This window comes from Chenopodium quinoa, unplaced genomic scaffold (genome assembly GCF_001683475.1).
Source record: "Chenopodium quinoa cultivar QQ74 unplaced genomic scaffold, ASM168347v1, whole genome shotgun sequence".
NCBI lineage: Eukaryota > Viridiplantae > Streptophyta > Magnoliopsida > Caryophyllales > Amaranthaceae > Chenopodium > Chenopodium quinoa.
The window spans coordinates 14,820,015-14,964,193 of NW_018742204.1; the positions used below are offsets into that span (position 1 = coordinate 14,820,015).

At 36.0% G+C, this 144,179-nt stretch overlaps 10 protein-coding genes across 12 annotated transcripts; 5 read left to right on the plus strand and 5 right to left on the minus strand.

Moving 5' to 3' along the window:
* The first annotated feature begins 3,901 nt into the window (after window positions 1–3,901).
* On the plus strand, window positions 3,902–6,509 carry LOC110732655 (two-component response regulator ORR25-like). The gene is made up of 6 exons (XM_021912657.1): window positions 3,902–4,019; window positions 4,126–4,569; window positions 4,669–4,724; window positions 5,131–5,653; window positions 5,746–6,308; window positions 6,447–6,509. The coding sequence occupies exons 1-6, from the start codon at window positions 3,902–3,904 to the stop codon at window positions 6,507–6,509; spliced, it is 1,767 nt and encodes a 588-aa protein (XP_021768349.1).
* Window positions 6,510–6,783: 274 nt separating this feature from the next.
* Window positions 6,784–13,488, minus strand: LOC110719355 (amino-acid permease BAT1-like). Its single transcript, XM_021898270.1, has 8 exons — window positions 13,057–13,488; window positions 12,696–12,956; window positions 11,383–11,401; window positions 11,040–11,259; window positions 10,748–10,929; window positions 10,098–10,387; window positions 9,877–10,006; window positions 6,784–7,389 (listed from the first exon to the last, which is right to left on the minus strand). Exons 1-8 carry the CDS (start codon window positions 13,155–13,157, stop codon window positions 7,042–7,044), a joined length of 1,551 nt encoding a protein of 516 aa, XP_021753962.1. The 5' UTR covers window positions 13,158–13,488; the 3' UTR covers window positions 6,784–7,041.
* Window positions 13,489–22,799: 9,311 nt separating this feature from the next.
* Window positions 22,800–26,018, plus strand: LOC110719363 (tetraketide alpha-pyrone reductase 2-like). 2 transcript variants are annotated; one of them, XM_021898289.1, is made up of 6 exons: window positions 22,800–22,984; window positions 23,149–23,324; window positions 23,860–24,048; window positions 24,100–24,298; window positions 25,418–25,607; window positions 25,697–26,018. In XM_021898289.1, the coding sequence occupies exons 1-6, from the start codon at window positions 22,879–22,881 to the stop codon at window positions 25,836–25,838; spliced, it is 1,002 nt and encodes a 333-aa protein (XP_021753981.1). In that variant the 5' UTR covers window positions 22,800–22,878; the 3' UTR covers window positions 25,839–26,018. The 2 variants fall into 2 exon arrangements, with proteins under 2 accessions (XP_021753981.1, XP_021753974.1); XM_021898282.1 differs by having other exon boundaries at window positions 22,801–22,984; window positions 24,157–24,298.
* A 3,912-nt stretch (window positions 26,019–29,930) lies between these two features.
* Window positions 29,931–32,618, plus strand: LOC110719377 (uncharacterized mitochondrial protein AtMg00820-like). The gene is made up of 3 exons (XM_021898301.1): window positions 29,931–30,076; window positions 31,040–31,478; window positions 31,560–32,618. The coding sequence occupies exons 2-3, from the start codon at window positions 31,367–31,369 to the stop codon at window positions 31,844–31,846; spliced, it is 399 nt and encodes a 132-aa protein (XP_021753993.1). The 5' UTR covers window positions 29,931–30,076; window positions 31,040–31,366; the 3' UTR covers window positions 31,847–32,618.
* A 2,434-nt stretch (window positions 32,619–35,052) lies between these two features.
* Window positions 35,053–38,740, plus strand: LOC110719393 (tetraketide alpha-pyrone reductase 2-like). 2 transcript variants are annotated; one of them, XM_021898333.1, is made up of 4 exons: window positions 35,053–36,180; window positions 37,666–37,828; window positions 37,918–38,107; window positions 38,219–38,740. In XM_021898333.1, exons 2-4 carry the CDS (start codon window positions 37,666–37,668, stop codon window positions 38,370–38,372), a joined length of 507 nt encoding a protein of 168 aa, XP_021754025.1. In that variant the 5' UTR covers window positions 35,053–36,180; the 3' UTR covers window positions 38,373–38,740. The 2 variants fall into 2 exon arrangements, with proteins under 2 accessions (XP_021754025.1, XP_021754018.1); XM_021898326.1 differs by having other exon boundaries at window positions 35,053–37,828.
* A 972-nt stretch (window positions 38,741–39,712) lies between these two features.
* Window positions 39,713–42,593, plus strand: LOC110719383 (probable glutathione peroxidase 4). Its single transcript, XM_021898314.1, has 6 exons — window positions 39,713–39,914; window positions 40,041–40,117; window positions 40,616–40,677; window positions 40,915–41,033; window positions 41,880–42,056; window positions 42,342–42,593. The coding sequence occupies exons 1-6, from the start codon at window positions 39,861–39,863 to the stop codon at window positions 42,396–42,398; spliced, it is 546 nt and encodes a 181-aa protein (XP_021754006.1). The 5' UTR covers window positions 39,713–39,860; the 3' UTR covers window positions 42,399–42,593.
* A 438-nt stretch (window positions 42,594–43,031) lies between these two features.
* On the minus strand, window positions 43,032–45,375 carry LOC110719407. Its single transcript, XM_021898344.1, has one exon. It carries the CDS (start codon window positions 45,101–45,103, stop codon window positions 43,418–43,420), a length of 1,686 nt encoding a protein of 561 aa, XP_021754036.1. The 5' UTR covers window positions 45,104–45,375; the 3' UTR covers window positions 43,032–43,417.
* A 14,569-nt stretch (window positions 45,376–59,944) lies between these two features.
* On the minus strand, window positions 59,945–62,369 carry LOC110719415 (ethylene-responsive transcription factor ERF118-like). The gene is made up of 3 exons (XM_021898355.1): window positions 62,293–62,369; window positions 61,696–61,931; window positions 59,945–61,545 (listed from the first exon to the last, which is right to left on the minus strand). Exon 3 carries the CDS (start codon window positions 61,344–61,346, stop codon window positions 60,351–60,353), a length of 996 nt encoding a protein of 331 aa, XP_021754047.1. The 5' UTR covers window positions 61,347–61,545; window positions 61,696–61,931; window positions 62,293–62,369; the 3' UTR covers window positions 59,945–60,350.
* A 52,275-nt stretch (window positions 62,370–114,644) lies between these two features.
* LOC110732825 lies at window positions 114,645–115,721 on the minus strand. The gene is made up of 2 exons (XM_021912855.1): window positions 115,143–115,721; window positions 114,645–114,812 (listed from the first exon to the last, which is right to left on the minus strand). Exons 1-2 carry the CDS (start codon window positions 115,719–115,721, stop codon window positions 114,645–114,647), a joined length of 747 nt encoding a protein of 248 aa, XP_021768547.1.
* A 126-nt stretch (window positions 115,722–115,847) lies between these two features.
* LOC110732911 (zinc finger MYM-type protein 1-like) lies at window positions 115,848–117,470 on the minus strand. The gene has a single exon (XM_021912923.1). The coding sequence runs from the start codon at window positions 117,468–117,470 to the stop codon at window positions 115,848–115,850; it is 1,623 nt and encodes a 540-aa protein (XP_021768615.1).
* Window positions 117,471–144,179: the final 26,709 nt, after the last annotated feature.

The following is a 144,179-nucleotide window of genomic DNA, read 5'->3' on the forward strand; positions in this document are numbered from 1 at the left end:
AAATCATTTCTAGAGATGAAAATAAAGTGTATCCTATTTGATATTGGAATGCTTATTACAAAATAAATAAGGTGATAAATAATAAAGTAAGAGAAGAAATTACTACTTTTGTTCATCTCCAATTTGAAACCTGAATTTATTCCTTCATTATACTAAATTTTTAATAATTAATAACAATATAACCCTCTAGTCAAATTAATGTTTATTTTTTCCATGCTTTGGAAAAGAAAAGGCAAGACTATTTTTTTCTGAAAATTAGTTTTAGTATTTATAGTTTTATGGTTTATATACTTTATTTGCTAAATTGATAACTTTTTCAAATTGATAAGTGAAAGATTATGATGGACATTTTTGTTCTTTTGATTTGGTATGCTTTCTTTGTGATACTTTTGTTTTGAAATAAATTGTGTGTAGTGATGAATTTGAAAATTAATTACATTTACAATAAATATTTATAATTTTTTTGTGGGTCTAAACATCAAGTCATATAAATTTGGCTTGATTATACATTTTTTTTAATCCTTATTTTTAATTTTAATATTTAGGGAAACTCCCCTTCTTTCTTTTTTCTTGAAACAAATTTTTATTATTATTATTATTATTATTATTATTATTGGGTAATGCTTGATACATCAAACTTGAAAAATACTAGAGGGAAATTAAACGAAGATGGTTCACATAAGATCTTAATTTTTCTATGGTTTGATACTTTTGTGGAGGAGTTGGTCATATTGAATTGAAAATATCAATGAATTTATAAATTAACCCTCCTTCCCCCCTCTTAAATTATATATATATATATATATATATATATATATATATATATATATATATATATATATATATATATATATATATATATTATTAATGAAAATGATTATACTCCATAACATATGTATGTAGTTTAGTAGGCAAAGTCTTGGGACAATTTTATTATTTTCAATTTATCACTATATGATAATGGAACTAATTAGTTGATGATATAGTTTTTGTCCTAATTATTTAGGGCATAGTTCTGTTTTTTTTATCCTAATTTGTCTTAATTGAAATTGTTTTTTTCTCAATTGAAATAATTTATTATTATTATTATTATTATTATTATTATTATTATTATTATTATTATTATTATTATTATTATTACATCTCAAAAACAGAGAAAGTCATACAATCTATAAAAAGTTAGTGGGTAGCCGAGATACAATTTGTGCCCCCACTCCTCTAACTTTAGCAAATCCAATCCTAGTAAATATATGAGCAGCACCATGTGCCCTAATGTCTTGCGTCGTCGAGAATTTTTAAACCCGCTTCAGCAATGCAACAACCTCTTTCTCTAATTCCCCAATTGAAGAAAAGGAGAAGGGAATGAAATCGTATTCAATTTCATGACATCGAGCTTCATACTTAACCCGCTTCCGATGTGCCACATCAGCCATAACTCGACCAGGAATGAAGTCAGATAGCCAGAAGACCCTGTCAAATCAACACAAACATCGCGACCACAATCCTAAGAATAAAGTAACACATCCGTAGGTCTGAGGGCCTCGTCGTTCCCTCCAGACAACCCAATGTCAACCTCTTTTCTCGCTGAAATCCCATAACGATAGCAAACATCAACAAGGGTATCCCAAACAACATTATGCCGATTTTAATACCCACTATACCAGCACACGACACCCCGTGATCATCGAAAATATCTCCAACAAATACCCTCGAACAAGCAGAGCACGACGTCGAGACAGAGAATAATGGAACACCCAACCGATAGGACAACACACATTGATAAGTCTTTGCGTTCATCATCTGACCCAAACCCGAAATAGGGACGGCCCGAAGCCAAGCAGACGTGTGATCTCCCTATTGAGATTTCCACAATGCTGATAGTCGAGGAGATAATGAAAAGGAGGGTTCTGTAGAAGCGGTAACCTTCGTGAATATATCTGCCAATATCTTCAGGAGTTTTGGGGCAGCGACCTTACTAGGATTACTAAAAAAATCAGACTCCACCGTGCCATTAAACAGACCCAATGCATCTTCAAATGCTTGTCCAAGACCAACAATATCAGCATGCCATAGAAGCTTCGTCTGCAAACCAGCAAATTGTAACCGAGAAGCAAGAAAAGCATAATGTCGAACATCACCTGCGAAATAAACACCAATCCCTCCAAACGCAAATGGTAAGGTGGCAAGCCGCCACTACCAATCGCCAAATCTAGGCCCTGAAGCAGTAACAATACGCTCCAAGGAAGAACGAAGAGCCTCGTGAAATGTGCGCTGAGCCGCCTCAAAAGTACTTTGGGGACAAGTACACAATGCAAAGTAGAGTTTAGAAACTCCGGTACATGCCCTAAGTAACAACAGCTCACACTATGTATCATCCAGCATAGCAACCTTATCCATAAGCGCAATGGTCTTTTTCACCCTATGCATCACAAGCTCACTACTAAAACTGGAATCAGATTTAGCGGGACCACCAAGCAACTTAACACCACGCAAAAGTCAAACAATGTTAGGTGGAAAGACACCCACAAGCCTGCTTCGAGGGTCTTCTGTAGGCCAGAAGACTTCAGTTTTTTCCACGTTAAGATGTAACCCAAACCGAGGCCCTTCCTCCATAATTAACTGTAGAACCTTCCCCACCACCAACGTGTCACCAATAATAGTGTCGTCATTCAAATACCAAGCCTGAAGACATACATCAAAAGTGTCTCTGATTTTACACACTAAGGGTTGTAAAACCAAAGCAAAAAGCAGAGGACCAAGGGGATCACCCTGTTGCACCCCCTGAGACGACCATAAGGTATGGTCCCCATAATACAATCTGGCTGGATTAAAATAGCAGAATTCAACCCACCGCGAAATACCTGGACAACGACGACGGACTTCACGTAACATGACCTCACGATCAACTAGATTGAAGGCATTATTATTATTATTATTATTATTATTATTATTATTATTATTATTATTATTATTATTATTAGTATTATTATTATTATTATTATTATTATTATTATTATTATTATTATTATTATTATTTTGAAATTGTGATATATTATTGAGAATTAGAGCTACACACTAAATCTAGAAAAAAAAATTGTTTTAAGCTTTTACTTTAATTATTTATATATGAAAGCTATCTTTATCCAAAAGAATCTAAATCACATAAGATTTACCCATTCATTTTTACTGTAATAATATACGAGTACCTCCACTACTATGTATTTTTAAGTGTTACGCTTTGACTCTTTTCTTTATTAACGGTTTGACTTGATCATTTTATACTACTATATAATAAATAAATTTTATTATTTAATACTCCGTATATTGTTGGATTTGTCATAATGTATACCTTTATATTTATCAATTTTCTTATAATTTTACTAACATATATGATTAAATAAATTTATAATCAAAGTCATGTCTCAGTTTGTATATTAAATAAATTAATTTTACTAACATATATGATTTTATTAACATTTAAAAAAACACGTATATTTTTGTTTCAAATTTCCAATAATTTGCTTTTGTCGATTTGTAAGTCATAATTGAATGTATATATTTTTCAATAATTGTGCAAGGAAAGTGTTTATTGTCGATTTTTATATAAGACCTGATTTTCTGTCTATTTCTAAGTAAGAAATATAATTGTGCTTTGTCGATTCTTGTTTAATTTATAAATGCAATATTTTGATGATTTTATGTAAGAAATGCAATTGCTTTGCCGGTTTGTGAGTGTTCAATATCAACTATTTTATAATGCAATATATGCATTCACAAACATGCAATTACAAAATAGTTGATTTGCTATGGACACACAGTTACTTGTTCATTTTTTTTTTTTTTTTTTTTTTTTTTTTTTTTTGTAGTTACAAGTGCTGAATCCCCAAGTGTAGCACTCAAAATGATGCAAGAACGAGCAAATGACTTCGACCTAGTCATTGCTGCAATGGACATGCTAGAAATGGACGGCTTTACATTCCTTAAAATTGCGAAAATGGTTTCAGACCACCCTGTTGTCTGTGAGTTTCAATAGACTTTCTACTTATGTTTTAGTTCAATCAATTGATTACTTAATTAGAAATGTGTAATGCAATGAACTTCGTTTTAATATTTCATTGTTTGTAGTGACCACCTATAAGAAGCTTGATCCATTGGCTTTTGAAGCTATTGAACGAGGAGCTTGCGAGCTTTGCACTAAACCTATAAAGCGGGAGGATGCTGAATATTTCTGGCAATATGTGTTCAGAAAAGATAGAAATAAGACTCAAACTGATATCAGGAAAACAGGAAAAGAGTTACCTCAGAATGAGCAACTAACAGGCATCTCTGCAGGAAAAGGCAAAGAGATCGCGACTGAGTCTCCTTCGAGTAATTTAGCAGTTGCAGTTGGAGCTAGCAGGCATACAGAGAACAACCAGAAGAGAAAAAGGGTGCAGTATGGTAATGAGAAAACATTGAACAAGGATACAGAAACCTCGACAGGTAGAATACAGTACAAGAAAATCATCAGGTGGAATACTGGGATTAATACTAGGTTTATGGAAGCACTTATGAAGGGAAATGAAGAAGGTAACACACCTAAATACGTGTTATCTATTAAAGTTTCCTCATATAGCCTTACATTCACATAATACAGACAATATCCTAACTCTTAATTTTTTTTAAAAGCGATTGTTCCAGCACAACCAGGGCCAGGAATTGCATATTTAGCTGCTTTAGCTCAGGTAACAAGCCATCTTCTTTTGTTTTATTTTTCACTCATTAATTCTATCTACGTTTTTTCTTTATAACTGAGTTCTGCAGTTGAGCTTCTGCAAGTAATTCATGAACTCAAATCTTGTAAGGAAAAACGACGTATTAGTCTTTGAATTTGGATACTGTTGTATCTGCAATCAATCATATATGCTCCTTAATTATAGGCAACTGAAATAATGTTTCACATACTAAAATTTCCAGTAGCCATTCCCTTGAATCGGCCAATATTCTAACACATGTTGAAGTTCAAACTGCATTCTCCTCCCCCCCCCCCCCCCCCTCCATTTTTTTTTACATGTAATCATCAATGCTCTATGTTTCTCTTGTTTTTAAGCACTTGTATAGTAATAAAGCTTTTGTTATTACCTCCCTCAGAAAAACAAAGAGCGTGGTGATCATCCTACCAATGTAGCAACTCCAACAAGTGCTTCTGATACAATACAAGTTCAGGGTCTTTCGAATTCTACCAATATAGCAACTCCAACAAGTGCTACTGATACAATACAAGCACTCCCAGATGCAAGTTATGCTATAACCAATGCTCAAAGATCAGGAAATACTCCAAGGCAACAACCACAAAATGTAATCAGCAATGCCACTGCTATAAGACAGGGCTATCGCTTTCTTCAAAATCATGGTTTAAGTCTACCAAGTCCTAGAGTTTTAAGTGGCTCTGGAATTGGACAACAACTCTATGGCGCCGCTAGACTTAACCTTGGGAATACGAATAATGTCAGCCAGTTTGGAATGCTAAATAGAACAAGCTCTATGAACAAAACTTCACATTTATTCAACACCAGTAATCAATTGGCAGTTAATGAGACCACTGGCAATCAATCGCTTCTTAGAGGAAGGATTGATCAAATTCGACATGCATACTTGAATAATCCTGGCACTGGTATGTTAACATATTTAAGCATAATATACGTGGTTTAAAACTATTTTAAATTGTAAGAGTACATAATTGGTAAAAGTTTGAATCTGAAACAGAGAATGCAAGTTCCATACCAAACTTACAGACTGAAACAGCTGTGTTTTCACCATCAAGCTGCAACAGAACTGGCTCTCAGTCTGAAAACATTAGCAATGGAGAGGTCAGATGTACAGGCGAGTTGGTGAGCAGACAGACTAATGTTCAGGGGAATAATTCTTTTCCGAATTATGGATATAATGGATCAAGCATCATTAATCCAGGGTCTTCTCCTTTACTAAGTTCATGCGCACCATACCTTAATCAGTTTTCAAATGCATCATCAGAGAATTATGTTGAATCTTTTATGCAGAATCCTAGCAACTTACACAGCTTACAGGTCGAAACAACAGGATTACTTCAGACTCCAGATGTTCCCAATTTTAACAGTAATAACAACAGCCTTTTGCCTTCTTATGGTTTAGATAATCAGGCTATACAACCTACAAATGATTTAGTTGGGAATATCCTTCAAGATGCTGGAGCTACAGGTTCTACTGAAGAGATCCCGAATACTGCAGACCCAAGCCGCACTTATCAGCTTACTGATGAAGACGATATCTTTGAAGCATTTTTAGCCGAGGTTAAACATACATCTTATCAGAACTTCTCATTGCTTATATAAGAAAAAATCTACAAAAGCTGTAAGCCTGTAACATATTATTTTGGGTGGTTTATTCGTTTGTATAACTTACCAGTTGCTATTGTTGGGTGTTTACAGATAAACAATGATCCAGGCAGTGATTTTTCGAGCTTGGGCTTCAACACTGGCAATGATGCATGAAGGGGAAGATACTTCATCAGGATGGAACTGATATGAACCTTGATGATACATGCTTACAAAAATAGTTGGCCTTTTTCTTGATTTGTTTTGGCTGTCAAACTTTAGTTTGCGCATTCAGACATGTGCGCCACAATATTGACTTGTTATTGAGACAATTAGACTAGTTTATTTGCTGAATTTGGTGCTTATGAATCCTGTGCTTGTTCTCAAGCTCAACGATGCATATACTTCATTATATTGTGCTGCAAATTGTTCTACAAAATAATCATCTGTCTTCAGACCAATCCAATAAAAACTAGTCACCTAAAAATAAATTTACAGTATATCTTACAAAGTTATCTTCTGCTTTCACATATAAGATGTTGAACAGTATTTATAACCAATCTTATGGCCTATCAATGAAGACGATGGGAAAAGAAATAAGAGAAAATGTAAATGAGGCAAAATCAAACTATCATAGGAAGACATAAACCTGCTAGTAATTGAGACTGTGTTGTCATTCATATTACAAAGAGAGAACACAATTCATGAATCAATTAAGTATATTTGTAATAGGACCTGTAAACCAATGCCTTGCTCGTAAAATCCATGAAGAAACTGTGAGGATCAACAAACCACCAACAGCCACAGGTGTATAATTAAGGTTCTCTGTGTCAATGGGATAGGCAACAGGCAAGGAGAACAAAACAGAAATGGTGATTACCCAGAGTACAGCAATCCATCCAACAAGTATACCATATCGTCCTAGATTGAAAGGTCCAGGGATGAAAGAATTGCGAGCCAAGGTGACTCTGAAGAAGATAGGCAAGGCATAAGCTATATACAGCCCAATAGTTGCTATTGATACCATCGCTTCAAATGCCACCAGGCTTCCAAGAGACTGCCAGAGGAGAAGACAAAACGAAAAGAAAAAGAACAAACAATTAATAGATTAATGAATGGTGGTTGTACTGCAATAGTTGAAAGTCAAATGGTTTTTTTTGGCTATTAATGTTATAGTCTAATGCCAGAAGCTGATAAACAACAATGAGCATGCTATAGAGAGAGTTGAATCCTTAACATAAACACAATATACTTATCAACTTTACATTAATGTAAAAACCAGTAATCCTACAACTGATAAATTTGGAAAAGGACTAGGATGCAGCATGAGCACTTTATAAATCATCCAACTAGTTATCATGTTTATACTCCTGTGAAAGCATATTTAATTACAAGTTTTAGAACTTAAATTGTAGCTAAAAAAATGGAAAATTCAACTGAATCTCCTATGATGGTGTCAGATCAGAACTTTAAAACTTAAAGGGAAGAGATCTATAATGATGCAATACTGCAAAAGGTGTAAGTGCTGACATGGATAATTTCACTGTGGATATGAACAGAAAATTGAAAGCAGTGGCTTCAATAGGTTGAAGTGCAATAGGAATCTTAGAGGCAATGTGCAAAAATAGATTGAAATGAGGAAGAGGAGAGCTGTGCCAGGTTGCTTTATTTGAAGACGAAGACTTGAATGAGGCGGAATAGGGTTCATATAATTGGTGATGGATCTAGGTAAGCCCTAGTAAAGCCATTTATCAACATGCTTTTGTGGCATCACATTTTCTAGGAATGATTATCTAATAGCTCATAGATACATCAGTACAGTGATCGGATGGAGCAGGGTAGAAAGAGAGGGGGGGGGGGTTGCACTTAAAATCACTTTAAGGCATATAACAGAATCAGTTGAAAATTCATGGAGACCGAACTATTTTCTTTTGGAATCCATTTAATTGTGGCTATTGAGTTTCCCTTTCGAGTTTCGACAAAAATGTGGGTTGCAACAGGGTCCCCAGATTCTCCTCTCTCTGTATCCCAGGTAAAAGTGAAGGTGTAGGAATTTTGTTTTTTGCTATGTATATTTGAACTTGCCTGTTTGGTTAACGTGGTTTTGTTCAACCATTCCACTTTATGTAACTCTTCACCACCCCAGCCCTTCACTACGTTGGGTATTACCCTTACCCTCTCATCATAAAGCTGTAATCAAACTCTGAATACGATTGAAGAATATTGAGTGGCAGTAAAAAACATTGATATAACATGTGAGCCATCGCAAACACGACAACATTAGCCTAAATTATTCTTCCTGACAGTAATAAATTTATAAGATTCCAATCACCAGACCACCAGTTATATCAAACTCTGAATCTGTTTGAAGAATTTTGAGAGGCAGTAAAAAAGCATTGATATAACATGTGATTCATCGCAACCAAGACAGCATTAACCTAAATTATTCTTCCTGCCGGTAATAAATATGTATTATTCCAATTACTAGTCTGTCAGTCTGTTTAGTTTCATCTTCTACTTGAAACTAATATGATTTTTACTTGTTTCTTAACAATCACACAGGCAGTTTCACAAGACTTTATTGCTGATTTGTCCAAAGTAATGATTTTAAATGGAAGGAGATTATGATAAGCAAGTGAAACATGGTTGCATAGGGCCAAGTCCAACAGTACCATAGAGATAATGGCTGCAGGTTACATATGTGCTGAAACCAGACAATGAAAAGTTGAAGTGGTAACAATAACTTAAGTTTACTACTGCAAATGCTATAATGGCATACCTAAGAGATAGGATATATAGGTGCTTATTCTGTAATGGGAGATGCTTTTTTCGATGTCAGAATTATCTTGATAAAAACTAATCTTAGGATGAGGCTATCAGATTACGAAAAAATTCAAGATGGATGCTGTTTGTTTGGAAAGTTGTTTATAAAGGGATTCCTACTTTTGAAGATTTGAAAGGCTGAAATTCTGTCCTTATAGGTTCAGATGCAATCATCAATTTTGATACTGTCCATTAGCAAGTGTGCAGAGTGACATGCCTAGCAAGCTCTTGGCTGAGGAATGAGTGACTGGCTTATTTATTTCCAGAAGGGAAGGATAGAGCAAGGAAGTTCATCAATATCCTTTAGAGTGTATGAATTCATTGAGATCATGTTCTTACTAAAGGAAAAAACCTTCTGGTGAATCTTTTAGACTTTTAAAATAAGCTTTTAAAATATGCACTGAATTATTTGTTAATTTCATTTATCACAGCCTCTTTTTGGACTAAAGTGATATTGCAAGTGTACGATCATTGTACCATTCAAGACACTTCCTCCCTTAATGCATAGTACACAAACAAAGTAACATTATTATTGTTAAGATATTGTCACAATTCACAAACTAATTTTATATTATTAAGATATTATTGCGAGTCCATAACATGTCAATGCATAAGTAGGAGCATGTAATACGCATATTTTCTAGTCAGAGAAATTATTTCAGCTTGATATTATTAATGTGCACTCTAACTAAAAGATTCGTGGACATTTTTCAGTGCATACCGTCAATGCCATGCAGAAGGAGATGAAAGTAGACATCCACACCGCATTAATAGGAACTTCTTGTCGGTTCACTTTATGCCATACTGATGAAAAAGGCATGGCACCATCCCTTGAGAATGCATAAGCCATTCTGGGTAGAAATATTAGATTTTTTGAGATTTCGTCTCTCCAGGTTAATAAAAATAGAAGAAAGAATTTTCTTGATCAAGAAAAGTGTATACCTAGAATTGCTGGTAACTGAACTCATGCCACAGAAAAATATGGCCACAGCAACTATGCACAGGCAAATTATTCCTCCAATTCCAGTTCCATATCTGCTCTTGAATGCTTGGTAGAATACTTGAGCTATGGCATAACCACCAGCATCATTTTCGCTACTTAAAAGGTAAGGAATATCAGTGACTGCAAAGGTGATCCCGATGATGTAAGCCCAACCAAAGATTATTGATATACCAATGGCACTAATAATTCCTTTAGGTCCATTTGTATCTGCATCCTTAGTTTCCTCTGTCTGCCATTCAAGTTGAATTAAGTTAATGTATGCAGAGATGGTGTCTATTTTCCATTTGCCATAAGGAGAAAAATGTTGAAAAGACAATATGTATAATACATGTTTATGCAATTAGTGTCCATATTGGCTTTCGTATAAAGTTGAAAGAAAGGCTATAGCGCAAATTGTTTTGTAACTCAAAGTACTGTCATATATACTGTAAGAATTCAAAGTTATTGTACTTTCTTCTTGTTGAAACAAGCAAAACAAATAGAATTATCTTATTTTGGATCATTAAACGGCAGTGAATGTGGTAATTGGAACAAAAGATAAAACCAGGTTATATGCTCATAAGATTATGATGCTTGACATACTCCTTACCATATGTGCAGATGCATCATAACCTGTCAGCGTATATTGACTCATCAGGAGTCCAATAAGGAAGATATAAGGCCTACTGCTGATACCATTTCCATTATCAGTGTTGAAATGCGTAAAAACAAACTCAGCACTGGCTTTTTCCTTGGCAGCCAGGGGAATGGCAATCATAAGGACAACAACACCTAGAAGAACAACAATATTGATCATGTAGAAATTTGATGCTCCAATATAGGGGTTTCTACATTCTAAAACATTTCATAATAATCATTGACAATAGAGGAGATTATTATACCTCCAACATTCCAGGCTGCTGCAATCTGCCCCAAGAATGATAACAATGAAATAGGAAGGCTGTTCAAGATAGCGTGCAAAAGTAAAATTCCGCCATGGAAACCAATTACAACATATTTCGATGCCTCATAACCACCGCCATTTTTCCCACCAGTGCTAAGTAGAATAATAACTTGAATCAGCTGTGCCAGAGAGAAATCCACACTAGCTGTGACAGCCCACTGCCAATGAAAGATGATATAACCAAAGGTAAAGCCTTACTGCATGAAACGTTGAATATCTAATAGCAAATGGAGTGTTCTAGCTTAGCCATCTGAGATTCAGAGCATCATTCTTAGAATTACCTGACCAACAATGTTGAACCTGCAAGATATAAAGGTGACATTCATTCTTTATCTTGGAGTAATGAATATGAAATATACTCATGGAGTAATAAATTTGAAAATATAATACATTCAATTTAAACATTGACAAAAAAAAAACAAAAGCCCTAATGATTTAACTACTACTTTAAAGGGTAACATATCCGAGTAATGAAACAGAAAGTTTAAGATATGATCATGATGAACTTTATAGAGTTAGGATACACATACAGCATTGATCATACTATACTATACTAAACTATGATTTCATTGCCCTGTAAAACTGCTTATCTAAGGTGAGTATGACATTAGTCATGAACATCATAAAACAGCTAATTCCTCTGAAACCATTGATTAGAAGTGATAACCAGGACAGTACAAGTATATTGTCCTTTATAATCAATGCATCCATTATTAAGATTAGAAGTGTAAATGTGGCGATTTTGTTTAACCGTTCTTAGCCGGTCTTCCCTACAGACTACTACACAAGGGAATTAAAATAAGTCTTATGTACTCCGTAGTCCGTAGTACACTGCACATTAGAGTGATGTACATTGCCATTGAGAGTTACTGCACGTCTGCACTTATAATGTCCAGATAAAGATTATGCTTAAGCTTTCTCTTTCGTAACCATGCAAGTGACAGAGACAAAGACTTACACCAAAAATAGCTATTTGTAGAAAGTTGCTCAAGTTCCTCTATCATTCCCTATTTGAACATTGACCAAAAATAGCTTTGCCAACTCTTAGGCATATATAAACATAAAGTAAACAAATATTCCTCATTGAAGAAACATGTTCTCTTATTGGTACTCCGTCTTATCTAAGACAAAGCCATTGCTATTAATTGATAAACTTTTGGACAGAAAAAAGCACCACAAAATCACATATAGGCCTCACATAGCCAAAAAAGGCAATATCTAAATGCAATCTCCAGTTTCATCCCCTAAAACTTAACCAATTAAGCTAGTTAATATTCACGAGAACATACGAGCTTTTATGACAACAAAAATGCATAGGATGGACCATGATACATTAAATTCCAATGATTTTCATCAATCAATACATAATTTGCCAAAATAAAATAACAATAATAAATACCAATACATGAATTTCTTTCAAAAGTTACTTTTGATTAGATTTACTCCCCCACCCACCCCACCCACGTACACACCCACCAACCATCCTTAAAAAAAATACAATTATAACCGTTATGAACTCGACAACCCTACAAAAACTAGAAAACTAAAAGTACAACACTTTAATAGTTTTTTTAATACAAGTGTAAAGAATTACCAGCCGGTGAGCCAAGAAGCAAAGGGAGCCCAAGAAGGACCAGCAAGCTTAGCACTCCAATAATACAGCCCCCCAGAAGTAGGATAAGACGAACAAATCTCTGCCATCGATAAACCCACAAACATGGTAAACAACCCCGCGATAAACCATCCATACACCATCACCGCCGGTCCTCCGAACTGCAACCCATTATTATACAACGTCGTAACTCCGGTTAATATCGATATTATTGAGAACGAGATTGCAAAATTCGACACCACCCTGCAAACATATTTTTATATCACATTAAATAATTAATTTGAACCCACCAAATAAAATGCAATAAAGTTTCATAGAAAAGTGCAATAGTAATTGAAATTACGAGAGATCACGCTTGAGTTCTTGTTTGTAACCAAGTTGATTGAGTCGAGCATGGCCTGAATCTACTGGAACGACGTCGTTTGTTGTTCCTGCTACTACCATGATTATTGCTCTGTAATTTTCTTTTATTTATTTTTTCCAAGATCTTGGGAAAAAGATAGCTAATGAGTGGAGAAGTGGGCGTTGACTAAAATGAAATGGGTAATTTTTTAATTCTTTTTTTGTCACTCTAATCTTGCTACTTTGCAAGATGCAAGAATCTGTGCAACAGAAAGAAGAGAAGAGGAGAGAGAAAAAAAGGGAAGAAATGAGTAGAGAATTAGAGATGGAAAATGGTGGAGTAGACAACGCAACTGAAATGACAATGTGTTGGCTGATTTCGTATTTTCTTGACAAATTTGCCAACCTTCTTTGTTGACGAATTTTGCCGGTCAGAGAAAAAATAAATTAAAAAAGTATTTATACAATTGAAATTTTGAAAATGATTGGATATTATCTTTCCTTTTCATTTAATGTGCCCAATTTCCTTTTTTTTGTCCTAAATTATTCACCGGGTTTTGGTTGCCCCTAGTCACATGGTGCAACAAAATGTCACATCATTAACCCCTATGTTAACATCAATTAAGTAATCTCTCAAATAACCTCTTAAAAAGAGTTTGTTCATATTTACTGAGTTGAGCTGAACTGAATTGATTGGAGCTGAACTGAATAGAGATGAAATGAATATTTTTTTAGAGAGGGGAATTAGGAGCTAAATTGATTAGAGCTAAATTAGACTGAACTGAACTGAAATTAAATTGAAGTGAAATGAAGAGGCCCTAAGCCCTCTATTATTAACCCCAATTAAGTAATTCCTCAAGTAACCCCCTAACAATCCCTTTAGTAACCCCACTTAAATAACCCCTCTATTAACCCTTTTAATAATCCCCTACGGCCTCTAGTAACCCCTAACCAAGTAAGTAACCCCTAGCAACCCCTTATTATTCCCTAATCAAGTAAGTAACCCTTAATCCTACACCACCTCAAAGTCTTAAACTCCACGCCACCACCACAATTCACCAAAACCATAACACAACCCAGATCCAACCAAATCCATAACCAAACCGTAAAAAAATAAAATAAAATAAAAAAAAAAAAAAAAAAAAAAAAAAATACCTTAAAAATTAAAAATGACTTCGAATTTTAGTTCAAATATGACTAAAATAAAAGAGGCTAAATTCGACCATGAAAACTCTAAATCTAGCTAGAATTTACATAGTCGAATTTGCCTTAAAAACACCACCCATGAAACCACCAAAAAACATCACCACCGACGAATGAACCACCGATAAACAAATTACGCTAGAGAAAGGAAGTTTGAAAGAGAAAATGAAAGGAGAGATGGGAAGAGAGGGCAGATCTTAGAAGAGAAGAAGAAAAGAGGAGAGAGAGAAAAAAAAATTAAAAAAAAAATATTGCGACGTTGCAGCTAGCCGTATATAAAAGTTTGCGTAAATTATTCCTTCCTTTTGACATTAGTTGCAATATTTTGAATGACACATGTACCAAACTAACATTGATATGATCTTAATTTCATTTCAGTTTAGTTCAGCTCCAATCAGTTCAATTCAGTTCAACTCCTAATTTTCCTCTCTCATAAAATATTCTTTCAGCTCAGTTCAATTCAATTCAATTCAGTTCAGCTCCAATTAGTTTAGTTCAATTCAGCTCCAATCAATTCAACTCGGTTCAATAAATGTGAACGGGCCCTTATAATAAAAGGTATAAAAAGTTGATATAGTGATTAACATGTATTCTTATGTGTGGTTGTGTGTGACCATTATAGGGGTTACTTCGTCAGTGTTATAAGGGTTAATTGACCGATGTTATTTCGTTAGTGTTAATGGGATTATTTAGTCAATATGACAAAGATAACTCGATCAGTGTTGTGTAGAAATTACTCTATTCTTTTACAAGCAGTCTTAGGGTGTAATCAAACACATATAAAACGCGTTAAATGATAAAGAAATAGATAGTCTTTTAAAATATATGTATCACATCATCACATTTCATATTTGGTTTTTATATAATGATAAAATATATAGTCAAAGTAATTAGCTTATAATGATGCAAATATGCAAATGCGGAGTATCACATGATAACATTATTTTCTCTGTGTATAGTTGTATTTTTGAAACTTATCAAAGGCGTGGACTCAACCTAGCTAATAATAATTGAGGTATAAATTCGTTCAACGTACTAGACTAAATCGAACGAATGAACCTTCCTAAGCTCAATCACGACTCGACTCATCAAACACCCGTAGTTAGAAGCAAGATTCAAAATCCCGTCTCTATTACAATTCTAATATCAATCAAGCACCAATTTAATTTTGCCATAAAATATATTTTTAAGAAGTTCATAATATAATACTTCCTCCGTTCTTTTATTATTGCACTACTTGGTTTTTTAGGAAGTTTCACAAATATTGCACTAAAAAATTATTTGGGTTCACACTATAAATACCCAACATACCCTTGCTTTTTCACACTTACTTTTTAATTTATCAATATGTCACATGGACAATTTTGTATTTTTACCTTTCTCTCTCTTACTTTTATCCACTACCAAAATATTTGTACTCAATCCCTATGGTGCAATAATAAAAAAAAAAAAAAAAAAAAAAAAAAAACGTATTCTTTCTTCTCTTTTTGTAATTAATATCAGGTTTTCTTTTTATAGATGAGTTATGTTGATGTCGCGACTTTCATTGATAAGATAAACCTACACTCTACCACATTGATGATTGAATGAGACTTTCTCTAATCTATGACTTCTTTGAATGTGAATTGTTGTGCATGGGTGCCATACTAATTAAACAATCAATATCTTTATATATTCTATGTATTAATTGTATTGTGCTCATACTATTATAAGTCATTAACTAGAGAAAATCTTCTTTAATATTCTATGGTACGGTGTAGAGCTGTTAATTTGAGAAAACGGATTGAGTTTGAGTCGGATTAATATGAGTCGGGTCATCTCGATCGGGTCGGGCCAATACGGGTTAATGTCATAACATATGCGAGTCGGATTCAGTTTGGGTCATGCTTGAGTTGGGTTACGTCGGGTCATACATCTTATCGGGTTTAGGTCGGGTTAGCAAAAGTTCGGGCTACATTCGGGTCGGGTGAAAAATAGGTCGGGTTAAATTCGGGTCTTTACGCGTTTAAACGAGTTAGGGTAGTTCTTGGGTTCGGTTCAAGTTAATTATTTACGAGTTATAATCAGGTCGGGTCATTCTCGGGTTCAAGTCAGGTTCGGTTCAAGTCAATAATTTGCGGGTTATAATCAAGTCGGGTCATTTTCAAATCGGGTCATTCTCGGTTTCGAGTCGAGTTCGGTTCAAGTCAATAATTTGCAAAAAAACATGTTTCGTCCCTGAAATTTGTCCCTAAAAACATATTGTGAAACTAACCTCTTAAATTCAAAGTGAAATATTGAAGGAATAGAGTTAGATTCAATTTCTGTTCCAATACCAACATGAGATAACGACCTATACATATTGATTCAATAACAAATTGGGTTGAATTTGGGTCAGGTCAATAACAAGTCGAGTTGATTCGGGTCGGGTTGAAATTCGAGTCGAGTTTGTAACAGGTCGGGTTAAATTCGAGTCGGGTTAGGAACAGGTCGGGTTGAATTCGGGTCGGGTTAGGAATAGATCGGGTTGAATTCGGGTTTTGACGGGTTAAAACGGGTTTGAGTCAATTTTGGTTCAGGTCGGGTTCGGTTCAGGTCAATAATTTATGGGTTCGTTACATTCGGGTCGGGTCGTCTCTAGGTCGGTTAATGTTCAGGTTTGGGTCTCAAATACTCGGGTCAACTCGGTTCTAGGATTGGTTTCAGGTCAGGTTCGGGTCACCATTTTTACGGGTTCAGACGGGTCGATTAATAGGTCGAGTTAGGGTCAGTATTTCGGGTCGGGTTAGCTTTTGACAGCTCTAATACGGTGCATCATATTGTGCATTTTTTTATTGTTTAGAGAGCCACAAGACTGGGGATGAGAATCGATTCCAAAGTCTCTTGAAATCAGGAGAGAAGCTCTAATCCCTTGAGGTTCACCGACAACGTGTTGGCTATGTCCACATGCAAGCAAGAGTAATTATTTTATTGATCTTGGAAAACAATTACAAATCTATCTATCTATATATTATACTAAAAGACAAGCGCCTCAATGTGAGGATGACAAATGTCACTCTCTCATTGGCTTATCTTATGTATAAAATATATCTATATAATTACTGTTTACATATTTAAGCAGAGTTATTTTTGTTAAACTTCAAACAATAAAAGCAAGTTTCTATACATGCATAAGATTTTCATGATTTCCTAACATAAATATTGATTTAATTTTTTATAATAAATATATACTTTCCAATACTACAAATAATCCATAAAATCTTTCCAATCTTTATTTATAGTTAAGTTAAAGAATAATAACTAATTTGAAACAATATGATTAAAGTGGCATAATTAAGGAAACAAATATTTCGTATTTTAAAATGCTAATATTGTTTTTTTTTTTTTTATGAAAATTAAATAAAATCGATAATATTTAGTTTGACGTCAATTATGAAATCAATACAAACATTTTAAAAAAATCAAATGTACAATAAAATATTGTGCACCTATTATAAAAGATACCCTGTAATGAATGAAAGTTATTTATGCTTTATTGATAAAAGTTACCCAAAATAGTTTACAAGTTATCCTAAATTCAATTCAAGTAACCGGATGAATACAAAAGTTTTTTATAAAGAAACAAAATAGTGTAAAAATTACTTTTATTGTTTGTTGTACTCCTTGAATGCTGAGCCGAAATATTGTCTTGGAAAAAAATACATAATCTTGAACATAAATTTAATTTTAATCGGCTTTTTCATTTTCTATACAATGTCTTTTACAATGACCTTTTGTTTTTATTGCATTAAAAAAATGAACCAATAACCAATCTAAGCAAGATGAATAAAAGTTAAATTGAATTAGACATTTGACGGAAAAGGGATAGATATAAAATGTATTATAACTATTACTCATGTTTTAAATTGTAATATTCGTATTAACAATGCTATTACTTATGAATTTTTTTTAGAAAAACTAACATTTTGATTTAAAAATCGTGCATTGCTCGTGTACTATACTAGATATACAACAATCATGTGCAATAATTTATGTTGTTTTATACATAATAATACTTTTAACTATAATAGTATGTGTATAGAATATAATATTTTTTATAATATAAAAAAGTATACGTAGATTATATAATATTTTATAACACGTGTCATCCATACCAAGTGTAGTCTCAATCACCACTACACCAATTGGTTGTTGGTGTAGTGGTGATTGAGACTACACTTGGTAGGGAGGACCTGTGTGCTCCCCTACAACAACAATCGGAAGGGGAGTGGAACCTAATAACCTAGAACTGATCCTCAAATCTTGATTAGCCCAAAGGGTGAACCGGATTGAACACCCAAAACTCAATGCATATATGACGGGAATTAACTTATCCTTTATCTATTTTATACAAAACTCCAAAGTCTATTTTTTTTTTCAAAATATGATAATAACATTTGTAAATTTTTGTTAATATGAAAGATATAAACCTATCAAAATGTATATATAGTTAAATTGTTTAATAACTTATATCGAATGCATAGTTTTATTAATATAGATTTGCATGTAATCATTAAATGTGTTGGATGTTGTGTAGCTATGCAATGTCCAAAACTTTAGTTGAGCGATTTTGATTTAGTGATTGTACGATAAAAAGATATTGACTTCGATCTTGAAACCTAATAGTCTAATAAATTCTAAATAGAAAAATTAAAACAAAAGGAAATGAAAATAGTAAATGGCTTTAAATATTGAAATAAACATAACCTTTTAAATCAATTTAGCGAATTCAAGAGACAGTTTTAAGGCATTTAAAATTAAATGGGGGAAAATATATGTAAAAAGAAAATTTTTAAATATATAAATGTCCATGCACTATTATAAGAGTTTTGTTAACCTTTTTATAATTAAGGTAGGGATAAATCTTAGTAATATATACTCCGTATATTTTATTTATATAAATTTATCAGTATCCATACCTATATACGAAGTATTTGTGTCGTATACTATATTTAATCAGCTGTTGGTTATATATATGACTATTATATAATATATAGTTTTTGACACAATGTTTAACTTAGGAAAATATATGTTCTGGTAGGTCAAATATAAGGTTATTATTGTGTCTATAGATTTAATGAGTGTGACGGGTAAATGAAACATGTATATATTAGATTGATTGTAGCTACTGATGCGGATGGTATGATAAGAAAATTTTAGTTTTTTCTCAACGGGAGATATAAATAAATTAGTCCACTTCTTATATAGCTATGTGCAGTATTATTCAATTATTTTTCAATTAATAAAATAACATTATAAAAAATTAAAAGAAATTCAAATAACATAAAATACTATTCAAATAACGCTCCTTTAATTTATTTATTTTTATTGACCATTAGACCATTAGTATAAGTCCTTTAATAGTAAATGAATTACCTTTTTTTTTTAATTTTTCCTACGGGTTTAAAATTTTGATTTATAATCTGTGCATCGCACGGGCACTATGCTAGTTCAAGTAATAGTTTTATTGATCTTGGAAAACAATTACAAATTCAGAATAAATTTGAGACCAATCACAGAAAATAGATTTATTGTCTCTCGAATGTCTAATATTACCCAGCTCTCTCACATGTCACATATGAGACACATAAGACTCTTAGATTTCTAAAATAACACCCAATAATGATGACCCTTGTGGCTAGGAAATAACCTAGAGGTATTTTATAATAACCCCTTGACTAGGAAAGAATCAAAGGAATTCCTTAAATAAGGATATAAGTCCCCACACGCAAAATCGAAATAATTCGGCCCAAAAACCCTCATGCACGAATGTGCCTGCTACTGGCATAGATGTGCATCTCCAGGTACCTTTGAAGTCCGTTAAGGCACAGTCGTGCCTTATCGATCTTGGACTCTTCTCAAGTCGTTGAGAAGGCATGGACGTATCTTGCTCCACTTCTTTTTGAGTTCCCAACTCCTAGCTCTAGAGCTCCCGACTCATTGCTCTAGAGCTCCCGACTCAAGCTTGGCTATAATTCAAGGCACATTTCTTAAACTACCTCCGTTAATTATTATGTGCAACAAAGAAATACTTTAAGTCTCACAAATAATACCCCTTTATTGCACATAATAATTAACGGAGGTAATAAAAAGAATTGATAGATAATTACCAAACAAAAATGTGTTCAATATATGAACAAACAAGTATACACTTGTTGTAAATCCAAAAACAAGATTTAACTTTTTGTCAATTTAGAAATAACTTTCTTATTGTTGTCCAAGTTAAGATAAAAAAAAAATCATCACAAACTTTAAATAAGACGATTGTAAATTATATGTAAAACTATTCAAAAATCTCTACCTTTTAAAGTATGAAAAAACACTTATTATAAATAGTGTAAGGACAATTATTATACATCGAATTATTTTAGGGTAATTTTTAGTCAATTATATTGAGGTAACTTTAAATAAATCTAATATGATTTTAATGTACATAGACAATGGAATAAGTTTTATAGGGTAATATAGTTAAAAAAAAACTTTTATATACAACCTACAATAATAATGACTAGTGCGTGGCCTGAGAGTTGCACCGGGTTGCTACTTAAAAACATAATGTTAATAAAAAAAAAAGGGGGATCTAAAGAGAATATTTCTCCATTATCTTAGAATTGTTAAGGTTATTTGGCTCTTCATTTTTTTCAACCTACATAATTATTTTTAATCATTTTTGTGCTTATTTAAATATATGTGTGTGTGTGTAGAGAGCATAAATCACATAAATAAATATCGGCTAAGATTAGGGATGTACACCTGTCCAAAACCGGACCGAACTTGAATGGACCGGGACCTGAATCATTAATTTTTAATAGCCGGATAATCAACAGGTCCGGTTCTGGTCCAGACCTGAAAAATCAAGTCCCGGTCCGAATTTGGACCTTAATAGACCTGATTATTGATTTTTTTCATTTTTTTTTAAATAATATAAAATTGTTGGAACTTTTTATAGTCATGTTGTTTAGACCTGTTCAGACTTATTTAATAAAAAAAAAGTAGTTTCACCAGTTTCAGGTTCAGACCTGAAAATTCCGGGTTTTACCCGGACCAGACCTGAATCCCAGAATCATGGATTTTTAAAGACCGGGATCGGACCTGAATCCACCGATTCGGTCCAAACAGGTTCGGTTTAGGTCGATTTTCAAGACCAGGCCAGTTTTTGTACACCCCTAGCTAAGATGGTACAATTGTGATTATATCCATGAGGTTTAGTGTACAATGCTAATGTAGATTTGATAATGCAGATCTATTTACTCCCTCCACCTACGATTATTTGCAACATTTACCATAAATGGGTGCTTTCTATATAGTATCTGCAACAAAAAAATTTCTTTCCACTTAGTAAATTTTAAATAGTAAAATGACCACCTTACCCTTACTTTATTTTTTAACTTTGTTTAACATCTTATAATTACACAACTGACCAACTAATTACCATCGTACCCTAGCCACTTCGCCTCCACTACCACCAGCCCAGAGCATCAGCCCCACCGACTAGCCATTCTCCGACCAGACCCCGGATCGCCCAGACGAGCCCAGAGCACCAGCCATTCTTCGACGTGGGTTTGAGTTCAGTGGGTTTCGTGGTGGCCATCGAGGATTTCGGTGGTTTGAGTTCGGTGGGTTTCGTGGTGGCCATCGTGGATTTCGGTTTTGAGTTCGTGGGTTTCATGGTGGCCATTGTAGTGGGTTTCGATTCCAGATCTAGGGCGGTAGGTTTCTTGGTGGGTTTCTGTGGTCTGGGTTTCGTGGTGGGTTGCGTGGGGGGTTTCAACGGTCTGGGTTTTGGTGGGTTGCGTGGGGGTTTTTGATGGTCTAGGTTTCATGGTGGGTTTCGGTGGGTTGCGTAGGGGGTTTCGGTGGTCTGGGTTTCATGGTGGGTTTGGGTGGGATGGTGTGGGTGTTGGTGGTTCGTGGGATGGCGTGGGTTTTGGTGCTTCGTGGGGTTGCGTGGGTGCTGGTGCTTAGTGGGGTGGCAAGGTGGTTCAGCGCTGTCGTGAGTGGTGGTGGTTCTCCTCTACTTAATTGTGTTGTTTTAAAATTTGGATTAATTAACCCTTATCTCTCCTCTTAATTTTCAATAATGTTGTTTAAGAAGTTTTGCCCATTAGTCTGCAAAAAGAACGTTTGGTGCAGATAATCGTGGACGGAGGGAATATTATAAATAACTATTAAGATGATAAAAAATTTTGTGATATTATCCATGAGGTTCAGTATACAATGCTAACACATATCTACCTGGCATATAAACCTTATACGAGTAGTAATTTTATTTAATGGTATGACATCTACTAGCCAAAATTCGAGATGCTAGATTGCTAGGTACACCCAAGGTATAATTCAACAGTTTGTCTTGTGTATGGCTGGCCATACCGTGTAACTGGCCACACCGTGTGACCTCTTTTAAAATAACAAAATAACCTTTATAATTTTGACAAGTAATTCCTGTAGTAATAATTGGGTAACTCTTATAACAGTGAAAAAGGCTAAGCGGCCCGTAAAATAAGACTTCTCGTACTTTTCTTGTCAAAAACATCCAAACAGATTAGACAAGTACACAAACTCACAAAGTCATAAGTAGGACAACTGAGATTGAAGAGTAACAATGCCATCATACTGTGTGACGGGGGCTACCGGCTTCATCGCCTCTTATTTGGTTAAATCTCTCCTCCTTCAAGGCAACACTGTTCGTGCCACTGTCCGAGATCCTGGTATTACTCTCTCTTTTCTCGCTCGAAAATAGACCCTGATCAAACCTCAACTCTCACAATTTTTATAGTCCACGTCTTTCAAATTTTTCATTTAACTTTACTCTTTTAATTTTTAACTTGTTAAAATCTAGCTATGTTAATAATTAATCTTGTTGATTACCCAGATAATGTTGAAAAGGTGGGATTTTTGTGGGAATTACAAGGAGCCAAAGAAAGGCTAACACTTTATAAAGCTGATTTATTGATTGATGGTAGCTTTGATGATGCTATTAATGGTGTTTTAGGCGTTTTCCACACTGCTTGCCCTGTCTTTCTGCCTAGTCAAACCGATGATGTTCAAGTAAGACTTTAAGTTTTTTTTATTAAATTAATTAACCTGGATTAGTTTTTTTTTTTTTTTGCCTAATTTAATATTATTTTATCCATTTAAATTGGTTTTTGGTCTGATGTTTTATGTATTAGGATATGTAATCTATATATTTCTAGTTGGAACGTGTCTTGAATCAGTTAGCCCCCTTTAATTGAATCACGTAACATATGTATTCTTGTTTGTGTTATTTCGTTAATCTTTGTCGCATCTGTTATAACATTCCTAGCATTATATTCCATAAGGAACTAGCAGCAGGCTATAGAAAATACATTTGTTATAATACATAACTTTTTGATTAGATATTACTAAACATATTTGAAGTGTTACGATTATATTGAAACATTTTAATTAAGGAAGTACAATTGTATAATATATTAATATTTATTATCGTAGTTGTTAATTATACCATTGCAAAGTCTTGATTTATTTTGCATGTAAATCTTGGAGATCAATTGGACCTAGCTCAAAAGAACTAAGCTCATAAAATAACTAACAAAAAATGTAGACTTTGTTGATCGATCCAGGTATTAAAGGGACTTTGAATGTGCTTAGTTCATGCAAGAAGGCAAATTCTGTAAAGAGGGTTGTGCTAACATCATCCTGCTCTGCTATACGATACCGAGATGATGCATCTCTAGTGTCTCCCCTGAATGAGTCACATTGGAGTGATCCTGAGTACTGCAAGCGATACAATGTATGGTAACTCGTTCTTTAAGTACTGAATTGTGTAATTACACTCAGCTAGCTTATCAGTGATCTAGTTAAAGTATACTGTTTCCGCTATTGGTATGCATATGCAAAGACATTAGGAGAAATGGCGGCATGGGAAGTAGCTAAAGAGAGTGGTCTTGATCTAGTGGCGGTGAATCCATCATTTGTGGTCGGTCCATTGCTAACTTCACAGCCCACAAGCACACTGGAACTCATACTGTCACTTACTAAAGGTGAAATTTCTCTCTTCACTCGAACATATTATGAATCCAAAAGTCCATAACAAAAATATACTGATGCATTTGTACTTTTCAGACAGCCTAGACTATTATCTCCCATGAAAATTCATTAGATTGAAGTAATTTGCCAAAAAAAAAAAGAAGGAATCATCAAAATAGACTCAGATTCTCATGAAAGATCATAAAAGGTTTCATCTATTGCATTCTGCAAGAAAGTAACCTTCCTGTTGTTCAGTATCTAGGTTCAATTCATAGTATCAGGCTATCAGCTGTGTCATGACTGTTAGCTAATCATAAGCGAAACGCATCATTATGAGCCACAATGAAGCACGGAAACTCTTAATTTTAGCCACGTATCGTTTCCGAAACCTCTTACGTTTCGAAACCCATTTCGAAACGGCTCATGGAGTTTCCTTGTTTTGTGAAGCGTCTCGCATAATTTAACAGTTCGAAAACCTGTGGGAAACTTAATTAAGGATATAAATAAGCGTTTCCCCTTTAATAGAAAGCAATTAAACCCTTATATTCACAAATTACGAGCAGTCAAGCAGCATAGTTGTTTGAGTTGTTTCTATAATTGTCGTTTCCATGCTTTGGAGATCCATGTTTGCTGCCATCACCGCCTAGCTAGAACAAAGTCGATCTAACTACCACCAAACGATTTCACTAATTTGATGTTTTTCTTGTAGTTAATTTGGAAAAAAAAGGAGTTCTTGCAATTTACAGAGCAAAGTATCTGTTTGTTTTTATTTTTTTGCAAGTTTATTTGGTATTTTATTCTGATTAAATGTATTTATTTATGTATTTTTAATGTGTCCCCGTTTCCCATAATTTTAAAATTTCCGTTTCCCCGATTCCCCGTTTCCCCGTCTCCGTTTCCATTTTCCGTTTCCGTGCAACCTAGATGAGCCACATTAAGTACATTAGATATGATGTTAAGAAGATAACCTTACGAACATCCAAAGAAATGCTCTGGTACTAAGTTTACAAATCTGAGTGGTGCTGCTTGAGAAACAACCTTTCTGTCTCACTGTCAATCGTTTGCTATAATTTCACTGGATAAATGCAACTTAGCCAGCCTGACCTGTATGTTTTGTGGCTTTTTGGAACCAGGTGCTCTAGGAGAGTATCCAAAACTTGTTATAGGATTTGTTCACATAGATGATGTAATCGCTGCACACATTTTAGCAATGGAGGAAACCAAAGCATCAGGACGGTTGATATATTCGAGCTCAGTTGCTCACTGGTCAGATATCATGAAGATGCTCAAGGATAAGTATCCTATGTATCCATTTGAATGCAAGTAAGTTTAATTGTTGCAAGGACCCCAAATGGCATCTGCTAATCTTAAGGATTTTTTTTCATGATAACATTATTTTTATGGTATTTTAGGCAAGGCAGTACTGAAGGAAATGATTTTCCACACAGCATGGACACTAGCAAGATTATGCAGCTAGGATTCCCAGGTTTCAAAAGCATTCCACAAATGTTCGACGATTGCATCAAGAGCTTCCAAGAAAAAGGATTTTTGTAAAGTGTATTATCCTTTGTTCTCTTCCAGTCAAGTTTAATAATGTCATGATGTCAACAAATCCAATTTAGATTTTGTTTGCTTATTTTTCTCAGTAGAAGGCTTAAATTCTTGATTATAAGATTATTGAGTTGCAAGAGAAGGCGACAATCTATCATTGAGTTACATCAGTTTGAAGTAATATCTTGGACGATGATGTTTCATTCCAATTTCCAAGACGTCGATAAACTTGATTTGCTAATGATTTACAAAGAGAATAGGAAGGTAAAAGGAGCAAAACAATAAACTCTCTTATAAGTTGTATTGTGATACATTATTGCCAAGACTCGAATCTATATTTGTGAGCGTGGCATAATTCATGTGTTATGAAAAATGCAAGAATGAAACAAAACAAGAACATAGATTTTACGTGGTTCACTAATAATGCGTTAACCATATCCACAAATAAATGAGAAATGAGTTCCATTGATATTAAGGATTGTACATAATGGCTCTATTTGACAACTCATTTTTGTCATCTTAAATGATAAGGTGCTGAAATTTTAAGGCACATTAAATAATTATTTAGTGTTTGGCAAGTACCTTAGATCATTTTGGACTTAAATCAAGTTGGTACTAATGCAAGCACCTTTATTTTCAGATATCAATAGTACTCGTACTACTGTACTTGGCAACTAATGCTACCAAACAATTTGAATTAAAAAAAAAAAAAAAAAAAAAACATGCAGCGGAAGAGTGTTTATACAATTTTGGTTGAAAGAGAGAACCTTTAACCTTTTCCTAGAGGTGATCAATATTAGCCCGGCCCGCTAGCCTGATCTTAAAAAAAACGCATTTTTAGTTAAAAAAAAACCCGAAAAGCCCGTTTTGGGCCACCACTTTTTTACGAGTTTGGGCACGAGAAATTGTATTAAGGCTCGGTTCGGCCCGATTTTTTATCACCTCTACCTTTTCCTAAAGTTGAATTTATAACATGTACTGAATTGCCGCTATACTATTAGGAAAGATAAATATTGTGAATATTGGGATATATATCTTAGAATATCTTGTGAATAATTTTAGGTTATTTGGTCTTGCCCTCCAAGTATCCTAGCCTATATATAATTGTATGTGGCCGATTATGTTGAATGTGAATTACAGAGAATATTATTCATTATATTTTAGCATGGTATCAAGAGCCTTGTGAGATCCAAAAAATTTCTTTTCTCTAAAAACATTGTTTTTCATAAAGTTCGTTTGTAGTAGTGAATTGTTTACATGAGTTTCAAATCAAATCAATTTTTTTTCCTTTGTACGTGAGAGATGTCAAGGGGAGATGGAGGAAAATCGAAGGTCGACTTGACTTTTCACCTAGGTTCGAGTGACGCACCAGGCAATGTGATTACCCCTATTCAACTTCGGGGTGATAACTATGATGAATGGGCTAGGGCTGTGAGGACGGCTCTAAAAGCTAAGAGAAAGTTCGGTTTCATTGACGGCACCGTTGTGAAACCAACCAAATCTGAGAAACTTGAGGATTGGGTGGCCGTTCATTCCATGTTGGTTTCTTGGTTGTCAAATACCTTGGATCCAATTGTCCGTTCAACAATAGAGGACTATGATGATGCTTGCTTGCTGTGGACTAATTTGAAGAACAGGTTTTGTGTAGTCAGTGGCACTCGAGTGTGTCAATTGAAGCGATCATTGGGTGAATGTAAGCAAGGGTCGAGCGAGCCTGTGGCTGTGTACTTTGGCCGATTGGCTAAAATTTGGGATGAATTGACAGCGTATGTGTCCGTCCACATTGCTCTTGTGGTGAGTGCAAGTGCAACGTTGTGACTCAGGTAGAGAAAATCAGAGAAGCCGATTATGTGCATCACTTTCTAATCGGCTTAGATGATGCATGCATATGCAGCGATTAGAGGCCAACTTTTGGCCCAAGAGCCTCTCCCGGGTGTTAATAAAGATTATCAACAGCTCGTTAAAGCGGAGCAGCTACGTGGTGGGGAGACGCCTCGTGATAACGATGTAGCCTTCAAACTCTAGTCAGAACCGAAGGCTAAAGCTCGTGACAACTTTGACAAATTTTGTGTCCATTGTAATCATGAAGGACATGAAGAAGCTACGTGTTTTCAACTTCACGGGTTTCAGGATTTGGTGGGGTGACCAGCCTCGAGGGGGCCATGGTCCAGGCAGAGGCGGCTCAGCAGCAGGCCGTGGTTCGAAACCTAGCAGCAGCTCTGCCCCATCCTCGACTGATGTTGCAGCCCTTGCGGGGGTCTCCGCTGCTCAAATTCAGCATCTTCTTGATCACTTGAACTCCATTAAGCCTAAATTGCATGGTAAGCACGATTTGGGTTGGATAATTGACATTAGAGCCTCAAATCATGTGACTTGTGATCTATCTTATTTGACGAATGTGAAGAATGCGACTCACTGACCGGTGAGATTGCCGGATGGAAATTATGCTAAGGCTTCTAAGATTGGCACAGTCACATTAGATGGCGGCTTGATGCTTACAAACGTTCTTTATGTGCCTCAATTGAATTACAATTTAATTTTCGCAACTCAATTAAGTTATGAATCAAATTGCATTAAGCAATTTACTAACAAATTTTGTGTTATACAGGACCTAATGACGAGGAAGGTGATTGGAGCGGGTGAACGTGTGAATGGACTTTATTATTTCCGAGGTGTTCCAACAGTGAAGACTTTGAAGACATATAGGGATCAATCTACAAAGTTGTGGCATCAACGTTTGGGACATCCTTCGGGAAAAGTTCTTGAGCAACTTCCGTTTGTGAGTCGTAGTAGTAAATTTAAATCTTTTGATGTATGTCCTAGGGCAAAACAACATAGGAGTAGTTTTCCTTTGAGTCAGAATAAAGCTAGTCGGATATTTGAACTAGTGCATTTAGATTTGTGGGGGCCTTACAAGACTTCATCGTCCTTTGGGTCTTATTATTTTTTAACTATTGTTGATGATTATTCTAGGGGTGTGTGGACATATTTATTGAGAAATAAAACGGAGGTTGAATACATGTATTATAATTTTGTTGCTATTGTGAAACGTCAATTTTCTCAAGAAATTAAAATTGTGCGTAGTGACAATGGTACGGAGTTTAATTCTTTGAAGGAGTTTTTTTTAAGCATGGGATATATTTTTAGACATCATGTGTAGGCACGCCTCAACAAAATGGGAGGGTTGAGTGAAAACATCAACACATTTTGAATGTAGCTAGAGCCCTGCGATTTCAAGCTAATTTACCTATCAAATTTTGGGGGGAGTGTGTACAAGCGGCTTGTCACTTAATTAACCGAACTTCTTGTTTACTTGATTATAAAACTCCTTTCCAAATTTTATTCAATAAACAACCTTCATATGAGCATATTCGGGTGTTTGAGTGTTTATGTTTTGCATATAATCTACGAAGTAAAGGGGATAAATTTGCTAGTAGAAGTCGGAAGTGTGTCTTTGTTGGGTATCCTTTCGGAAAAAAGGGGTGGAAAGTCTATGATTTAAAGTCCAAAGAATTTTTTGTTTCGAGGGATGTGCGGTTTTTGGAACAAGATTTCCCGTTTATGTCTCCACCTACACACTACTAGAAATCACCTGAATTCCGACGGATTGCTTCCGACGGACATGTAAATCTGTCGGAAAAACTAAAATTTCCGACGGATTTATATTTCGTCAAAGATTTCCGACGAATTCATCAATTTCGTAGGAAAATCCGTCGGAAAATAGGTAATTTACGACGGATTTTATATCCGTCGGAAAGTTCCAACGGATAGATCCGTCGGAAATTACCTATTTTCCGACGGATTTCAATTCCGTCGAAAAATTAATGATTTTCGGCGGATTTTTCCGTCGGAATCATTAAAATAATATTTTTTTAAAAAATATCTCATAACCCTAATAAGTGGGCGCCGCTTCTTTCTTCTTCTTTCCTAATTCCTTCTCCTCTTTCCTCCTTCTCCTTTTCTCTTTCCTCCTCCTCTGTGGCGCCCTATCTCCTCCTTCTCCGCCGTCTTTCTCTTTCCTCCTCCTCCTCTATCTTTCCTCTTCTTTCTCCTCTGCAGTTCTTCTTCTCTTTCCCTCATCTTATTTCCCCTCTACCAATCAAATGTCGAACATCATCTTCAAGTAATGGTTGTTACGGTCAAATTCGAGCTTGAAATCCTTAGATCTAAAGGTTTCATGGTCGAATTTGACCGTATGAAACCATATTCGAGTGAAATTCAAAGGAAAAATGGTAATATAGGTATGTTCTTGGTTTTATTTGTTTTTTTTTTGTTAATTTATGGGCTGTGAATTTGTATGGTTTGTGTTTTTTTTTTAATTTTTGGGTTTAATTACTATTGAATGTGGTGGATGGGTGGCGGACCGGTGGTTGGTTAGGGTTTGGGGTGGGTGGGTATCTGGGTGTGGGAGGTTTTTATGGGCTAGTAGGTTAGGGTTTGGGGTTGCGTGGGGATCTGGGTGTGTGGGAGGGTGGGCTACTGGAATCGGGTTTGAGGGTTGGGTGGGGATTTGGGGTTGGGTGGGGATCTGGGTGTGTGGGAGGGTGGGCTACTGGGATCGGGTTTGGGAGTTGGGTGGGGATTTGGGATCGGGTTTGAGGGTTGGGCGGGGTCTGAGTGTGTGGGAGGGTGGGGCTACTAGGTTTGGGGTTGTGGCTGGGTGGGCAGTGGCAACTGAACTTGGTGGTGGGTGGTGGTCAGGGTTTGGGTTTAGGTTTGGGTGGTGGGGTTTTGGTTAGTTTTGGTCAGGGTTTAGGTTCGCTTAGGGTGGCCGGTGGTGGTTGTGGGGGCTGATGGTAGTGGGGGTGGTGCAAGCTGATGGTGGTGGGGGTTTAATTTAGTTTTTGTATTTAATTTGTTGTGGTGAAGGTGGCGGTTTAGCGGTGGGGGCTGATGGTGGTGGGGGTGGTGTGGGCTTTTTTTTTTTTGGTTTTTTTAAAAGGATTTTTCGACGGACTTTTCCGTACCTTGAAAATCTCTTCCGATGCTAAAATTCGTCGGAATTTCTGTCGGAAAAGTGTTTTCGACGGAAATTCCGTAGGAAAAGGTCGCTTTTCCGACAAATACTATTACGACAACACGTTCCGAAGGAATTCCGTCGGAAACACGATTTTTGACGGAAAACAAGGTGTTTCCGACGGAATTTTTCCGTCGTAATTAAGCTGTTTTCTTGTAGTGACACCTCCTAATTTTGTTCCTAGCAGATTAGTGGGTGAAGTTGAGGGGGCATGTGATGATGAAACTGGCAGTGCAATTAATGAGGGACATTTGGGTAATGGTAAGGAGCATGTAGAAGGGTATTTGGGAGATGATGCAGCGTGTGAGGACGGGGGATCAGACCACACTGCAACTGACTTGCGGTCTGAAGAGGCTGCCCACAACCAGCTTGCGGAGGAGACTGCCAGCCACACAAATCAGCGTGCTGGGCCCTCTGTCGTAGCTGGTACAGGGGTCTTGGAGGGCGGACTGGGTGATGAGCAAACCCAGCAGCCCGCGCCACACTTGCAAGCGTCATAGCTTTGGGAAAAGGCATGAGATCGAAGTATCCCTCGATTAAACTCCGTGATTATGTGACGCATACTATACAGAATAAAAGTCCATCTACACCAACTCAGAGTTCACTCGTGACATCATCTCCCTCAGGTATTGTTTATCCTATAACACATTTTGTTGATTCTCACCGATTTTCTATGAAACATAGAAAATATATTGCTGCTATTACAGAAGGGAATGAACCCAAAAGTTTTAGGGAGGCCATGAAACACGAGGGTTGGAGAAAGGCAATGGCAGATGAGATACAGGCATTTGAAGAACAGGGTACTTGGGTGCTAGAAAAATTACCACCTGGTAAAAAGGCACTCTGGAGCAAGTGGGTGTACAAAGAAAAATATGATGAGCATGGGAATTTGCAGAGATTGAAGGCAAGGCTAGTTGTCTTTGGCAATCATCAGGTTGAAGGTTTAGACTACAATGAGACGTTTGCTTCGGTAGCAAAAATTGTTAAAGTTTGAACTTTTCTTGCAGTAGCGGCGGTGAAAAATTGGGAAGTCCATCAAATGGACGTCCATAATGCGTTTCTTCATGGTGATTTGGAAGAAGAAGTATATATGAAAATTTCTCCTGGTTTTGAGAAAGATAATTTTGACAAAGTTTGCAGGATGAAGAAATCATTATACGGGCTTAAACAAGCTCCTCGTTGCTGGTTTGCAAAGCTTGCTACAGCTTTGAAACAGTATGGCTTTAAACAGTCATATTATGATTATTCTTTATTTACTCTGACAAAGGGTAAAATGCAGCTTAATGTGTTGGTGTATGTCGATGATTTAATTGTTGCAGACAACGATAAAAATGCTATGCTCAGTTTTAAATCATATCTGGAAGATTGTTTCAAGATGAAAGATCTTGGAGTGTTGAAATATTTTTTGGGGCTAGAGGTAGCCCAGAATAAACAGGAAATTTTTATTTTCCAGAGGAAGTATGCGCTGGATATTATTACTGAAGCTGGTTTACTTGATGCTAAACCTGCATAGTTCCCTATGGAACAAAATCACAAGTTAGCACTATCACATGGAGAGTATTTTTACGATATTGAGAAATATCGTCACCTCATAGGTCGACTGATTTGTTTGTCTATTACTAGGCCTGATTTAGCATATTTTGTACACATTTTATCTCAGTTTATGCAAAATACCGGGATTGAATATTGGGAATAGAGGTGGCAATTTGTGTCAGTGGGTTGGGTTCGGGTCAGATTTCGGGTCGATTTCGGGTTATACTTAAAAACAATAAAAAAAATAGTGTAAAACTAAATATTATTACGAAATATGAAAATTTGGTCAAATCGGGTCGAATTCAGGTTATTCGGGTTCGGGCCGGTTCAGGTTTCTCTTAGTAACTTCGGGTCGGGTTCATTCGAGTTTTCGGGTCGGGTCAGGGATTGCCAGCCCTACTTGGGAAGCAGCTCTGCGAGCTGTTAGATATTTGAAGAAGAGCCCGGGACAGGGAATTTTATTGAGATCTTATAGTGCTTTACAGTTAGAGGGTTGGTGTGATTCAGATTGGGCAGGATGTCCTCTCTCTAGACGATCCTTGAGTGGTTGGTTTGTGCTTCTTGGTTTGTCTCCAGTATCGTGGAAAACCAAGAAGCAACCTATTGTTGCTCTTTCTTCATCAGAAGCAGAATATCGTTGTATGAATGCAACGACTTGTGAATTAAAGTGGTTGAAGCGACTACTTGGTGACTTAGGTGTTAAACATGAGAATGAGATGCACCTTTATTGTGATAGTCAGTCTGCATTATACATTGCGCAGAATCCAGTATTTCATGAACGAACAAAACATATTGAATCGGATTGTCATTTTGTTCGGGATGCGATTACAGATGGGACGATTATACCCTCGTATGGTCCTACGACGGTTTAATTGGCCGGCATTTTTACAAGAGTTCTGGGAAAAGCTAAATTTGAGTTTCTACTTCGCAAGTTGGGTGTCCGAGATCCGTACTCTCCAAATTGAGGGGCGTATTAGGAAAGATAAATATTGTGAATATTGGGATATATATCTTAGAATATCTTGTGAATATTTTTAGGTTATTTGGTCTTGCCCTCCAAGTATCTTAGCCTATATATAATTGTATGTGGCCGATTATGTTGAATGTGAATTACAGAGAATATTATTCATTATATTTTAGCACTAGTTTTGTGCCCCATGTGATGCCCGGGTTGTTTATGGACTTTTAAGATAAAATGATATTATAATTTAATTGGATTGAAAATAGAATTCTAAATTAACTTTTTTTGCTACAAAGTCTATCTAATTTTATCCAACGTGGTACGACACTTGGTGAAAAGTTAAAACGTTATATGATGTTGTCTTGTGGCCTAATTATAAATTTATTATTTGGTATTTTATCGAAAATAAAACTCCAAACTAACCATCTTATTGTAAAATTCTATCCTAATTTGACTGAAAATAAAATTTTTAACTAACTTTTTTTTTATCTTATGAAGTCTATTTAAATCTATCCAAGGTGGCGCGACACTTGGCGAAAAGTTAGAATGCCAAGTGTCGCTATTTCGTGACCTGACTAAAAGTTTAGCTTTATATATTAGTTATAGAGTTAATATAAAAAGTGGGTACTAAACTTTGGCCAAAGTTGCAGATTGGGTACTCAACTTTGGCTTGTGGCAAATTGGGTACTCTTACCTGCCTAAGTTTACTTTTCCGGCAAGTAACTTGCTACAACAGGTAATTTGCAAGCAAATATATATTTTTTTATTATTATTATTATATATATAATAATCAATTTAGTGGAACTAACACATTAAACTACATTTTAGCTGTAATTTATTGATAATTGAACATTCGAATTCAACAACTAATAACCCAGATCACCATTTGACCAAATTCTCCTAAAATCAGTACAACAAACATAATGATGATCTCTGATCTAAAATCAAAAATATAATCAAACTAAACAAAATCCATATCAAAGTTGTCAAATTCATCATCTACAACAGTCACGAGCACATGAATATCCAACATGCAACTAAACAATAATTAATAATAAAACAACAATTCATAGTAACTAAACTAAACAATAATTCATAACAAAGCCATCCTTTTTTTTTTTTTTGAAACATAACAAAAAAAAAAAAAACCATCCTTCACAGTAAAAAAACAATTAAATTAAGCAGGAAATTGCTGGAAAAATCTGACCACCACCCAACCCACCATCGCACAACCACCTAGGCACCCACACCGCCTTGCTACCACCACTGCATCCGATCCACACTCCCATGAAATTTCCACCTCCATGAGACCCACGCCCACAGATCCAATCACCCTCATGAAAAACCACGAATTCAACCACCCCCATGAAAGCCCTAAAAAATCCGACCACCATCACAAACCCAGGCCACCACCCTCACGAAACCTAGGCTAACACCCTCGCGAAAATGTCCTCGTAATTCCAACCAACCTTACAAAACCCAAGCCACGAAACCCCCCACAAATTCGACGGAATCTACTACGAAAACCCCACAAATCCGACAAAACTCGCCTTGAATTAATTTCTTAAAGGTTGAGACTTGAGAGAAAGAAAGAAGAGCTAAAAGAGGTTTTTTTTTTCCAAACGGGAGCTAAAAGAGGTTGGGAGAGAGAAAATATGGGGAAAGATGAAATTTTTGGTTAATTAATTTAATTGAAGGTTTTTTTTTTAAAAAAAAAAAAAAAAAAAAAAAAAAAAGAAAAAAAACTCATTAATGCTTGGTAACCTGTTAACTTGTTGTTAAAGGTCAAAATTCAGACAGTACCCAAGTTTAGTACCCAACTTGCAACAAAGCAAAGTTGAGTACCCAATATGCAACTTTGGCCAAAGTTTAGTACCCACATTTTATATTTACTCATTAGTTATATGATATGATATACCCATGATGCCAAAACAAAATTCACTCTATATCATTTAGTTTCTTATACCTATCAATTTTTTTAGGTGAATTTGTGCGAAATATTATCTTTATTTGCAGTGTTTTTGCGAATATTTTGCGTACTGAACATGGGAATTCATCGAAATGTAAAAACAAGAATCTTTTATTAAACATCAGCATGAAGCTTGCCTCTTTTTCTGGTCGCATGCATACAAAACCATTTGATGGTTTCCGTGATCACTTCCACTTGCTTGGATGTTCACAAAACACAAAGTATCAAAAAATTATTGCTTGGAAGTTCAATAAACCACACCAAATTTAGTCTGTCATGTGTGTAGATGGGCACATCTTGTAACCACTACTTATAAAAAAAACAAAGTAACCACTATAACACTGATGAAATAACTTCTTTAATACAAACCAAATAACTCCTATTACACCAACAAAGTAACCCTTATAATAGCTGGTCACACGATGTGACCAACCACATATAAGAATGTGTGGTGATAGTTAGTATATTAATTACGTATGCATATCTCTAACAAATTCTCATGACTTCCTTCACTTATATTAATCATACCATAGTAACCATACATCCAACCCTCTCTGAACGAACACCAATAAACAATTTGGCTGCAGGTTTATTTATTTATCATTCCCTTAAACCACTCCATTTCTATAATTAGTAAAAATAATAATAGCATAACAGCACTAATCATGCACTAAGTCCTATAACCACTCCAAGTTTGACCCTTCTATAATTCCATAATTGCTCTTTAATTTGTTGTCATTTCGCAAGAGAGACACAAAAATGAAAGAATACTGTGTAACAGGGGCGACTGGATTTGTGGCGTCGCACCTTATTAAGGCACTGCTGCAAAATGGCTGCTCCGTAAGAGCTACTGTACGAGATCCTGGTACTATTATTTTTCATACCATTTTCTACACCTTGTTTTCTTTATTACTTTACATTTAGTATTTTTTACATTTATGTTTTGTTTGCTTGAATCAATTTTCAATTATGTGACTCCTTATACACTGATTTTTGCCTTCAAATGAAGAAAAACACATTACTAATCATTAATTAAAAATTGTTTTACATTTTTGTCAAAGATTGAAATGATGTTATAAGGGAGAAAAAAAAAAAACATTATTGTAATCAAGGTAATTTTAGGGGCCGTTGGTTCATCAGGGAAGTGAAAATTCCCATTAAATTACAATTTGTAGGAATTAAATTCCTTTGTCAAAATTATGGGAATTCATGAAATTTGTTTGGTTAAAAATGGAGGAAGTAAATTCCCATAGGAATTGATTGTAACTTACCAAGGGGGGGTTGGGTAAGTTAATTCCCATGTTTTGAGGGAAGTCAAAATTCTCGTGAATTGGCATTGCCCCCATTTTTACTTTTTTGTGTCAACCAAACAAAAAGTCCAAAATGAAATTCATGGGAATTTTAAATGCCCACAAGATATTAAGCCAACCAAACAACACCTAAGGGCTCGTTTGGTTGAATGTAAGAATTGCAAATTCCTTGGAAAATTGATTTCCCATGAAATTGAACTTCCTAGGAAATTCTAAAAAGTGTTTGGTTAACTAAGGGAATGAGAATTTTCACTTACCTAGGTCTCCCTAGGTAATTAACTTTCCCCATATTATGGGAAGTGGAAATTCATGGGAACTTTCCGTGAATTTGTCAACCAAACAACTTCAAAGAATTTCAATTACTAGGATTTTCAACTTCCCATGTTTTTATTTGTCAACCAAACAACCCCTTAGTATGTGCAACATTATACTAGTATAAAACAACAAATTTAGCTTTCTTCATTCTATAGTTTTTTAAGTAACATATTATTTCTTTTTAAAAAGAATAATGGGTATCTATGAGTATAGAAAACGAGTTTCTAGAGGAAGGAGAAAAACAAAATTGAATTTGTACCTGCATTTGTATTAAAATGCTCATACTATACGCGGTTGGATGAATCAAGATGTACTACCTACATATCTGCCCTCACATAAGAAAGTGTTTTCATGCTTTATTACGTCAATCTTGATTATAGTTGCTAAGAAGATGAGGAGTTATGCGAAATTGCAAAGGCATTGTTTAGTAAAATAATAAATCTATTGTTATCTCCAATAATGCTTTAATAGTAGCTTGATGGAGATCGTTACTAATCCCTCTGTGTTTTAATAAATGTTACAGTTTGATCGACACATAGTTTTAAATAATATAATTGATTTAAATAAAATAAGAGGTAAGTAGACTAGTTGAAGTATTAAAAAATTGTTAAAAAAAAATAGTAGGTTAGTAGTTTATTGAAGGAAAAATGGAAATTAAAAATCAAACCTTTGCGCGGTATTAATAATCAAGAGGTTGGGTTATTACGTTGTGTACGTATGAGCAGATGTGGTATGCCTATGCTAAGACATTAGGAGAAAAGACGGCACAGAAAGTAGCAGAGGAAAAAAATCTTGATCTTGTGGTTGTACACCCATCCTTTGTAATTGGTCCCTTGCTTGCTCCGTATGTAACGAGCTCACTCAAATATGTACTTGATCTAATCAAAGGTTAGTATCCTTTTTCCATTACAAACCATATGTAATAACTTATAATATATAGCTAGTTGATAATTACTTTTTGAGCATAATATTATTAGGTGCAAAAGGTGCATACCCAAATGGGTATTGCGGATTTGTTCATGTAGAAGATTTAGTAGCAGCTCATATATTAGCTATGGAGGAAAGCAAAGCATCAGGCAGATATATCTGTTCAAGCTCGGTAGCACATTGGTCCGACGTCTTGGCAGGGCTTAGGACTAAGTATCCCATGTACCCGTTTGAAACCAAGTATGATATATTTTCTTGAAAACTTTGCTTGTTTGTATATGTACTTTCATTATTATATACAAGTACTAGTATATTATTTGTGCTGAATTTTTTACATTGTGTGTTACATAGGCCTAATAACAACGAAGGGGATCGAAATCAGCATAGCATGGATGCTACTAAGATTCTGCAGTTGGGGTTACCAAGTTTCAAAAGTATCCCTGAAATGTTTGATGATTGCATCAAAAGTTTCGAAGACAAAGGGATGTTGTCATCAGCTTCTTAGCTTAATTTGTTGTCAAAACTTAGTAATCAGTGGTCCAATATGATGGCATTGAAGATGCCTCTTTTATATATGTAGCCGATTGTGATCGATCATTTGATTTCTTTTTTCTTTTGATGATACTATTCCTAATTTCAATGTTGGTGGTTCTCTTTTATATTTCTCTACTTTATTTAAAGAGACTGGATACAAATATACCATTAGCGCACCTTTTATTTGTCTGGTTTTTTACTCCTGTCATCAAGCACCGGCAATATAGCATGGCATCAAATGCTAATATGCTGTAGCGCAATGCTAAGATAGATTTGATCCTCTTCCAAGTAAGAAAAAAGTTTCATGGTGTAATTCTTATGAACTCTAAACAAATAGAAATAAAGATACTCCCTCCGTTTTTTTATTAGAGTCTCGTTTCTCTTTATTATGTGAGTATGAATGTATTGGAAATCGATGTAAAAGTCAGTAATACTACAAAAAAAGTGATGACAACTCATAAAAAGTGAAGAATATTTTCAAATTATATTAAAATAAAAGTAGATCTTTAGTTTTGATTTGCCAAAAACGAAATATAGGTTCTTAATATAAAAGGAAGGAGGGAGTATAAATGTACCAGAAGTATATATGTGAAAATCACACCATAATATGGTGTACTAATGTGCACCAAAAAAGAAAATATATATATATATATATATATATATATATATATATATATATATATATATATATATATATATATATATATATATATATATATTAATTTGTAAACTATAAGGAGGGTTTTCCATTAGAAAGTCCTTTCTAAAATCCATTCACCTTAAATGAAAAACTCATATTATCTTTTTTTTACCATATTACAGTATTAATTACTCTTAATATATGCATGCATAAACTTAGGAGGACATTAATTTGTATTTGTAAACTGTAAGGAATGTTTTCCATTAAAAAAAAAAGTCAATTCTAAAATCCATTCCCCGTCTTAGAAAACTCGTCATGTTTTAACTTTTTTTTTTTTTAACCACACTACTCAAATTAGAAAAACCTTTTATAAATAGAGAAATAATATAATGAAGGTAGACAATTATACATGCACTTTTTATTTTTATTTCTATTTTTTTAGATCAAAAATGCTCAAATTTTGATGAAATACTACGGAGTACCACACAACACAAAATCAATAGCAAAAAGAGTCAGAGACATATATAGTAAAGCCAACCTTTCGCACCCCGACGTTTTATGTGAACAACACATTTGAAATGGAATCAAAACCCATAATACTACTACCATTCTCAACCATTGTAATTAATTAGCCTTATCCAATTTTAATGCAAGGCATAATTAATATATATTGATCCTTAGTTCGTATTACCTAATTTCACGCCACAATTTATCTAATAAAATCATCATCTTCATATTTCATCTTACTTCACCTGAAAGCCAATTAAGATAAGGGAAAACAAAGGATACGTTTTTTTGTTTTCTCTTATCTGAAATTAAATGGGTGTTGTTGAATCCGTACCTGAAAAATCTGTACACGAATTTATAGTTAAGGTACTTCGAATTGAATCTTTTTTGTTATGATTAAAAATTTTAATGTTTTGTCTCTTAAAAAAAGGTCAAAAATTAACTTTTATGTGTAACGTGTTGAATATAAAATGATATGTTTTGAATGAACAGGATTATAGGGGAAAAGATGTTGATTTGAGTATCTATAAAGGAAAGGTTCTCCTCATTGTTAATGTTGCAACTCAATGGTAAATCCTTTTTATTACATCATTTGTAATTTGGTGATCTTTGTCGAATTTATTGTGTTTATTTTTAATCGTTTGGTAATGTATATGATTAATGCCTCAGATTTAAACATTTTATTAATCTTTGCACATATACACTTGTTATTTACTTGTTTCTGTTAAAAAAATTTAGGTGTCGTTTGGTTGCTATGGGAAATTACTTTTCATAAGAATTTGTATTTCATGGGAATTAAATTCCTACATTGAAATCATGGGAATTGTATAAAGTTATTTGGTTGGCATGAGGGAAGTTGCAAATCATGGGAAGTTTGACTTACCTAGGGGGGTTAGGTAATTAACTTCCCATGTTTTGTGGGAAGTCACAATTCCCATGAATTTGCAATTCCCTCATTTCAACTTCCTCCATTTTCCTTGTGTAGCCAAACAACCCCTTACTTGTTATCATGAATTATATAGATAATAATTTAATCTTTGCTTCTGTTTTGCATTTGTTATAAACAGTGGGTTCACCAATATACAATTACCCCAATTAACAGAACTTTACCGGAAATATAAAGATCAAGGTGTGTTTTTCGTTGTGAATAACATTCACGAGCATGAACTTTGGGTTGTTTATAATCAATGACATACACTTGGCTATACGACATAAATAGCACGTCGTATCCAAACAAAATCGTCCTTTTTCTACAAGTTCGTGTCAATGATTGTAAACAACCCTAATGTTACCATATGTCGTCGATTTTACTTTCAAGTTTCAACTATTAAAATTGAAGGTAGCACGTACTATCTGATTGTTCCAGGTTTCGAAGTACTGGCATTTCCTTGCAACCAATTTCTTAAGCAAGCTCCAGGAAGTAGTGAAAAAACAAGAAAGGTGGCTTGTGACAGATTCAAGGCTGAGTACCCCGTTTTTCGTAAGGTAATTTGAATTATGTGGTACATTATCAATTATTCTACTATAGTACAATTATATTGCAAGAAAAAAATGTATATATATATATAGGGGAGGGATCCGGTGAGAATAGGTCCATATGTGAGAATTCATACTTATATGAGAACTGATTTAAAATTTAGAACATGTGGGTAAAAATTTAGAACATACGAGTTAAAATTTAGAACATGTGACTCAAATTAAAATTTTGAACATATGAGTAATAATTTAGAACATTTGTGTGAGTAATATGTTAGAACATCTGATTTAAGAATTAGAACAAGTGATTAAAAATTTATAAAATTTGCTTTATGAAATTTTAAACATATGAGTAACATTTAGAACACTTGATTTAAGATTATAAACATGTGAATAAAAATTTAGAACAAACTGATATTGAATATAGAAAGTGTGAGTAAAGAATTTAGAACATACGAGTAAAAAAAATAGAACATACGCTTTAAAATGTGGAACATATAATTAAAAAATCTTAGAAAATCTGGAACATATAATTAAAAATCTTAGAACACACGTTTTAAATTACAACATAAAAGTTAAAAGTTTGGAACAAGTTATTTAAAATTTATGACATCAAGCTTAACTAATTTATGGTTTAGAACATGTGAGTAATAAATTAGAACATTTAATTTAATTTAGAACACCTAAAAAAAAGTTTAAAACATCAGATTTAAAATTTAGAACATACGAGTAAAAATTTAGAACATAAAGAGTGTTCTCACATAAGAAAAATTCTCATATAAGAAAAATTCTCACGAGAGTCTTCCCCTATATATATATATATATATATATATTTACTAAGAAATCTTCTACCAGGTATGTGTAAATGGTCCGAAGACACCACCTCTTTACAAATTCCTCAAAGCAAGTAAAATCAATGGAGAGTCTAAATGGGCTAATCGTGTCAAATGGAACTTCACAAAATTCCTTGTCGATGTGGATGGACAAGTTATTTATCGACGCGGTTTAACGACACCCCCTAAAACGATGGAGGTAAAATTGACACCCTTTTTTTAAACCTTAACAAATGGGGAAACATGATAACTGTATCGATATTAGATCATACTCTTTTCATTTCATATTATTGTATGCACTTATTTCCATGAAGTTAAAAATATGCGTTAGAACATTAAATTTTTAATTACATACATTTTTAAAAGTTTACATGTTAAATATATACATTGATGCATTACTAATTAATTATGTGACGCTAAAACTATATTAATACGCATTGTTATAGCATATTGATTATTTCCTTTCCTTGTTCGTGATGTGCAGAGACAAATTGTAAAAGCATTGGAAGAAAGAGCAGCACGACAACAAATTATGTACTAATGCAAAGTTTGAGTAGTATTAAGTCAAAAAAATGAATGAAGCTTTGTTCTTTTGTGGTTTATAACTTTATATGGCTAAGAGGTGCTATTTTTACCGTGGTGTTAATTTGCTAATCAATTAATCTTGGTTGGTAGATGTAAGTTTTCATACAATCACAGAATATTTAAAGATTAAAAAAAAAAAAAGTGTTGTGTAGTTGTGCATCTTAATCTTCATGCTTGAGCTTTTGAAAATGATGTTCACAAGATGAGAATAAGGTTGTTATTGCACTCTATGGATTTCATGGTTACATGCCAGTTAACCAATGAATAACTACTACGAAGTATCGATCAAATAAATTTTGGGAAATACGTTGAGATCTATCCAATAATATATACTACCTCCGTTAACTTTTAGTTGCTACTTTTGCGTGTTATTTGTGAGATATAAAATATTTCAAAGTTACAACTAAAAGTTAACGGAGGTAGTAAAAACAAATTGTCGAAATTAGTGAAAGGTTATAATTCAAAAATAATAGGAGAGCAAAGCAAGGTTTTCCAATTTGGATCAGACGTGAGCCTTCTAGATGTCATGTTACTGCATCTAAAGGCCCATAAAATGTGCCCAAACTACCTCAAAAATAAACAATGAATACGACGTGAAACTACACATATTGATTAATCAAGCAAATTGGCATCAATGAAACCGAAAAAAACTGGTTTACATTAACACAATCCTAACAATGACAATTCAATCACAAAAAGTACACACAGTTGAAGAGAGAACAAGCATTGCAGATTTGCCACAAGACTCCTAAACTCCTAATAGGCTAAATAGTATATCAGGAAATTCCTAAATATGTACAACAGAAGGCAAAGGTACCGAGTACCAAAACCGACATCTCTCTCCAACAGCAATACCTCTATCATTTGAACCTGCAAGGAATTCACCAAGCATTCTTTTCCCTGATGGGGGCTCCAGAACTTATTCTCGAAATAAAAATACAACAGTTCAATGGTGCAGCATACCACTGTCGGTCCTCAAAAGTAGTATGTGGCGTCCTCATCTTCATCATCGTTGCTTAGCCACTCCGGTTCATCATACTTACTGTATACACCGAGAAGTTCTCCATATTCATTCATAATGCCCAGCCTTACTGCTTCATCAAAAGTACTGAAAGGCACAAAGGGTTGCTTCAGATTTTCAGAGCTAATGTCACTTGCCTTGCTTTCCTGAACACTGACATACCCACTGTTGACCGACTCAACTTCAAGAACTGAAGTAGGCGATCCATGAACTACTCCATATTCAAGTTCCATTGGATCATGAACCACTTCATTCTTCACCACACTGTCCATTCCACTGCTCTCATCATCCTCCACATCCATGAAAACTGATATTGGAGAGCCATAAAGAAGCCCGCCTTCACTCTTCTTAGGGGGAACAATCAGTTCATCAGGCCTTACCCTCTTCTTAGACTTAAACTCCTTCTCAAACTCGACTGTTTTCCTATGGAAAGCTTTCAATGCTTCTTCAAGGGTTCCATAAGAACGCAACCAATGTTGAGTCCCCGTCCCTGGATGAGTGACACGAACACCAAATCGACCTGATTTTGTTAACTTAACACCAGCAGGCAAATCCACATCCCCAACTTCTTCACCATCACTGGCCTTAACAAACTCAGAATTAGTAGCTCGTTGTTTCATAGCATCACCTTCACTAGGCAACATAGGAGCAGCCAATCCAATAACAATCTCCCGTCTAACACAACCAACCCCATTACTCGGGTTTTCACTCGAACTTCCAGACTCACATCCAACTCTCAGAGGCCAATCACCACTCTTAACCTTATTCGATGTAATCCTCTTCAAAGACCTATACCTCTTCTTAAACTGACCCTTCTTCATCTTAGCAGCAATCTCAGCATGATCATGACTATCATAAACACCCACAAATACATAACTCCTCAATTTCGGGTGCCAAACTCGAGCCTCAAACCTCCCATCCTCCAACTGTCTAACAACAGAACACACCTTACTCTCAAAACCCTCGCCTCGACGAACCTCCTTACCCTTAAACCTCTCCTCAAACTCCACCTCTTTCATCTTATACACCCTAACAGCTTCTTCAGCAGAATCAAAAGTTCCAAGCCAAACTTTAGCCCCGGTTTTCGGGTGCGTAATCCTAGCAGACCACTTCCCTGAACTAACCCTTTTAACATCAACAGGCAACTCAATACCAACATCAACAGGCAACTCAATACCAACATCAACACCCCCTTTTCCCTCAATTTCACACTTAACATCTTTAACCCTAGAATCCACTAAATCATCAGATTTCAATTCAACAGAATTAGACTTTTCCATAGTAGTTTTTAAAGCATCAAATTCAAGCTTCTTCATATAATAAACTTCATAAGCTTCTTTAGCAGTATCAAAAGTACCTAACCAAATTCTCACCTTGTTAATTGGGTCTCGAATTTCAGCAGCGTACCGACCCCACTTCCGCCGTCGTACTCCCCGGTACTTCACTGCCTTTCCCGGCGTCTCCTCCGCCGGAATTCCGTCAATCACGAGATTCTCCGGCGCTTCTTCGCCGCTTCCAACGGTCACCTCTCTTACAAATCGCTTCTTTTTCGCGGGTTTTTCACCAATTTTCTCATCTTCATCGCTTGAAGATGAATCTGTTGCATCTGGGTCTGTGCAAAAGACTCTAAATTTCTTCATCGATTGTCAAAAAGACACAGAAATTAGGGTTTTTTAAAGGGTGAAAAGATTTTGAAAACAGGGGTTTTGGAAATTTTGGGCAAATGGGTTGTGAATTTTTAGGAAAGAACCTTGAAATTTGAGGAGTATTTCTAGCCTAAGTCTTTGAGATTAATTAGGATTACGAAATGAAATCCATTATTTTAGGGAATTTTTACATAAGAAAAAAAGATCAAGATAGATAATTATGGGAAAATGTTAAGACGATATCATCTATCCATTTATATTTCTACTCGTATTAACTTGAAGAATCTTTTTGGGACATATTTAAAATATTCCATCCGTTCATATTTATTTTTATTTTCTGTTTTTTTTTATGTTATTAAAATTAGGTTATTAAACTAATCTTTAATGAATAAGATAAAGTTTGTTTGAAAATATAAGTGGAAATTTTACATTAAATTTGAATAATTTACAAGTATTGTTATACACCCTCCGTCCCCGAAAGAACGACTCATTTGGCCTAATTTTAGTCCCAAAAAGAATGATCCATTAGCATTGAAATATCCACCAATTTGCAACAATATTTGTGCAAAATATGTTTTCCCATATAAAATTTTATTTGTCCATATACTTTTATTACTATATCTCTCTACTTTTTTGTAAACCCCATATAAATTTATATATACTTTTACTTCTTTTTATTTAACTTTATTAATACCCGCGAAATCAACCCAAAAGGGTCGTTCTTTCAGGGACGAAGGGAGTATTTTTTACACAAAGTCTTAAGGTCTATTCACATTTACTGATTGGAGCTGAACTGAACTGAACTGATTGGAGCTGAATTGAACTGAATTAACCTGAAATGAATATTTTATGAGAGTTAGGAGCTGAGCTGAACTGAACTGAAGTAATTGGAGGTGAACTGAATTGGAATGAACTGAAATTAAGTTAGTGTGAACAGGCCCTTATATGTGGCTGGCCACACCGTGTGGTCAATCACTATAGGGGTTACTTCGCTAGTGTAATGGGGGTTATTGCGTCACTGTTATAGAGTTACTCGGTCAGTGTTATAGGGGTTACTCGGTCGATATTATAAGGGTTACTTAATCAACTTTAAAGGGGTTACTTTAAGTGGCCACACGGTGTGACCGACCGCACACAAAATGGGATGTATTTTTTATGGTTGGCAACTTCGTGATCCCTCTGTTTTTTTAAGTGTATCAGTTTAATCGGCACAATTGCCCATATATAACTTTAACCATTAATATCTTTAATTGTCTATTAGTAAAATTGTAACAAAATTACATAATGAAAGTAGACATTGTGAAAAATCTAATGATATATTATATAATACGAAGTAACATTTATTTTTTTTATAATAACCAAAAAATTAAGTCAAACCTGACATGTACATAGTGCAAAAGTCAAACTAATGCATTTAAAAAAAAATTGCTAATTGCAGCCATTTAAAGTTCGTATTTTGCAAATTGCAGCCATTTAAGTTTTTTTTTGCAAATTGCAGCCCAAAAGTTCGTATAAATTGTAGATTGCAGCCCAATTTAACTTTTTCATCGATTTACATGTCGAAAAATCTTCGTTTAAGTTTTAGGGGCCAATTTAGTCTTTAAGAGACCAAATTGAGCTTGGAATTAGCAAAAAAATAATGTAAGTGTGTCATTTTTACATTTTCCCACAAATTGATATATTTTTGTTACGCAAAACGAGGCACTTATGTTATTTCTTTTGCTAATATCGAGCTCAATTCGGATCCTTAGAAGCTAAAATGACCCCTAAAACCTTAACCAAAGAGTTTTCGACATGTAAATTAATGTAAAAGTTGAATTGAGCTGCAATTTATACGAAATTTTGGACTACAATTTGCCAAAAAAAAATTAAATAACTGCAATTTGCAAAATATAAAATTTAAATGGTTGCAATTTGCAAATTTTCCTTAAAAAAACAAAGAGAGTGTAAAAAAATGTAATTTTAAAAAAAGTTACACTTTTCATTAAGTGAGCAAAAAAAATTTAAATTCAAAAGATGAGGGAAACTTCTAAATGCAAAAATTACAAAAAAAAAAGCACATGAGATTCCAGTGTTTAAGGTTTGAAATGCCTTGGCCATAACCCATAAGTCATGTGGAAAGCGCCGTCTATGTTAAAGTTCTCGCTCACCAATGTTTTTGAATTCGAGTTTATGTTAGGAGGAGGCAAAGTTCCAATCATAATTTTTGTATTCATGAAAATCAATTGAATTTTTAAAAGGAAAAAAAAAATCTTTTATTGTATGCTGACTTGTTTAGGGAGAGTTTCTATTACTTATACATAAAGATGGGCACGGGCTGTGTCGGCACGTGGGCGGCACGGGCTGTGCCGGCACGTGGGCGGCACGGGCTGTGCCGGCACGGTCCAGCACGGCACGGCGGCCCACCTGTGGGCCGTGGGCCATGCCGTGAACAAAATTCTGGGATCCGGCACGGGCACAGCACGAGGCACGACGGCTGGCACGTGGCACGACTGGGCACGGCATGGCATGAGGTCCGCAAGGCACGTACGATTTTTAATTATCATTAATTTTTTTGTATTATTGATTTATCGTACCGGCTACCGGCATATAATAAAATAAGTTATACTTCAATTTTTTGTGTTTTCAGATTATCGCACTCGTATTTTTTTTTATTATATGCATTGTTGTTAATTGCTAAATTAATAAAATTGTTTTTATTTGTTTATATAAACTTAAACATAATTAGATAAATAATTTATATAACCCAAATTAAAATAAAGTTGTTCAAAAAATCAAAAACAAAACATATTAACATAAACATAAATAAATCACATTATTTATATAAAATTAAGTTGTACTGAAAAATATATATATCGTTTTTTATTTACATTTATTTTATTTTTTTAAAAAAAACATTAAAATGGCACGGTTTGGCCCGCGGCCCGGCACGGCCCGCAAGGCACGTGGTCTGTGCCGTGCCGTGGGCTGGGGTGTGCCAACTTCAGGCACGGCACGGCCAGGCATAGCACGGCCCGTTGCCCATGTTAGTAATATACAAGTGCAGTTAGAATCGTTAGCCTGAAAGCATCTTTTGTTCCAGGCCTGAAAATTTTTAATTTACCACCCAAATTCCATCGTGACTAAATTCCATCGGAAATTTAAATTGGGTGGTAATCTGAGTGAATAATTAAATTATTGGGTGGTAATTTAAAAAAAAAAAAATTGGGTGGTAAGTTAGAAATTAGGTATATTTTTGGGTGGTAAATTAAAATTTTTCCTTTTTTTTATGAAGGGATAAATTTCATAATGTCCTTGCGAAAACTACAATCAGTAGTAATTGCATAAAATTCCTCACGAGTAATGGATGATGAATTTTGAAACAATATGAAATGGGTCTGGGCAACCCAAACAAGGAGAAGAAGAGTTTGGTCCACAAACAAGGCTTTGAAGCTTCCATACTAAAACCAATTGGCTATAGTAGGAGTAACTCCTCTACCTTATAAAGTGGAACCACCTCTCCTCTTTCTCCAATGTGGGACATTCACAAGTGGGGTACAATGGGTTTCAACAACGGAAACAATCTCGTCCTAGTATTCCAGTATAACCAGTTTCACTATATCTAAATGAAATCCTGTGGTATTGAAGTTTTAGATCTTTTATTTGCTTTTTCCATGTTAACAAAATTAACATTAAAGCCGACTATATATTAATCTAAATACTCAGCGCTTTTCTCATCAATGCTAGTCTATATCACTAGGATATATATATATATATATATATATATATATATATATATATATATATATATATATATATATATATATATATATATATATATATATATATATATATATATATATATATATATATATATATATATATATATATATATATATATATATATATTTCCTAAGCAATCTTATCAATGGAGGATCTTGAAACTTTCTCTATCCATAGCCAAATTTTTGCAATATAACTATAAATATGTAAATTCATAAGAAGAGTTAAACAAATAACAAAATTACACTAATTGACTCAAAACATGACTCAACTTAAACTATAGACACAAAATTGTCAAATTTATAAATTGATTTGAGGATCGACACTAAATACACCCCGTGACATGAATTTAATAAAAAAAATGAAATTAATATTGTCATAAGAAATATCAATGTGTACAATGTTTTTAATTACCTACTAAGTTAATGTCAATCGGTTTATGATAAAATTTCATGTTAATGGTTATAGTTCGATCTTAGTTCATATTAATGAGTGTTATTAACAAATGTCATCAAAAATAAAAAACACAATCCCATTATCTAGCCAAAAATTAAAGTAAGGCTTGTAAATCTTTAATTTTAATAATAAAAAATCATCAATTAAAACTCTTATAAATTTTTTATTTTAAATATATATATATATATATATTATATAGAAAATAAAAAAAAAAGAAAAAAAAAATCCTCAATAAACTTTAAAAAGTTATGATCACCACAATTTTTTGTATGTGGCTGGCCACACAATGTGGCCAGCCACAATTATTATTATTTTTTTAAATACCACAACTCTTCTCTCTCCTCTTTTCTTATCTTCTTTTCCAAGCCAAACCACACATCACCAACAACCATATTTCTACTCCACCAATTTTCTCTCTTCTCTTTTCTTAGCTTCATCTACAAACCAAACCACACATCACCAACAACCATATCTCTACTCCACCCATTTTCTCTCTCCTCTTTGCCAAATTGTTGCAATTAAAGCCCAAAATTGTAGAAATTGGGTGTCAAATTGCTGTGGAAAATTGTGATTAATTATCCTTAAGATTACAACAATATTTGAAGTAGTGAAATCGATGAGAACCAAAGAAATGTGAGCTCGTTTTCTTTGTGAAATCTTAAAACGAATATTCTACGTAAAAAATTGTAGGGTGTTACTAGTTTGGTGGGTACTTGTAGGGTGTTACTGGTTTGGTCAAGGGTTACATGTAATGTGTTACTGGTTTAGCGAGGGTGTTACTGGTTTGGTCAGGGGTTACTTGTAGGGTGTTACTGGTTTTGGTCAGGGGTTACTTGTAAGGTGTTACTGGTTTTGGTCAAGGGTTACTTATAGGGTGTTACTGTTTTGGTTAGAGGTTACTTGTAGGGTGTTACTAGTTTTGCTCAAGGGTTACATGTAGGATGTTACTGGTTTGGTATGGGCCTTACAAGCAACCCTTGAATAAGTGACAAGTAACCCTTGAATAAATAATTCATACATGTAACCTTTGAAGTAACTCATATAAGTAAATTATATAAGTAACCCTTGAATAAGTAACTTATACAAGTAACCCCTAAAAAAAAATATAGGTAACCCTTGAAAAAAAAATACAAGTAACTTTTGAAAAAAAAAATACAAGTAACCCCTGAATAAGTAATCCATACAAGTAACCCCTGAAAAAAAAAATACAAGTAACCCCTGAATAAATAAACTATACAAGTAACCCCTAAAATAAAATACAAGTAACCCCTGAATAATACAAGTAACCTCTGAATAAGTAATCCATACAAGTAACCCCTGAAAAAAAAATACAAGTAACCCTTGAAAAAAAAATACAAGTAACCCCGACAAAACTAGTAACCCCGAATAAGTAATCCATACAAGTAACCCCTGAAAAAAAAAATACAAGTAACCTTGTAAAAAAAATACAAGTAACCTCTGAAAAAAAAATACTAGTAACCCTGACAAAACCAGTAACCCTGTTATACGAGTGAACAGTAACCCCGTTATGTGCGCGTAATCTGTTATTTTTACTGACTTGGCAGCAGGTCACACGGTGTGACCTGCTGCACCAAAAAAGCTCTGATCACCACAAATATGATAATATCTCTTTAGTGGGCTTAGTTAAAGTTTAACAAGTATTTTACAATGTTATAGACTTATAGTTCAACTAATTTTTTTTCACAAATGTTTTGGGGGGCCAAGCCCTATGAGCCTAACAAAAGGTCCGCCCCTAATCTTAATTATATTTCATGTTCAAATATAAAATCACCTCTTTCTCTAAAGTAACGATATAATTCGTTGTTACATTTTTTTACTAATATGCAATTTACGATATTTATGATTAAAGTCTTGCATTGACAAATGTTTTAATGAGAAGAAATTTTGAAAATAGGGATAGTATAAAAGTGACACAGGATAAACACAGGTGATTAACAGGATACTTCTCCATTCTTTAGCTTTTAATAATTGAGTTGAAGGTTGACCTATCCCACTCATAGACTCACTAGTAGAATCAAATTTAGTCAATTGGGCTACGATAACAATGGGTGACCTGATGGGCTTAGAAGCCCAATAATGGAGTTTGGTTTGGGGGGGGGGTTATATAACTATAATCATAATTACTTTATCAAATATGGCCCATGATACATCTTGATTTTTTGTTTAATATACTAATTTAGTGAATTTTTTCTTACTAATCTTGTTTTAGATTTTGGGCCCATAAATTTTATTTTTCATGTATTTAGAAGAAATCCGTCATAACATCGGTGCATGCTTTTTTTTTTTTTTTTTGACACAACATCGGTGCATGCTTACACTAAGAACATTTGCATTAATAATCTAAAAAGGCAACTTTCACCAAACCAATAAATAAATAAATAAATCTAAAAAGGCAACCAATAAAAGATTAACTCATTTTCCTCAAAAAAAAAAAAAAAAAAAAAAAAAGGGTACGTAAGGGAGTTCCTTTAGCCAGAAGCTACTGCTACTATGAAGCACAGAAGAAGTGCATGCAATAAGAGATACTCACGACGTGAACATTACGGAATATTTATTTATTTATCTTATTAAGTACTCCGTACTAAGGTTTTAGACAAGCAAAGGTTTATATAATAATGTTTCATGACATACCCACGAAATCTAAGTAGTTTATTATTAGATATTACATGCTACTATTCCAACTAATCATAATTCTTAAAAGTCGCTTCCATGTGCTTTGTCTATAATCGAAGGTCACGCGACCATATCAATTTATCAGGATTATCATTTGACAAAAACCTAATCATGCTACTTTTTAACTAATGTCTCTAGAGGAATAGTAGCCTTCTAACTTTTAGATTCTTAGGATGACTTGTAAAAACATGTTTTATGACTAAGTTGTAATTATAGATTTATTTGCTATTTTGCCTATTTATAAATTCTTGGCCAAGGATTTTCTCTTTTGATGGAGTGTATAATTGCGCAATCGCATTTCATAAGTGCATGTATATATGACATACTACTATTTAAATGCATATAGTATTACACGTGTCACCTTATGACCTTAATTTAGAGCATTTGTTATATAGTAAAAGTTTCACGACTTACTTTTGTAAGTATGTATGTGTGATTATATCATATCATTTCTCTTATATGATTATATATATGTCTCTATCCTATCATATGCACGTACTACCTCCGTTATAAGTTATGTGCAACGATTTGACATAAAACAGAGAGAAAAAATGTCTAATTGTTACACATAATCTGTAACGAATGTGGTACTATTTATAGTCAAACTCATATTATAAGTCTTTTAACAAAATCTCAAAGCCATAGGAGAAATAAATTTGTGTTTGTTGATGCCACCTAGCATCCTTTTAAGCAGTAATTGCATCATCCTAACCATTAAAAAAAAAGTGTTGGATTAGTATTAAAAGAGACACTGACACAGTCACACTATCAATATGTTGTGGGCAAGTAATGGCAATAAATAAATTGTGACAACAAAGACTTTCGTATTTAAGCAAGCAAGATATAATTTCTAAGCCCCACTACTACAGTAGCTACCTGACCACCTTCAAGGGGCTTCAACCACTCTTACCAAAACGTACGTGGTGTAAATTTGAATATGTAAGCACTTACTCGTACGTCCTAAATTTCCATTATTAACTACTACCAATAGTACGAGTACTATAATTTCTATCAAGTCAACGCATCCAAGTTAAATACTCCACTGTAGTACTCTTGATGATTTTTATTGTTGTTGTTATTACTTCGTAATCCGTATTTGATATTAGTATCAATAATAACAATAATATAATGACAATAATAATAATAATAATAATAATAATAATAATAATAATAATAATAATAATAATAATAATGTGATAGTAAAGATATACGGAGTATAAAGTTATGATCATCCAGTCATTCAAATGCCTCTTGTGGTTAGTCAATCCAAGCAATTGTCAGTTCGTCATCTTTGCAAAGTCCATCATACAACCGTTTATTCACATTATACATGCTTAAATTACTAAGGGTTGTATTTCATATCAAACCTTCAAATTCAAGTCCTAGTCAACATTATTCTCCATTGGTTGTCTCTTATTGTTAATAGGTATGTTTTTTTCAACATAATAATTAAAACTCTAAAAACTACGAACATCAGTTTATGAACATTGCGATGGTGAGATTTAATTAGGTTTATTTTCATTAATATTACGGAGTATTTTATAAAGGAAATTACGTGTTACACATTATCCTTTCATCTAAATCTTACTTGATCAGTTGAACTCCATCAGAGATACTCATAGTACAATTGGCCTCAAACTCTCAACGTGCTAATTAAATGTCTTATGAAATGATTCGTCCAATTTATGAAATTTGAAAGAATAGTGAATGAGATACAATTATATAAATAGTGAATTGAGTTGCATGATTAGTTTTCATATTCTCTTGCAATAAAAACCTAGAAACAGAACATCTTTATGAAACATAATAAAGAATAATATTCTCTCCTACTAAATTTAAGATGGTTTTTTCTACCTAAATACTACTCCGTAATATTTCTTTACTATGACAAGATTCCAAACATAGTTAATTAGTAGACTTAGGACTATAAAATTAAATGAACACAATGATAGTGATACACAATTCTTTATCGGATTAGTGCCTTTAAAAAGAAGGGAAATTCACTTACACATATTCAAAGAAAATGACACTGAATTTCATTGCGGACTTTCTTCATAGCAAGTATGTTCACTTAAACATGTCCATGACTTCAATTCATGACTCATGTCCTAGTCGTTGTCTCGTTGACATTACGTTGGGGGCAACTACAAGAGTCAAGACTACATCATTTTGATTAATTAAATTATTTCAATTAATGACAAAGCTTGTTAGCTATATTCCATATATATTAAGTTGTTTTGAAGACTTTACACGAAAAAATTTGCTTAAATTTTGTGTTACATAGTTTGAAAGTATGTAATCCTTCTGTCTTTAAATATAGTTTCCTTTTGCCTTTTCATTGTCCCTTAAACGTGTCTTTAAACGCCAATATCATCTCTACTTTTATACGCGTAAAAATTATAAAAATTTGAAATTAATAAAATATACAATGTGAAGAATCAAACAAGATCTCACATGGACATATAATCTCTTATAAATTAACGGGTTTTTATGGTCAAAGTTTTTTGAGTTTGAGACGAATAAGTCAAATGAGAACCATATTTAGATACTAATGGATTATTGATTAATGAAAAACTCTCCGATCACATAATTTTAGTGTTTACTCCCTCCGTTTTTATATACTTGCTACACTTTCCTTTTTCGGCCGGGTTTAATTTAAATACTTGCTTCATTTCTTTATTTGGAAGTTTTTTACAATATTTAATTCATTTCTTTCACCTACTAATTTTTAAATGAACCTGGTTCACACTAATTTATTGTGGACCACTAATATCAGAGAAACTATGTTTGTTTTATTAATAAAAAAAAAAAGTCACTATAATAAAAATAAGGTCACTATGTTGAAATAAAAGTCATTTTGGTAATATATAGGCTATTTAATGAAATATTTGTGTACACTGGTCAATATGAATAATAATGGTCACTATGTTAAAATTAGGGTCATAACGTCGTATTCAAGTACACAATAATGTTAAACGTTACACAAGTTATAATAAAGGTTACTATGTTAAAAATAAGGTTAATATGTTTAAAATAAGGGTCACTATGTTAAATATAATGTCAATTGTCTGTGTATAACTCTCGGGTCCACAATAATATTATTGTGGACCAGGTCCACGCAAGTCTCTCCTTCAATTCTCTCCACTATTTTTGCTTTTACAATTTTTTATTCTTCCCCATACCCCACTACCTCTATTTTTTATTATTTTCTCCAATTTCTCCTAAAACTCCGCGTACAGAGAAATGGAGCAAGTATGTAATAACGGATGGAGTACAATCTAAAAAGGATCTATTCTGCTCAGCTTAATTGCAGTTCAGTTCAGTTCAGTTCAGCTCCAATCAGCTCGGTTCAATTCAATTCAATTTAGTTCCTAATTTCGTTCTCTCACAAATAATTCATTTCATCTATATTCGTTCAGTTCCTAATTTCTTTCTCTCATAAATAATTCATTTCAGCTATATTCAATTCAGTTGAGCCCCAATTAGTTCAGTTCAATTGTTTTCAGTAAATCGGAATAGGCCCTAATTTTCATGAAAGTCATGATTAATTTTATACTCTATCAATAAAAACTAGAAAGAGAAACATCTTTATAAAATGTGATTTTAAAACATAATGAAACATTATTAAATTATTAAATTGGGTAGTACTATAAGTAGCTCTTAGGAGGACTATAAATAAGTATTTAATATACTTTCTTTTTTGATATAAATTTAGTGAAAAAAAGACAAAATCACGAGCAGATCAATGTAATTAATGATATATTTCATTATTAATTCCTCTTTTAACTCCTTATAATACATCCCTTACGACTACCTATACTATCTTCCTACTAAATCTGAGGGAATAACTGAAATATACATACTTTCCAATTGATTCATCTTATATCAGGAGGGTATAGGAGATAGTGTACTCAATTCTTTATCGAATTAATTCATTTAAAATGAAAGAAGGAAATTTCATTAACATCTTCAAAGACATCATGGACTTCATAGCAAGGTTTACTAAAGACTTCATGTCCTAGAAGGCTAAAACTTTGTGGTCGTTGTCTCGTTGACGTCACGTCGGAGACAAGTATAAGTAAAGATGGCCCTAGGCGGGCCGACCAAAAGCCCGACACAGCCCAGTAAAAAAAAGCACGACACGATAAGGGCACGAAAAAAGCACTGCACAGCAAGGCAGTATTGTGCATGTGGGCCGTGGGCCGCCATTATTTAGAAGAAGCACGATAAGACTCAGCACTATCAGCCCGACACGACAAAACATTCTAAAATCAATCCAACACGTGGGCCTGGACCATACAAGGGCCAACCTTTTGAATACTTTGGCGGTTTGGCCCGACCCAGCATGACATAAAACTCGTGGACCGAGCAATAAACCGGGCCTAACTAACCCCAAAGCACGTGAACCTGATACGACTTAAAGTCATTTTAAGTACAAGAGAAATATTTTAATTAGTTTAAGGGTATTTATTTTTTTTACACAAATTAGTTTAATTATTCAATTAATTAAAATTTGTTGACTATGATGATTATAGAAATAATCTTTAAAGTGTTAATTTGTGCTACAATCTACCCGTTGAGATATATCAATTTTCTAAGGAGGATAATATAATATTTGAATCTTTTTTATTTTCTCTATTGAAATCTTCTGAAAATATTTTGTTGTTTGATTAATACTTATAAAGATAATCTCCTCTTTTTTTTTTAACTAGATTGATATGTTAGTAAAAGTAAAAACGTTATAATAAAAGAGGGCATTTGGCGTTTGCTCTCCCCTTTTTAACCCCTACTTTTAATTAATTGTATATTTGTATAGATAATTATTTAGGCTGTATTTAGGGCTTGTACACATTTACTGAATTGAGCTGAACTGAACTGAATTGATTGGAGCTGAACTGAACTGAACTGGTTTGAACTGAACTGATTGGAGCTGAACTAAGATGAACTGAACTAAGTGAAATGAATATTTTATGAGAGAGAAAAATTAGGAGCTGAACTGAACTAAACTGAACTGATTGGAGCTGAACTGAACTGATTTGAACTGAACTAAACTGATAAGTAAATGTGAACATGCCCTTACTTCATCTTTAAAAAAATAATACTCCGTAATTAGTAAAAAATCATTTTTGTTCAGCAAAAAAAATTTCAGTTCAGTAAAAATCAGTAACTATAAAGAAGAAATATAATAGAGAATCGGTAAAAATAATTTCAGTTCACCAAAAATAATTTCAATTCATTAAAAATTACTTAAGTTCAGCAAAAATAATTACAGTTTAGTAAAAATAATTTAGTTTTGGATATATAAAAGGCAATCAAGTGATTTAGTTTGTATTTTTTGTAATACGAAGTACTATTTAGTTTTTGTAATACGGAGTGCTGCTCGGTAAAAATATAATAGAGAATCGGTAAAAATAATTTCAGTTCAATCCTTATACTATAGTTGGCTTGTATTTTTTTGTAATACGGAGTACTATTTAGTTTTGGAAATAGAATAATCCGCGTATCATAATAGCAATCAGTATGTATTCCCTTCGTGAGGAGGGTTTCCTAATGTTTACTTTTTTCTTACCATTGTAAAAAAAAAAAAAAAAAAAATTAGGAAGAAATCTTGATTTCTTTTGCATATATTTGGTCAATAAAAAAATTTGATTTCCTTTTGGCCAATAATATCCGCATTATTGGAAATTTTAGGATTTGATGTTTTGTACTCCAAAAGACCAAAACCATCCTTTATAGAAAGAGAATACTCATACTTTGTATTCAACATTTCAACTACCTTATTTTTTTTTTAATTTTTTTTTTCTTTTTTCCTAAAAAAAAAAAAAAAATACCTTAATTTCTTTCGAAGTATAAAAATGATCTATCCGAGGAATATGTACATAGAATGATTAAAGTACTTTGACAATTTTCATGATGCATAATTCTATAGTCCATTCTCATAATAATGCATTTCATATGCAATTTTTTTTTTTTTGTTCTTTTCAAGATCTAATAATTTAATGACATAAGCTACTACACATCATATGCATACATACTTTGAAGTCTATTTTCATAAAAGAGAGAGGATAGCTCAACTAGTTAGAACTTCTTTCCCGATTACAAATATAGGTAATAATTAATAATTAATATAGGGTGGATTTATAATAATTAATATAGGGTGGATTTTCCCAAGCGAGTCATCGCATGGTGCTTATTCTTAAGGACAAACCCGGAGCATGTTAAGTCAATATTTTGCTTAGACCATGCCCGATTGTAGGAACACTAGTGATTACTCTTAAAAACATTTTAAACATGCGCTAATTACACTTGTATACTTAAACTCTCATCACACAAGTGTTAATTAAAACCTAAGTTGGATCTCATTGTACAAGTGTTAAAACAAAATTCAACACATTCGGAGTCTAATAGGTTCTGAATCATCAACCAAATACTCTCAAAAAATCAGAAAACATAGGCATTATTATTGGGAGGAAGTTTCAATGAAAAAAAAAAGAGGGGCACATGAAGGTTCCTCACCTAACTCTACCGAAAGGCAAGTTGACAGAAAACACGACAGGTGTGTGAAATTTAAGGGGCCGAATAAAAATGCAAATGCCGCATGATATTTGGAATACTAGCCTTTGCTTACAAAGTACTCTATCTAACTTCTTAAGCTCAACACTAGTAGATTTTTATTCAAGTGAATATAGCCCACCATTACCCTTTTTTGTTCCTCTTATTCAAGATATGTTCCCCATTTTCTTTTTATTATTCTCTTTCTTTTTCCTTTTTTTGGCTCACTATATACGACCATACTCCTATACTATTTGCACATGTACTCAATAAATCCAAAAAATGAGGAAAATTATACTTTACATCACTAAATCTCATTAGATACTAATCCAACATGATACTAATCAAACAAATATGCAAATTTAGTAGAAATGATTGAGAACTCGTCTTATAATTTTAAACTCTTCGCTTTTGTATATAAAAAAAGGCAATTAACTAGTCGGGATAAATTAAATATTTATTAATCTTAAAATTATAATTTACTACTCTATACAAATTAATTTATTTTATATGTTAATATATCTCTATTATTTATTTATTTATTTTTTTTTAAAAAAAAGTGTTACCCCTCAATTAAAAAGGTAACAAATTGTTTTATATCTTTATTTAAAAAAAAATCAAATTCAAAATTTGCATCTAATTCATTGGGATATAATACAAATAATATTGTTTAAAATATATGATGACTTTTAAAATTATTCAAATCTAAATTTTGCTAATCAATTTTTACGAAAAAAATAATTAAAATACAACATTATTAATAACATTATAATTGTCATCAAAATAGTACTCCCTCCGTCCCTTAGTACAATACTTCTTTTTCTTTATAGGGACGGAGGGAATACTAATAAGATCATTATTAATTCAAAATCTAATATTCGTATATAATTAGAAATTTTCCATTCAACATAACGATTTTGGTAATCACTTCATAACCATTTCCTATTTTTAAGATTTTGTTGATGAAAACAAGTGGGATTTTATTTCTTTCAGAAAAAGGTGGGGTTTTATTAAGCATTTTCTAATTTGATCCTTTTGCAAAATTACATGTAAATATGTAATACGGAGTATAATAAATACGAATATGACTATACGAGTAATTAATTAAAAATACGAAGCAAATAAAAAACGCCGAGGAATGATATGAAATACTGGAGTGGTACCAGTAGCAACCAAAAAAATTTTATTCTCAAATCCCGCCTACAGAATCCAACTGAAAAGACCTTTGAGAATAAAGCCACTCAATATAAAAGCTTATGTTCCTTTAATTTAGATTCTCAATTCAACAAGAATCAAATCCAAAAATAAAAATTCAACGCAAATAATATACTGACTAAATTAAAGAACAACAAATAAAATTAATAGCATAAATAAATTCAAACTTGCTTATTATTATTCATGCATATAATAAGATACTGAAAATGAGCATTATATGATAATAACATTTTTATGGATGGTAAGCATTGTTTGTTTCCTAGAGGAAGATGAACAACAATGGACTGCTCTAACAGCACAGGAAAACCCATTGAATTCATCTCCCACTTTTACATCAAAAAAGAAGCTCATTCCTTGCTCACTTACATCTTTGATACTCACTCAATAACAAGATTTAAACTCGAAAACTTGAAAATTAAACAAAAAACCAGATCTTAAGAGTATGTTTTCATTCAATCTCTTAAGATCTGTTTATCAAAACTGCTTACTTCCCTATATAATACGAAGTAGTTCTTCTATAGATTAGCTAGTACTATCTCTACTAGTTACTACTACTAATTAATTACTCGCTACAAAACTTAGTGGCTGCTGCAGCTGCTGTTGCTGCTGCAGCAACGTTCCGGGGTTCTTCAATCCAGGCAAATTCCTCGTTACTCAAGTTAAAATCGAACTCGAACCCAGGTAGATCAGATGGCTCGAGGGAATCGAACCCATGAACTTCAAGGCCATTGAATGCATCAAAGTCTGCAAAGATATCACCAAAATCATTAAACATGAGGGACGAATCGAGCTCCATTTGTAAGTCGAAATCACTGCGTTGGAATTCCTCTTCGATTGAGCTCATTACAGGAACAATGTCATCAGACTCCTTAATGCCAACAGACTCAACACATTTGCTCTTTCCAATTTCAATATCAACTGTACTGTCAACATTGCTGGTTAATTTCATCTGCGATGCAGAGGTATCGATTTCGAGCACTGAGGCAGGAGAGTTATGCGATACAACACTCTCCGAATCCTCAGAAACAGCAGGGTTTTGCACTGCAGTAGCAGCAGAACAAGAAGCATTCTGGCTTTTCTCAGCTATCAGAATTTGAAATTCAATCCTCTTTTGTTCATAAGCCAGTGCAGCTTCTTCAGCAGTATTGTAAGTCCCCAACCAGATTCGAGCCCCTCGAATTGGGTCTCGAATCTCCGCTGCCCATTTCCCCCATTTCCTCTGCCTCACACCCTTATACTTCGATGAAGCGGGTTTTCGAGTGGTAGAGGTTTTATCAGACGACTTTCTTTTCCTCTTACAACCATTGTTGTTATCATCTTGGCAAGAACTCTCAGTTTCGGCAACCGGGTTGTTAAAACCCGAATTTACGGGCAGGATAATCTCTTGGACTATCCGTTTTTTAGACCCAGATGGTCTTTTTCTCCTGTTTTCACTCTCATCATCAGATGAAGAATCAGTCATATCCGGATCAAGGCAATAAATTCGGACTTTTTTCAGTGTTTTGGGTTTGCTGTAAAACAATTTCTGAGTCAACATTGGATTCTGAAGGTCAGCCATTTCTTCTGGGTTAAGATCAAACTCCAAAAACCCAGAAAATTTTTAGGATTCAAAGAATTTTTAAGAAAATAAAGATTTATGTAAAAAAGGTGGAAGTAAATTAGGCAAAAATCAAGTGAGAGACACTCTTAAAAAGATGAATAAATCTATGAATCTTTTTATGTGAAAACCCCCAAAACACTCTACTCCAGAACAAGTCCTGCAAAACAAAAAATTAAAACCCATCAAAAACCATAAACCCTAAAAATTCATAAACCCAGAAAAAATCAAAACTCAAATAACAGCAAAAATCTCAGAAATTAAAACATGGGTATTGAAATTAAAGCATAAAGAAGAAAAACCCAGTTACCTTTTGGGCCTCAAACGCATCGAAACGGGTGAAAATCCGGGTATAGAACTCTGCTGAGATGAACAGCAGAGAAGAAATTGCATAAAGTGAGCAAAAAAAAGTGAGTAAAATTGATAAGAGAGCTTCAATGAAGGAGCCCCAAACACTACCAAATCTGACTTAGCAGACATAAATCTTCTCAATCTCTTCTTCCCTGAAAAACCCTCTTTTACAGAGTCTTTCTCTCTCTAAAACCTCTGCAAAAATGAAGAGAGAGAAAGTAAAGAAAAAGATTAGATAGAATGAACCAAATTGATGATATATAGACGACTTGTTTTACTTTTTTTTCTATGAGATTAGGAATCTATGGCTGTCAATCTCTCTCTATAATATGACAAAGATCTATCAATTTTTGAACAGTGAAAAAAAAGTTTTAGAGAGAGAGTGTGAAAAATGGGTTTATGAAGAAGAAGACGATTGAAAGATGCAGAAAATATGCATAGAAATTTGAGTACTAAATTTATAAAATTGTATAAATATTAAATTAAAAAGGGATCTTTGGAAAACTCGTGAATTAATTTAAAGAATTTAGAGTAAAAAAATGAATAAAAATTGTACCTTTCAGAGTATTTCTCTCTCTAGTGGGTGGCGTTTGGTCTGTTGGTTTTCTGGACTTCACCCTTCCCAAGAGGTGGGCGAGAGATTAAATAGAGAGCTTTTTTATCTTCAACTTTTTGTAAAATTTTAATTCAGTAATTTAATTAATTTTAGTTAAATTTTTGAAAATGTTAAGTCGGTTATTGTAAATCAGGAAAGAGATAAGCTGATTACACTTGTCCCCAATTTTTATTGCTTAAAATGATTATTTTTTTAAAAAAAATATTTTTTTTTTTATTTGGTAAACTGTAATTTAGATCTTTAGTTACCATATATTTGAGCTGTCAATCTGTCAAATATTTAAGGAGTGTTTTATGCGGAAAATAAAATTTGTTATTTTTTTTTTTTTTACAAGAATGTTACAATATTATTTACTCTAATCTTTTTTAAAGGGCAATATTTGTACTCCGTAATATTTTATCATTCTATACTTAAATTCATCTAAATATTATATGTACATTCTTTCAAAAAAAAAAAAATATTGTATGTACATTGTATGCCTCTGTAATAATGTTCCATAATCCATATTACAACTAATGAAGACAATAAATTAATTTTAAATACATTGAATATTAAAAAATGTCATTAAATGACTTTGTACTATTGTTTGGAAAAGTGAAAATAGAGTAGAGAGTACAGTAAAAAATAATGGGGATGAGCTGTAAATGAGATGGATGGTATGTGATGCATGATATGTATGTCATGCATATCATCATCATCAACTTACATCAGCAGCCCACTTGCGATTTAATGCGCGTGTGTATTATGATCCAATGAGAATAAGATACTTGGGGCCAAAGGATGATATCCTAGAGATACTCATTTTTATTTGAGTTGTCAATTGATATACTCCACTCGTATTACTCTGGCGGTTTTTACTTTTTACCTTAAAAAACAAACTTGTTTTACGGTTCACTTCTTTCGAAGATAATTTAAACATTAATACTTCTTATATCCCTTAATTACATTTTTTTTTTTTTTTTAATACGGAGTACTTCGTATTTGAAAATTACATTTCTACTTTCTCTTTTTAGTAGTAGCGAATTTTTACTAAATATTCCCAAATTATCCCTAAGGGCCTGTTCTCATTGACTGAACTGAACTGAGCTGAATTGAAATGAATATTTTATAAGAGAAGAAAATTAGGAACTGAACTGAACTAAAATGAATATTTTATAAGAGAAGGAAATTAGGAGCTGAACTGAACTGAACTGAACTAAACTTAACTGAACTGAACTGAACTGAGCTGAACTGAACTGAACTGAACTGAATTTCAACGTAAGAGAACTGAACTGAATTTCAACGTAAGAGAACAGACCCTAAATATTTGTGATATGACATTACGTTAATTGTATTTCTGTTTTGCAATTAATGGTTGTACAGAAACCATAATTTTCTCACTCATATTTTCTCACTCGTAACATTCTGAATCCATGTGCAGCACTATAATTGAATATGATTGGTTTTTTATTTTTCATAAACAAATATGATTGGTCCTTTTTCTTTTCAAACGATTGATGACATGTGCTTCATTTAATATCATTATATCTTTGTTTTATTCAAAGACAACAATAAATGTCTTGTATTTGTAAAAAAAAAAAATGTCTTGTAATTCCCATTGTACATTCTAATCATCCCTTTTAGGTAAAGTGAAATAAGAATGTAATTAAGGTACGAAAAGAGTAGCAACAAAGACCAAAGATTTCCCATCTATTTATTTAGAGACATAATTTTTTGATGTTTGTTATTTTATAATGACATACAGAGTAATTTTTAAAATTAAATTTATTACGGAGTAACAAATTTTCAACACATGTTTTTCTTTAAATAAATTTATACGGAGTACTAAAATAACAACTGCTGACATCATGCTAGACACATGTCAATTTGTTATTAAAAATTTTTCTCCAAAATTATAAATCTATCTATTAACTATTACTAAAACAAAATTTGCTGACATCACCATTGCCCCACGTGTCGCTTTCTCAATAAAAAATTTCCCGACTAAATGCAATGATGATGACATCTTATTCCTTTTTTTTTTTTTTTTTTTAAAAAAAAAAAAAAAACTATCATATTTAACGTTTTTGAAATTTATCATAGGAAATTGAAACAATTTTAAATGGCACATTAAGGGCCTATTCACATTTACTGAACTGAACTGAACTGATTGGAGCCAAATTGAACTAAACTGAGCTGAAATGGATATTTTTGAGAGAAGGAAATTAGGAGCTGAATGAACTGAACTGAACTGATTGGAGCTGAACTAAAATGAACTGAAATTAAGTATGTGAACAAGCCCTAATAAATGACCTCCTACATTGAACTATGAATTTAAAAACGTTGAACAGATAATATATCATAATTTTGATTAAAATAAAAAAATTTAAAAATTACAAAATATACGTAATTCTTATTTATATTCATGTATAATAGCGATTTATTTTTATTTTTAAAATGTACAAATGAAAAATAGGTTTTTTATAAACCGTGCATCGCACGGGTTCTAACCTAGTAATGTAATTATTTTATGCTTTTTATTTTATTTTATTAAAATTTTGATTAGTTATATTATTATTATAAATTTTCGATAAACAATTTAAATAATTCAATTTACCTTCCTTAAATATCCCTATCATTATTCAATTTTTCTATAAGCTTTATTTTTTTTAAAAAAAATAATATTATTTATTTTGGGATTTTTTTTTTAAATTATGATATAAAAAAAAATAAACGAATTTAGAAAATTTTATTTGTTCAAATTGTGCACCGCATGAGACTAATCTAGTTAATAATGATCAATGCCTACTAAAATTAAAAGACTTAAAGGACCACAACATACAATTTCATCACATGCAATTGCAACCCCTTGTATGGTCGTATCCCACCTAGTAACTAGGTAAGCTAATATATTCCCCACTGTTTTACATAAGAGAAAGTAAAAGACTCAAGAGCACAGGAGAGAGCATAAATAACATCTACGATAAGCTGGAAAGGAGTATAGCCATCAACTCTTTACTTGATCTCATCACAACATTTTGTGTGTCACTAATAGGATCAATATTATCATCTTCAAAAATAAATTTATTTCTACAAGATCATGATGCTCAACCAAGGGTAGCAATAGACACAAAATCCTCCTTAGTAATAGTAGAAGTAAACCACACAATTCAATCTCTCTAAAGCTTTTTCTAGGAGCACTGTTAAGAACCATCACAAACATACGTAGCAGCCCATTGTCCTTAGCTACATCGCACATAAAATGCAGCAGCATGTATAATAGAACATTAGACCCCCCCCCCCCTAAAAAAAAAAAAAAAAAAACCTTACATGCTATCCACAAGGATTGCATCAATAATTTAGGGGGGGCATTCAAACTCCAAACCAATCTCCACATATCATCCAAGCCCTACAATTGAGTGTTAGATGCACCTTGCTGACTTAGCCAATAATCCGAACGAACACTGTAAATGCCAATCTTATTTTGCCACTAGAATTATATCTTTAGGAACACATTATGACAACATAATGGTATAGATTAAGGCTTGGCCGGTTGCATTGAAGTTATTGCGTATAGCCTCTGCATTCCATACATTGTTTTGATTGAGGCATCAACATTGTTTTGCCATCAAAGCTTGGTTGAGACTTTAAAGGTTTTGGAAACTCATACCACCACAAATTTTCAATCAACATATAAACTCCAACCATTGCCAATGCATTTTCCTCGCAGTATCGCAAGAACCCTACCCAAGTCAAGCAAAAGGGATTGGATCTCATCTGTGAGAGTATTTGGGGTCTTGAAATGATCATCATATATGTCAGATTTGTTTGAACGACCGCTTTGAAGATGATTTCTTTTCCCAACTTTTAGATAACAACTTCTCTTTCCACTCTTGCAATTTCTTCCATATTCTCTTCTTAAGCATTGCAAAAATAGCTTATTCTTAATCTTCAAAATATGATCGGTAGACCAAGGTACTTTTCATGCCTCTCGACTTCATTCACCCCAAGAATATCAATAATTTCCTTCCGACGATCAAAATGAACATTATGCTAAAAGTGACATTTGTCTTGCATAGATCGACTTTCTTACCTGATGCCCTCTAATACTTGTTGATTATGTCAACTATAACTGAGCATTCTTACACATTCGCTCCAGCAAAAAGAAATCCGTTTTCCATCACTCTTTCTAAGACACAACCATTCTACCCGGTCATATGTCTTACTCATATCCAACTTGAGAGAAATATTCCTATACTTTCCTTCACCTCCCCTCTTCATAACGTGGAAATTCTCAAAAGCCACAACTGCATTGTCAGCAATATTCCCATCTGATACTTTCCTGCACATATGTAGTCATCCAAGTACCCCTTTCCCAAGTGAAGATGCTAGCTTTGAACCCTAAATTCCATAAGGAACAATAATTGTCAATCGCTTCACTAAAAGCATCCACAAGTCTCTCCCTTCTAGGGTCACCACCCTCTTTCTTTGAAAAGCTAGTTACCTCTTTAATATCATCAAACATAATGCAAGGAATGTTACTATTTGTTTTCAAATTTGACATAAGTTTCCATATCATATGTTTGTTTGATTGTGCGGACCACCCATAAATACCAATTAATAGCACAATACTTCAAATTATTCTTATCGTCAAAGTACATTCACATCAAAGTGATTAGTAGAATAAGAAATTACACCAACATTGATATCCTTCCACCAAAACTATAATACGCCGTATTTTTAAGACATATTGTCTAATTAATTAATTATTATTTTCTAAAAAGGGTATTATAGCAAATTATTTTTTATTTGAATTTTGGAGCCAAAATGATATTTGAATTTAGCACCAAAAACAAAACTCAATTACTATTTTGGATAAGATTTATTATATATTTATTTTATTTTAAAAAAACAAAATTATATATTTTTTGGATTTTTTAATCAAACAAAATTATATTTCTTAATTAGTATTTAATAGGGCTGAAAATTATAATTAATTAGCTAATAATTTTGGATTTTCGAAGTGTAGAAAATATGATCTTTCTTAGTTTTTTTTTTTTTTTTTTTTTTTTTTTGAACAGGAAGTAGTAATATCATTAAATAATAGTTAGCCATACGACATCTACAATAATAAAGACTTGTAAACCATAGATTCAGAGAAAATATCAAAACTTTTACAATCAAAATCATAACTAATTTGCATATTTGACATAACTCATACTCCACCGCTTCAAGCTTGACGCGAGCAATGATTTTCGATGTCTTTGCATCTTTCCAAGTTGAGACCTCCGCAATGGCTGATGTTTTGATCGACCGGCTGATGACAAATCTCAGACCCATAGGAATCCAAATCACCTTTCCAATTGTTATAAGAACCCTAAAAATAAATTCTCATCCATGGATGAGAATCAAAATCCTAAAAAATTGGGAAAACACATAAAATTGGGACAGACTCTCACAGATGAAGAGAACAAAACAAAATAAACAAAGCAAAACAAAAACTAAATTGAATTAAAGAAAAAGGGTCGAAAATAATTTAATTTCTTAATAATTTAATTTATGAAGAAATTAGATTATTTCCAGCCTAAACAACCAAGAAAACTAAAATCCTAAAAGAGAGAGACGAGAGGAGAGAGAAAAAAGAAAAAGTCAAATGATCTTGATTTTTCTTAGTTATATAAGTTAGTTTTAGGTTGATATTTCTAATTAATTATTTTCTACAAAATATATTATTTACACAAGCATTTTTAATCCTTAAAATCTAGCAAAATATTTCCTAAAAACTAAGCGACGAGGTCCGAAAATATGAGCATGGATAGGCTCAATATTTTCGGCCACCTTAGCTATTTTCGGTTTAATAATTTTGATAGTTTTGTATTTTAATTATCTTTCTTAAATTCCTTATATCCTTAATGATTTCTTTTTCCCATCTCACAAATATTTGATCATGGAATTTTTTTGCCTTAAATCATTTTTTATTATTCTCCAAGAAGGCTCACTTTCCATACTCCATTTTATGATGAAGCTATTTACTATAATTCTTTATTTCTTAATCACCATAAACTAAACCTTTCTTAATTCTTAAACTCTAATTTGAAGTAATTCCTTAAACTAAATTTACCATAATTCTTCCTACAAAATCTTACATTAATTATTTCATTCATGAGCCTATTGATACCCTCTCATAGTCTTCACACCAAAACTCAATTCTCTTCTTCTCTCTTAATTTTCTTCCCCCTATAAACTTTTTTTTTTTTTTTACTTTTCTTCTCATCTTTTCATACATAAATCAGCTCATATGCCTTTGAAGCCAATTTTAGGGAACTTTTGGTTAGTTTTTGGCTTTTGTTATTTCACCAAAAATTGTTCCTCTCGGAAAAAATTTGAGGTTACGCTCAAGAATCACCTAATTCGAAGTTTATATTAAAGGATTTATATATGGCCTCTATAAGTTCTTCCTATTCTTTCTAACGCAAATTCAATTCTCTTTGATCCTGTTCTTGTATTTTCTTCATGGTTAATTTTCTAAAATATAAATATTTATTTTAAAGTTATAAGTTTATATTAAAATTTTTAAAAGAGTTTTATAATCCAATCACATTAGATTTGGGTTTATGTCTAAAACTGTTGTGATAACCTTATGGGTATGTTTATTGCAAGGTGTATTCGTGATTTAAGTTTCAAAGTGCGAAGTGTTGATTGAGATTCAAGGTATATTTAGGTGGATAGATAACCTTTGAAAGTGATTGGTTTGAATAACATGTTTTATATGATTTTATTAGTGATTGAATTAAATTTATTTGAATTATGATATAAAGTATGTATGAAAGTATTGATTTTAATATATGTTTTAATAAATAAACAAGTTTTTTGGCCCGGGCGCTGCCCCGGGTCATTGTATGTATATAAAATACTATACTACCTCTGATCCGGTTCATATTACTCGTGCCAAGATTTTAAGGTAAAATAGATTAGTGGTTCACATTAATGTATGTATATATGGACATAAAATTTTCCTTCATTGTATGTATATAAAATACTACCTTCATTGTATGTATATAAAATACTATACTACCTCCGATCCGGTTCATATATACATACATTAATGTGAGTAATAAGAAATGGAGGTAGTATTAAAAAAAAAGTAAAATAGATTAGTGGTTTTATAAAAACAATATCGACCATTTGTTAATTCATTATTTAATATGAAGTAATATAACCTAAATGTTATATCGTATCAATTTATTTTACTTGGTAAGGAGATTTTTTTTTTGCCAGTTATATATCATAAAAAAATGTTTCTTCAAGTAACATATTTCGTGGTTAATGTAAATATTATATCGTATCAATTTGTTTTACTTGTTAAAGGGATTTCTTTTTCTAGCTAATATATCTAGTAACAAATTTCGTGGTTAAAAGAAAAACCTTAATTTAAATTTGGGTTACACATTTTAATACTTAAATATAAGTATATAGCATATACTTAAGGTTGAGTAATGGAAAGAAATGAAATTAATTTTATAATTATATTGTTGTCAAAATATACACATATAAGTTGGAAATTAAAATTTTTGAATTTATGAACATGCATAACTCTTTTTAATACTCCATACAACTTTATTAACATAAGATTTGTTGTTGGAATGATGGTTAAAGTTTAACTTTAATGAATTATTATTTTTTGTGTGGAAATATTGATGATTGGTAATAATAGGTGACATGGCAACACGTGCCAAGATTGACAACACCATTGGCGGATCCACGTAGTGACCCGGGGGGGCACGTGCTACCCCCGAAAAAAAAAAATTGTTTACAAAAAGGCCTTCTGTAAAATAGCTTATAAAGATTAAAAATGCTAACTTGACAACATTATTGAAGGTGCTTCAGTGGTTGCTATGTAGGAAGTTTAAAGTTTCTAGTATCCTTAGAGTCTTAGGTTCGAATCTCCTCCCCCTAACCCACAATGTTTTTTTTTTTTTTTTCAGTTCATTTATTTATTTATTTATTTTTTGAATTTTTGAAAACCATCAATGCTTTATTATTATTATTTTTATCTCCAAATTACTTTCCTATTTCTTGACATTTATATTCAAATAGATCAGATTAAATAAATATGACTTCCATCATAAATTGATTCTTCCCCAAATCACTTTTCACTTTTTTGACATTTTTGTTTAGATAAAATAACTCTCATAAAAAACTGGTTAAGAACAATTAATAGTATGGAATAAAATTTGTTCGTGAAGAAAATTAGTTATTTCTTATTAATTTGACTAATTTTATTTGATTGTAATACCAAATATTTTGATATATATTGTACATAATTTTATCCGTAATAATAACTTGGTGCAAAATCTATAGTTATTTGAAAAATTGATGGTAATTTTTTCTACAAAATCCCATTACATTAAGCAAAAAACTTGGTGTGTTATTACCAGCTTAAATTTAGCTCTTTTTTTTTAGTCTCAAGTTAGTAGGCTAGTAGCTGTATATTATTTTTCCCTATTGTTTAGTGCTACCCCTACTTTGGAATCCTGGATCCGCCACTGGACAACACGTGGCAAGATTACAATGTTTGCCTTTGAGTTTTAATATATATATTGATTTGAAGGATTGACTTTAATATCATGTTTTGGATGGTTTGAATTACTTATCATGTTTAATAAAGAAATTAATTTAAAATGCTTGTTGAACTAAATAAAAGGTTTTGATCTTGAAAGGAAGAGTTATTTATTTTTGAATAGTTATTAATACGAAATTTAATTCTCAAGTATTATTAAAAAGTTGATTTTAAAAGCATGTTAAACTAAATAATAAAAGAAGTTTTTAGTTAACCTATTACAAAGGTTGATTTTATTCGTCTTGCTAGATGCGCAGGAAGCCTTGCTTCTTCGACAACCTGTACTTTTTGCAAATTATAAAAGAAGATAATGGAAACGGAGGAGAAAATGAGGGTGGCGTAAGAAAAGGAGTCGAATGCTATCATGTCGGAGGAGTGTTCTTCGTTGGCAAACCAGCTAGATGAATTGCATGCATAAGTTGGAAGAAACTTATTGGCATGCAAGGACTAGAGAAAATGAGATGGGGGACGGGGATAAAAACTCGGCGTACTTTCAAAGGAAAGCTAGCAATCGTAGATATGTGAATAATATATCTGGCTTGTTTGATGAGAGTGGTGTGTGGTGTAATAGGAAAAAAGACCTTGAGAAGGTTGTGGTAGAGTACTTCAACTCCCTTTTCAAACCTGATGAGCCAAGTGCATTTGCAAAAGCTTTGGAAGGAATCGAGTCGGTTGTGAATGATGACATAAGCAATATTCTTAGCCAACAATGGAGGAAATTAAAAATGCCTTATCCCAGATGCATCCGAACAAAGCTCCAGGACCTGACAGTATGCACGCTTTATATTTTCAAAAAAAATTGGCATATTGTTGGGAATGACATTGTTCGTTTTATGAAGACTTGGAGGAATGGCTTTGAAATTTGAATGTGGTGAACAAAACATGTGTGGTCTCAATTCCTAAATGTAAAGATCCTAAGTACATGAAGGAATTCCAACCTATTTGTTGCTGCAATGTACTCTACAAAATTATCTCAAAAACGCTAGCAATTAAGATGAAGTCTTTTTTGGATGAAATTATTTCTGTGAACCATGATTTTTTTTTTTGGTGAACACGAGGGGCAAGCCCCAAAAAGAAACGAGAAACTAGAGAACTATAAAGGAAAAGAAAAAACAACTACACTACAAAACAAAAGGCGAACATTAAACATTATTCTTCCTAGGCACTTGACGAGGAAGAGTCACACCATAAAGGTTCTCCAATAAAACAATACCAAGATCCCTCAGACCGCTTCAAAGTTGAGCAAGTTTTGTTCCAAAGACACACCATGGTTTGTGAGCCAATTCGCAACCCTATTATCCTCTCTGTAACATTGGCCAATGATGACCTCCCAACCATTACACATGATTAAGGCCTTACACTTCTTAATAAGATGGATAAATGGAGAGTTGGTAGGAGTAGGATCTACCAACAAGTGAACAACAACCTTGGAATCGATCAACACACAACTAAACCTTCTTATGACCACCATTCCAAGTCATATCAAGCCCTCAAAGTACAACTAGTAATTCAGCTCTAGTGTACCACAATTTGCAGCCAACATCCCATAAATCTAGGGGTGAGCAAACCGGGTACCCGGTCAAAATTTTAGGAACCGGACTTGGAATTGGTTGATATCGGGTCCTAAAATCTAGAATTGGAATTGGAACCACTTCAACCAAAAATTTAGGAATTGGTATTGGAACCACCGGGTACCGGTTTCGATTCCGGATACCCACTAATGTACACACACTACTAGAAAATAGGGAAAGCGACGGAATGTTTCCGAAGGACACTTAATTCCGTCTAAAAAGTCGAAATTTCTGATGGATTTTTATTCCGTAAAAATATATGTCAGAATATATGTACTTTTCCGACGGAAAATATTATTTCCGACGAAATTAAAATCCGTCGGAATTTTTCGACGGAATATTCCGTCGGAATATAATTTTTTAAAAAAATCATTAAACCCTAAATATTTTTTCGCCTCTTTTTTTCTGCTTCCCCATTCCCTTTCTTTTTCTCTTTCCACTTCTCTCTCCTCCTCTTCTTCTCGTTCTCCGTCCTTCTCTTTCTCTCTCCTCCTCTTCTTCTGCTCCTTCCTTCTCATTCTTTCTCCTTCTTTCTCCTCCTCTAATTTTCTTCTTCTCCGTCCTTTTCCTTTTCTACCTACTTCCCCCCCTCTTTTTGACTACCACGGCCAACACTAACCACCTGCCGCCACAACACCGACGTGAATAACACCACCAACACAGACATAACATCAACATCAACGGTGCAAACGAAGGTTTTAAGGTCAAATTCGACCATGAAAACTCTAGATCTAGAGTTTTCATGGTTGAATTTGGCCTTGTAAACCTAATTTCGAGGTTTGGTGTGGTCAAATTCAAGTATGAATTTTTGTTTTCCTTAATTTTGATTTTATTTGTCGTTTTTTTTTATTTTTTTTGAAATTTTATGGTTGTGGCTCTTATACTTCGGATTTTAGGGTTTTTTTTTGAAAATTTATGGATGTTTTATTGAAAATCTGGGTTAGAGTTAGGGTTAGGTTTGTAAATCTGTGTTGGTTGTGGTGGTGGGTTTTGGTGGTGGGTGGTTGTAAGTTAGTGCGTGGTTGTGGGTTGTAGTGGGGAATTTCGGTGGTATAGGTGAATTCACTACTACAAAAGGCGTGTTTTTTGGACGCTTTTTAGGTCTTTTTTCGACACTAAAAAGCGTCGAAAAAAATTTCTCGACGATGCTAAAAAGCGTCGAGAATCCGTGAGTCGATAATTTTGAGGGACACAGAAAAGCGTCAAGAATTTCGACGCTTTTTTGTGTCTAAACTAATATATGAAGTGTCATAAAATACTAATTTCGTGCATTTTCCCAACTTTGTATAGTTTTTTAGCAACGCTTTTACATGTCCACATACTCAAATTTAGCGACGCTTTTTGTTGTCTTGCGTTTATTCGTGTCAGCCTATGGTATGGCTAGAAACTTTTGAAATGTGAAAAAGTGCAAAATATGTAGACATTAAAAAGCGTCTAGAAATTTTTTTTAAGCTTTTTTTTAATTTTTTTTTTCCTTTTATTAAATTATTACCATCATACACACATTATAGTTATTTAAATTTATCATAAATTAAATTAATAACATTAAAATTAGAGTAAACAAATATTCTATATAACTAGATCAGATTACAAAAAAAAAAAAACAATAATTAATCAACAATAATAAGAGTACATAGTTAATTAAATTACCAAATTTATAAATGAAAACATTAACACAATTAATTATTAAAAAAAAAGGTTGCATATTATAGTAGCTTGTCCCTAAATAAATACATCACTAATATAATTAAGACTAAAAACCAAAATAGATAGATGATGGCGTTATAGACGATGTAGTCGCTTGTTTTGATGCTCAAGTGTTCCGGCCTATTCTCTTGTTGCACCTACATTGCCTTTTCCAATTTTCAAAAAAAAAATACAAAATATAAATTAGTACATTACACAATATAAGCTTATTCACACGCACATACACACTGTAGACACCCATTTGTGTCTCCCCAAAACCAAACCCAGTGATGAGTACCTTTCACGTCGAATCATAATCGAATGAAACGAAAGTGTGGAAAGGTCTAGTGTTGCGGAAAGTTTTAATTTCTTTTCTCTTCTCTCTGTTTTTAAAACTTTATTTTTAGCAAACAGCCAATCCAGTTTGGTTGGTCCATGATATGGGTCCAATAGTAGTGTAATTGGATGGGGCTTGCAAAGACCTTTCCAATGATATATTATAAGCCCAATTCCGATGAATATTGAGGAAGTTATGGCCAATTTACCAAACTGGGCCCGGTTTGAGCCTTATGTGCGGCCCAATGATCTAGGGGAGAACCTAATATGATTTATCATTCCTAATGCAATTAGGAATGGTTTTAGTCTTCTAGAATCTTCTAGAAGGTTCTTTTCATTCCTAATTCAATTAGCATTGATAAGTTGACTTTGTTGACTTTTCAGAGTTTTAATCAAAATCAAATAGCATTTTCGAAGGAATTATATTATTTTATCCTCCAGTACGGTAAACTTATCGGATTTTCGAAAACGCGTTAGAATCAAGACTGTCGTCCAACCCCAGGCCTTGGCGCCTGGAACCAGGCTTGGCGCCTGCCGCTAGCCATTGGTGTCTGGCGTCAGCTAGCCAGGGTTGGCGCCAACCTTGTTTCCTGAGCGTCAGACTCTGTTTTGTTAAATTATCTTTTTTGGCTGATTTTCTCTATAAATATCGTATCAAAAACTCTGTTTTCATGGACCAATTCAATTCATTCGCAAGCTTTCATCAACAATCATTAATTCTTTAGCATTCTTTCATTCAATTCTTTCTTCTTGCTTTGTTTTCATACAAAATTCCGCATTCATTAGATCTAGAAACACCTAGCCATATTCGAAGTTGCCTTCGCCCTAGACGTGAAAGGTTTAATTTCTGAGGGTTTGGTCCCAAATCTCTCTTTCAATTATTTAATTTAATTGTTTGGTTATTATTTTTCCTTGAAGTTACTAACGTGTGTATTTTGTTATTAGAAAGAGGTACGAGGCATCAAAGTAAGTACTTTAATGGTTTTTATTGATATTATGATGTAGAAATCATGTTTATATTGTTATTATGATTCCTAGTATCATGTATAGGGTAATTTTAATGTTAAATATGATTGTTACGATGCTTCCTATATTCTTCCTAATATTTATGATTGTTAGTATCATGTTAGGGTTAAAGATTTTATTTTTATGCTTAGTGACATGCTAGAGTTTGTTATTAATCTTGTTAGTATCATGCCTAGGATCTTGCTATGTTTATAATGCTTTAATATTAACATGAACATGATTATGATTATAATTATTGTTATGGTTATTTATTATGTCGCTTGATTTATTCTTTATTGCTTGATCACCTTCATTGCCTGTTTAAAGGGAATTTTGTACTTGTAATCACGCTTAATAAGATAATTAATAATCTTGTTAGGTTAACTGTGATTATAATTCAAGTGATCGCCAATAATAGATTTGTTTGTGCATTAATATTCAACCAACATAGATTAAACAGGTTTAGGGTTAATCCTATTGATTGCATGTTAGTCGGAAAGCGCACATGAATACGATCAAAATAAAGTAGAGGCATATTATTAGGGCAGATTCAATCTTTTTTAGGTTGGATTTGTACCTTCATCCCCGAACCCTTATTTGGTTCATGACCTTATGGCGTTGACGATCTCTTGGATCGTTAAGGGGTGTAACCTTCATCCTATGAACGGTTTACAAGTTCCTTAAAAACTTGTTGGCGACTCTTTTGCTCTATCTTCTTCCCTTTTGGACGCCACCATACTTTAGTGTATGATCACAGTGGGGTTCAAGCTAGTGGGATTTAAAGGCTTGAAATTATTCCCTACACACACACAAGCTTATAATTCCATCTTTCCATTACTAGAAACCACCACATACGAAGATAAATCAGCAATCAAATGAGGAGCACAACCAAATACCAGGGTACCACCAACGGGCTGTCCATGATTATCCACTACAATTCCCACATTATCAACTAGTAGAAGCACCTTCTGATCTTTTGACAACAATTCGAGACAAGGAATAGCGGCCGTGTTAGGCATAACACCATGAATTGTAAATACCAGAATTACCAGATGGATTTTTGTATCTAGTTGATCTGCAATCAAATACCAGAATTGCCAAATACCAGTGTACCACCAACTCAGCAATTGATCTACATGGATCTGCAATTGTTATAGCCTGTGAAAATATCAAATAAACATGCCATGTAATAAGGACATCAAACTATAAGCATTATCAGTCCCTAAAATCAATGAATCATTAAGCCAAGCCATACTCTTCACACCATCAATACACGACATTTCCTTCAAAACCACAAACAACCCACGTTTCCCATCAACCTCTCGATCATGCTTACTACTGCCTGAATTCATCTCAATGACCACCATTTTCTTCCCCATTGCCACCACAAAAAGGTAGGCACCATCATTATCCACTCCCCTAGAACTGAATTCCTTAACCCTCGCCCTATTCGATCTAACCTGTAGACACCTAAAAATGTCTCCCCAAAACCAAACCCGATGATGAACAACCTTTCACCGCCACTATTGGTCGGGTTCAGTATTTAATTCCGAGAGTGCTTAAAAAATCGTATTTTGATTAAATTCGTATTTTTGAATAGTCCATGGATTAGTCTTGATGTTTGGTAAAAGCATAGTTTTAATTTCAGCCCAAACTTATTATTTAATTTTAGCCCAAACCTTTTTAATTTTATTGTTTTATTATTTATTTTTGGCCCAAACCTTTTATTTATTTTATTTGTTTATTTTCTTATTTTAGCCTAAATAATAATAAATCAGAAAAAGGCCCGAAATTATCAATCGGCACTTAAAATGCTGAACGAAATTAGGGTTAAAAATGTATTTAGACGGAAAAAACGGACTGAAAATTCCCGCATCACGGCAGGAATCCACCGTGTCACGGGAATATTTCCCGTCTGACGGTGGGATTTCCCGTGACACGGGAAACCTGCTATGACACGGGAATTTCCGTGTCTTTTCCGCGTAAACCTTTAACGCGTTTTCTTCCCCGTTTACTAAAAATTTCCCGCGTCACTAAAAAATTGCACCGTGTCACGGGAATGTTTCCCGTCTGACGGTGGGAATTCCCGTGTCACGGTACAGTTTGTCGTGTCGCGGGATATTTTTTTAGGGTTTTTATCATTTTAGGGTTCCGTGTGCTCCCTCAGCACATTTTCTCTATAAATACCCTGTCATTTCTAATGTACGGGGCATCAATTAATTCTCTAGTTTTTACTCTGTTCTATCCTAAACAGTAGCCTACCCTTCTTATTTCAAAATTCCTTCTTCAAGTACTCCAAGGATTCCATACTTACTCTTGGTTCTGTCCTTAAGCCAAGGCGTGAAAGGTAGAACTGTTTGAGGGTTTGGCCCTAAATCAACTCTACTTAATTTAATTTAATTTAATTATTGTCCTATTATTATTTCCTTGAAGTTACTAACTCGTTTATTATTTTGTAGTTGCAAACAAACAGAATCAAAGTAAGAATTATGTTCCTTTTGTTTCTATTATTTTTCTAACATTTTTTATATTGTTAGAATTATTGATAAATTGCTTCCAATATTAATGCTTATTCTATTTATTGATCACTATATTGCATGTTTAAAGGGAATATGTAATTGAAAATCACGCCTAATAAGATAATTTGGACGACCGATTTAGGTTCCTTTTTAATCTTGTTGCTTAATTTAATATTTTAGAATTATGTTCTGCATTAATATTCAACCAATTTAGCTTAATAATAGTTTGGAGCAAATTGAATATTTTGTTTGTATGCCTTTGAGATCGCAGGAATCATTTTTCACTATAAGAATCGAGTAGAGGCCAATACGGGCGAATGTGACTCCATGACTCACTTCGTACCATCATCCCCGATCCTCCTTTCGTGGTTCCAAACCATATGGAGTTAGTAATCTCATGGATTATGAATGGGGTGTAACCTACACGGGTCAATCGTTGTTGCCTTCGTTGTCCCTTATTCGTGGTTGCCTTTTATGATCCGTGAACGGTTTACAAGTTCCTTAAAAACTTGTTGGTGGCTCCCTACTTTCCTTGTCCCTAATCATGTACGTCAATTCCCACTTCCTATGAGTGCCAAGCATATTCATAACATGCTTTTAACGTAGGCGCACTTCAAACGATGCCTACAATTTGGCGACTCCACTGGGGAGGATTCTTGGTTATTTATCGATTTGAGTGATCGATATTTAATTAAGATAAGTGGATGAGACTTGAAAGATTCTTGAAAAATATTCCTGTGATTAATTTGGCATTTTTGCATATGCATAGACGTTTTAACATCGCATTTAGGTCTGTCCTGTAGGAGAAATTGAATCACTTGATTGTGTACGAAGGAAAATTGGGCACCAGTCAGATTTTCTAACTGCCGTGCCACGGCAGAATCTGCCGTGTCACGGTATAGTGTACCGTGTGACGGTGTGCAGTACCGTGGCACGGGAATTTTTGCCGTGTCATGGCAGTCCTAAAATCAGTCCGGTGGCTTATTTTCTCTTCTCACAGTCAACTTCCTTCGATTTTTCTGAAAAAAACGTGTGTGTTCTACATGCGTCTTAGCCCCGGGGGATTTAAGCTCTATCAACCCAAAAACGCTCATGGCAATAAGGGTTCATCTGAGTTATTAAATCCACCCAAACCATGGAGTCGAGTTCGATTTCATCATGAACTCGCAGAGCCGCCCGTTGGCATACACCCTCAAGGGAGGCTACCTTGCTAACGCGTACAAACTCTTAACCATGGTATCCTTTTGACACCCAAATCTTGACCAATAGTTGAACATAGATCTTGACTCTAGGTTGCAAACTTTTTTTTACATCATCGTGACTAAGTGCTATATGGCTGTTTGGTGCTAACCTTCATGTGTTTACTCTTTTTTTTAACTCATGACCAAGGGTTTTTATTTCCACATAGTAATTAGTACGGACCTAAAATCGATTAAAATCTGGAAATATAACAAAACAGATCTGGAACTGCGCACCGTGTCACGGCATGTTCTGCCACGCCACGGTGAATAGTGTCGTGACACGAGGCTTTCTACCATCTGACGGTAGACGGCACCGTGTCACGACAGTCAACACCGTGACACAGTTCCCAAGAAATGTGTCCCGTTAGTCCTTTTTCGGTTTTTGTGAGTACGTATGTAGTTTATATGTCCAGTTTGGTGTCATGTCTAGCTGTATGGTCAAAACACGCGTCCATAACCTCACTTAATCACTCACATATCGTGTTCACACAGTTTTTTCTTTAGTCGTGCACCACTTTTTGACCGTATTTTAGGGTAGTCTTTTTTTTGTGTCGTTTTTTTCGGAGTAAGTCGGATAGTATCCTCCCATATTTTTTTTTGTTATTTTAAAAAATATAATAAACAAATAGAATTTCAAAATTATAGATTTTTAAAATTCATTTTTTTTTATTTTTATTTTTTATCCGGATGGGTTAAGGTTAAGTTCAGTCATTAAAGGTGTGTTTGTTTCGGTGTCACAGCACTTGGTCAAGAAGCAGGGGTAGATTGTTATAGTTCAAGTCAATACCTCAACAACCTCTTATACCAAAGAGGCGTACAAGGAAACCACCACAATCATCTCCACAAGATCCACCTCCAGTCTACTTTCAACCAATGGCTACTAAGGAAGACATCGAGAACATCGATAAGACAATTGAAATGTTGTCTAACATGATTCAAACACTCACCACTAGGGTCAACACGGTAGAGCAAGATAATCAAAACAATGTCACTAGCGCTGCGATGGACAAGATTAAGGAACAGATGAGTAAGATTTCTGAAGAATTCACTTATGTGGAACAACCTGTCACCTCTTCGTCCATAAGGGACAAGCTTCCTGAGAAGTTTTCCACTGCTGACATTCCCAAGTTCAAGCCTACTGATAATCCGCTTTTCCATTTGAAGGCTTTTTCTGCAACCATGGCTCTTAAGGGAGTAGATATGACACTCTTCCCTACGGTGTTCCCTCTTTCCTTGGAGCATGCCTGTCAACAATGATTCTACTCTTTGGAATCCAAACATGTCGCGACCTGGGAGGATGTGGCTGAAAGCTTTATGAATCGTTACAAGTGTAACATTCATGCCAAGACTTCTGAACGTGAACTCTCCATTCTCAAACAGAAAGAGAATGAAGGTTTCACCACTTACTTAAGCAGGTGGAGGGAAACAGCTGCGCTCTTGGTGGATCCCTCCAAGGAAAAAGAGATGGTTCGCTTGTTCATTGCCAACCTGACTCATAAGTACAAGCAACACTTGAAGTTTCTGCCTCTGAGTACCTTTGAAGCTGTATACGATATTGGAATCAATATCGAGGACGAACTAATGAAGACTGCTGGTAGAAACAATAATAACATCACTTGGAATAACAAGTAGAACGACACTCCTTCTTCTTCGTCTTCCAAGCCCAACAATGTTACCAACAATATCAATATCAATGATGTGCTAGCCCTTAATGCTCCTCCTCAAAGATTCCAAAGGAAAAGGAGGGTTTACACGCCTTTGGGAATGACTTATGATGCTGCTTTTGACCGTTTGCATGGTCAAGGACTGATTATGCCAATTCGACCATTTCTAGAACCTCGAACAGAGAATAGGACCGCTAGCTATGACCCCAATGCTTATTACAAGTTTCATCAAGGCAAGGGTCATAATACTGAGAAGTGTTGGAGGTTGAAGGATGCAATCCAAGACCTAATTGATGCTAATCAACTTCCTGTCCCTCCAGGGGGCAAGAAGCCTAACATTCAAACAGGTCCTCTTTCCGATGATTTGGCTATCGTGGGAGATGAAGTCTCCTTTGATCCGTCAATACTCATTCAACCTGTGAATGAACCTCTGCCGGAAGTTGTATTTGTCTCGAGTTCTGAAGAAGTGAATGGAATTTGGGATAGTGACGATGAAGACGTCTATCTCAAGGATATAGCTTGTTCATCTCTTGGCACAAGTGAAGATGTTTGGGGAGACCTTGAGGTCAAGGTTCTTACCAGAAGCGGACGGTTGCAACAACCTAGTCCACCTCCACCTCCACCACAATCACATCCGATAGTTGATCCTATCGACCCTATGAACAACGATGTGGTCAAACAATTGCAAAAGACCAAGGTGGAGATGAATGTACGGAAGCTTTTGGCCACCTCCTACGAGCATCAAAAGGCTGTGATGAATGCTCTGGTGAAAATAGGAGTTGATGATGACATGACTCCTCAAGGACTGATCAACTTTCTCACTACTGAATTGCCAAGTACTAGCAATCTGATTTCGTTTTCTGACAAGGATCTGCCCCCGGAAGGGGATAAACTTAATAAGGCCTTACACCTCACTGTGGTGTGTAGGAAGATGAATGTTCCTATGAGCCTGGTTGATAATGGCTCTGCAATCAATATATGCCCACTTCGCACTTCAAAGAAGTTGGGCATAAAGAATGAAGAACTGACTCCCTCTACTCAAGGGATTCGTGCTTATGATAATACTCGCCGTCAAGCCGTGGGTACTATCACACTAAACATAACTACTGGGGCCATTGAACGTTGTACCAAGTTTCAGGTGGTAGATATTAAGACCTCTTTCAATCTGTTGTTAGGACGCCCTTGGCTTCATGAGCTAAAGGCGATTCCATCATTGCTGCACCAGAAAGTGAAAGCCATAGTTGGAGGGGTTCCAATTACCATTGATGCCTCTCCTATGCGCATTCAAGTTATCGACACTCCTATCGTCCATGTCGAACATGACGAAGAAGATGAAGATCTTTGGGAGTTTTCACTCGATGATGTTCTCGTGATCGAAGAAGAGGAGAAGTGTCATCTCGACTTTGATCCCTATTCAAACACCAACATTAATGCGATTATGAAGAAGCAAGGGCATTTCCCTGGAATGACCCTCAGACTCAAAAAGAAAATGGTTGAACTTTGGGGCCATCCTGGTGCACTCAAGAAGGATACTTTTGGCTTAGGATTCAAGCCGACAAAAGAAGATGTGAGACAATCCCTCTTGAAGATGAAGGCTCGCAATAATGCTCGAATCACGAAGACGGAAATGGCCATGGATCCATATCCATTCACCCTCAATGGCCAGTACATCAAAGAAGGGGAAGAATTCCCATGCTATGAATTCCTTGAGCCATTCGTCCACGATGGGAAGCGTGAACCAGGATTCGAGATGTACCTCGATTGTGACTTTGTTGATGAAGACGAAGAGCTATTCACAACTGAGAAACCAGATAGCCCAAACTCTGATGATCTAGGCATCAACCTGCTTTTTGGAATGGAGAAGAATGAGTCTAGGCCCGTCTGCAATGATAAATCCGAGCTCGTTCAAGCTGTTATAGCAAACAAGGATTTTGACCCCTCCGAGTTAATCGTCCAAGCTGACAATATTTCAAAAGGATGGCGCAAGACATTGAGGATCACTACGCCAAGCGGAGAGAAGTTGGAAATAACCGCTGGCGAAGGTCCTATGTTTGATGAATCTGAGTCGTCTGGGTCCGAGTCCGAGTCTGAGTCTAAGTCTATAGACGAGTCCTTAGAGTCTGCGGCCGACCCTCTTTCTGCTATAGAGTCCAATCCTGAGTCTCTTGTTGAATATTCTCTTTCCGGTGAGGTCGCAGCTGACCTTGCCCCTCTTGATGTATTGGCCAATGAATTCAATAAAATGAGTACCTTTTCTTACGATGCGTGTCATTCCCCTATCCTTAATCAATATTGCTTGGCTAATGATAAAAATGACAAAGAAATAATAAAAGCAATGGAAGAACACGAAAATAAAACGACAGTTATCGAAGATACAGAAACAGTTAACATTTCCAATGATACGACTGTTAAATAAGTAAAAATTGGATTAACACTAAGTCAAGATGAACACAAAGAGCTAATTAACTTGCTTAGTGAATCTGTTGATGTATTTGCTTGGTCATACCAAGATATGCCAGGAATTGACAGGGATATAGCTCAGCATACGATACCACTCATTCCAGGTATGAAGCCTGTCAAACAAAAGCTGCGCCGTATGAAACCGGATGTAGCTCTCAAAATCAAAGAAGAAATCAGAAAGCAGTTGGCCGCAGGTTTCATCAAAGTATCCAAGTATCTAGAATGGATAGCAAATGTGGTTTCAGTTCCAAAGAAGGATGGAAGGGTTAGAATGTGTGTTGATTACAGGGACCTCAATAAAGCAAGCCCGAAAGATGGGTTCCCTCTACCTCACATTGACATTATGGTCGATAGCACAGCAAACCATGCACTCCTATCATTCATGGACGATTACGCCGGTATAATCAAGTATTGATGGCTGAAGAAGATATGGAGAAAACCACATTCATCACATAATGGGGTACATATTGCTATACGGTAATGCCATTCGGGTTGAAAAACGCGGGTGCCACCTACCAAAGAGCAGCTACAGCATTGTTACATGATATGATGCACAAAGAGGTGGAGGTCTATGTCGATGATATGATCGTTAAGTCTAAAGATCGCCCAGGCCACATCATTGCACTTCGCAAGTTCTTTGAAAGACTCCGCAAGTACAACATGAGATTAAATCCACCAAAGTGTGCATTCGCAGTCACGTCAGGAAAATTACTTGGATATGTGATCATTTCTCGAGGGATTGAAATAGATCCCACAAAAGTAAAAGCGATCATGGCCATGCCACCGCCCAAGAATGAGAAGGAGATTCGAGATTTCATTGGAAGGTTGCAATATATAAGTAGGTTCATATCAAAACTCACAGCGATATGTGAACCTATATTCAAGAATCTTAAGAAAATTGTCCCAGTCACATGGGATGACGATTGCCAAAAAGCTTTCGACAAAATCAAAGAGTACCTTGCAAACCCACCCGTGCTAGCGCCAGCAATACCTGACTTTCCTCTTCGACTATACCTTACGGTCACAAGAGAAACGATGGGGGCAATGCTAGCACAAGAGATTGAAAGCAAGGAGAATGCAATCTACTACTTGAGTAAGAAGCTTCAAGGATATGAGACACGATACACACCACTTGAAAAGTTGTGTCTCGCACTTGTGTGGGCCGCACAGAAACTAAGACATTACATGATCACTCATACAGTGCATGTCGTGTCCAAGATGAATCATCTCAAATACTTTTTCGAAAAATCAACACTCAATGGAAGATTATCAAGGTGGATAGTCAATATTGCTCAGTTTGACTTGAAATTTGTACCACAAAAAGCCATCAAAGGTTCTGCGGTTTCTGACTTCTTAGCAGACTTTCCGCTAGAAGAAGTTGAGAAAGAAGAAGATGAGTACGATTTCCCTGACGAAGATTTACTCATGACCGAAGATGATAGCTGGACGCTCTATTTCGATGGAGCTTCAAACCAAAAAGGTTGTGGTGTAGGAGTCTTGCTTGTATCACCCAATGAAGAACACATCCCAATTTCCATGAAGCTCGACTTTGATGTCACTAACAATGCAGCAAAATATGAAGCATGTATTTTGGGGTTAGAAACAACTGTCGCCTTGGGAATTAAGAAGCTCATAATCCACGGTGATTCTTCACTAATCATTAACCAAATCTCCAAGAGATGGAAGGTGAGAAGTGAAAGTCTCGCTACGTATCAAGCTCATTTAGAAACTCTCATGGAGCAACCAGATGAAGTGGAATATACGTATTTGTCGAGAGAAGAAAACCAATTCGCCGACGCACTAGCTAAATTAGCATCAATGGTGCGAATTCCAACGGATACAATTAGAATGCTGTTGACCATTGAAAGATGATATGAACCGACTTATGTTCACGCACTCGAAGATGAGAAAGAATCACAAGAAGAAGATGAAGAGCCATGGTATACAAATATCCTTAATTATGTGACGAGAGGAGAATATCATCGAAAAGATGACAGAAATTACAAGGATTGGCCAAGTAAGCTACATTTCGCCCTTTGGGGTTATCGAACCTCTGTTCGTACATCAACGGGGGCTACCCCTTTCTCTTTGGTCTATGGAGTTGAAGCTGTACAACCAATGGAACTCGAAATCCCTTCTCTCCGAATCGCGTTGGAAAGCCAACTAGATGAAGTCGACTGGATTAGAGCAAGATATGATGAACTAGTCTTACTTGATGAAAAACGCTTGGCAGTTTTGCATCATGTCCAAACCTACCAACAGCGTATGACGCGACATTTCAATAAAAAAAGTCAAGAATAGGAACATCAAAGAAGGTGACCTGGTGCTTAAGGCACTCCGCAAAAATGTGTTGGATCCAAGAGGTAAATTCTGACCAAATTGGTCAGGTTCGTACATTGTTAAAGCCATCTTGTCTGGCGGAGCGGCACAATTAGTCGACATGGATGGTAACGGTTTCCACAATTTAACCAACTTGGATCAACTCAAGAAATTCTATGCCTAGTTGCATGGGTTCATGACCCAATAGAGCTACGTTTGGCCTGATTCTTTTTTAAGATACGTAGGCAACCCCTCAAGGGGGCCCGACCACTTTAAAAAAAATAAAATCCTCCCTCCGTCGATCAATTATATGCGTCAGTTCAGCATTGCGTCACGACAAAAAAAAAACCAAAAAAAGGAAGTTTTTGCCGCGACACGGGACTTTCCACCGTGTCACGGCACAGTTCACCATGGCACGGTGGACCTGAGCAAAAAAAAAGGGAAGATTTACCGAGACACGGGATTTTCCACCGTGGCACGGTGGACTTGAGCAAAAAAAAAGAAAAAAAATTGCCGTGACGCGGGAATTTCCAACGTGTCACGGAATTTTTCACCGTGGCACGGTGGAATTTCAGATTTTCCGATTTTTTTTAGTGACGCAATCTTTGTGAATTCATTATTTGTTCGATGTTTTTTTATTTTCATTCTTCCATTGTGTTCGACTCCTTGACTCGGATATTAAAAAATTAAAAAAAAATCATTGTAATTTTTTATTTAAGGCTGAAATAAATATGCTATTATTATTGAAATAAATGTGACTACAATTATTGGCATCATACGCCTTATTTTAAAAAATTATAAATCATAAAAGCGAAGCAATACTAATTTAATCCCTCTTCAATTTAGGAACCTCATTCTCTTTGTTAACTAGCTTAGGTCGGCCTTCACCATTAATGTGTCTTTTGTAGCCCGAACCGTCACACCCCTAGTCGAACTTTCTCCCCTTTCACCTTTCTTAAAATTTTTCGGTTGTTTCTCTCTATGTACCATCTTCTCTTTGCCCTTCCCTTTCACATAATTCTTCCTTTTCGGTATTATAGGAGTCTTAAACTCAATCCCTTGTGTTCTTGGACCTAGACGATCTTTAGGAGGTGCTATCTTATTTCCATGACGGCTCTTCACATCAGATTTGCGTGATCCAACTCGTTCCCTCCTACTTCTAGGATTCAACCATGCCTTGTATGCACTAGATAAGGGAGGAGGAGCTTGGTTACAGAAACGTTCCACAAAGTTCTTCCAATCCAATATGTCTCATACTTGTGAACGTTACTTTCATGCAACGATACTTCATGAGGACTATCGTTATAGCGTGGAACTACTTGTTCAAGTCTATACTGCCGCATTAGTCGAGAAGGACAATAAAAAGTCAGTTTTGAGATACCAGGAACACGACAATATGGAGTGTCATTCGTACCAACCATCCTAGTAAGCCTCCACCAAGGCACCATCCAACGATGGAAAATTCTCTCTTTGCAAAGAAATTTTTCCAGTCTTCATACGACATGTTCACAGAGTAATTCTTCTTCTTGCGGACTAGATCATTAGGGCCATATTTTTCAATATCGTCGGGGGCTTCAAATAGTTCCAAACGCTCCATCAACCAAATCTGCATAAAAAAAAAAAAGAAAAAATCAGCCGAAAAAAAAAAATTGCAGAATCCCCGTGACACGACAAATTCCACCGTGTCACGGCAGGGAGCCACCGTGACACGGTGCCTGTTTTGTGTCACGGGGGCTACTCGGAGCGTATTTTTACCTGCAGCAGTACTAGAGAGCCCTTCCTGATGGCTTTCCGGTCAACTTTTGCTTCGTCAAGGCCACGAAATATTTCTCCAAGGCACGTAGGCATAGTAGATCTCCCAGATTCAACATGTTCAAGCATAGACGCTAGACAAGCATGTCCTACCCTACCGTTCGCAAATAAAATCTTGCTAAACATGCAAAAAATATATGCCCTTCTACGGTATTGATAAGACTCAGAGATAGGGCGATTTAAATATAAATTTGCAAGTTTTTCTAAGTCTACCTCATTACCACACACAATTCTATTTAAATTTGGATCTGTTAGATTCAGATGGCGTTCAAAGTCTTGGTAATAATATTCACGTAGGGTAGGCATTGCAATAAGATTTCTGGCAGGAAATCCAAAGATGGCGCCGAATTCCTCCGGCAGGGGACAGATTTCATCGTAATCAAATTTAAAACAATGTGTTTCTGGACTCCAATAGTCTAATGCTGCCCTAAGAAAATCATGTTCAATCGCTACATGCCTCAGGGATAGTAAACCCCTGACATGAAACAATTCTAACTCTTTTTTGTCAGCGTTGGTCAAAGAGTAAGACCAGTCGTGCAATGTATTATCAAAATTCTAAGACAATATTATTGAAATATAAAATTCTAATTATTTTGTGTTTCTTAATTATGCATATCATGAATATACTGGTCTTATTTTATAGCAAAAGCGCTCGGAACTACTCAGAAATTATCTTTCTATACACGTGAATCACACCGTTGTAGAATACGCGCACTGTGACACGGGGAGTCCCACCGTGTCACGAGAATTTGTGCCGCGACACGGCAGAATCTGCCGTGACATGGTGTACAGTGCCGTGTCGCGGCACCCACGCGTTTTTTTTTTTTTTTTTTTATCTTTTCCTGTATCTATCCGGATTTTTTTTTAGTATTTTATCTTCACCGTTTATTTTTCTGTTTTTCGAGAGTTTCATTCCTAATAAAATTCTCAATTTTTTTTTTATTCTTTTATTTTTTTATTTTTTTATTTTTTTATTTTTTATTTTTATTATTTTATTAATTTATTTATTATTTTTTTAGTATTTTATTCATTTTATTTCTATTTTTTCTTTATTATTTATTTATTCTATTTATTATTCTTTTCTTGTCTTTTTATTTCTTTTTCTTTTGGGGAAGGTCGGTACCCTCCACTTACTCCATTTACGTTTTTGTCGCGTCATTAATAAATACACAATCACACACAATGAGTCTCAAACACACACTAACACACTAATAAATACATAAACTGTGAATAATGTACAAAATGAGTCATAATAAATAAAAAGCGTCAAGTGTCATCACAGTATGTACAAATAAAGACCCTCGGTCAAAAATCTGCAGAACTAGAAGAGTTAGGATCAGTGTCATCTCCAACCTGTGAATATGGGAACGGTGACCAAAAGAGTCCCACCATCATCCGAGTACGAGGAGTAGTATCCCTACTAGTCCCTGTAACTCCATGTAGTATCTCCAGCAGCAGTCAAAGTCAAAGTAGGACCCGTCCAACTGGCAAACGGTGTCGACTGACTCAAAGACATGGGAATCGTCGGTGGAGGCATCGTCCCATACACTGGAACTGAAAACAAGCCCGACACCGATGGAGGAATCCCAGAGGATGGAGCTGAAAATAAGCCAGGATCCACGGGAGTCAAAACTAGCCTAAACTCAGGCTGTGAAGGCTGTGAAAACGATTGTCGCTGCTCTGACCCTGACCCTGAAAGCGCTGGGAAGACTGAGGCTGCTGCCACTGAGCCTCCTGAAACGGCTGAGGCTCCCGCTGAGACTGAGAATGCCGATGAGCCTCAGGAGATCGTCTACCACGGCTAGGCTCCCCCTCGCCCGAGCCTCTATGCCTCTAGCGCGAGCGAGACCTCCGTTGCTCCTGAAAGATACAAAATCGAAAGACGTCAATAATGCAAAATAAAACAAATGGTAGAAGTGGGAAAACATGAACATACCTCAAGAACATCGCCAAAACTGCTCCGACAACTCGCACCTTGCCGAAACTTAATGATGCAATACTTCAAAGCGTCAACCAGCTTCATGAATCCTATCAGCTCCGGGCGGATAGGCTGAGAACAAAACAGATAAAAATCAGTAACAAGCGGTGTTAAAAGGGATGAATAATGCATCAAAAACTTATCAGCTTAAAAACCTCAGGCAGAGACTTCTGCGCTTGTCTGAAACCCTCTGGCGCGTTAGAAATATGGTCCTCAGTAATACCAATCGGCCCTGGGTAGCGGACAGATTGAGGCGGAATCTCAATCCTCCCCACGGGGCGAACAGTTGTGTGAAAATACGATCGAATAATCAAGTTATTCGACTATTTAAACAGAGACTAGCGACAAAACTCCTCAAAAGAAATCATACCTCAGGAAGGCGGGGTGGAGGAGCTAGAAAGGGGAGTAAGTCTTGCGCATAATCACCCTCCATGCGCACAAGCTTGTGCCAAGGAAGAGTGTAGCGCTCTCCCTTGTTTATCAACTCTCTAAGCAAGCGCGATTCCAGCATCGACTCCGGTGGAGATAAGGGCACCACAAAGCGATCACCACTGTGCTGACGAACGACACACTCCCCCAGATACCAGACAAAGCGTCCAGTACCAACTAAAACGGTGCGGTGCGCTGAAAGCTGCAAGGCCTCGGGAAGATTAGTCATCCCAGCCCAAGGACGATACTGGACATCAATGGCAACCTTAAAACCATAAAAAGTTGGCATGAAATACTGGAAATAATGTCAAAGAGAAAATAACAGGCTACAAAACTAATTCTTACGCCAACAGAAGAGGTGCCTCGGCGTAGTAGCCCGTGCAGCGTAGAGACAGACTCCACCCGTGACTCTCCTCGGTCACGCGAGCTAGCCCTGACAGGGAATTTATGAACCGCTCCACGACGCCGTTGAGGAGCCAATCCTGGGAAGTACTCGTAGAACCATATCTGCAATGAAAAGTAATCTTTGAGCACATGAGTCGAACAAATTAAAATAAAACAAGAATAGGAAAGGATCGTCACCTCTACGACTCTCCATAGACCGTAGACAGTGACGGGAGACTCGTCGTTCAGCTGCCTACAGCCATGACGTAACGACAAGAGAAGGTCGGCATATCCGAGGCTGGCCCATCTAAAGGATCCTATCAGGAGAAAGAGTCATGGAAATGAGAATCAGAATGAAGATCCGCACTCGCTGCTCAGCCGATGTCTCCTCCATGTCAAAACCACGGGCTAGAACCAAAGCCAGCTCCGATCGCCCGCTCCTAGGACCACCTCGAGACACTGGTTGGGTCCTGATATGCTGAACGATCGGACCTAACAAATCGGCTGCCTCAGCCGCCCCCCAAGAAAGATCAGACATATGTGCTACGGCCCGGTCAGTGAAGCGTAGACCACTAATCATGCTAAAGTCCAGAGGGGTCACTGTCATGCGAGGTTCGGCTAGAGCTACGTTCGGCCTGATTCCTAACGGATACGAAGGCAATCTCACATCGAGGTGCGGCCGTAATAAAAATGCATTCATATTCACATTCACATACTTACACCATGATCATATCAAGGGATCTCCTATGCTCATCCCTATTTACTTAGAGCTAGACTTGGGGGCTTGATCCCTACATCATTAGCTTACCTAGCCTAAAGAATCACCATCATTTGACTCTTGAAATAATATTCTCCCACACACTTAGCCTTTGCGGCCTAACTTTAGAATCACTATCACACACCGCACAGATACATGACCAAATATACTTCCCTTAGGAACCCTTTGTCATGAGATCTTAACATAACGCTGAAGCATTTATTGTCATGTCAAAATCGCTTATCGATCGTCATTGCATCACAAAGTATGAAGTGCTTAGCCTCTGTGCCTACGTTACCCAAATACTTTCATCATTGAGTCAACCATTGAGATAGCCTAGGATGGATTAATCCTTGCACCTTGAGAGATAGTATCAAACAACATTTAACTAAGCTCATTCAACATGCACCTTCAAAACTTCGATTCTTTTTCGCGTCATTCTTTTTCGGGAGAAAGTCAGTATCCTCCACAAAAATGACGAAATTTTTTTGCTTTTTTGCATTTTCGAGTCGCACAATCAAAACTATGCACACACGGGTCATTAGTCACATGTGTCAAACACTTCGAGTCGAGTCAACCTCGAGTCAGTCACAGAGAGTCAAGTTTATACCTTGAGTCAAGCGAAATTAAAGACCCTAGGTCAACCCTAAGATAATTAAAGAGATTAGCAAAGTTCTATAGTAAAAATAAATACAGGTGCAGCAGAATAGGGAAGACCCTACTCCAGCGCCAGACGACAACATCTAGCGTATGGAAACAGATTTCAGCGCTTGAGTCAATTCTTGGCGCCAGAGATATTTCAGCGGCGACAGAGCTCGAAGCCTCTCATAAAGGTGATTTTGACCTCATACAGCAATTTCGGGTTCCTTGGTACGCTAATTAGCTCCTATAAGCAATTTGACATGATTAAGTAGTCGGTTTGATTACAGTCTAAGTGATCGACCTGACGAAAGATCGTCTCACTTAGCTTAAGCGCCTAAAACACTGGCTCATTACAATCGGTTTAAAAGCAAGTACTTAAACGACAATATTTCTAAATATGGATTGTCGCGCATTCTTATTAAATGACAAATTTTTCCAAAAATTGGATTGTCATCCCCAACTGACATTATTTCCAAAAAATAGATTGTCGTGCATCCTTTTCAACGACAATTTTTCCAAGATTGGATTGTCATCTCTGGCAAGGTTTCCAAGCATGGATTGTCGTGCTCCTTCTTTGTATGGCAAGTTTTTCCAAGTTCGGATTGTCATACATTCATCGACTCATTGGCAAGTTTTCCGAGATTGGATTGTCATACACCTAGTTCCCTATGGCAAAATTTCCCAAAGGATTGTTGTAGGTCTCTATTCATCATAAATTTCGGCAAAGGTTCCTCAACGTGGATTGTCATTCATTTCAGTAAGTGGCAAATTTTTCCGAAGTGGATTGTCGGTCGACTCTTTTTTGCAAATGTTCCAAGACGCGGATTGTCAATAGTGGCAATATTTTCCCAAAAGGATTGTCATCACAGCAAAAGCACGAACATAATGGTTCACAAGCAGCAAACCGTTGACGTACTGGCATTACGGAAGCAAAGTTCAAGCGAGCTTTAGAGATCAGCAAGCGTTAGTCTTCGGAATATTATCATCAAAGCTTTTTTGTTCAGAGACGTGTGGACATTTCTTTTAAGTTCTTTTGCTCCAGAGACGCGTGGGCATATTAATCAAGCTCTTTTGTTCAGAGACGCGTGGACATATCATTTGAAGCTCTTTTGTTCAGAAACGCGTGAACATTTCTTTCAAGCTCTTTGTTCAGAGACGCGAGGGCATCCTATTATCAAGCTCTTTGTTCAGAGATGCGTGGACACATTATTCAGAAGTTCGTATTAAAAAATAAATAAGCTATATTGTTCAGAGACGCGTGGACATATCCAAAAAAAGAAGCTTTTTGTTCAGAGACGAGTGAACATCGAAACAGCAAGATGGCGTTCCCTAGATTGTGGAAAGTTGTAAAAAAGCAACTGAAGGTTATTTCAAGCAAAGTTGTCTTCGATCATGTTCCCTTAGACGCGGAAGATTGTCATAAAGCGGAAAGGGATTGTTTCAAGTGAAGCAATCTTCGATAGTATTCCCTTGGACGTGGAATATTATCAAAGCGGAAGAGGATCGTTTTAAGCGAAGCATTCTTCTATATTGGAAGCAGCTACAAGCGTAGCGGATTTCAAACGGGATGGCATTCTCTTGGCAGGAGGTCATCAAAACAACAGTAAAGCGGCAGCAAATTGGTTACTTTCAGAGACGTGTGCTCGACGGTGCAAGATACGCGTTTCGTAACTCTTTTAACTGTGTAACTAACGCTACTTTGCAGGTATCGGCGTTACAAGAATGATTTAGGATCGCAGAACGTTCTGAGTCATTCTCCGTCCCTATCGAAACTTTGACTTTTGTTTTCGAAGCTTGTGTTTCTCCAAACTCAGTCAAAGTGGGGGCTTCTATCTGTAGACACCCATTTGTTTCTCCCCAAAACCAAACCCAGTGATGGATACCTTTCGCGTTGAATCATAATTTAATAAAGTGAAAGTGTGGAAAGTCTAGTGTTGCGGATAGTTTTAATTTCTTTTCTCTTCTCTCTGTTTTTGAAAACTTATTTTAAGAAAAACAGCCAATCCAGTTTGGTTGGTCCATGATATGGGTCCAATAGTAGTGTAGTTGGATGAGGTTTGACAAGAGCTTTCCAACGATATATAATAAGCCCAATTCCGATGAATATTGAGGAAGTTATGGCCAATTTACTGAACTGGGCCCGTTTTGAGCCTTTTATGCGGCCCAATGATCTAGAGGAGGGCCTAATACAGATTTATCATTCCTAATGGAATTAGGAATGGTTTTAGTCTTCTAGATTCTTCTAGAAGGTTCTTTTCATTCCTAATTCAATTAGCATTGATAAATTGACTTTTGTTGACTTTTCAGAGTTTTAATTAAAATCAAAGAGCATTTTTGAAGAAAGATACGATTTTATCCTCCTGTACGGCTATTTTTATCTGATTTTAAGAAAACGCGTGAATTTCCAAATCAGCGCCAAACGCCAGCTATAGCGCCTGGCGCTAGCATTGGCGCCTGGCGCTAATGTTGGCGTCTGGCGCCAATAGCCAGCGTTGGCGCTAATCAGGTTTTATCTGCGCTAGAATTCTGTTTTGATATTTTATCTTTTTGGCTAATTTTCTTTACAAATAACGTAGTAAAAACTCCGTTTTCATTCACCTACGATCACCAGTTTTCATCTACAACCAATTTTCATTCATCAACAATCACCAATTTTCTCTTTCATTCACCAACTCTCATCAAGATTCTCTTGATTACTCTCTCTTTCACTCTCTCTTTTTCTAAACTAGCTTCTCTCAAATATAAAAATTCCGCATTCATTAGATCTAGATACGCCTAGCCATATTCGAAGTTGCCTTCGCCCTAGACGTGAAAGGTTTAATTTTTGAGGGTTTGGTCCCAAATCTCTCTTTCCATTATTTAATTTAATTGTTTTGATTATTATTTTCCTTGAAATTAATAACGCGTGTATTTTGTTATTAGAAAGAGGTACAAGGAATCAAAGTAAGTACTTTAATGGTTTTTATTGATATTATGATGTAGTGATCATGTTTAGGTTGTTATTATGATATTCCTAGTATCATGTCTAGGGTAGATTTAATGCTAAATATGATTGTTAAGATGTCTTTTATTTTCTTCCTTATATTTATGATCGTTAGTATCATGTTAGGGTTAAAGATTTGATTTTTATTGCTTAGTGACATGCTAGGATTTGTTATTAATCTTGTTAGTATCATGCCTAGGACCTTGCTATTATTATGCTTTAATATGATTTATGATTATTAATTATGATTATTTTTATGATTCATGATTATGGTTATGAATATTATTATTATTATGATTTTATGAATATTATTATTATTATTTTGATTATTATTATGTTGCTTGATATTATTTTTATTGTTGTTGCTTGATCACACCTTTTATGCATGTTTAAAGGGAATTTGTACTTGTAATCACGCTTAATAAGATATTTAATAATCTTGTTTAGAGTTAATTATGATTATAATTCAAGTGATCGCCAATAATAGTTATTTGTGCATTAAATTCAACCAACATAGATAAACAAGTTTAGGGTTAATCGTATTGATTGTATGTTAGTCAGAAAGCGCATATGAATACGATCAGAATAAAGTAGAGGCCTATTATTAGGGCAGGTTCAATCTCTTTTAGGTTGGATTTTTACCTTCATCCCCGAACCCTATTTGGTTCAAGATTCTTATGGAGTTGACGATCTCCTGGATCATTAAGGGGTGTAATCTTCACCCTGTGAACGGTTTACAAGTTCCTAAAAAAACTTGTTGGCGACTCTTTTGCTCTATCTTCTTTCCCTTTGGACGCCACCATACTTAGTGTATGATCACAGTGGGGTTCAAGCTGGGATTAACGCTTGAAATATTCCCTACAGTTTTTTGGCGACTCCACTGGGGAGGAATTCTATTTTAATTCCTGAATTTGTTTCGGTAATGATTTAGAATGAGTGGATGAGACTCGAAACGTTCTAAGTATTTCATGTGCTTAATTTTAATTAACATTATTGTCATATGCATAAAAAAGATCTCATTGGAAAGACCATCCGTAATGAGTTTAATACATTGGATTTTACACGTAGGAAATTTGAGAAATATCTTTCACAACTAGGACCGAAATAACACTGCGCGAAACTGGAAAATTTTATCGAGCACAAAAAGCTGCTGAGTCATGTAGGAATTAGCGTCTGCGAAAAGAAGCTGGCGCCAGAAGACAGGCTTGTCGCCAGGCGCTACAGCTAAAACTTGGCGCCAGTCTCTGTTTGTTAGCGCCAAACTCTTCAAATACCGAGCTTGAAATATGCGTTCTAATTTCGACCAGTTTTTCGTATTGTTCGCTCGATCCTACTTCCTGATTGAGTTTTTCTTACTTTTCTGAAACCCATATGTGTTCTACATACGGACATAACCCTTTGGGAATTCATGCTCTATCTACCTGATTGAACGCTCTGAGCAACAAAGGGTACATCCGAGAATGTTGAATTCACCAAACCATGGAAGCGAGTTTTTCTAAAACTCGCAGTGTCCCATCCACTCGCGCCAACCCTTCACGGTTAGGCTTCCGCGCGGTGTATCCGGACAATTAACCATGGACCCTCTATTGACTAAACCATATTCCGAAATTTAGAGAACTAGAGCCATGGTTAGGTTGCAAACTCATTGCATCATATTGTGCCTACTTGACTAATTGTGCATTATTTGTTGTGCATATATATGTTTTCATAACCGTTTGTTTGACTTGTGTTGAGATTAAATAAATTAATGACTTAAATCATTTTGCCTAATTAATTAATCAATTAATTAATTTGAGTCAATAAAGTCTAATTTTTTTAATCAGAATTGACCTAGTACGACTATAGGCATGCCCCTGTTGATTAATAACACTGAAACAGTCTCATATTGAATCTCCAGCATTGGCGCCAAAGTCTGAACTGTAGCGCCACTCTGTGGAGTGTGGCGCCTGGTGACAGCTCTGTCGTCTGACGCTACACTACACAGTGCGACGCCAGTCCTGTCGTTTTGACGACAGTTCGGATTATTGATTGGGTCATCACCTAGTGTCTAATTAACCAGTTTGCTAATTAAGTCGGTTAAATTTCGCTGTCAATAATACCTTGTCAAGTCATTAATTGAGTCTAGTCACATAGTCTAGCCACATGGTCATGGCACGAGTCTTAACATATCACCTACACTCACTAGTCTTAGCACACACTTTGAGTATATGTCACCATGACCATATCTTAGGTTCATGCATGAGTCGATTTTTTCCGTCATTTAAGTTGGAGGTACATCGATCCTATTCCTAATTCTTCATATCCCTCCATCTACATCATTTTTCTTCACATTCTATTCCAATATTTCTTCACTTTATTCAAGTCTCACTTTTTGATAAACCAATTCGTCAAAAGAGGAAGGCTAAAAAGATAATGGCAAGTCAAGAAGAGGTCAATGAACTTAGGAATCAATTGAATGACGTGACTGAGGTGTTAAAGGCTTTAACCCTAAAAATTGATGACCCTGTGAAGCAACAACAAATGAACCTCATGCAAGAGAGCTTGAGAAAGCTATCTAGTGACTATAAATTTCAGGGCATTAGTTCACAAGGGGTCTCGCTGGAAAAAGAACTTCTTCCGCATAAGTTCAACGCCACTGACATCCCTAAATTCAAGGCAACAGATAACCCTTACTTTCATCTAAGAGCTTTTGAAACCATAATGAACATTAAGGGTATCAATAAGAAGGTGTTCCCCTCTCTGTTCTCACTATATCTTGAAACCGTTTGCCAACAATGGTTCTTCTCCCTTGACAAAGAGAAAACCTCTACCTGGGAATCGATAATAAACGCTTTCATTGATAGGTACAAGTGCAATATTCAAGTTGAAACCGACTATAAACAACTTGAGATGCTAAAACAAAAAGAGAATGAAGGCTTCACTTCTTTCTTTAATAAATGGAGGGAAACTTCCGCTAAGGTGATTGAGGTGCCCACTGAAAAAGAATCTGTGAGGATGTTTATCAAGAACCTCCAAGAGAAGTATTTGAAGCATTTAAAATATCAACACAATCTGAATACTTTCAAGGCCTTTTATGACATCGGAATTGAAATCGAAGATGATCTTGCAAAGCAAAAAGCTACTAACAATAGTAACCATAGTGGCTGGAAAGGAAAGAAGAACGACAATCCTTCTTCTTCCGAAAACGCCCACTCTAGTAATAATGTTAGTACCTTTGACCATAATGGTGTCTTAGCCATGGACAATCAAGGATCTAAAAGGAAACCCAGGAGAGAACTCACACCCATTGGAATGACCTACGATGCTGCTTTCGACCGTCTCTACGATCAAGGATTAATCAAACCTATTGGCCCTACCGAGGATCCAATGCCAGAAAATCGATCTTCGAGATGGAATCCTAACTCCTATTGCAAGTACCATCAAGGAAACGGTCATACCACTGATGAATGCTATAGGTTTCAAAATTTCATTCAAGATCTCATAGAAGCAAACAAGATCCCATTGCCTCTAGCTAGCGAGAAGATTGGGTGATGATGAAGCGAATGACACAAGACAAGAGGCGAGCTTCAATGACAAGATTTCATGACCTCTTTTTCTATTTCTTTTTCATTTTTTCCTTTCCCAAATAAGTCTAGCATATGAACCTTTCTCTTCCCTTATATTATTTTTATAGATTATTTCCTTTCTCTTTTTTTAATAAAATGAGCATTTATTTTCTTGCATATGATCATTTCGTTACATTGCATAAAAAATAAAAAATAAATAAAAAAATCAATGTCAAACTAAGCACAAGGTATACCAATGATTTGAGGCACCCCCTTGTAGCCACATCATATTACCTTTCACCCTTCAAATATGCAATCCTTTCTTCATAAACCACTTTAAGCCTCGTCTAACGATAGACCTTTCATTCTTCAACCCATATCTACCTAACCTTAGGATGGGATGGTGTGTAACTTATGCAATCTCAAAAAGCTTGAGTGATTTCAAAAAATCAAAAAAAAAAAAGCAAAAAATCAATAAATAAATAAAAGTGTACAAAAGGGCGAGTGTTCCAATGTCTTTGATATGAACATGTCTTTGATAAGAACACGTCTCAGATTACGTCTCTTATCGAGTGCTCGGTACCGTGCCTGAGAAACATGAATGTCAAGTGAGTGATAGACCGCATGATCGAGATTGCCTACACTTATAAAAATATAAAGTGTAAAAGCAAAAAAAGAGCAGAAATAAAGAAAGCAAAAAAAAAGAGCTAAAAAAGAATAGAAACTCAAGCATAAAAATATAAAGATCCGAAAGCAAGGTTGCACACCTTGGGGGCTTATCTAGGGTTTTGAGCCTTTTTATCCCCTTTTTCTTTAACCTTTGGCCTAACCACGTTACAACCCTTAAAAGACCTTTTTGAGCTATACATACACTTGTGCGAGGTTCGGCTAGTGCTACGTTCGGCCTGATTCCTAACGGATATGTAGGCAACCTCACATCGAGGTGCAGCCGTAATAAAAATGCATTCATATTCATATTCACACACTTACACCATGATCATATCAAGGGATCTCCTATGCTCATCCTTATTTACTTAGAGCTAGACTTGGGGGCTTGACCCCTACATCATTAGCTTACCTAGCCTAAAGAGTCACCATCATTTGACTCTTCTTGAAATAATATTCTCCCACACACTTAGCCTTTGCGGCCTAACTTTAGAATCACTATCACACACCGCACAGATACATGACCAAATATACTTCCCTTAGGAACCCTTTGTCATGAGATCTTAACATAACGCTGAAGCATGTATTGTCATGTCAAAATCGCTTATCAATCATCATTGCATCACAAAGTATGAAGTGCTTAGAATCCGTGCCTAAGTTACCCAAATACTTTCATCATTGAGTCAACCATTGAGATAGCCTAGGATGGATTAATCCTTGCACCTTGAGAGATAGTATCAAACAACATTTGACTAAACTCATTCAACATGCACCTTCAAAACTTCGATTCTTTTTCGCGTCTTTCTTTTTCGGGAGAAAGTCGGTATCCTCCACAAAAATGACGGAAAATTTTTGCTTTTTTGCATTTTTGAGTCGCACAATCAAAACTATGCACACACGGGTCATGAGTCACATGTGTCAAACACTTCGAGTCGAGTCAACCTCGAGTCAGTCACTGAGAGTCAAGTTTATACCTTGAGTCAAGCAACATTAAAGATCTTAGGTCAACCCTAAGATAATTAAAGAGATTAGCAAATTATATAGTAAAAAATAAATATAGGTGCAGCAGAATAAGGAAGACCCTACTCCAGCGCCAGACGACAACATCTAGCGTATGGAAACAGATTTCAGCGCTTGGCGCTAGATCTCAGCGTCTGGCGGCAGCGTCAATTCTTGGCGCCAGAGATATTTCAGCAGCGACAGAGCTCGAAGCCTCTCAGAAAGGTGATTTTGACCTCATACAACAATTTCGGGTTCCTTGATACGCCAGTTAGCCCCTATAAGCAATTTGACATGATTAAGTAGTCGGTTTGATTACAGTCTAAGTGATCGACCCAACAAAAGATCGTCTCACTTAGCTTAAGCGCCTAAAACACTGGCTCATTACAATCAGTTTAAAAGCAAGCACTTAAACGACAATATTTCCAAATACGGATTGTCACGCATTCTTATTAAACGACAAATTTTTTCCGAAAATTGGATTGTCATCCCCAACTGACAATATTTCCAAAAAATGGATTGTCGTGCATCTTTTTCAACGACAATTTTTCCAAGATTGGATTGTCATCTCTGGCAAGGTTTCCAAGCATGGATTGTCGTGCTCCTTCTTTGTTTGGCAAGTTTTTCCAAGTTCGGATTGTCATACATTCATCGACTCATTGGCAAGTTTTCCAAGATTTGATTGTCATACACCCAGTTCCCTATGGAAAATTTCCCAAAGGATTGTTGTAGGTCTCTATTCATCATAAATTTCGGCAAAGGTTCCTCAACGTGGATTGTCATTCATTTCAGTAAGTGGCAAATTTTCCCGAAGTGGATTGTCGGTCAACTCTTTTTTGCAATTGTTCCAAGACGCGGATTGTCAATAGTGGCAATATTTTCCCAAAAGGATTGTCACATAGCATTGAAAAATTTCCAAGGTGGATTGCTTTCAAGAGTTATATTCCAATATGTGGATTGTCGATCGTAGCAAAGTTCTTATGACAGATTGTTACGAATCATTGGCAACTTTTCCCAAAAATAAGATTTTGGCAAATTTTCCGAGATACAGATTGTCGCTTCATCGTGGCAACATTTCCAAGGATGGATTGTTACGAAGCATTGACAACTTTCCCTAAATCGGATTGTCATACATCATACAAGAGTTGTGTTGGCAACTATTCCCAAATAAAAGAGGATTGTCATTATAGCAAAAGCACGGACATAATGGTTCACAAGCAGCAAACCGTCGACGTACTGGCATAACGGAAGCAAAGTTCAAGCGAGGTTTAGAGATCGGCAAGCGTTGGTCTTCGGAATATTATCATCAAAGCTCTTTTGTTCAGAGACGCGTGGACATTTCTTTTAAGTTCTTTTGCTCCAGAGACGCGTGGGCATATTAATCAAGCTCTTTTGTTCAGAGACGCGTGGACATATCATTTGAAGCTCTTTTGTTCAGAAACGCGTGAACATTTCTTTCAAGCTCTTTGTTCAGAGACGCGAGGGCATCCTATTATCAAGCTCTTTGTTCAGAGATGCGTGGACACATCATTCAGAAGTTCATATTAAAAAATAAAGAAGTTATATTGTTCAGAGACGCGTGGACATATCCAAAAAAAGAAGCTCTTTGTTCAGAGATGAGTGAACATCGAAACAGCAAGATGGGGTTCCCTAGATTGTGGAAAGTTCTCAAAAAGCAACTGAAGGTTATTTCAAGCGAAGTTGTCTTCGATCATGTTCCCTTAGACGTGGAAGATGGTCATAAAGCGGAAAGGGATTGTTTCAAGTGAAGCAATCTTCGATAGTATCCCCTTGGACGTGGAATATTATCAAAGCGGAGAAGGATTGTTTCAAGCGAAGCAATTTTCGATAGTATTCCCTTGGACGCGGAATATTATCAAAGCGGAAGAGGATCGTTTCAAGCGAAGCAGTGTTCTATATTGGAAGCAGCTACAAGCATAGCACTTTTCAAGCGGGATGGCATTCTCTTGGCAGGAGGTCATCAAAACAACAGTAAAGCGGCAACAAATCGGTTACTTGCTCGACGGTGCAAGATACGCGTTTCTTAACTGTTTTATCTGTGTAGCTAATGCTAGTTTGCAGGTATCGGCGTTACAAGAGTGATTTAGGATCGCAGAACGTTCTGAGTCATTCTCCGTCCCTATCGATACTTTGACTTTTGTTTTCGAAGCTTGTGTTTCTCCAAACTCAGTCAAAGTGGGGGCTTCTGTAGACACCCATTTGTGTCCCCCCAAAATCAAACCCAGTGATAAGTACCTTTTGCGTCGAATCATAATTGAATAAAGTGAAAGCGTGGAAAGTTTAGTGTTGCGGATAGTTTTAATTTCTTTTCTCTTCTCTCTGTTTTTGAAAACTTATTTTAAGAAAAACAGCCAATCTAGTTTGTTTGGTCCATGATATGGGTCCAATAGTAGTGCAGTTGGATGGGGCTTGACAAGAGATTTCCAACGATATATAATAAGCCCAATTCCGATGAATATTGAGGAAGTTATGACCAATTTACTGAAATGGGCCCAATTCCGCTGTTTTCTAATAGTGACAATTGTTAAATTTTAATACTCCCTCCGTTTTTTAATACTTGCTCCATTTCTCCATGCGCGGAATTTTAGGAGAAATTGGAGAAAGTAATAAAATAAAGAGGTAGTGGGGTAGTTGAGAAAATAAAAAATTGTAAAAAGCAAAAGTAGTAGAAGAATGGGAGGAGAGAGAGTGTTATGTTGGGTCCACTAAGTGTGAGAAATGAATTAAATATTGTAAAGGCTTTCCAAAAAAGGAAATGGAGCAAGTATTTAAAAACGGTCAGAAAAGGAAAGTGGAGCAAGTATTTAAAAACAGAGGGAGTAAAATATTTTGATCTATTTTCATTTTTAGCGTTTAACAATTATATTTATATATACATAAAGCTATTTTATTTATGTATTAATATAATATTTTTTAATATTAAAAACTAAATACATTCTAACATATGTTTGTTCTTTAAATACATTTAGTTTAATATTTATTGGGTAATCGGGTACCCAACCGATTCCAGGTCTAATAAATTTAGAATTGGAATTAGAACCGGTTGTAACCGGTTCCTTAATTTATTACCCGAAATTGGAACCACCGGGTCCAATTCCGATTCCGGACTCACCGGTTCTTTACCGGTTCCAATTCCAATACCGGGTACCCGGAATTTTTGCTCACCCCTACATAAATTTCACCATCAGGCCCGCAAATAACACCCCCCGCACCAACTGGTCCAGGATTGCCTTTAGAAGCCCCATCCGACCATCCGTATTCAAGTAAACCCCACCAGGTGGAGGCAAACCTTAATGCACATGATTTGTTTCTCCTTTTCACTTCCTAACTGTTGTGCTACTCTGCTTCTCCCAAGCACATCTTATATCAACCACCCTTGCCAAAATAAAGAAATCTTGGTCTATGGGTATTTCAAATTTACGTTCAAAGCTTCTCGAGTGTCTGCACCTCTAAAGCCACCAACATGTCACTGTAAAAAAATAGTGGTCAATCTTCTTTGTTCTTCATTCTCTCGTGCTTCAAATTCTCGATTAGCCAGTCTTTGTAAGGTCCTAAAAACTCATGGGCACAAATAGCATTACCTAGCTATTACCACACTATACAAGCAGCAGGACAAAATCGCAAAATATGATCCATATTTTCTTCAATATATATCTGCAAAACCTGGCAACGAGGATCATGAACAATATGCCTCAAGAAACGAGTTGCATTGGTCATCATCCCTATAAGCCAACCACATAAAAAAAAAACTTCATTCTATGTGGAGTTGGAAGCCCCTAAATATCCTTTCAGAGAGTACCATTACCTTCCTCATCTAGGTTGATATTTCTAATTAATTGCATAGTTGATTGAATAGTGAAGCCACCTGACGGATTCCCATTCCATAAAACCATATCTAATGAGTCTTCATCTTCAAGAAATTCCACAGATTGGATTTCCTTGAGGATGTTTGGTGGTAGATAATTGGAAACTTCCTCCCACTTTCAACCTCTATTCGCATCCCATATGTCTCTTAATTTGTGATTAATGATGGAATCTGGAGGATTAATGATAGCAAGATCAATCAACAGTTTCTTTTTTATCCAATTATGGAACCAAAAAGAAGTTATTTTTCCATTACCAACTGCCATACTCACCCCTTTCTTAAGTATATCAATATTATCTACAATGCCTTTCCACACGTTGGAAGAGTCCGCTTTTGGTTTGAACATGTTTATAACACCGGCCATCACAGTATTTGTGTCTCAAAACTCTGGCCCAAAGAGCATTGGGTTCCGCAAGAACACGCCACCCAAGCTTAGAGAGGAAGGAAGAGTTAGCTTGTCTCGTCAAATCTAAACCCAGCCTTCCTTCTTGTTTTGGCTTTGCTATGGTCTCTCACGCAACTAAGTGCATCTTGTGCTTCTCCTCTGTACTTCCCCAAACAAAACCTCAGGTTTTTCTATCCAACTCATCGCAAATTCCTTTTGGGATTTTTGTAGTCTGCATAGCATATGTCAAAATAGAGGATAAGCAAGCTTGGGCCAAAATTGTTTGGCCATCCATAGAAAGGACCTTCAAACGCCATCCATTGTGTTTATTATTCACTCGATCAACAGGAAATTGGTAGTTAGCCTTAGTTACCCTTCCATTAATAGTAGGTACCCCAAGGTTTTGACCAAAGCCTTCAGTACTCTCCATCCCCAATTCATCACAAATCCCATCATACACATCAATATTGGTGTTTGGAGAGAAGTAAATCCGAGACTTTCCCACACTTACTTTACTACCTGAGGCCTCACATAATTTATTCAAACATTCTTTCATGACCTTATCTTGCTCTACACTAGCTTCACAAAATAGGATGAGGTTATCTGCAAATACTAGATTACTAATAGAAGAGCCACCCCTCCTCGCTCTAACCGGAATCCAAGTCCCCAAGCGATGTTCTCTATCAATAAGAGGAGATAATTGTTTCATGAAAATCACATAAATGTAAGGAGAAAGGGAATACCCTTGCCTAATCCCCCTAGAAGACGCAAATTTTTCCATAGGTTCACCATTCCAAATAATACTAAGATTAGCCGACGTGATACACATCATAATAATTTCAAGCTAAGCATCAGTTGTGGAATGCCCAACTCCAAAAGAGATTCCCTAATAAAGCTCCATCTTAGTCGGTCATAAGCTTTTTCGAAATCGATTTTCACCGCCATGTAACCTTGATGACCTTGCTTCTTTCTCATTGTATGAATAATTTCTTGAACAATAATAATATTGTCAGTGATTTGTCTTCAAGGAACAAACCTACACTAAGTAGGGGAAATAAGACAAGGAAGGATAGGCTTTATTCGGTTAACAATTACCTTTGTAACAATTTTGTAAGTAATGTTACAAAGTTCAATCGCTTTAAAATGCTTGGCATATTGCCACATTTCAATCTTCGGGATAAGAACTAAAAAGGCATCATTGAATCCTTTCGGAAAATTTTTGCCCTCAAGTATTTCCATGACCAAATAAAAGAACTTGGATTGATCAATTCCCAATATTTTTGATAAAATAGGGGTTGAAAACCATCTGTCCCCGGGGTATTATACGGTCTATATCTTAAAGAGCTGCTAATATCTCACACTTAGCAAATGGTCTATTCAAAATCTCCATCTCATCATTGCTAATTCTCGAAAAATAGTCTTTCAGAAGCACAATATTTCCCATATTCCCTCTTCTTCAGTAAAAAGGTCACGCCAACATTCTAGTACCATGCCTCAGATTTGCATTTGGTCAGACACCTAATTGTGTCTTCCCAAAAGCAAACCAAGTGATGAGTATCTTTCACGTCATTAATAATCAAACGAGGTGAAATGTTGAAGAGTCTCGTGAATTCTTCTGTTTTCCAAAATGTTTTAATAAAAATAATTTGTTTCTTATTTCGAAAATTATTCATATCGTATCTTATTTATGAAAAACGTCCAATCAAGTTTAGTTTGGTCCATAATATGGGGTCAATAATTGTGTAGTTGGGTGGCGACTGAAAAGAGCTTTCCAACTATTTATTATAAGCTCGATTCTGAGTTATAATAGGGAAGTTATTGTCAAAATACTAAACTAGGCCTGAAATGAGTTTTATGGGTGACCCAATGATCATGTGGAGTATCCATTCATTTTAATTGTATTCCTAAAGTCATTAGGATTTATTCTAATCTTCTAGAATTAGAAGGTTATTTTGAGTTATAAAGAGATTAGGATTAGTAATAATAATTATTATTGATTTTGAAAAGATAAATAATCCTATTTGGAATAAAAACAAGTGTTTTAAAAGGATTAAAATCACGGTTTAATAAAAGATAAGTACGAACTCAAGTAACCTGATTCAATTGAAAGAAAGACTCCGTATGTAATTTTATCATGTAGTTTCTATTGCGCCGCAATAGGCCCTGTCGTGTCGTGATAGATCTGGTTTTAACTTTTCTTATCGTTTACGGTCGATTTTTCTCTGTAAATAGGGTCGATTTCCCCCGTTTTCAATCATCATCAATCATCACTCTTCTCTTGTCTCTCTTTAAGCTAAAGTTTATTCTTTCACTCTCTTGATTTCTAAGCCTAGCCTTTTCAAAATACACCATACTTCTATCACGAGACTTGAATGCTCATAACCAAGTTCGAAGTTTCCTTAGACCTTGACGTGAAAGGTAGATAGTTCTGAGGGTTTGGTCCCAAATCTAATTTCAATTATTATTATTTTGATTGTTTGATTTAATATATTCATTGTAGTTACTAACATGTGTATTGTTTTGATAGAAAGAGGTATGAGGCTTCAAAGTAAGTAATTAGTTTAATTCTTCTTATTAATTCTTTTGACATAAGAATCATGCTTAGATTATTTTATTAATTCCTAGTATTATGTTAGGATGTCTTATTTCTTTCTAGTTGTAAAAACCTGATTGTGTCTCCCCAAAAACAAACCCAGTGATGAATACCTTTCATGTCATTTAATTTTAAACGAGGTAAAATGTGAAAAAGAGTCTCGTGATGCACTTGTTTTTAATAAAAATACTTCTTCTTGTTTTCCAAAATATTTCTTTTCGCACCTTGTTTATTAGTTTGGTCCATGATATGGGTCCAGTAATAGTGCAGTTGGATGTGGTTGAAAAGAACTTTCCAACGATGTATTATAAGCCCAATTTCAATGAATAGTGAAGAAGTTATGGCTAAAATACTAAACTTGGCCCAAAATGATTTGCCCAATGATCAAGTGGAGAGCCTATTAATTATTATTCCTAAAATTAAAATTATTAGGATTGACTTTAATCTTCCAAAACAACCTAGAAGGTTCTTTTAAGTTCTAATAGAATTAGGATTAATAATTATACTTTTATTTTATTTAGAAAAGATAACAAATTTAATTTGGAATAGAAAAAATATTTTAATGATAAACTGATCTTGAATTAATGATAATTACGGAGTTTAATTGTCTAATTATATTAGGGAAGGGACTCCGTACAACTTTTTTTTACATAGCTGCGCCATCGCGCTGCGAGGAGTCTATCGTGTCGCGATAGCTCTGTCACATCGCGATAAGGAGCAGTTTTACTCCGAGTCGAATTTTGACTCTTTTCTGTCGTTCCAGATGTTTTTTTCTATAAATAGGGGCGTTATTTCCCCATTTTGAATCATCAACAATCATCTCATTCTCTTCTCTCTTTAAGCTAGAAGCTTTTCCTTTCTTTCTCTCTCTTGATTTCTAAGCCTAGCCTTTTCTAAACACGATACCGCATTCACGAGTTTTAGACACACCTACCCAAGCTCGAAGTTGCCTTCGCCCTAGACGTGTAAGGTTGATGATTTCTGAGGGGTTGGTCCCAAATCCCTATTTCAATAATTAATTGTTTGATTTAATATTTTCATTGAAGTTACTAACGTGTGTATTGTTTTGATAGAAAGAGATACGAGGCAACAAAGTAAGTTGTTTTATTGATATATTTCTTTAGGAATCATGCTTAGTGTAGTCACCCAAATGTGTCTCCCCTAAACCAAACCCTGTGATGAATATCTTTCACGTCATTTGATTATCGAACGAAGTGAAAGTGTGAAAAATCTAGTGATGTGGATGTTTTTATTAAAATATCTCTCTTTCTGTTTTTAAAAATATTTCTTTCTATGCTCTATTTATGAAAATAGCCAGTCCAATTTAGTTTAGGCCATAATAAGGGTCCAATAATAGTGTAGTTGCGTCGGGTTCAAAAAAGAGCTTTCCAACGATATATTATAAGACCAATTCCGATGAATATTGAGGAAGTTATGGCCTAAATTAAATTTGGCCCACTGATCTATAGGAGGGCCTATTAATTATTATTCCTAAAGTTATTAGGATTGATTTTAATCTTCTAGAATAATCTAGAAGGTTCTTTTAAATTCTAATGAGATTAGGATTGATAATTATATTTTAAGAGTTTTATTTGGAATAAATAAGTGTTTTATCACAAAACCTGATTTTAATCTGATCAACGCGGAATTAACTGCTTAATCATAATAAGAAGAGGATTCCGCGTACAAAGTGTGTCTTATCTTTTAATTAGCGCCAAACGACAGAGTTTGTCACTAGATGACAAAGTCTGTCGCTTGGCGCTAATGTCTATTGCCTGGCGACATATGTCAGTTTTATTCCGTATAGAACTTAAATTATTTTCTATCATTTTTGGACTATTTTTCTGTAAATAGGGGTCATATCGCCCTACTTTTATTTATCATTCACAACCATCATCTCTCTCTGAAAACTAGAAGCTTACTCTCTCTCTCTATTATTTTTCTAAACCTTACCTAATACAAAAATTTTGCATTCACAAGTTTTAGACACACCTATCCAAGTTCGAAGTTTCTTTCACCCTAGACATGAAAGGTGGATAATTTATGAGGGTTTGGTCTCAAATCCCTATTTCAATTATTTAAATTAATTGTTTGATTTAATATTTTCCTTGAAGTTACTAACGCGTGTATTTTGTTATTAGAAAGAGATACGAGGCATCCAATTAAGTTGTTTTAATTACTCTTTTGATATAGAAATCATGCTTGTATTATTTTAATTCCTAGTATCATGTTAGGATGTATTTACGATTCCTAATATCATGTTAGGATGTATTTATGATTTCTAGTATCATGTTTAGGGTAATAACTAAGATTTCTAATATCATGTATGATGCTTCCTATTTCTTTCCTTCTATCATGTTAGTATCATGTGAGGGATAAAGCTTTGATTTTTATTGTTTAGTGACATGCTAGGATTTGCTATTAATCTTGTTAGTATCATGCCTTTGATCTTGCTATTATTATTATGCTTTATTGTTAAGATGGTTATTATGATCATTTTTAATATATATATATGTTGCTTGATATTGTTATTGCTTGGTCACGCCTTTAATGCATGTTTAAAGGGAATTTGTACTTGTAATCATGCTTAATAAGATAATTAATAATCTTGTTTAGGCTAATATGATTATAATTTCAGTGATCGCCAATAATAGATTTGTTTGTGCATTAATATTCAACCAACACGGATTAAACAATTTTAGGGTTAATCTAATGATTGCATGTTAGTCAGAAAGCGCACATGAATATTAGAAGAATAAAGTAGAGGCCTATTTTTAGGACAAGTTCAATCTATTTTAGGTTATATTTGTACCTTCATCCCCGAATATCCAGTCATGGTTCCAGACCACTATGTAGTTAGCGATCCCATGGATCGTGAAAGGGTGTAACCTTCACCCTGTGAACAGCTTACAAGTTCTCAAAACTTGTTGGCGACTCTTTTACTCTAGCTTCCTTCCCTTTGGACGCCACCATGCTTAAGTGTATGATCACAGTGGGGCTTAAGTGTGGGATGCTTGAAATATTCCCTACACTTAGATTATTTTACTTTCTAGTATCATATTAGGATGTCTTTATGATTCCTAGTATCATGTTTAAAGTAATAACTTATATTTCTAATATCATGTATGTTTCTAGTATCGTGTTTAGGTTGCTTCCTATTTTCTTCTGTCATGCTAGTATCATGTAAGGGCTAAAATTTTTATCTTTACTGCTTAGTGACATGCTAGGATTTGTTATTAATCTTGTTAGTATCATTCCTAGGATCTTGCTAATATTATTATGCTTTGATGAGATTGAGATCGTGATTATGATTATGATGATTTGTTGTGTCAATATTATTATGTTGCTTGATATATTATTATTATTGCTGATCATGCCCTTTCTTGCAGGTTTAAAGGGAATTTGTACTTGAAATCAAGCTTAATAAGATAATTAATAATTTTATTTAGGATAATATGATTTTAATTCAAATGATCACCAATAATAGTTTTGTTTGTGTATTAATATTTAACCAACATATATTAAACAGGTTTAGGGTTAATCTAATGATTGCATATTAGTCAGAAAGCGCACATGAATATCAGAAGAATAAAGTAGAGGCCTATTCTTAGGACAAGTTCAATCTCTTTTAGGTTGGATTTGTACCTTCATCCTCAAATATCCAGTCATGGTTCCAGACCACTATGGAGTTAGCGATCTCATGGATCGTGAAGGGGTGTAACCTTCACCCTGTGAACGACTTACAAGTTCTTAAAACTTATTGGCGACTCTTTTACTCTAGCTTCCTTCCCTTTGGACCCACCATGCTTAAGTGTATGATCACAGTGGGGTTCAAGTTTGGGATGCTTGAAATATTCCTTACACTAGTATCATGTTAGGATTAAAGATTTGATTTTTATTGTTTAGTGACATGCTAGGATTTGTTATTAATCTTGTTAGTATCATGGCTAGGATCTTGCTAATATTATCACGCTTTGATGAGATTGTTATGATGATGATTGCTATGCTGGGATTTTGCTTGATATTAGTGTTATTGCTTGATCACACCCTTTCTTGTTTAAAGGGAGTTTGTACATGGGATCACGCTTAATAAGATAATTAATAATTTTATTTAGGCTAAAGTGATTTTAATTCGAGTGACCGCCAATAATAGATTTATTTGTGCATTAATATTCAACCAACATAGATTAAACAGGATTAGAATTAATATAATAATTTTATGTTAATCGAAAAGCTTACATGAATATGAGAAGAACAAAGTAGAGGCCTGTTTAGGGCAGGTTTCAATCTCTTTTAGGTTGGATTTGTATCTTCATCCCCAAATATCTAGTCATGGTTCAGGACCACTATGGATTTAGTAGCGATCTCTATGATCGTGAAGGGGTGTAACCTTCACCTCGTGGACGGTTTATAAGTTCCTAAAACTTGTTGGCTACTTTTTTGCTCTAGATTCCTTCCCTTTGGACGCCACCATGTTTAAGTGCATTATCACAGTGGGGTTTAAAGTTGGGTGACTTGCTTGAAATATTCCCTACAGTAATTCATTCCACAAAAGCGTTCTTGAGAGTTTCTATGCGATTACGCTTCCTCTTATAACTGTGGATAAGTGGAAATAGCGCGTGTTTCGATCTCCATCATATATAGCCTGAGATCTCCACTTCTAGGACCATAGTTCTTCTTCTTGATCGATCACTTTCTGCATTTCCTCCTTCAACTTTTCTTCTAGCTTGATCAAGTGTTTTGGACCCTTGTAGACACCCAATTGTGTCTCCCCAAAAACCAAACCCAGTGATGAATACTTTTCACGTCGCTTGATTATCAAATGAGATGAAAGTGTGAAAAGTCTTGTGATGTGTTAGTTTTTAATAAAAATCTCTTTCTTTTTGTTTTTGAAATCTCCTCTATTTATGAAAATAGCCAGTCCAATTCATCTTGGTCCATGATAAGGGTCCGTTAATATTGTAGTTGTGTCGGGCTCGTAAAGATCTTTCCAATGATATATTATAAGCCCAATTCCGATGAATAATGAGGAAGTTATGGTCCAAATGCCATTTTGGGTCTGAAATGGTTTTATGGCCTAATGATCTAGTGGAGGGCCTATTAATTGTTACTCCTAAAATTATTAGGATTAATTATAGTCTTCTAGAATAGTCTTGAAGGTTATTTTGAGTTCTAATAGCATTAGGATTGATAATTAATATTTTAGAAAAATAATGAATTTGGTTTGAAATAAGTGTTTTATTTTGATAAAATCTGATTTATGATTGATTAAAATGGAGTTTTACTTCCTTAATTATATTAAGAAAAGGATTTCGTACTAAAAGTGTGTTTTATCTTTTAATTGCCGCAAAACGACAAGCCTGTCGCCTAACGACAGGGCTTGTCGCCATGCGTGATTCATGTTGCATGGCGATAGTCTCTATCGCTCGCGACAGGGAGCAGTTTTATTCCGATCCAATTTCTGATTTGTTTCTATCGTTTTCGGACTATTTTCTTATAAATAGGGGGTTGTATTCCCCCGTTTTCAGCAGTCACAATCATCAACAATCATCTATTCTCTCTCTCTAAAAGCTAGAAGCTTGTTCTTTCTCCCTCTTTATAAACCTTCCCTTTTACAAAATTCCACATTCACAAGTTCTAGACACACCTAGCCTAGTTCAAAGTTGCCTTCGCCCTAGACGTGAAAGGTTGATAATTTCTGAGGGTTTGGTATCAAATCTCTATTTCAATTATTTGATTTAATTGTTTGATTTAATATATTCCTTGAAGTTACTAACATGTGTATTTTGTTATTAGAAAGAGATACGAGGCAGCCAAGTAAGTAATTTAATTATTCTTTTGATATAGAAATCATGCTTACATTATTTTAATTCCTAGTATCATGTTAGGATGTTATTTATTCCTTTCTAGTATCATGTCTAGGTTGCTTCTTATTCTTTCTAATATCATGTTAATACCATGTTAGGGCCAAAGCTTTGATCTTTAATATTTAGTGACATTCTAGGGTTTGTTATTAATCTTGTTAGTATCACGCCTAGAATTTTGCTAATTTTGCTAATATTATTATGCTTTTATGAGATTATTATTATTATTATTATGATGATGATGATGATTTGTTGAATCAATATTATTGTGTTGCTTGATATTATTATTTTTATTTCTTGATCACGCCCTCTCTTGCAGGATTAAAGGGAATTTTTACTTGTAATCACGCTTAATAAGATAATTAATAATCTTGTTTAGGTTAATATTATTATAATTCAAGTGATCGCCAATAATAGTTTTGTTTGTGCATTAATAATCAACCAACATAAATGAAACAGGTTTAGGGTTAACCTATTGACTGTATGTTAGTCAGAAAGCGCACATGAATATTAGAAGAATAAAGTAGAGGCCTATTTTTAGGGCAGGTTCAATCTCTTTTAGGTTGGATTCCTTTATCCCTGAATAACCAGTCATGGTTCTAGACTACTATGAAGTTAGCGATCTCATGGATCGTGAAGGGGTGTAACCTTCACCCATGTGAACAGTTTACAAGTTCCTAAAACTTGTTGGCGACTTTTTTACTCTAGCTTCCTTCCTTTTGAACGTCACCATGCTTAAGTGTATGATCACAGTGGGCTACAACCCTCTATAGATAGTGCTCGCTAAATCCCTTCGAGTCTAGCCATTAATTTGGACTTCTTGCGAAAAATATTGTGGAATATATTTTGATTCCACCCATTTAATTTCTCGGCAAACTTGGTCAGAAAAGGAATAAGTGGTTCATCATTTGACCAGTTAGTGTGAACAAATTCATCAAAATTGTCATGAAGGAGCCGAGCAGGCTAAAATCTGAAATGCTTAAGGGCAGACGATATAGGCGCAAAGCCGTTGGTACTAATAAGGATAGGGCAATGATTCGTAGCGATATTTGGAAGATTACAAACCGCAACTTCTACAAATCTTAGCCGCCACTCCTCATTAACCAACCCCCTATCTAGTCTTGCAAACTTGAAAGTAGCTGGAGAGTTCCCCCGAGACCAAGTATGGGCTGGTCCCGAGCATCCCAAGTCGATCAAATTATTACTCTCAATCCAATTCGAGAACTCTTTGCACCTTTTTTGCTTCTCCAACCCACCTACTCTGCTTCGTTCTGACGTACTTGTGGTGTCGTTGAAGTCCCATACCATAAGCCAAGGTCCGTTGTAAGATCTTTTTATAATCACTAGCTCTCTCCATAACTCCTTGCGTAGGCTCGAGTCGGCGCTTGCATATATAGCCGAGAACATCTAGAGTGTCTTACCCTATTTTCAACTTCCACAGTGATATGTTGAGTATTACTTCCTCTGTTCTTTTTTACTTGACCTGTTTCTTTTATCACGCTTGCCAATGCAAAACTTTAGCGATTAATAAATTTAATTCTTCATAATTAAAAATTATAAAAGTTGTATATTACGATAGTACTTATTGAGACGAATAAAAAAAGATATCATATGAATATATTTTTCCTTACATATCATTCACAAAAGACGGTCAAAAGAGAGGTGGTGAATAGTGTAAAAGTCAAAGCGGGTCAAGTAAAAAAGAACGGAGGAAGTATTATTTAGAATTGTGACTGAAACAATATTTTCTCTCCAAAAAAGCCATATTCCCAGGGTCAACACAGAATTGACTTGAAAACCAATTCTATCACAGATTTTGCGAGCTTGTTCTCCACTAAGTTGAGTCTCAACTAGAGCAAGAATTTGAGGATTATTAATTCTAATTAGCTCTCGTATAGAGGCTAATTTGTTTCCCGCACATTGAACATTCCAAACCATAATTTTCAATGACATATTAAAATCAAGAAAGTTAAGGTACTTCAACGGAATATTTTGCAAAAGTCCGAGGTACGCCTCCAGTAACGCACTTATCGGGCCTCAAACGGAAATTTGTATATCCACTGTCGCCATCATCTCTGGAGGGTTGTGCTGGGGTAGGAGAAACGTACTCACCAGTGGCGGACCTAGGAATTTCCGACTGGTGGGTCACAATCGATAATCAAGTATGTAAAAAAAAAAAATTACCGAACAACCAAATAATAGTACTAAAAAATACATCCAAATATTCAAACAGTACAAATACAACCAAATGTTCATATAATACTACAAAAGAAAACTAAATAGTAATGCAAACTTATTACAATAGTTCTCGACGAGTTTTCATGTTTTGATATCGATTCATGATATCTTCCATGCTAACATTCAAAAACAAATCATTCTCCAAATAAGTAATTAAACAATCATTCAACATTTGATCTCCCATGCTATTTAGTAGTTTGTCTTTCACTTGCTTCATGCCAAAAAATACCCTTTCCACACTTGCCGCTGCGACAGGAAGAAGCAACACCAACTTCAAAAGTAAATAGACCCTATCATGAGTTTCAGACAATCCCGTTTCAACCAATTTGATTGAAAGATCACTAAGACCCTTCAAATTCCAAAACCTTTCATCTCCTCTAACAGAACAAATGTAACTCTCAAGTGTATGACCAAAGACTATCAATTCTGAACTTGGAAATTCATTAGGATAGAATTTTGCAAGATTAATCAATTTTTCCTTATCAAACTTAGAAAAACGATCCACAGGACTCAAACAAGACATACACACAAGTAGTTCTTTAGTTATTTCGGGAAATCGATTTTCAAGTTCTTGCAATTGAAGATCAATGACACCAAAAAAAACTTCAACTCGAAAATGATGTAGATTAGACACTTGTGGGAATTTACCTCTAAACAACCTCCTCCCAGGAACAACATATTTAGCCTCCATATCTGGAACTGCAATGTCATAGTCACCAATAAAAGAAATTACCTTTTCCATATGAGAATCCCATCCTTCATCTCTCATTTTTTGCAAATTAGTCTTGGTTACATTAACCATGGCCATTGCATTCACAATGTCTTGATCGTGCTTTTGTAAGGCCACATTCAAAGCATTTGTTATCGCAAATATACTAACCATCAAGTGTGCCACGAACACAAAATCAAAGGACATCAGAAGATTTGTAAGTGTTTAAGCTCTATTAGAATCTATTGTATCAGATACTTTTGCAATATCCTCAAGAGAACCAAGGATTATAGGGAATAAATCAAGTACATTCAAGATTGTCTTGAAGTGAGATCCCCAACGAGTATCACAAGGTCTACCTAATCCACGTTCTTGATTTAAACCTGAACCCGTTTCAAGTTCACCTAGAGACAATGCATCCACCACTCTTTGAGCTTGATTTTCACGAAGAAACTCTTTCCTTTTTGGTGAACCCCCCACAAAATTCAAGAGAGGTGCAAGTACATCAACAAATAACCAAGCACAATCTGAATTCTTTTTAGCAAGTGCAACTTGAGTTAATTGAAGTTGGTGAGCAAAGCAGTGGACAAAATAAGCTTCTTTACACTCATTCTCTATAAGAGTCCTAAGGCCATTAATAGAACCTTGCATATTACTTGCCCCATCATAACCCTGACCCCGTACTTGAGAGAAAGACAAAGAATGCTCCATTAATAAGGATTCAATAGCAGTTTTGAGAGTCAAAGAAGCAGTGTTTACAACATGCACAATACCAAGTAAACGCTCATACACTTCTCCCTTTCTATTAACATATCTCAAACAAAGAGCCAATTGTTCCTTGTCAGAAACATCAGCGGACTCATCAGCAAGGATAGAAAACAAACCACCATCAATATCTTCAAGCATTGCTTTAGTGGTCTCTTTTGCACATGCATTTATGATATCTTTTTGGACTTTAGGAGAAGTAAGTTGACAATTACTAGGAGCATTTTTGAAAACAACTTTAGAATATTCAGGATTACCTTTGGAAATAAGGGATAAAAGTGAAAGAAAGTTACCTCTTCTTAAGGAACTTTCTTTTTCATCATGACCACGGAAAGGCAACCCTTGGAGTAAAAGCCATTGGATAGATTCAATTGAAGCTTCAAGTCGCGTCCTATATGCATTTGTACTCTCGGCGGTTTGTTTTGTCAAGGCTTGTGTGATGCTTGAATTTTGTTTCTTGAACAAATCCATAGCTAAAATAGCATTATTATGTGCACTCAAGTGTTTACCGACATGTTTTCTTATTAAATCCGATCGATTCCATGATTTGAAACCATCACTAACAAAAGCATCACCTCCAAAGGCATTTTCATCCTTGAATAGATAACAAGGGAAGCAATAGGCAGCATCCTTTTCCACACTATACTCAAGCCAAGTCCAAGTATCAAACCACTTAGCACAAAAGCGACGATTTTTGCCAAAAATAGAAGTTTGAGGAAATGTAAAGTCTTTGGGCTGACAAGGCTTTCTTTGAATGTAAATTCTTCTCACTAAATCTCTATCATCTTTATGAAATTGACTCATTTTTCTCCTCTTTCCTGGATCTTGTGGAAGATTAGCAAATTCATGTTCACTTAATCTTTCTCCAAAGATTGGGGTATTACGAGAACATTGGCCTTGTTCATTTTGAGGGGAATTTTGAGTTGAATAATGAGATGGAGATGAAAGTTGTTCACTTTCTTGAGGTGGAGTTATAGTTTGTTCATTTTGTGTTGGATGTGGAAGAGAAGTTGGAGTAGGATTCTTTTTAGCAAAGAAGCTAGTAATGTTTTGCATTTCATTTGGAGTACGTTTTCTCTTCATTCTGAAATTTGAATAAATATTGAACTAAATCAAGCAAGATTCCCCAGAAAAATTATTTGAATAAATATTCAACTAAATCAAGCAATTTCACATAATGACATAATCACATAAACATATTACACAAAACACAATTACACAAAACAGATTTCACATAAGTTCAAGAGACAAGTAATGCAAATTTGATCAAAAATTCACAAAAAAAAAAAAGAATCAATTGATGATTAGTTGATTACCTACCTTGCTAGGCGGAGGCGAGCAGCGGAGCAGGCGGAGGCGAGCAGCGGAGCAGGCGGAGGCGAGCAGCTGAGCAGGCGGAGCAGCACTGCAGTAGGGCCACGGCCAGTCGGCCAGCACCGCAGCACGGCAGTCGGCAGCACTCAAGTCTCAGGCACGCACTCAGCAAGCCAGCAATTTGCCAATTCAGCAGCACAGCCAACTACAAATTAACAAATCAACCAAAGTTTAAACCAAAGTTTAATAAAATTAACTAATTAGACTGAATTAATTTGAAGATTAGAAATTAAAAATAAAGATTAGAAATCAACTTACTAGCGAGTAGCGATTTCGAAATGCGATTATGCGACTATGCGAGAAGCCACGAAGAGGACGAAGTCCACGACCACCGACCACCAGGCAAAGAGAACGGTGGCTGCCTGGCTGGGACGAAGCGAAGAGGCGAACTGAAGAATGGAGATGAGGCGAAGTCGCGAAGAGAAGAAGGCTAGGGTTTGATTGTTTGAAGAAGACGGAAACTCGGGATTTCGAAAGCAAATGTCAGTTTTTTTTTTTTGTCAAAAAATAACTTAAAATTTTTTTTTGGGCCTGGTGAGTCACTTGACCCACCAGGTCTAAGCCTAAGTCCGCCAGTGGTACTCACTGAGAGTTGTACTTCATGAGCTACTGGGTAAGCTTCGGCCACCGTCTGTCCGTTCATCAGGTAATTGATGAACATTGTGTATGATGGCGGGGTGCGGACTACTAGAGTAGTCGTGATCAGGGGGTTTGCCGTGCTCGCTAAATTCATCACCAGCAATCGAGGGCGATAAAGAATTTGTTTTGTCTCGTATTTTGTAGGCGTAGCAGAGGCAATTGAATATTCAATACCAGGGTTGTTTTTGCCTTTTTCCACATGTACAAATTAATCGGGTTGGAATTTTCCTTGTTAGCTTAGGGATCACTGTTCAAAAAAGATTGAGTCTTAGGAAAAGATTTCCTAGTGTCAAAGATAACTTTAGTTTCTTGATTTACTTGCTTATCATTAGTTGTCCCTAGCACTTCGGTTGGCCTCAAAAATTCTCCCAAGTCAACTAAATCTTGACCTTCCAAATCAATCTCCATCTCAATTCGAGAATTATCTTTTAGAATAAAATCCCTGGTCTTATGGCTTAACTCGCCTAAATTAATGGCATCCTCCATTATCTTCTCACTATTTAAGGAAATAGGATCCTTGTCGCTTGTAACAACAATCATTCTGTTAACTTGGTCTTTGACAATATCCGAACTTTCCAAATCTTCATTTTCTAATATTTCAAATCTAGACCCACTTCCAGATCCACGTTTCGGGACCCAGCTCTGTTTTCTGCCTTGGCCCTGGTTTGACTTAGCAAGTTTGGAGCTAGTTGAACCATTATGTTGCTTCACCAACTCATCACTTGTTTTGCCTGGCACCTTCTGTTGATGTTGAGGTTGAACTACTTTATTTTTTGCTGGAGCTTTAATTTGCGTGATGTTTGCTGAACCAACATCCAAGACCCGAACTGATCTTGTTCCTCAGGTCTAATCCTTAGTGCCAAAACTTGAATAGCCACAGACTTTTTCTTCAATATTTGACCACCATTATCATCAATGACAATCTCCATATCATAGTCACCTTCTTTATGTCCCAATTTTCCACACTTGAAACAAATCTGTTTCAATCCCTCATATTGGATTCTCCTCCTTTGACTGAAGAAAATTTGGGCACATTTCATCATCAGATTCACACTCCAAGGGAACATCATCATTAGAATCCAATTCTAACCCCTTACTCTCATCAATTTGCGCTTGTTGTTCTCTAGCCATCCCTCTAATCATGCTGATGTATGAGGATTTTTGTTGGCTAGGTTGTTTTTCCTATATAGTCTCCTCGGCTATGGAGTCCATATCAACATCTTCAACCTGAATAGCAGGGTTAGGATATCCCATTGGGGAATTTTCTAGGGTTCTTTTAAACTTTTTATTCAATCTTTGCATTAGGTCTTGTTTGGGTCCAATTTAGTCCAATTAGGCTTAGGCATTAAATGATCCAATTAAAAGCCCAAGGTCAAGGTTCATCTCTCCAATTGTGCTAAAGTCAAAGATCAGCCCTCAAGGCAAGCCAATTGGGCTAAGGCCCAACTTCTCCATGTATGAAGAGGTATAAAAGCCATCAATATTACATTTTTACAGAGATTATGAGATATTCAAGAAAAGCCTCAAGCAACTAATTCTCTTGCATAGTCTTCTCTTTCAACACATTGTACTGACTTTAGCATCGGAGGGGCCTTCCTCGGCAACACCCCCGAGGCTAGTTTACGTGTGTTTACCGTGCAGGAAACCTTCGGCCCAACATTACTTGGACCGAATCTAGTCTTCTCCGTTTCATCGGACCTTCGGCAAGGTCCCATTGTTTTCACCCGAAACAGGTCTTCTTCTGCCGAGTGTTCTTTCGCTCTTCATTTAACTTATGGTTTTTTTCTAGCATTAATTTGTAACTTATTAAAGTTTGAGATTATTATTTTTAAATTTTTTTTTAAAGTAAGAAAAAGGACTCTAACTGTACTTTGACCCTCTTGAGGGTTTTTTTATCCGTTATTTGAGGGTCACCCAAATGAAAAAAAAGCGGCACTAAAGTACTGTATTTGACAATTATAGTAGCAAATTATAATATGACCATACCCCCTGTCACAATGGCAGTCCCCTAAAATCTAAGACAAACAACCTCCTTTAGTCATGTTAGATTCTCCATTATTATCATAATTAAATTAATTATATTGTTATTTTTAAATTGCTTTTCAGTAGTCGTGTGGAAACATGTAACATTGTACAGAATCTCTTCTTTGTTATTTTTTGATAATTGCCGAATAATTAATTTCAATTTATACCTGAATTATTAATCTTATAAAAAGTCTTCCTTAAATTATTTGATCCCATCTATTTTCTCTCCTTTTCCTTTTGTCTTTCTTCAGATACAATACAACCGTGCTGCATGTTGGCAACTTGCCATCAAGCCGTGTATTTATACTTTTTTTGGAAGATTAATTTAAAAAGTTCACAAAATAATAACGTTTTGACGATTTATTTATAAATTCCAAAATTAATTAACATGTTAATATAATTTAGCTTTCTGTAAACTTTTTATACATTCACTTTTAAAAAATAATATTAAGTAAAAATAATTTCAATTCAGTAAAAATAAGTTCAGTTCAATAAAATTAATTTCAGTTCAGTAAAAAAAATTTCAGTTCCATAAAAAATAAGTTCAGTTCAGTAAAATTCAGTAACTTAAAGAAGAATTATAGTAGAAAATCAGTAAAAATAATTTAAGTTCAGTAAAAATAATTTTAGTTTAATAAAATTAATTTAAGTTCCGTAAAAATAATTTAAATTCGACAAATATAATTTTATTTCAGCAAAAATAATTTTAGTTCAGCAAAAAAACGGTGAAAAAACGGGGCCTAACTTTAAAATTAATGCAGTTAGCATATGACCACTTGGTTTTTAATATAATATACGAAGTATATGATAATTTTGACTTTAGAACAATCTAAATAACCTTATAGAAAGTTATATACTTTTACAAACGTAAAAACTTGTGTAATAATGGTTGTATACAATAAAAAGAATAATATATGTAAATTTATTCTTACATAATCATAAAATACTATAATCTTGGACCCCTGAAGATAGAAATTGATACTAATAAAAAATTGATACTTGTAGACGCCTAAATAAAAATGTCTCCCCAAAACCAAACTCGATGATGAACAACCTTTCACCACCATTATTGGTCGGGTTGAGTATTTAATCTTTGGAGAGCTTAAAGCCATGTTTTCATTCAATACACTTCATAAACCAATCCATTTCCTACCTCATTTCCCTAAACCATAACTTACTTTCCACTTTTCGTGTCCACATCAAAAACCCAAGAGAAACTGATTTTTTGGCCCAATAATTTTGATCCAATTATTATTTGGTTGGATAGGCCTTTTAATAAGCTTTCCAACAATATTAAACTCGGCCTAAAACCGACACCCTCTTACTAAAACGGCCATATTTTAAAATCTACAAATGATTTTGACCTAATTCTAATTGGGTTGAAAAGTAGACTTGATAATCTTTCCAATGATATATAATATCCCTTATTCTGAGTTATAGATCAAAAGTTATCATGGTTTTAAAAACGCGTAAAAAACTGGAGTTACCGCGCACAGTGTAAAAGCACTGTGTCACGGAAAAGACCATCTTTCATAGATTTGTTGTACCTAGAGCTATAATAAGTGACAGAGGATCTCACTTTCATGAACGGAAGTTGGACACCCTCCTCAAAAAGTATGGTGCCTACCATAGGACAAGTTTAGCCTACCACCCCCAAACTAGTGGCCAAGTTGAGGTTTCCAATCGTGAGATCATGGCCATTCTAGAGAAGGTGGTGTCAAAATCAAGGAAAGATTGGAGTGACAAGTTGGATGACACTCTTTGGGCATACAGAACTGCATTCAAGACCCCTATAGGTACTACTCCGTATAGACTCGTGTACGGAAAAGCATGTCATCTCCCGGTCGAATTGGAATATAAGGCATATTAGGCTATTAAGGAGCTCAATCTAGATGCCAAACTAGCGGGAGAAAAGAGGTTACTTCAACTTAATCAACTCGATGAGTTTAGGTTAACGACCTATGATAGTGCTCGTGTCTACAAAGAGAAGACGAAGAAGTGGCACGACAAGATGATCCTTCCGAGAGAATTCAAGGAGGGTGATAAAGTGTTACTATTCAACTCACGACTTAAACTTTTCCCAGGAAAGTTAAGGTCAAGGTGGTCGGGTCCTTTTATCGTAAAAAGGGCCAACAAATTCGGTTCTGTGGAAGTTTTCGACGAACATGGTAACGAGTTCAAGGTTAATGGCCAAAGACTCAAGCTATATCATGAGGGGGCTACAATTGGTGCGGTTGATATACTTCACCTAAGTAGTTCCGATTCACTCTGAGTTTCACTGTAGTAAGAGGGTCGTCCGCGACCTAGATAAACCAGCGCTTTGCGGGAGGCAACCCGTATTTCTTGCTTTCTAGACTAGTTTTCCTTTTTATTTATTTTTATTTTTATTTTTAAGAGGCGAGGAGAGCGAAATTTTACGGTTTATAAGTGTTTTTGTACAGGTATAGGTTTAAGAGGTTGAAAGACTTAGAAGAAATTTTAAGACGAACTGGTACCGTGACACGGTAATTTTCAATGTGTCACGGTGCTTATTATTTTTTTTCCACATGAAAAATCCACCGTGGCATGGTGCCTGTTGCCGTGAAACGGTACCTGTTGCGTGACACGGTACCTGTTGCCGTGACACAGTATTTCTCACCATGTCACGGTGCTTTTTTCGCTTCTTTTATGCGTTATTCTCACGCATTTTTATTTACCGTGACACAGTGTACTGCACCGTGCCACGGTGGACACTGCCGCGTCGCGGTGTGCTGTGCCGTGACACGGTACATATTCCGAGTCACGGGAATTTCCCATGTTTTCTCCGCGTTAACCCTAACGCGTTTTATCCTCCGTTGGTCTGTTTCTGTCCCACATCACACCAAAGTCCCCCGTGTCACGGGAATCCTTGCCGTGTCGCGGCAACCTTTGCCGTGTCACAACGCATTTTCCGTGTCTAGAGGTGGCAATTCAAGTCAGTGGGACGGGTTCGGGTCAGATTTCGGGTCAATTTTGGGCTATGCTTAGAAACAATAAAAAAATAGTGTAAAACTTAATATTATTACGAAATATGAAACTTTGGTCAAATCGGGTCGAATTAGAGTTATTCGAGTTCGGATCGGGTCGGATTCGGGTTTCTCTCATTAACTTCGAGTCGAATTCGTTCGAATTATCGGTTTGGGTCAGGGATTGCCAGCCCTATCTGTGTTGCGGCATTATTTTTAGGGTTTTTTTTTATCTTTTCTAGGGTTCCGTGTGATCCCCTACTCATTTCTTCTATAAATACCCCTCTCCTTTCTACAGTTCGGGACATCAAATCATTCTCTCTTCCTCTCTTTTACACCAAAAATCATTCACTTCTCTCTCTCTTTCATACTCCAAGCCTTAAACCTATATTCTTAATTGCACCATTTTTCCCTTAAGCACTCCAAGGAGTCCATACTCGACCTAAGGTTCCGTCCTTAAACCAAGGTGTGAAAGGTACAAATAACTGAGGGTTTGGACCAAATCAAATCTACATTTATTTAATTTAATTTCCATTTGATCTATATTTTTTATTGAAGTTAATAACAATTTATTCATGATGTAGCAATTTAAAGGAACGCGCGGAATGTGAGTAATTAATTAATTTAATTATTTATTTTAATATTGCTAGTATCATGATTAGGTTTATTTATATATGATTTGACTGACGTTATTATTGTTAAATTGCTTCCTATATTGATGTTTATTTTTATTATATTTATTGATCACCATATTACATGTCTAAAGGGAATATGTAATTGAAAATCACCCTTAATAAGATAATTTGGACAACCAGTTTAGGTTCCTTTTTAATCTTGTTATTAATTCAAGTGATTAAATTTTTTAGAATTATATGTTGCATTAATATTCAACCAATTTATCATAATAATAGTTTGGAGCAAATTGAATATTTTGTTTGCATGCCTTTGAGATTGCAAAAATCACTTTTCATCATAAGAATTGAGTAGAGGCCAATACGGGCGAATGTGGCTCCATGACTCACTTCGTACCATCATCCCCGATCCTCCTTTCGTGGTTCCGAACCATATGGAGTTAGTAATATCATAAATTATGAATGGGGTGCAACCTTCACGGGTCAATCGTTGTTGCCTATCGTTGTCCCTTAATCGTGGTTGCCTTAAATGATCCGTGAACTGTTTACAAGTTCCTTAAAAACTTGTTGGCGGCTCCCTACTTTCTTTGTCCCTAGTCATTGTCCCTAATCGTATATGTCATCAATTTCCATTTCCTATGAGTACCAAGCATATTCACAACATGCTTTAACGTAGGTGCACTTCAAACGGCGCCTACAATACTATTAATCATAAATTTATCGTTTGTTCTCTTTACTCCAACTTATCATATCATATAACTAATATATGAAGCTAAACTTTTAGCCAGGTCACGAGGCAGTGATACTTGACGTTTCAACTTTTTGTCAAGTGTCGCATCACGTTGGATAGATTTAAATATACATCATGTTAAAAAATATATATTAAATTATAATTTAGAATTTTAATTGGATATAATTTTAGGATAAATCCTTATTTTAGAGTTTTATTTTCGATAAAATACATGTATAAAACTATAAATTAAATTATAATTTTATTCAAAAATATTATTATATTATAATTCTCAAAAATTATCATATAAATTAGTTTTTATATCATAATAATTCTGGAGCGAAGGAAGTAAAAGCGTAAAACATACATTTATAATATATACTAATCTCTAATCGGTTAAAATAATATACTCCACAATCTAATAGAATTTTATTACTATGTAGACCTGTCAATTAGGGTCGGGTAACGAGTCATCTCGGATTGGGTCACTACGGGTTACGAGTCAAAAAATGCTTTAACCCTTACCCAAAGTTGTGGGTTTGGTTCAACCCAATAGGTTTTGAACATTTATTTTATTTTATTTATTTTTTTGCTAATTTTTTTATTTTTAAATGTATTAAATCAAACATTTCTACCAATATTATTATTAATCATTACATGTCTACTAGATAGAAAATCGTCACAAAAGCACATCAATTCCTAACTAATTTGTATCAATGGTATATTTTTAAAATTTGATATATAGATTAAAAATTTATCTTAAAATTCAACTAAAAACCCGGACATCGCACGGGGTACAAAACTAGTAACTAATATATAAAGCTAAACTTTTAGCGAGGCCACAAGGCAACGACACTTGGCTTTCCAACTTTTTGCCAAGTGTCAGGCCACGTTGGATAGATTTAAATAGAATTTATAAGAGAAAAAAGTTAGTTTAGAATTTTATTTGGATAGAATTTTAGGATAAAATTAGTTTTATTTTCGATAAAATACCAATATTTCATATTTACAAATTGAATTATAATTTTATTCAAAAAATTATTAGATTATAAACCTGAAAAATTATCATATAAATTTATGTTTTATATCATAATATTTTTTGGAGCAATGAATTAGTTCAAAGCATAAAACATACATTTATAATATAAACTAATCAGTTATAATAATATACTTCACAATCAAATAGAATTTTATTACTAAGTAGACCTGTCAATAAGGGTCAGGGTATGAGTCATCGCGGATGTGGTCATTCCAGGTTACGAGTCAAGAAATATTCAACCCTTGTCCAAAGTTTTGGGTTTGGGTCAACCCAACGGATTTTAAACATTTATTTTATTTAATTTTGCTAATCTTTTTAATGTATTAAATCGAACATTTCCACCAACATTATTATTAGTCATTACATGCTTGCTAGATAGCAAATCGTCTCAAAAGCACAAAAATTCCTAAATAAATTTGTATCAATGATATATTTTGGATTTGATATAAAGATTACAAATTTATCTTAAAATTCAATAAAAAACCCGGGCATCACACGGAGCACAAAAATAGTATTATATTAGTAAATACATCAATTAAATTCGACAATATGATGTGTTGTTTGTTAAGCAAAAGTTTGAGTACTATGTGAAGTATGTCTAATTTAGAGTATAAATTTTAATTTTACCTATTTACAACTTGCTTTACAAATTTACATATCATCCTAGAATTTTGAAAAAATTATTAAATTAAAATATTTAAAGAAGTTAATTTTATTTTAGTTTTTTCCAAGAAGAAAAATAATACTCCATACCATTTATGAATTAGTCATACGACATTTACAATAATAGATAGATTTGTAAACCACAAATTTAGAGAAAATAACATAACTTTTACAATAATAATAAGATCAAATTCATTTTAATAATCTCAACTTTACCTTATAGAATTTTTTTGGAAGAAATACCCCATTGACTTTAAATAATTTCCAAATTTAATTTGAACCTTCACATGTATTTTCTTTTTTCAATCCCATTCACCGGTAACTAGAAGAAATGGTTAAATTTTGTCAAGGAAATAAATTATTTGACACGTGTTGCATGTTAATTGATTGTAAAATTAAAGATCAAAATGAATTAAACTTTTTTAAAAAAAAAAGAAAAAAAAACACAACCACCAAATGTTGGTGGCCACCCCATTCCCCAACTGGCCAGTCCCACCCCTAAGCCACCCTCCCTTATCCCTTATACCATATTTCAACCTACCTAGCTCTCTTCACCCCACACTGGAAACCTTCCCCTTACCGCAACTTGCACATGGAGGAGAGAGAAAGTAAGGGATTTGGGTTGTGGGTGGGTGGGTTCAGGGGGTGGGAGAGGTAATTTCGGGGGCTAGGGTTGGTGTTACATGTGGTTTTGAGGTGGGGGAAGGAGGGGACGACGATTTGAGGGGTTAGGGGTTTAGGTTTTGCGTGGTTTAGGGGTTATATGTGGCAGTTTGAGGTGGGGATTTTGATCATGTGAGGGTGAGGGTGGGAGGGGCGTGGTTTTGCAGGGGTGAGGCTAAGAGAGGGTGGCAGTTTTAGGAGATGGGGTTGGGGAGGGGTGTGGCCTCCGCTAGTGATTATGGGCTAATGCATGGCTTTTTTTTTATTTTTTTTAAATTTGATGGACCAATCACAACTTGACACGCCTAAGGTTATTTAGAATGTTAGGTTGTTAACTTTGTTGACAGGGTTGAAATGTTAGAGCGTACACAATGGCTACATTTGTTTGTAGCTAGCAATTGTCACATCATTTTTTTCTTAGCTAAAAAAAGCTACAACCTTCACAATGGTTAGCTACTTATTTTTGTAATTGGGTGGAATGAACATAATTATAATAATGAACAAAAAAAAACATATATAATACATAAAAAAAAATTAAATAAATCAATATAAGTGCAGTTAGTTGAGTAAAAGCTTATAGCTACAAGGTTTGACCTAAGCTACATCATTTATAGCTCCACGATGGTGAGCATGTAGCTCTACAATGGGTGAACATGTAGTTCCAACTATTTATAAGGTTGCAAGCAAGCTCTTTTATACTCTCTCTATCCCATAATATAGAACTTGTTTTCCTATTTTAGAGATCCAAAATATTGTTCCTGTTTCTATTTTTAAATAATATATAAAAAAAGCATTATACCTTCACTTTTTAACTTTATTCATTATACTTCCTAAATTACCCTTGAATTTTGCACAAGTCTTGTATTTTTTTCTACTTTCTCTCTCTAAATTTTGTCTATAATTATACTGTTCTCTTTTATTAATGTACTTCATCAACTTTTTCCTCCCATTTCTTAAATACCGTGAAAAAAACACAAACAAGAACTATATTATAATGGGACGAAGGGAGTACTACCATTATGGATGCTTTTAGAAGAATATACTTCGTCCGTCCCATAATACTTGAGACAATTCTCATTTTCGTCCGTCTTACAACACTTGATACGTTACAAAGGCATGTTCACATTTATTGAATTGAGCTGAACTGAATTGAACTTATTAGAGCTGAACTGAACTGAACTGATTGGAGCTGAACTGAACTGAATATTTTATGAGAGGGGGAAATTAGGAGTTGAACTGAACTGAACTGATGATAAGAGTTGAACTGAACTGAATTGAAATTAAGTAAATGTGAATATGCCCTAAATATAGAATAAGGACTTATTCTCTTCAACTTATTTCATATACTTATTACTTATTCTTTTATAAATTTAGATCAGGTCAGACCAAATTAGAAAGATTCAGATCAGATCAGAACTTTTGATTATCATTTACTTATCACTAAATATCGTTAATTGTGAATTAAAAAATTATAAAAATTACATATTTAAAAAGTTCATGATGAGACGAATCTAACAAGATTCATTTTGATAATATTTTTATTTATAGATTAGTAATAGAATGCAGTCAATGTTTAGTCAAATTATTAAATCAGATCAAACCAGACCAGATAAGACCTTAAAAAAATCAGACCAGATCTACTTGTTCCAGGTGAAGAGAACAAGTCCTAAGACTACTAAAAAAAAAATTTCCCATATTTTCTCTTTCCTCACCTACCTCACTTTTACCCACTTGTTCTTTCTTACAATATAAAATTACAATAGAGAATCTTTTATACTACCTCTTTTCTTTTTTTTTTAGTTGCAACTTTAGGGTATTATTTGTGAGATATAAAATATTCCAAAGTTGGAATTAAAAAAAATATCAGAGGTAGTATAACAAATAAATTAATGTTTTTATTTAACCCACTTGTAATTTTTTTTAAACTACGTGTCCACTCCAACATCCCAAGTGTTATGGGACGGAAGGAAGGAATTTACAGGTAAAAGTTGAAATTATTGCAGGCAAAATAAATCAAAGTTGGTATAGTATTATTTAAAGTAAATTGGGTAAATTTGAAATTATTAAAATGAATATTTCTCATTAATACAATCAATCAATAACAATATACTAAAAGTCACACCAGCAATGACATGTGTCATCTCCTGGTGTGTCCTTAAGTATTTTCTTTCTTTTTTTCTTTTAGAAAAATACTAATTTAGTAAATTAATAAGTAAAAAATTTGACTAATAGGTCTTATATATTGCCTTATTTGTTAAATATTAATTATTGTCTAAATCTTTAATAATATGGTAGATTATAATACAATACATAATAATAATAAAATATTATTATAAATTATTTTTCCAAGCTAATTACCTTAATAATCAATAACTGCATACATGTAATAACCATTAACCAAAAACTACATGCAACAACGGAAACATTGAGCAAGAACGGAAACACACGCTTCAGATGAAGTTATCATTTAAGGCTGTCGAAAATAAATGATATATTGATTGATTACTAATACATTTTTTTTTTTTTGAATATTTGTATAAGATGTTGCCAAACATAATATAAAACATACTGATATTCAATTAGAATTCATAACAAAAAAAAGAAAGATTGAATAAAGAAATAATACATTATCCGGAAGATGTTGATTAATATTGTAAATGGCTTGATTTGAGATAAAATAATAGCGTGATTTTAATAGTGATTGCGAAGGGAATTGAATTATTTCTCGAGGTAGATATATAGCTTTAAAAATTTATTTAATTAGCAAGAAACTAATTTAATGGCACCAAACTGAATTACATAAATAAAATTATATAATCAATCAAATGCATAAAAGCTAGTTGGATCTTCTATGATTATTTCAAAAAGGATCTTTCTAATGAACGCCCCCGGGACGACGGATAAGCATTTAAAATATTGCCTAAAGTGGTATTAATATAGGAAAGCGGGACAAAATCACGTGTCGATCAGTGTAATTAATGTTAATTTTAATTTAATCTTTCTACTTTTAACTAGCTTATTCAACGCTTCAAGACGTTCGTTAGCTTTTGTCTTTCAATAAATATTTTGATAAGTTATTTCATAACAATATACTAAAATAATGTAGAATAGCTGAGTTGATAATAATACTAAAAATTACCGTACGTGACACGGAACCTAACCTAGTAGGATTAATAATGAAGCATTGAAGCTGTTGAAAAAGGAATAGTGTCACTTAACTCACTTTGAGATTAAATAAAATAAAAAAGGTTAATTAGAAGTTGTTGCAGATTAAATGGGAGCAGGCTTATCACGTGAGATGTCTGAGACTGTAAGCTTAGAAGTTAGAACCATTGAATTCTATATCAACGGATAACAGCTAGCCACGTCACTCCAAAAAACAGAATTGTCCTTTTACTGTATTTGACCGTACGCTCTACTTTTGATTTTTCTTTTTAAAGTAAAAGACCACCTACCCCCCTCACATGCTGTGTCACGTGACCCTGACAATTATGTCTATTATGCCGGCAAACGGGTGGGTACACCGTATACTAGTATTTGGGTCCGAAAAATATCCTTGTATAGTTGTATGACTTGTATCCAACTTCAGTGTACACTAGTTCGGATTCTACCCAAAAGTCTAAAGGACTCAAAATCCATTGCCTAGTGATACTGATGAATTCACCTTGCATTTTGAGGTCACTCGATCGAATTCTTCCAATTGTAATAGTATTTTATATTTGGGGCTGGGGATCTCTTATTTTTCCTCCTCATTTAAATGCGTTTCGTAAATCAAAAAAATCTTGGGGTAAAATTCTAGTCGGGATCCTTCTCCTTACTATGAAGAACAAAAAAAGTCAAAACCAAACTAATATTCATTTGCGGGAGTTTTTATCTTTTTTAATGCGAAGTATATCACTCTTTAGACTTGTTCACTTGGGTTAGCATTCTTAGCAAAATAGCAATCAACCCACCTACAAGGCTACAACCACAAGGGCTACAACCTCCTTTCTCTTTCTTACAATGCAACATTGCATCAATAACCAATCAATTGCAACTTTTGAATTGCAATGAAATAACATACACTCCGCTCTAATGTATGTATTTGTATATGAATAATTGAATATGATATTACTACTCCCTCCGTCCCTAAATTACATTCCTCTTTGGAAATTTACACGGGAATTAAGGAGGAAAGAATAAGACAAATAGCAATAATTAGATAATGCAATGGGAAGTACAAAGATAGATTAGTTATTACTCATGACATGTCATCAATCCTTTGCAAAAAAAAAGGATCAATCACATGCTCCTAATTGAAAATTTTTAACCAATCATATTCGTTGTAATTTGGCACAAGGATTATGAGTGAGATTAGGTAAGGATGAGTGAGAAAGCATTAAATATAAAATAGAAAAAGAAAGCTGATTTACTAAAAAAAAAACTTACCAAAAATAGAAAGGAGGAATGTAATTTTGGAATACCAAAAATAAAAAGGAGGAATGTAATTTAGGGACGGATGGAGTATCTTGTTAAACCTAGGAATATAGACAATGTAGAGTAAAGAATTTTTGGGTATGCATGATCATTGCATTATTTATGCAAATATTTGGCTTTTAGGAAAGTTTTTATTCAGTAAAATTGTCCAATACAAGTAAGAATTCTAAGAAATCATGTGGAAATCCCAAGTCCACAAATGATGATAGCATTTGTCAATTTTGTATTCTATGAAGATAAGATAGGATGAAGACATGGAGGTGGGAAATCATATATTCATTGGATGATATTTTTAGAAACCCTTTCTTTTTAAATTGGATTAAACCATGTTACATTGTATGAAAGATAATGGAAGCTAGGTTTTACTCTTGTAGGGTACGGTGTTTGACATTGAGCTTCGAATATGAATTAATAAGGGTTTAAACACTTATGTATACATAGGAAGTACTTAGCAATCGACATACCATAGCAACCAAGTACGGATAAGTGTGACACACTGTCTATACACTAGCAGTATGATCTTTGCAACAAAATACGTACACTTTAATAATAATAAGTGAAGAAAAAAAAAAAAGTTTGATTTTTTAAATAGGAGAATTCTTTTGTTGTGATTGTCAATGGAAAATTTATACTTCCTCCGTTCTTTTTTACTTGACCCGCTTTGACTTTTACACTATTCATCACCCCTTCTTTGATTGTGTTTTGTGAATAATACGTAAGGAAAAATATATTTATGTTGGATCATTTTGAATTCGTCTCAATAAGTACTATCATATATAATATATAATTTTTATATTATTTAACTATGGAGAATTAAAGTTATTGACTGTTAAAAATTTGCATTGGCAAGCGTGATAAAAGAAACAGGTCAAGTAAAAAAGAACAGATGAAGTATATGACTATATCTTTTGTTTTCTAGTGGATTACAAAAGGAATTAAGGTCATGTTTAGTAATTAGCTGGTAGCTGATTTATATGGCTGATTGTATTGACTGATTTGACTAGCAGGTTATATTAGCTGGTTTGACTGTACTAGCTGGTTATAAAATAAGCATGTTGTGTAAAAGTGTTTGATAAATAACTGTTAATTGAATTGTTAGCTATTTTAGTGTATTGAGGAGACAAAAAGCTAATTGTTCAATAAGCTAATTTTAAAACCTCTCATAATGAGCTTTTTCTAAAATCTTTTTTATCCCAAAATACTCTTTTAATGAGCTAGTCTTCAAACATCCAAATTAACTTTTTTAATTGGTCAAACATCTAGTTGGGCAAATAAGCTAAAAGTTCTTTAAAATTTTTTTTACCAAACACGGCCTAAGAATACGGGATAAAGGTATATAGAATAAATATAATACAAATATAATATAAAAGGCAATTAAGAATTTGAGATACCTTATCAAAAAGAGTGAGTCACACAACTCACCAAAGTCTGAGTCAGCCTCCCCTTACTCAAAACTTATTGGCAGTAAGGGAAAGGAGAATCAAAACATTACCTGTCTAGGGAACCCTCACAATGAACCCAAGGCATGTACCAGTGACAATGGAGTTGAGAATCCCCCCGAGCTTCGAGATGTTTGTGGATTACTAGACAGAGGGCTCGTACCTGATAGTAGTCCACCCATTGGCGAACAAGGCATCGATCCAATTGGACACGTATATCCAACCGGAACACGATCCTCCAAGCATGATGGCGAACTTCACTTTGTCAATAGAGACAGAGGGACCGATGAAAGCCCTTCGACAAGATTTTCTAAGCTTAATGCCTGACGTTCAGACATGTGTGATAGATATCCGAACTTTTCCCAATTTAATATGTCAATAAAAATTTTAAGTTGGAATGTCCAGGGGGTGGAAATAAATTGACATTCATTAAGGAACTAGTATGAATTAATGATACGACAATCCTAGTTTTAGTTGAAACTCATATGAGTGGTGAGAATGCTCAGCAAATTTCCAATAAGATTGGCTTTTCCGGTCAACGTCGAGTAGAGGCCCAAGGCTTTAGTGCTGGAATTTTGCTATTTTGGAGGATGGATAAAATCGCAGTTTCGGTGTATGGAGAACACGCCCAACACTTGACTGTTGAACTCAAGAAGGCCGGTAAAGACCCTTGGCTATTCTCGACTATCCATGCGAGTCCGGGAAGTAGCTTGAGAAGTGATTTGTGGAGAGAATTGGAAAGTGTTTTGGGTGTTTTTGTCCCTCGGGAGAGTTACAACACGAAGACTGATCCGGGGTGAGTTGTACCTACAAAACAAACGGAGACACCAGTTGGGTGGTGCTCCGCCTCCGACGCACAAGTTAGAAACTTGAAGGGAGAAAAAAGGTGCGAAAATTTAGGTAGGGATCTGCTCGGATTCCAAGCTCAGGATGTCTCTATCAAAGAGTAATTGTGTAATAAAGATAAAACATGTCCTCAAAATGAGGGACATCTCCCTATTTATAGGTTCATTGGGAATTGTGCCCCTGATTAGGTCACTGAACCCTAATCATTGGTGGGATGCGCCGTTTTGCGGCATTCTCGGGGTTTGGGACTGAACGCCGCCTTTTCCCTTTATTTCTTGAATGACACGTGTCGAGCAGGGATTGGTCCATTTTGGACCAATTTGGGGCTGACACGTGTCTCCCTCTGATTGGGCCACGTGGCAGGGTGAAATTATCCTAAACATTTGCCCCTCACAAATGTGATGTGGCACGCCACGTGGCATCTGTGACACATGTCACACTTCGGTTGGTGGTAATTTTACCGTTACAGAGTAACCGTTCACCTTCCGGGTAAATTACGGAAATGCCCCCATATTTACCCTCTATATATAGCCGTTTTACCCTCATAATTTTGTACGCTTACAAAAAATTTCTAGAGAGAAAGACTTTGAGAGAGCAGAAGTCATCCGTTTGAGTCAGGCGCGAGCAAGAAACTTTGTTCTTCCGCAACCCAGCCGGACCCGCCTTCCTTCAGATATCAAATCTAAAGGTACTGTCTCTGCCTCTCTCAGCTCTTTTCTTTTTTCACCACTTGTACATATTTCTTGCAATAAATGGATGCATCACCAACACACACGGCACAACCTAGGTTAGAGTCCAGCCGGTCACCAGGGACGGCTGAGTCTAGGACTGGGAGTGTCGGCTCGGGGTGTTGGGACCACCCTTTGCCATGGATTCCGACCAGTTATGTGTCTGTGCAGGACACCATGGCTCAGACAATGCAGACGACCACTGATCCAAATTACAGAAGCGAAGGCTCAGGCGGCCAAACGCCTGAGGGAGAAACGTCTGGTCAGGGAGACCAGACGGCTCTGGAGAGATCCCCTCCGCGCGCCCCTTCAACCCCTGCAGACTCTTTTTTGGAAGAGTGTGACCAAGGCGGCGACGAGGCCGCCTCTGCCCCCATGGACCAAAGTGAGGGGGAGACGGACAGTGACAGCTCCGCCTCTACCTCTGAGAGCAGCGATGACGTGCCCCCTCTTCCGGATAGCGAGGAGGAAGAAAGGAAAAAGTGGAGTGAGAAGGACGATCCCTTCAGCATCCACGTCCCCTCCAAGGACCGAATCCAGATGGGGGAGAACTTAGAGAACTTTAAGAAAATGCACCCGCTTGGAGACGGGTATAAGATCCGGGTGCCGCCTGAGCTGGGCACCGTCGCTTGGGGGGATGATCAAGAGAACGCCAACATCTATTTTGGATGTTATGAGGCGGCGTTTAAAGCCGGCCTTCGCTTCCCCCTTCACCAGGCGGTGAAGGCAATTTTGAGAGGCTACGGCCTTGGGGTCTGGCAACTTACCCCCAACTCCTGGACCAACATTCTGGGGTATGTTGCCGCCTGCGAGTTCCAAGGGCTTAACCCCGGCTGGGAGGCCTTTGCAAGCATGCATTACCTCAGCAGAAGCCCAGGCGGCTGGAGGGCGTGGTATACTCTAACCACACAGCTGCAATACATGATGACCTTGGACAAGGTCTCCAAGTTCGATGGCTGGAAGCACAGGTTCTACCTGATGTCAGCCTCGACCAGACAGGAAAATTATGAATTCCGTCTGTACAATAAGAAGCCCGACTTGTTGGGCAGGAAGTGCGCTCTTCCCCGGATCCCAGAGGAAGACTTTGACAAAATAATCGAGGCAGACTTTTTCGGCCTCACAGACGCAACACTGTCAACCGGGGAAACAATAAAAGTCCCTAAGAATTGGATTCCCAAGAGCGCCTGGTTCAGGGATGAATGTTTCCTAGCCGCCTGCGGGCTAGGGCACATGTTTAATAAACGTATGCGCCTTGGTTCACACCGTCTGTAGTATTTTTCTATCGGAATTGATTTATGATTCTGATCAATTTCTCTTTTTGCAGAAGAAGCGATAAACATGTTGCAGTCGGAGAAAACTCCCAAGCGATCTTCTGCGACCATCTGCAAAGATCTTGCGGAGAAAGCTGCGGCCGAGCTCAGGGCCAAGGTATTGAGCGCTTGACCCTTTCTTATTTTATTTTATAAACTGTCTTGCCCGGATACTAACCTTTACTTGTTTATTTTCACAGGGGGGAGAAGTCGGGAAATCGTTTGAGAAGAATCTCAAACAAGCTAGAGAGGAGGCCCCAGCCGTTCTCAATAAAATAAAAAAGTCTGCCTCGGCGTCAACTCTTGGTGCCTCAGCCGGGGCTAAGACGATGCGGATATCGGGGCGACTCGAGAAGGTAGGCGGCAGCGTGTGCCTTGATCTTGTCAACCCCTTATCAGCAGCTGCGAGGTTCACCACGCCTGCAAGCGGTTCCCGCTTGGCCGGCTCTGAAGGTAAGAACCCTTTTGAATCCCCGCTTGAGCTGGGGTGGCCTTTACGGGTGAAATCCCACTCCCAACAGACGTCATCCTCAGACGGTCGGCAACAGATAGGTGCTGCCTTAGTTTCGCACTCATCACGTATTGATTGTGGTGCAGATCAATCTCCCCGCTGGCCAGACGTCCAGAAGCACGCCAAGGCCATGCTGGATGCCGTCTAGAAGAGGGATAAGGACAATATCCCTGGGATAGATACGTTCAATCTTGAACGCATTCTATCCCTTCTGGCTGAGGTAAGAAACTTGTCAATTCAATGTTATTTTTTCCAAGTAATTATCCCGCCTGTAATTCTTATACCGCCTGCTTTTTGCAGGCCATGATGCGGGTGGACGGGCTCAAACGTCCTTATTCCCGCAAACGGGAAGAGGTAAAAAGGGCCAAGAAGTCCGTCATAGACGCTGATAATATTGTTTTACACTCAACTATCGTAAATGAACTTGAAACTAAAGCAATAATTATGACACAGGCGTCTAAAATCCAGCAGCTGGAGCTAGATCTGAAGGCGGCCGACCAGCGGGTAACGGATGCTGAGACGGCCAAGAAGGGAGCGGAGGAGGCTCTGAAGAAAGCAGACGAGAGCGCCAAACAGGCTGAAGAGGCGCTCAAGAAGACCCAGGCGAACCTTGGCAAACTAAAATCCAAGGTTGAGAGGCTGGAGAAGGATGCTGCTCAAGCTTAGAAAAACTTTGCAACAACCCTGGAGGCGGAGCAAAACCGCCTTGTTGCTGAGAGTGATGCTGACAACGACGCCCGTTTGAAAATTACTTGGGCTGCCTTGTACCCAGACGCTGATTATAGCATCTGGGCAATGGCACACAGCTATGCCGAGTACGTGGTGTACTTGAGAGAGCAAGGTGAGCCAGAGCCTGCCTCCTTTGAAGCCTGGCTCAGCAACAATGAGCCAACCGCGCCTGAGCTTCCTGGTATCGAACTTAGTTAGGTAAATGAGGAATCCGCCTGGATATTTCTCGGATGGATAATCAAACGATAATTTTGCAAACAAAGTCTGAATCTTCATTAACTGACTCACTGTTTACAAAAAGTTTACATTCTCAGAAGTAGTACTTTTTTAGATTGTCTACATTCCAAGTTCTAGGCAGGCGCCTGCCGTCTGGAGTTTCCAGGCGGTAGGTGCCGTCCCTTACTTCTTCATAGATCCTGTAGGGGCCTTCCCAATTTGGGGTTAGCTTTCCCAGCTCATTGGCCCTACCGGTTGCCTCCATTTTTTGTAACACTAAGTCGTCAACTTTCAAGGGACGCTTGTGTACTTTTTTGTTGTAGGCTCTCGTCATTCTCATACGGTAAATCTCATGACGCAAGGCGGCATTGCCCCTGCGTTCTGGGAGTGAATCCAATGCCAGGCGCATTGCTTCCCAGTTTGCCTCTTCATCATACAGCATGACTCTGAGAGTCGGCTCGTAATGTTCGATGGGCAAGACGGCTTCAGCACTGTAAACCATGAGAAATGGGGTTTCACCGGTTGCTCCTTTCGCTGTTGTCCGGATGGCCCACAGGACATGGATTAATTCTTCTGCCCATAAGCCACTGGCTCTTTCTATTTTTTATTTAATGCCGTCTGAGATGAGTTTGTTGAAAGCTTCAACTTGGCCGTTTGCTTGGGGTCGGCCAACAGATGCGAGATAGCTTGAGATCCCCTGATCTCCCAACCAAGTTTTTAGCTGAGGCGTCTCAAACTGAGGACCATTATAAAAAACCATAGACATGGGTACCCCGTACCGGGTGATAATGTACTTCCAGATGAAGGAAATTACGTCTGAGGTCTTGATGTTTTTAACCGCCTTAGCCTCAACCCACTTGGTGAAGTAATCCACAGCCACTAAGATATAGCGCTTTCCGTCTGGAGCAGGCGTGTAAGGACCTAGAATGTCCATGCCCCATTTTGCAAACGAGATAGGGCTGTGGATGGCCGTCAGATCAGTAGTCGGACGGTGAATGAGTTTGCCAAATTTTTGGCACTTGTCACATTTCTTCACCAACTCCTTGGCGTCCGCCTCAAGAGTGGGCCAAAAGTAATGTCGTCTGGCTCTGACGGCTAGGGACCTGCCGCCTATGTGAGAGGCGCAGAATCCCGAGTGCAAGTCTTCGAAAACTTCTTTCCCCTTTTCTGGGGTGACACACTTCAACAAAGGCTTCAGAAACCCCGCCTTGAAGAGTTCTCCATTTTTCAACTCGAATCTTGCAGCTCGCTTTTTCAGGACGGCTGCTTCCTGTGGCGAATCAGGAAGTGTGCCGTCTGAGAGATAGGCCCAGATGCCATCCATCCAGGTAGAGCTTCGGTCTAGAATTCCAACGGGATCCTCATAGATGCTTCTCTTTTCAAGAACTTCCCAGAAGACTGACCGAGGCGTATCATGGCAGGCGGAAGATGTCAGCTTTGACAATGCATCCGCCTGGTTGTTTTCCGACCTAGGCACCTGATTCAGCCGGAATTCCTCAAGTGCCTTGGTCTCTTCTTTGACTGCCTGAAGATATTTAATCATAGCCGGATGGTAGCCTCATAACTTCCCTCATACTGGCTAACAAACAATTGAGAATCAGAGTAGGCGTCAATTTTCATGGCCCCTGCCGCCTTACACATGCGTATGCCGGCTAGCAGGGCTTCATATTCCGCCTCATTGTTAGAGGCCTGAAACTTGAAGCGTAGTGAATATTCAAATCTGTCTCCTTCAGGAGACTCATAAATTACGCCTGCACCACAGCCGTTCTTTGTAGAGCTCCCGTCTACGTACACTTTCCAAACCTGATCAAGATTATCCGGAGCCACCGGACGAGTCATTTCCACAATGAAGTCGGCAAACGCCTGACCTTTCACTGCCTTTCTTGGTTCGTAAGTGATTTCAAGGCTCTGCATTTAAATAGTCCATTTCAACATTCTCCCGGATGAGTCCAAGGTAGACATTGGCCGCTTGAGTGGTTGGTGCGTGTAAATCACCACCGGATGTGCCAAAAAGTAAGACTTCAATTTTTTGAATGCCATATACAAAGCAAGGCCAAAATTTTCAACCATGGGGTACCGGAGTTCAGCATTTTTAAGAACATGGCTAATGAAGTAAACCGGGAGCTGCACGCCGTCTCGCTCAGCAAGGAGAACGGCACTGAGGGCATGGTCTGAGACGGCTAAATACATGTACAACGTCTCCCTAGGCAAAGGACTGACCAACCTAGGCAGAGAATGTAAATGCTCTTTCAACCTCTGGAACGCCGCCTCAGCATCATCCCCCCATTCAAATCTGGTCTTCTTCCTAATTGCTTGGAAAAAGTAGAGGCATTTGTCACCTGACCGGCTGAGGAACCTCCCCAGGGCGGCCAGACAATCGGTGAGTCTCTGAACTTCCTTAACTGAGCGGGGTGACTTCATGTCAATCATCGCCTGTATCTTTTTGGGGTTAGCCTCTATCCCCCTTTGATCAATCAGGAATCCGAGAAACTTCCCAGACTGAGGGTGGTGAATGTTTCTCGGAGATCAGCAAGGTGATCCGTCTGTAGCTTGGATTTGACTATCATGTCATCAATGTACGCCTCCACATTCCTCCCAATCTGATTAATGAAGACCGTATTAATCATCCGTTGGAAAGTGGCAGGCGCATTTTTCAAGCCAAACGGCATCACAGTATAACAGAATAGCCCCTGATCAGTGACGAAGGCCGTCTTCTCTTGATCTTTCTTCCATAGGGGTATCTGATGGAAGCCGTAGTAGCCATCCATAAAGCTCATCAAGGCGTGACCGGCTGTAGAATCGACCAGACTGTCGATCTTTGGAAGCGGATAACTGTCCTTTGGACACTCCTTGTTGAGGTCTGTGTAATCAACACACATGCGCCAGGTCCCATTCGGTTTCTTCACAAGGACCACATTGGCCACCCAGTCGGGGAAATTACAAGGCCGAATGAACCTGGCGTCTAGCAGCTTTTTGACTTCGGTAGCTGCCGCCTGACTTCTTTCCTCGCCGTGTTTTCTTTTCTTTTGCCGGATGGGCTTCTTTTTGGGGTCCACGGCGAGTTTTTAGACAGCAAGATCCGGGCTGACGCCTGGCATCTCTTCCACTTCAAAGGCAAAAATGTCTTTGAATTCTTTCAGCAGAAGGTGCAATCTTGCACCCAAGGTAGCATGAGCAACCGTCCCAACCTTAACAGTGCGTTCTGGACGGCTGTCGTCCAGAACGAGATCAATGCTTTCGCCAGCCGGTTGGGGACGGAGCTCATCTGACCGTTCACCGGTCAGTGATTGCTATTTTTTCTCTTTTTTCACTTCCACCAACAGAGGAGCCTTTCTTTTCTTTCCGGCTGCTGATGGGGCAGGAGCTGGGTCGGCATCCTTGACGTTGTCAAGGTCTATTGGTTCCTGACCGCCTGCGGCCACGGTATCTCGGACGGCTGAGAGATAGCACTCTCTGGCCGTCTTCTGATCCCCATTCAAGGAACCAACAGAACCGTCATCCCTCTCATACTTGATGAGCATGAGGGACGGGATGATTACTGCCTTGGCTACGTTGAGGGTTGGCCTGCCAAGAATGATATTATAGGCGGTCAACTCCTCAACGACCAAGAATCTGATGACAATATGTCGTACCTGGCCCTTCTCTCCCAGCCGGATGGGTAAGTCAATCCTTTCGGCTGGGTAGACCATCCCACCCCCAAAACCAACCAAGGGGTGGGTGACCGGATGCATGCTGCTGACATTGTATTTCAGCTTTTGCAGGCACCGGAGGCTGATGATGTCTGATGAGCTGCCGGTGTCTATAAGGATCCGTCCAACTAACTGGTTGGCAACCTTACATTCAATGACCACTGGGTCATCATGAGGACGGCGGACGCTGCCCCTATCCTTCTCAGTGATCAAGACATCGGGGAAGGAAGAGCTGGCAGACGCCTGCTCATTATCATCTTTGTCCATCTTTCGAAGATGGCTCTTGGTGCCCCGGATGGTAGGGCCACCACATGAGAACCCGCCTGCTATAGTGTAGACCGGCTCCTTAACGGTATCCGAGCTACTAGCAGGCTGGGGGGTAGTCTTGGAGGACTGACCCTTGTTTTTCTTTTTTGCCCCGACTGGGGACTTAGAAATGTAGGACTTCAACAACCCTTTGTCAGCCAGACGGTCCAACGCACGCTGAAGACTGAAGCAGTCGTTGGTGTCATGGCCGGCCTCCTCATGGAACTGACAAAATTTATTTTTGTTCCGTGACTGGACATAACTCTTCATAGGATTCGTCTTCTCAATGACAGCCGGTCCTTTACCTCCATGAGGATGGAGTTGCAATCTTTGTTAAACTCGTACTTGGGGACGTACGGTTTAAACTCTTTCTTTTTCTTCTGGGACGGCTGGTCAGAATCAGTAACCGCCCAGACTTATTTTCTTTTCTTGCTCTCTTATTTGTTTTTAGCCAGCTGAGCTGACCGACTGTCTTTCTGTTTGTCAGACTTCTTGGAGTCCGACTGGCTACCAGGCGAGCAGAGGTCGGTAGCTTGAATGTAGTTTTCCGCCTCCCTCAGGGCCGCCTGTAAGGTGAAAGCCCCTTTTCTGACGAGGTCGAACTTAAAGGTCGACCCGTCTCTCAGACCCTTAAAAAAGTCTGTAAAAGCTACCTCGTCAGACAGTCCTTGAATCTGAATTCTTATCAGATTGAACTGCCTGACATATGAGCGCAGCCCTTCTCTCTCTCACTGCTTAACAATGCTCAAATCAAGGCTTGTTTTCTTAGCAGGGATGTTCATTGAGAAGTTGGAAGCAAACAGGAAGGCGAGCTTCCTGAAGCTATCGATGGACCTGGCTGGAAGATTGTCAAACCATTGTTAGTTGGACGGATCCTTATAGAGCCGGGAAACACCGACACCACGTGGCATCATCCAACCCCTGCAGATACATGAGGTTGGTGTACGCCATGAGGTGGTCTTCCGGGTTGGAGGTACTGTCATAGGTACCAACCATTACATTCTTAACCTTGGCCGGCTGAGCCGCCTCGTTTATCTCCCGAGTAAACGCTGAAGGTTGTTCACCCAGGCGCAGCAGGCGAAGCTTCCAGTCCAATGGTTGGACGTTTGGGTATGCCGCCTGACCCCCAAAGAAGGTCGGCTGCATGAAGTGAGGAGGATACTGCCCGTAGGCCTGAGTAGGCACATACGGGACAGCTCCGATCATATGAGGGCCAGTATGGACGGTATTACCGCCCGTCTGATTCTCATGCAAGGAAGGTGCACTTCCTGCAGAAATGTTGTTGAAGCTGTCTGGGAAATTCGACGTTGAAGCCGACTCAGCCAGCGATTGATTTCTCTTCCGGTTGATGATCTCCCGGGCATCAATAGTTGATTTTTTACTTCTCACCGGCTGCTGAGGCCGGCGAGTGTTGTTGGTATTGTTCCCAGGAAGGAGAATCTTTTACCAATCAATGGTCCCAGCTGCCTTCTCCTTTGGATGGGGAGTGGGCTGCCGGTTTCTAATTGACTTCCCCTTCCCTGGAGGAGTCTTCTTCGCCGACTGGCCTTTACTTGGACCAACCCGGCTCTTAGTGATCAACTCTGTGATTTCACCCTTGAAACTCATCATGAACCTCATGAGTTCGTCTCGGGTGACAGGGGCTGATCCTGCTGCCGTTTGGGTTGCCCCATCTGGCTGTTCAGTGGGCCTGCTCGGACCCGCTTGGGAGGCACCCCGCTCTAGAGTTTCCCTGGACCGGATGTGCTTGACTCTGAGAGAGTCGTCTTTGGCTGTAGAGGTTTTGACCTGAGGATCCTCATCCTCCTCATGGTCTGTAAAGACTTCTGGGTCTTCGCCCAGACGGTTAGGGGGTACAAACTCTTGAACCATCTTCGAGGTACTCTCCCCACAGACGGCGCCAAATGTTTTGGGTGTTTTTGTCCCTCGGGAGAGTTACAACACGAAGACTGGTCCGGGGTGAGTTGTACCTGCAAAACAAATGGAGACACCAGTTGGGTGGTGCTCTGCCTCCGACGCACAAGTTAGAAACTTGAAGGGAGAAAAAAGGTGCGGAAATTTAAGTAGGGATCTGCTCGGATTCCAAGCTCAGGATGTCTCTATCAAAGAGTAATTGTGTAATAAAGATAAAACTTGTCCTCAAAATGAGGGACATCTCCCTATTTATAGGGTCATTGGGAATTGTGCCCCTGATTAGGTCACTGAACCCTAATCATTGGTGGGCTGCGCCGTTTTGCGGCATTCTCGGGATTTGGGCCTGAAGGCCGCCTTTTCCCTTTATTTCTGGAATGACACGTGTCGAGCAGGGATTGGTCCATTTTGGACCAATTTGGGGCTGACACGTGTCTCCCTCTGATTGGGCCACGTGGCAGGGTGAAATTACCCTAAACAGAAAGAATAAAAGATGAGTATAATGGTGTTTGGCTTTTGGCAGCGATTTCAACGAGACTATGAGTATGGACGAAAGAAACGGCTCTGGAGGTTCTGAAATGCAAAGAAGGTGTCGAGAGTTTGCGAAATGGGTGGAGAACAATGATTTAATCAATCTTGGATGCTCTTGACTAGCACATACATGGTTTCGAGGCTTGACCCCGGCTACTTTTAAAAGTGCGAGCTTGATAGGGGTCTTGCCAATGATGCGTGGAGACTGAGGTTTGAGGAGGGTGCAGTTCGAAATTTACCAAAGTTAACCTCGGACCACTGTCCAATCTTGATAAGCACCTCGGGCTTTGCCCCAACCCAAAAGAGCTTAAAGCCCTTTCGATTTCAGCCCGCGTGATTAACTCACCAAAA

Coding starts and splice junctions, on each gene's coding strand:
- LOC110732655 (XM_021912657.1), top strand. CDS start 3,902: ATGATGCAAGAACGAGCAAATGACTTCGACCTAGTCATTGCTGCAATG. Junction 4,725..5,130: donor ATTTAGCTGCTTTAGCTCAG/GTAACAAGCCAT, acceptor TACCTCCCTCAG/AAAAACAAAGAGCGTGGTGA. Junction 6,309..6,446: donor TTGAAGCATTTTTAGCCGAG/GTTAAACATACA, acceptor GGGTGTTTACAG/ATAAACAATGATCCAGGCAG.
- LOC110719355 (XM_021898270.1), bottom strand. CDS start 13,157: ATGGTAGTAGCAGGAACAACAAACGACGTCGTTCCAGTAGATTCAGGC. Junction 10,388..10,747: donor ATGATGCATCTGCACATATG/GTAAGGAGTATG, acceptor CTTGAATGGCAG/ACAGAGGAAACTAAGGATGC. Junction 10,007..10,097: donor TCAGTTACCAGCAATTCTAG/GTATACACTTTT, acceptor ATTTCTACCCAG/AATGGCTTATGCATTCTCAA.
- LOC110719363 (XM_021898289.1), top strand. CDS start 22,879: ATGCCATCATACTGTGTGACGGGGGCTACCGGCTTCATCGCCTCTTAT. Junction 24,299..25,417: donor CATACTGTCACTTACTAAAG/GTGAAATTTCTC, acceptor TTTTGGAACCAG/GTGCTCTAGGAGAGTATCCA. Junction 25,608..25,696: donor ATGTATCCATTTGAATGCAA/GTAAGTTTAATT, acceptor ATGGTATTTTAG/GCAAGGCAGTACTGAAGGAA.
- LOC110719377 (XM_021898301.1), top strand. CDS start 31,367: ATGAGATCGAAGTATCCCTCGATTAAACTCCGTGATTATGTGACGCAT. Junction 31,479..31,559: donor CGTGACATCATCTCCCTCAG/GTATTGTTTATC, acceptor CTGCTATTACAG/AAGGGAATGAACCCAAAAGT.
- LOC110719393 (XM_021898326.1), top strand. CDS start 37,666: ATGTGGTATGCCTATGCTAAGACATTAGGAGAAAAGACGGCACAGAAA. Junction 37,829..37,917: donor TGTACTTGATCTAATCAAAG/GTTAGTATCCTT, acceptor TAATATTATTAG/GTGCAAAAGGTGCATACCCA. Junction 38,108..38,218: donor ATGTACCCGTTTGAAACCAA/GTATGATATATT, acceptor TGTGTTACATAG/GCCTAATAACAACGAAGGGG.
- LOC110719383 (XM_021898314.1), top strand. CDS start 39,861: ATGGGTGTTGTTGAATCCGTACCTGAAAAATCTGTACACGAATTTATA. Junction 40,678..40,914: donor CCGGAAATATAAAGATCAAG/GTGTGTTTTTCG, acceptor TGATTGTTCCAG/GTTTCGAAGTACTGGCATTT. Junction 42,057..42,341: donor CACCCCCTAAAACGATGGAG/GTAAAATTGACA, acceptor CGTGATGTGCAG/AGACAAATTGTAAAAGCATT.
- LOC110719407 (XM_021898344.1), bottom strand. CDS start 45,103: ATGAAGAAATTTAGAGTCTTTTGCACAGACCCAGATGCAACAGATTCA.
- LOC110719415 (XM_021898355.1), bottom strand. CDS start 61,346: ATGGCTGACCTTCAGAATCCAATGTTGACTCAGAAATTGTTTTACAGC.
- LOC110732825 (XM_021912855.1), bottom strand. CDS start 115,721: ATGGCCATGGTTAATGTAACCAAGACTAATTTGCAAAAAATGAGAGAT. Junction 114,813..115,142: donor CAGCGGCAAGTGTGGAAAGG/GTATTTTTTGGC, acceptor GTGACCCACCAG/TCGGAAATTCCTAGGTCCGC.
- LOC110732911 (XM_021912923.1), bottom strand. CDS start 117,470: ATGAAGAGAAAACGTACTCCAAATGAAATGCAAAACATTACTAGCTTC.